The following is a 141526-nucleotide window of genomic DNA, read 5'->3' on the forward strand; positions in this document are numbered from 1 at the left end:
TCGTGCCTGTCATTCTCCTCCTGTGTGATATCTGTCTCCAGTCTCCTATATCTGTTAGCAATCCTTTCCATCCTGTTCTGTCCGGTATCTACATCATCCGTCCGGTATCAGCTCGTGTAACTGGTATCAATCTCGTTGGTCTCTTGCTTTTTGTTGTTCCACGCCAGATTTCTGTATTTCTTTTTTCGCCCAGCGATCGCTGAATCACTGGCGTTTTGTGTTAACATGCATAACTGCCTCATTTCCCGTGCAATAAAAGCTTGTGTGATAAATGTCACGCATTTGGGTTCTCCTCCTGCCCTGGTTCTTGACAGCTTTGCCCATTCCTAAAATTAATAAAATGTGTTTTTTTTGTCTTGGTAATAGATCATTTTGGGAAGCAGCATCTTACTTGATTATGTAAATCAGGAGGTAAAGTGCCCGTCTTGGGATCGCGAGGTCGCAGGTTCGATTCCCGGCTCCTCCGTGTTATATGTCGAAGTGTCCTTGGGCAAGACACTGAATCCCTAATGCCCCCGATGGCAGGTAGTTGCCTTGCATGGCTGATCCTGCTATTGTTTAGTGTGTAAAAGGGAAAAATGTGAAGCACATTGTAAAGCACTTTGGGAGATTCTCATTGACTTGAAAACTGCTATATAAATGCAGAATATTACAATACATAAGATTACAAATCAAATCCAATTTTGAAAAATTACTTCATTAGGAGCAATGCAAGCGATCCATACAATAATAAAACATTTCAACCTAACTTGTGTTCCATATAACATTCTGCAATCATCAAACAATTCAACATCATATGTGCATCATACAACATTTCATCTACCTTTAAGGAATTTTTTAAGTCTCTGTTCAAAAGTGTTTGAAACCCTGTGATGCAATATCCTGAGGAAGGCAACCCAGCAGGTTCACGGGTGCCATTTTTCATTCAAACGGATGTTGGGATTTCCGCCCATTGTTGGACACTGGGAACAATATTATTGACACTGTTGTTCCCAATCACCATGTTAGGATACGCCACAAACAAAGAGTGATGAAAGGAAACCATTATACCAGATGAACTCCCTTCAGGAGAAAAAAATACACAACATTTTAGCCCTTGTTTTGGCAAAAATGTCTGTTTTTCCCCCCTGCTAGATGAAGTCCAACGAACCAAAATAATTTATTCTATTTCACAGACATCCTGTTCAGTTTTAAAGATATTCCCAAACATATTATTATTCAGGCGCCGCATGTGTCGTGTTCCACCCAACAATTATGCAAATTTGTTGCAAAATACTCCACATACCTGGGGACTCCAAAATGTTTGTCTCAAACCTGACTCATATAGCTTGTTTCCTGTTGAGCTATGACATCATCGAAGGAACACAACCAATGCACCCACTACTCATCCAAGACTCTAAGCCAGGGGTGGCGAACAAGTTTGACACAAAGAGCCGAAATTTTTAACTGTGGGAGTCAAAGAGCCACACCACGCACTGATCGGCCATGACGGACAGACACACACTAACACACACAATTAAAAACATATTATTTCCCATAACACACTCCTCTCCTTACAATACATTATTGTTCTTGTGTTGATTTCAAGGAAAGTGTCATTGCACACAAAAAACTAAACATGATACAAGGTAAAGAGCCACAGTATATAGAAAATATGATGAGGCAAAGAGCCGCATCCTTACTGGCCAAGAGCCGCATGCGGCTCTAGAACCATGTGTTCGCCACTCCTGGTCTAAGCGATCACACAAAGTCTGTGAGCATCGCTTGAAACAACGGTTAGCAACATCTTCCCTGCCTGTTACAACAAAATCATTATCAAACATCCCCACAACCTGTTATGAAATCAAGTTATATTTTATTGAGTTTCCGGCAACAATACATGTAACGACCAGTTCAGGGTGTCCCCTGCCCACTGCCTGAAGATAGCTGGATGGGCTCCAGCACCCCCGCAACCCTACTGAGGATAAGCAGTGCATATAATGGAATGGATGGATGGCTAACGTAATATTGGAAAGGTCGCACGGCCCAAACACATCAGTGGTTTTTACAACAACCATTACATGAATACATGTAAATGGACTGCATTTATATAGCGCTTTTCAAGTCAATGAAGACCTCCTAAAGCGCTTTAAAATGTGCTTCACACTTACCCATTCACACACACACTCACACACCAATAGGGAGTCAGCCATGCAAGGCGCCTACCTGCTTATTGGGGGCATTAGAGATTCAGTGTCTTGCCCAAGGACAATTCGACATATAACACGGAGGAGCCGAGAATCGAACAGAAGTCAATTAATTTTGGTACTATTGAGTTTATCCAACACAATGGGCAGGAAACTCAGTACTTTTTATGTGATATAAAACGTAATTTGATGAAATATTCACATTTAGGATGCGTCGTGATAAAGATTTTGGACAGAGACAATAAATAAATTCATAAATAAATCATGTGTAATATTTGGACTAAAAGAGCAAAGCCAAAGGGCATAAAAAAAAGAAGGAAAAGAATAAATACGCTTAAAAGCCGTACAACTCAATTGATTAATAACTGACGGGTATATTAGCTGCTGCTTTCAAATACTTTCAATTAATTCTCGCAAAACCAAAACAAAGACGTTCAAGCCTTTTGAAAATGTTTTGAGATTTGAAATGTTTTGAGACAGAAACATGAGATTTCTGTTTTTAAATAAAGTACCTGTTGTTGCATAATACTAAAATGTTATGGATTTATCAAGATGGCTGCACAATACAGAACTGTATTTAGTCACATAAGTTTTGTTTATTTGAAAAGTATGCGCCATAAAATCATGTCACATACTATAACATTTTAGCCAAGGCTAATTTTCAATGTCTGTCCCATGGAAGTACACTGTTGGCAAAAAGATTGACTTGATATATTTGCACATTATTTAAATGTAACATAGACCCCCCAAAAACTGTCTTGTTCCTGTTATTTTCTATTGATTTGTTATCCTTCATTCTTTAAAATGTCCTCTTTTATTTTCTTTCCCCTAGCGTTTTATTTCTGTTTTTGTTTACTTTGTTGTTGCCTTTTTCTTCTTTTGTTCTTTGTTTCCCTTATTTTTCCTTTTTAAGTCATTTGGTACATAATGTTCCATAATAGTTGGCAAAAAAACTACCAAAACTTTGTTATCAAACCTCGTAACCTCTTTGATTTAACATGTGAAACTGGGGACTGGCCTGCTAGTGTGCTGGTGTTCCTCTGATGACATCACATCTCAGAATAACAAAGGCAAGACATGTTATCCTCAAAATGCATCATCTTGGAAAATATTTGGAATATACAGATGGAATATATATTTATTAAAATATTTTGCGCAAAAACTATTACTTACAACTATTTCTTCATATTTTGCATGTTTAATCATTTGGGAATACCTTTAATCCCCCTTGATAAAAACGCTTAATGAAGGCAGAGAAATCCTGTGAAACAACGACCTTGAAGGGTCAGAAAAAAAGAGGACGCAGGCGAGTGATTTTTGTGGGATTTTGCGTGAGGGAAATTAAGTTAGAGGGCTGAGTGGTTTTTGGGGTGGGGGTTGATCAGACAAGTTTCGGAGTATGGGCGGGGAGAGGGTGGGTTGTTGGGGGGCTCATATAAGCAGGAAAAGAACATAGGGGGTGGGGGGCTGCTGATAAACTTGTGTCAATGTTTTTGGAATCTCATAGGAAATGTCACCAAGGGGACAGACAGATTTAGTTGTTGACATTATGAAAGTTCTATAAAGGCAAAAAAGTACAAAATACGAAAAAAAGAGATGTGTTTTTTTCAATGACAGCAAGAAAATTGACCGTGTAAATTCAAAGTCAAGGCCTGAGAAGGTTTTGTTCAACCACTGAGATTCATTATTGTATTATACACAAGGAATCCTTGTGTCTTTTATTTTGAATATACATCTCCATGCACGTTATTTTGATGTATTTCAGTGAATAATAGGATATTTTGATTATTATTTTCATTGGAAAGATTTTAACCCAGTTTTGCTCGGATCAAAACCTTCGGCTACTGAGAGTGGTTGTTTAATGCCGGCTGGATTCATTTACAGACGCTCCTCTACTTACGAACATTCGAGTTACGAAAAAGAGTAGATACGAAAGAAAATTTCGGGATGTTGAAAAATATCCAGAAAATGCTGTAAGTTAGATTTTGTATTGTGTACCTTTTTCCGAGTACAAGACATTACTGTAGTGCTTGTTTCCACCGCTACCGGCGAATGGCGCTGTGAGAGCTCACCCATCATCCACCCTGGAAAAATCCGGCTTCCTCTTCCTAGTTTGTGTGTAAACACTCTATACTGTATCTCCAGTGCACTAAGAACTTTGATATTTTTATTTTCTAACCGTGCACCCATTCAATATGGTTGGTGTAAAGTGTAAAGAAGAGGCGAGCCGTTTCTTTTGAAATGAAAGTGGAATAAGAAAGCTTGATGCGGTTGAGAAAAAGGTCTGATCACTTTTTTTCGGCCAATTTCTACCAAGGAGGAGGACGTCGCCTTACTCTTGAAGCTTATCTTCCAAAAGTAAGTTAAACTTAACTTTGTTTATCTTTATAAAGAATATTGATTTATCAAATGATTATTTTTCAAGACAATTAATTATACAAGCCTTAAACATACTTACGGTATATACACCTTAAATATACAAAATATAGCCCTGAAGCAACTTACGAACAAATTCAACTTACGAACGATCGTCCGGAATCTCGTTCGTAACTAGCGCAGTAAGTAGATACATGTAGCGGAGATTTTTACATTAGGAAAATTTGTATTTTTCCCTGATAAAAATGAAAGATTACTGACAAAGCTAAAAGAAAATATTGCTTTATTTATCTGATTATATTGGAATATATTTGTGTACAGTAGGTTCAATTTAAAAATGTTCAACATTCGATCAATTCCGCCCTTGGTTTGTAGCTTATTTTTTTATTGGGCCCTTCCATATGTTTAACTTCGACACCCTTGTTTAAATGAACACAAATATCACAGTTTTTAGTCAATTATGAGAACAGTTTTACTATATTAAGATGAGAGAATAATGATTGTTTTTATGAATTATCATTATATTTGAATTTATTATCATTATTATTTTTAGTATTTTTTTTTTAAATGAGTGAATTTTTTTTATTCAAATATATCAAATCTGCAATTTGCCATATTCTCACTGTCATTGTCAACTTTATTGTAAAATATGCTATATGTACAACATACTTCCTTTACCAAACGTACACAATGCAATCAAAAAGGCACAAAACCCAAACATGGCATGAACCGGTACAGGAGGAGGACCCAGATGCGTGACGTTTCTCACACAAGCTATATTTTACGGAAAATGGGGCAGTCATGCACGTTAACAGAAACACCAGGGATTCGGCGATCGTTGGGCGGAAGACGTAAGGCAGCAGTCTGGCGTGGATAGACAGGAAGCCAGAGGCCAACGAGATTGATACCAACTGTATGAGCAGATATCGGACAGATGGGGTCGATACCCGACAGGACGGGATAGACAGGATTGATATCAGGCACTGGAGACTGGAGTCTGATAACAAGCAGGACGAGATAGACGGAAACGATACCAGACACTGGAGATCGAAATTAAACAGGACAAACTAGACAGAAACGCTACCATACACTGGATATCAATATCAAACAGAACAAAATAGCCGGGAACGAAACTGGAGCTCAATACTAAACAGGACAAAATAGACGGGAACGATACCGGATAGGAAACACAAGTAGGAAACCGGACAGAGTAAAAACCCACGTCTTGCGGGTGCAGAGGTTTGTTGACGGAATGACTAAGGGTGAGTGAGAGCACTGAGCTTAAATAGGAGCGAAGCCAATCAGTCCACGAGCCGCAGCTGGCGCCAAACGGGTGGGGCCAATTGGGCGCCATGGGCAACCGTGACAAAACAATAACTAGGTAGGAAAACAGTAAACATATAACAATATGAAAATAGATAATGTTTGGAATAAAAAGAAGAAAATTTACATTTGCATGTAAGAAAATTTAGCTCATTTTAATAATTATTTCCTAATATACTATGAAAAGAAGTGAACAATATAGATAAAGGTGGGAAAAACATCATTTGAACAAATCAACTCATCTCCAATGACAGCTGGATGAAACATTATTTTTACAAAGACAATTACAAGAAAACTTTTTTATCACTACAATTAGTATTATTTTATCAGAAATGATCAGAATAAATATTTTGTTGGGTACAAACAAAAATATATATCTCGTGCTTTTGAGTGTTTATTTTGTAAAACGATTAAAAATATTATGCAACGAGGAAAAGGTTGTGGTGATTTTCACCAAGCAAATGCAAATATTTAAGGTGCAACCACAATTATTTTTCATTTTTTATGTTTATTAGCAGGGTTGGGTAGGGATACTTTAACTTGATTACTTTTAATTACTTTTGGATTACTCCAATACCAAATATGCTAATAAAAGACAAAATAAACTAAATATGAATAAAATGACTAAATTTTGTGCAGGCTTGGGGAGTAACGGAATACATGGAACGGCAAAAATGATGTTGGCAAGCTGTTTGGATTTATTTTCATTTTGTTTCTGTCGCATTTTATGTTACTTTTGCCGGAGATCAAAGCCAGGAGAGAAAGCTTACCACGTGTTGTGAGTCATAATTTTATTCATATTTAGTTTTTTTTTGTCTTTTATTAGCATATTTGGTATTGGAGTAATCCAAAAGTAATTGAAAGTAATCCAGTTAAAGTAACCCTACCCAACCCTGTTTATTAGATATGGTAAATTCTTGAACAAACAAGATACGCCTTTATATTCATTTTGAGGTGTGTTTTAACATCGTAACTTGGGAGATGCCAATCACCATAAAGCCCCTTAAAATGCATTATCAAGCAATAGATCTTAGAAGAGCACTAAAAGGACTTTTCCCCGTAAAACATCCATGTCCTGTTAGTTTGCATGTGCACGTGTGCGTGCGTATGCGCGTGCATGTCCTCTCATTTCACACTCGAGCGGTTAAACCCTGCAGTCAAGGGGAGGATGGCGTTTTTTCCCCCCTCTTGTTGCTCATTGGCTGCAGCTCTTTTTCTCATCTCGAGCACCATTTCCATTCAAGCACTCTTCGCTGAAAATAAGAAAAGGACAACTTGATGTGGACAGGATTTAAATATTTAAAAGTGTGAAAAAGAAGCAGTGGGAGGAGGAAAAAAAAAGAGTTGGAGCGGAATTTAACACTTCCGGCATCGGCGCACGTTCAACAGGTGAGCGGAAGTTTGATAGCGCGCATGCGCGTTGTCATTAGTGTTTGGTGTCGGGGTTGGGGAATATGGCAATTTTGGTATAGATAAGTGTATGGAATGTATGTTTAAGGTTTATATTAGTATGTTTAAGGCTTGTATAAGTAACCTGTATTGTTTTGAAAATAAACTTTTAACAAAATAATATGCTCTATAATTTTACAAAGCAGGCTGAATGATAAAACATAGTACTGAAAAACAAGACTACACATTAGGCGTTGACATTCTGTGGTCTGTGAAGCCCTTTGAGACTCCTTGTGATTAAGGGCGTCACAAATAAACATGACTTGACTTAAGTACAAAGATAAATGAAGTTAAGTTTAACTTACTTTTGGAAGAGTTGGGCGACTTCCTCCTCCGTGTTAAAAAGTGAATGAAAAAAAAGCGATCTGACCATTTTCTCAACCACATCAAGGCGACAACCAGGTGAGGAGTTCAAATGTGTATGTGTCGTGCCAAAAAACAAGCATGGTGTTAGAAATGTCATGGTTTGGGGCTGCATCAGTGCAACTGGAATTGGGAAGTTATATTTTATTAAGGGAAACACAAACTCAAGGATAGATAGATAGATAGATAGATAGATAGATAGATCGGATAGATAGATAGATACTTTATTCATCCCCGCAGGGAAATTCACATTTCCAGCAGCATCCCTTCGCTGAGAACAATACAATAATAAAGCAAAAGGAATACAATATACAAATACCCAATGTGACGTGCTAATACCCACTGTAGCGTGTTGTATAGAGTATTTAAATAGTGCTACATAAAATACACACTGCAATAAAAGTACCGTAATATGCAATGTAGGGGGTGTGGTTTAGTGTGGGCCTGTACTCCGCCGGGTGGAGTTAAAGAGCCTCATGGCATGAGGAAGAAAAGATCTCTTCAGTCTGTCCGTGGTACAAGACAGTGACAGCAGTCTGTCGCTGAAGCTGCTCTTCTGTCTGGATATAATGCTGTGTAGTGGATGGATGTACCTCCCTCCAGAAACTGGGTCGCAGGGCAATGTTCCAGCCTGGCAGAGACCCCAAATACACTTCTAAGATGACCATTGCTTTTTTAAGGGGGCTAATGGTAAAGGGAAGGGACTGGCCAATCATGTCTTCAGATCTAAATCAAATAGAGCACCTTTAGGGCATCCTCAATTGGAGGGTAGCGAAGTACAAGATCTCAAATATCCGCCATCTCAGTCATGTTGTCATGGAGGAGTCAACGTGCATTCCAGTGGTAATTTGTGAGGCTCTGGTGAAATCCATGGCCAGGAGGATTAAAGTGGTTCTGCAAAATCATGGTGGCCACACAAAATGTTGAACTTCAGGAACTTTTACTCAAGGGTGTACTCACTTGTGTTACTAGTTTAGTTTTATAAGGGACAAATAAAAATCACAACACTGTATAAGCTTTACACAGACTGGCTTTAATGTGTCAAAGAGATGTTTATTCAGTGTTGTTCAATAAAACATTATGACAAAATCTCTATGGAAATGTGAGGAGTGTACTCACTTTTGTGAATTACCTTAGGTTCACAGCGTAAACTTGGCCCTCCTTTTTGCCTGGCAGGCGGGATGCAGCAGCCGGCCCGATAGGGAGACATGCGAAAGTTTGACTAAAGTTTTACACACTCAGCTATAAACTCAAAGTGGCAAAGGGCGCTGGGTGAGAGAGAAGGGCTGCACCATCTACATTGAGAAGCGGCGCTTTGAGAAAAATGTTAGAGGAGAAAGGTATCAATCCCTGGACAATAGTATCCATCTGATCCAAGTACTTGCTTTCTATAGACAATATTTGGATCAGTCTGCCCACCCTTACTTTTGTGAGGCATGTTAGGCAACACAAAACGCATGATGGATACTTGTACGAGGAAGATGCTTAAAATGTAACACTAGAGGGGTTCCAGGCCCTGCTCAGGCCCACGGGGGCTGTCCAAGAGGAAGGTTCACCCCGTTATTCACCAGAGCTGCCCTGGTTAATTGGGTGCAGATGCCCTGCTCTGTTGCGCCTTTTTTTTTACCGCGCAGAAACTGGATGATTTTTTTTAGTGGGTGTAGGGGAGTGACTCAGATCCATCTCAACTAGAATTGTTTTTTGAGTATCTGTAGATCTATTAGAATAGTAACTTTTGCATACCTTTCAACATTAGCCAATTGCTCCCCTTATTAATCAATAATGAACCTTATAAACACAACGCAACACCTATTTACTCACAGCAAGACAGACTATGTAGAATGCCGCGACAATCTTAGCAATCTACAATGACATTCTTGTCTGCAACCAGTTTTACGGCGTGGTGGGTTTAGTGGGTGGTTGTTGGATCCCTTAACCACTAGGGTCGCAGGGGCACCATTTCCTGTGGTGTGTCTTGGGCAGGGTTGGGTAGGGATACTTTAACTTGATTACTTTCAATTGTTTTTGGAGTACTCCAATACCAAATATGCTAATAAAAGACAAAATAAACTAAATATGAATACAATTATGGCTCACAACACATGGTAAGCTTTCTCTCCTGGCTTTGATCTCTTTGATCTTCGGCAAAACTAACATAAAATGCAACAGAAACAAGATAAAAATAAATCCAAACAGCTTGCCAACATCATTTTTGCCGTTCCATGTATTCCGTTACTCCCGAAGCCTGCACAAAATTTAGTAATTTTATTCATATTTAGTTACTTTTGTCTTTTATTAGCATATTCGGTATTGGAGTAATATAAAAGTAATTGAAAGTAAACAAGTTAAAGTAACCCTACCCAACCCTGGACTGTGGTCCCTCGCTATAACGCAGTTTACTTTTAACGGTTAAGCTACTTCGCAGATTTGCATCATGCATTGTGATCTGCATGCTGATTGGCTAAACAATCCTGAAGATTGTAGTTTTTACCCATACATAAATGAATAAATGTTCATAGTATTGAATTGCTATGTTTCTTAAAGAGACAGTGTGTATTATTTGACTTCAAGATGTCGCTGTAGTGCAGGGGTTCTTCAACATGGTGCCTACGGTCACCAGGTAGCATCCTAAGAACACCTAAATAGCCTATGCCGCACAGGTTCTGAAAATAGCTCACTGATGATCGGTAATTGTGATTATCTTGTAAATATTTTTATTGTGGTTGACTGGGACTTATTACCTTGACTTTCAACAACAACAACAAAAGCAAAAAGTAACTCTCAGCTTCAAACAGGTTGGAGACCCTTAGTTTGGAAACTAGTGCTGAAAAGCACAAGGGAGAATTCATACTACGGAGACTCAAAGCGACCAAAACGCACCATTACACTTCTCATTTTTTTCCTAGCCTTTTTGAGGTTTGAGCACGATAGCGGATACTTATGTTAGCTCTCTTCGGGTGAGGCTCATGTTATGTAAAATAAATGCTGATTTTCTGACCTACGAGTATTTTAAAACATGCCAATTTGCATGATAATTCATATATTTTGCTTACTATTTAATCATTTTTATCCTTTTTTTATGAAATAAGTTTTTTTTTTACCTTTAGGAGGCGCTAGACAATACACACTGTCCTTTTAAACAATGCTTTGGACTGTAAAATGTTTTTTTTTTCTTTAAATTAAATGCATCGTAAAATATTTAGTTGTATTATAATTGTAAAAGAAAATAAAGGTTTGTACTTCACGGATTTCACCTTTCACGGGTACATTTTTTTAACCTAACCCATGCGATAAACGAGGAATTGAGGTACTGTGATCACAAGTGTGACTTGAACGCCTCACCAGATAGGTGAGATTGGGCAGTAAAAAATTGGGTTGTAAAAAAGAGGAAAAGTGCAGCGCCATTAACCACTGATCACTCTCCAAGCACCATAAATAGTCTTGTTTTACTGTTGTGGTTTGGTTTTAGGAGCAAAACATTGTTTTTATAGGTACACAGTGCAAATTTGACAACTAGATGTCGCTGTATTGTGTAGTGCAACCAAAAATGGTGCTACAAAGCACAAGGAAGATCACAAACTACTTGTATATTTTTTCGAAAAAATTAGCATGATTTTATATTTTATTAGCAACCTGAGTAACTATTAAATGAATAATTTGATATAATTAAAAAATGCCAAACACAGTTTTGAGTAAAGGAGTGAAGGACTGCAAATGTGTTTTAAATGTTAGGGTTTAGTGCGCCTCCTTCCACCAGGAGGCGCCGAGCGGGTTTAGACTTGTGCACAGGTGTGTCAAAAATCCAGACACCTCAACCCCAACCCTTTATATTATGGACAGTACATTTCGTCTGTCATTTTCATTCAACTGTCACGCCTGGTCTGTTTCTGGTTTCCTATTTCTTTTTTGGACATTTTCATCGTAGGTTATTGCTCACTTGTTATTTGTTACTTTGCTCCTTGCATTTTCCATTTCCGGTTTCGGTTTTTATTTCTGTTTTGACTTTTTCCGATTTGTTTTTGTTTGGACATGTCCTTATTTTGTGAACCTTTGTATGTCTTTGTACCTCCCTTTTGTTATCAAATACCACCCCTTTTTTTAGTACACCTGCCTCCGGTTCCAGCTTCCCCCACATGGGTCCATCACCCCTGAAACCAGAAAAATGTGTAATATTTACTGTTCCTGTATTGTGTAGTGCTGCAAAGAACATCAACTATTTGAAAACTACTGAGACTCAACGTGAGCAAACAACACTCTAGGCGAGGCTCATTTTAATGAAATAAATACAAATCTATTGACCTATATCTAAAAAGAAATGCACGTTTCTTTGAGAGTTCATGAATGGATGCCTTTATTACCACTACAAGGCACTACACAATACACAGTATCCCGTTAAAATGGCAGTACATTTAAGCAATCAAATCGCGTATAGGGTTGTATACTGTTGCAAAAAAGCGTTCTCAAATGCACCGTCCTCCAAGTGCCCTTTCACCCCCAGACGTTGTAAGCTGCACTTATTAAAGTGAAAAGTGCTTCAATATGTGGTGAGCTTCAGGCTCGGGGGGGACGTGGAGGGGAGGTGCGCGGTTAGCATGATGGGGCCCCGGGTCCTCAAACCCATCACCCGCCTCCTCCTTTGCTGGCCACCACAATTCATCGGTGACATAAAAAAAGAAAAACACTGGGCACTGCATGAATGAATGATACAAGTTTTCTATTATTAGGGCCCACAGAAGAACACAGCCAAGTCTTGGGTCCCCCCATTCGTCTCAGATAGCCTACCGTCATGTTCCAAACTGTCCCCGACACGTCTTCGTACGTCAAGGTAAGACGGCAATGCCTCTTTTCGGTTGGTTTTCCACTTGAAACACTTCCTATTATTGATTTCCTAATTGAAGTATTCAGTTAGTACCGTATTTCCTTACTATAAGGAGCACCAGAAAACCCCAAATTGGCCAGAAAGTGGAAAGTCCACCTTGTAGTCTTGAAAACACTGTAGATAAACAATAACACGTTTTTTATATAAAAAGAAATGAGCAGCTTAAGTATTTTCCCCCTCTCCACGCAAAACAAACAATTTGAATAAGGCTTCTTTTCACGCTGCCAAGGTTAAAGAGGACTCGGAACAATTCCTGGTTTGTTTGGAAAGAAACGAAAAGGTAGGAATGTTTGGTGAGAAAATAGACTTTTCGAATGGGGCCTTTCTTCCATTTCTTCTTGAATGACAGAGGATAGAAACTTTTGTTGTTTTAGAATAAATACGAATCGAGTTTTATTTGTAAAAAAAACCTCACACAGATGCCAAGTTTGCATTTTTTTCACGTGCATGCTCACAGTTGGATTTTGCTCAGTATGTAGCACAACTATAAGACATCCACGATCCCTCCACCCGTTTCAAAATCCTCCACAGTCTAAGCATTTGGTTTTGTTTGGTTAAGGCCAGGCGAGACTGGAACTCTCCAATAAAAATAAATCTCAAATTAATGATGGCCTAGAGCGAATGGGGGGGCAGACAGTTCGGACTCATGCGTGGTGCAGACGCCAGAGTTAGGACGTAAATTGGACAGAAGTGGGCGACAAGATAGGAACGCACGTGTTTCAGAATCAATACCCAATAAACGTGCAAATTGATTTTCTATCCCCCTTTTAACCACGAGATTGATTTGACATCAATGTACAGTATCAAACAAATACTGTTTCCGAATGCGAAAGTGGATTTTCCGGAGCGGGAGATCGTAGTGTCGAAGACGGAAAAAAAAAACAGGTCGATAGCTGGAACGAAGAGACAAAACGTGGTCGGGATCAATAACGGGTCGTAAGCCGAAGACAAACGGGGAAATCAGGAACGGACGGGTGGAAAACGGGTGCAAAACGTGGAACCGACGGGAGTCAGAGTCAAAGTGCTTGCCAGGTAGAAACAGAGGTTTGCTGACGGACTGACAACAGGCTAGTGAAAGGACTGGGCTTAAATAGGACAGGTAGCCAGCAGCAGCTGGTGCCAAACGAGCGGGTACAGGTGAAAGTCATAAGTCTTCATGACAATTAATGGTGTCAAATTGGAAAACAATTAACACTCTCATGTTTTTTTTTGTGTGTGAGTTTGATTAAAATATGAAAGATATAAAATCTAATATAACATGTTTAAGAAAGACAGAAAGAAAAAAAGTCACTGAGGAAGGAACCTGAAAGAAAGTTGCCAAGAATGCTAGAAAGAACGAAGGCTAGCAAGAAAGCCTGAAAGAAAGCTAGCAAAAAAGATTGAAAGAAAACTACATTTTTTTTTACAAATAAATAAATCTAGAAAAATAAGCTAGCAAGAAAACTACAAAGAAAGAAAGGTAGATAGAAAAAAAGTGTAAAAAGTAAAGTATCATGAAAGCGAGGAAGAAAACTGCAAAGAAGGAAAGCTAGATATACAGAAAGGATACGAGGAAGACAGAAAACTATTAGGAAAGAAGGCCGACAAGAAAAGCTAGATACAAAGCAAGCTAGCGTAAGTGTGAAGCACATTGTAAAGTGCTTTGGGAGGTATTCAGTGACTCGAAAGGCCCGATGTGAATGCAGAGAATTGACCATTTACCATTTACAGCAGTGATGTATTTTTTATGAACGTAGCGGCTCTGTGAGCCGGCTCCTATAAGTGAGTGATTGGTGGGTAGCCGGCTCCCTTCTAGATACCCCCTCTCTCTTATCGGTGGAATATGTATGCTTTATGTGTTTTTAAGGGATCCCGTATTAATTTTAAACTTGTTATGTACAAAAAAAGCTGAAAGTCTTATATATCATAGTTCAGCTGCTGTTGCACTGAAAATTAGGGGATTCAAATTTTAGTTTGTCTGTACTTAGGGATTTTGTGTTGCTTGACTTTCGTTTTTTATAAAAAAGTTGAAGGTTTAAAATAGGTAAATGTTCACTGTGGATTGAAAAAAAAGCTATTATAAATACAGGGTCTTGGGCACAATTTGACACAGAGTATCTCGGAAACTATTAACGGTATGAAGACAAATCTGGTAATTTCAGAAATCTTGTAATTTAGATGTTTACATGGAATGCTCAAAGATGTTCAATGAGAGCATCATTGATCACTCGACACACGTCAAGCTGATGGTCAAGTTTTTGCCAAAAACATCCTAGCATTGCATTATCAATAGTTGCAACAGCCTATGCTTTTTCTGTCTTCAGCTCATCCACATCTCTTGGAATAGGGGGGACAAAAAAAAACCATTAATGAGAAATCATAAAGTTAAATTAAAACTAAAAACACAAAAAATAAACTCAATGAAAACAAGCTACTCATACAGCTAAAAGTGTAGCCCAAGATTTCATTTCAGAATGTTCCATTGATTGACAATGGACAAAAAACATTTTGCTTATCATGGGGATGTAGCTCAATGGTAGAGAATATGGTTTTGCAAGAGCAAGGTCTTGGGCTCAACACCCAACAATAATGCTTATTGAGTTTGCTAAAACAAGATTTTAGAAATTAGTGGAGAAGCTGATTGATCCCAAGGCCTTACACATGCATGGCATACAGTCGGCCATTGAGCTACATGCCCACAAAAAACCACCATTTCAGAGCATGGTAGAGAATCCAGGATTTAACTAAGAATCCTATTTTGGTCTTTGTGGGTACCTCAGGAATTGTATTCGATTGGTCAGGGTTACAAAACAGGTTGTAGCCGGAGACAAACGTGGAAATCAGGAACAGACGGGTGCAAAACGGGTGCAAAACGGGTGCAAAACGTAGAGCAGAGTCAAAATGCTTGCCTGGTAGAAACAGAGATTTGCTGACAGGGAAATAGGACAGGGAGCCAATCAGGTAGCCAGCAGCAGCTGGTGCCAAACGTGCGGGCATAGGTGAAAGTCATGAGTCATCATGACAATTAAAAGTGTCAAATTGGAAAACCTTTTTCATCTGCCTGATACAAAGTCTGCACCTTATCACGGGGATGCAGCTCTGATGTAGAGAATATGCTTTTGCTCAAAACCCAACAACAATGCTTAGTTGAGTAAATAAGATTTGGGAGATCAGTGGAGAAGCTGGGGATTGAACCCAGGACCTTATACATGCGAAGCATACGCTCTACCACTGAGCTACATCCCCACAAGGAACAGCAATATCAGAGCATACTACAGAAGCAAAGATTTAAATAGGAACTGTGTTCTGGTGTCTGGCCAACAAGTCTGAGTGTTTCAACTCTTTTTGAAAAACTTAAGTCTGAAATGGAAAAGACTACAACTCCACTTTCCTATGAAAGATTAGGTTTTTTGCATTTTCTGTGGGAAGTGTACCTCAAGACTTTTATTTTTTGCCATTGTTAAATTGCCCTACCATTGTAATCTCTCAGACACAAAGTATTTCTCTCAGACACAAAGTCTTTCATTTTTCATTTGTCAGACACACAATCTCTATGTTATCAAGGAATTGTAGCTCAGTGGTAGAAAGTATACATTTTAAGTATAAGGTCTTGCATTCAATCACCAGTATAGTTTACTTTATAGTACGAGCTTATGTTTTCAACATTTTCTTTGGGTAGTGCACTTTGTTTCAATTGGTGGACTGGGGTGGCTTTTTTATATGTCAGACACTCACACTTATCGAGTAGATGTAGTACAGTTGTAGGGTTAGGGTTTGGGTGGTGTACCTCAAGATTTGTCCAAAAAAGGTTGCAACAATGATGGACTCTCTTTGATGGCCAGAGACCAAAATAAAGGTCTTATTTAAATCCTAAATTGTATATTATAGTCTGAGGTGAAGGTGTTTTGTGGGGATGTAGCTCAGTGGTAGAGCGTATGCTTTGCATGTGTAAGGTCCTGGGTTCAATCCCCAGCTTCTCCACTTAGTTCCATTGTTTTTACTCGACAAAATAATTGGTTTTCAATGGGAAGGAGCACAGCGGTAAAAAAAATATGTCCCTCATCTCCATTTTCCTGTGAAATGTATTTTTAAAAATATTTGCTATGATAAGTGTACCTCAAGATATTTCCATTTCATATTTTGGTCCAGATATGTACTTCTTTCATGGGCCAGACATTATATCAGAGGTCTCCAATGTGATAAAGGCAGACACCAGGGTGCCCTATGAAGACAGCTGAGGTGCCGGTGAACCTGTTCTGAAATTTGCTCACCAGCACTGCGCCATTGGAATTTTCTGGTAAAATTATTATTTTAGTGGTTGACAGAGTCTACAGTGAAAAACTAATTTCTAGTATTTTCTAGGGTTAGGGTTAGGATGGTGTACCTCAAAATCTGTTTTTTTTATTTCAGTATGTTAAGTATGTCTTACAAGGGTTGAAACACTGATAGACTTGCTCTGTGTAACAGGTTTGTAGTGGGGATGTAGCTCAGTGGTAGAGCGTATGCTTCGCATGTGTAAGGTCTTGGGTTCAATCCCCAGCTTCTCCAATAACTTTTAAAATGCTATTTTACTCAATCCAATAAGCATTCAGGGACAGTAACTTAGTCTGTTAAGTCAGTCCAAAAAGGTTGAAATACGGATAGACTTGCTTTGTAGGACAGAGACCAAATTGGTTCTCAGTTCAGTCCTCAGTCTTCTGCTATGCTGTGAAACACAGGCTTGTGGTGGGGATGTAGCTCATCTGAAGAGCGTATGCTTTGCTAGGTAAGGTCTTGGGTTCAATCCCCAGCTTCTCCAATCGCTTTTGAAATGCTATTTTACTCAATCCAATAAGCATTCAGGGACAGTAACTCAGTCTGTTAAGTCTGTCCAAAAAGATTGAAACACTGATAGACTTGCTTTGTGGGACAGAGACCAAATGGGGATGTAGCTCAGTGGTAGAGCGTATGCTTTGCATGTGTAAGGTCTTGGCTTCAATCTCTAGCTTCTCCAATCAGTTGTGAAATGCATTCCTCAATCTTCTACAGCGCTCTGAATTTGAGGGTTTCAATGGGGATGTAGCTCAGTGGTAGAGCGTTTGCAACGTATGTGTAAGCTTTCAATCACCAGCTTCTCCAATAAACTATAAAATGCTATTTTGTTCGATTCAATAAGCATTGTTGTTTCAGAGAAAGTCTCTCAGCAGGAAAAAACCTGCACCTTATCCCCACTTTCCTGTGAAAACGTATTTTAAAAGTGTACCTCAAGATAGTACCCTTTCATATTTTGGTCCACCGATGTGTCTCATGGGCCAGACACAATATCAAAGGTCTCCAATGTGGTGACTGCAGGCACCAGGGTACCCTGTGAGGACAGCTTACGTGCCGGCGAACATGTTCTGAAATTGGCTCACTAGTGCTTGGCCATTGGGATTTTGTAGTAAAATGATTTATTTTAGTAGTTAATTGAGTCTTAGAGTGAAAAACTATATTTCTAATATTTTCTAGGGTAGGGTGGTGTACCCCAAGATTTTTTTTTTTCATTGCAGTTTGTTAAGTCTGTCCAAAAATGTTGAACCGATACATTTGCTCTGTGGGCTAGAGACCAAATTGGTTCTTAGTTCAATCCTGAATGCTCTATTATGCACTGAAATAAACTTTTCCTCAGGGGATGTAGCTCAGTGGTAGAGCGTATGCTTTGCATGTATAAGGTCTTGGGTTCAATCCCCAGCTTCTCCAACAAAATACTTTTTTCTGTTAAGTATGTCCAAAAAGGTTGAAACACCGATAGACTTACTTTGTGGGCCAAATATCAAATTGGTTCTTAGTTCAATCCCTTTTCTTTTATTTTGCTCTGAAATACATTGTTGTTGTGGGGATGTAGCTCAGAGGTAGAGTGTATGCTCCGCATGTGTAAGGTCCTGGGTTCAATCCCCAGCTTCTTCTTTAGTTTTGAAAATCTTGTTTTACTCAACTCAATAAGCATTGTTGTCTAGGACTGAACCCAAGACCTTACACTTCTGAGCTACATAACCTTGATAAGGGGCGTGATTTGTGTCTGGCAGATGAAAAAGGTAAAACAATTTCCCAACTGAACAAAATAAAAGTCTTGATGTGCCCACGGAAAAGGTCAAAAACCTAATCTTTTTCAGGAAAGTGTAGTTGTAGCTTTTTCCATTTTAGAATGTTGAGTTTATTCAAAAAGGTAGAAACACTGGTGGGCTTGCTTTTTGGCCCATAGACCAAAATAGAGTTCTTCCTTTAACCCTGGATTGTCTACCATGCTCTGAAATTGAAGTTCTATGTGGGTATGTAGCTCAGTGGGTGGCTGCATTCTTATGGATGTATAAGGTGATCGGTTCAATCCCCAGTTTCTCCATTAATTTTTTAAATGCTATTTTACTCCATTCAATAAGCATTGTTGTTTCAGAGACAGTAGCTCAGTGGTAATAAGTATGCACCTTATATCCTCTTTCCTGTGAAAATGTATTTTTTTAAATAGTTTCTATGTTAAGTGTACCTCCATTTCATGTTTTGGTCCACTGATGTCATTCTTTTATGGGCCAGACGCTATATCAGGGGTCTCAAATGTGGTATATGCAGGCACCAGGGTCCCCCATGAAGACAGCTGAGGTGCCAGCAAACCTGTTCTGAAATTGGCTCACCAGTGCTGGGCCATTTGGGATTTTCTATTAAAATGATTTATATTAGTGGTTGACTGATTCTATTTAACCCTGTTTATGATAATTAACCTGGTAATAACATAGTAATAACAGAGTAATAACAAGACAAGCTTTAATGTTAGAAATGCGTATCAAACTGGGTGCCCTTTGCGCAAATGAGTAGCTCTCTTCTTGTTCTTGGGTAATTAGCTGAGTGGTACCGGGTATATTTTGCCAATGGTAAGTCCTGGGTTCAATATCCAGGCTCTCTACTTTATTGTGAAAAACTTTATTTCTAGCATTTCATATGAGTGGTGCACTTCAAGATTCTTCTTCATTTCAGACTGTTAAGACTGTTTATCTTCTAATATTTATATTTACTCAACTCAATTGTTTTTTTTTTCCTGTTAATTCCAAAGCATGCTGCTAATAGGTAAAGGCCACTCATGAACATACTGTAATTAAAGAACAAGAAACGGAACAGATGTAAGAAAATCAAAATAATGACAAACTGCTCACATTAAATTCACCAAAATGATCCACAAACACATGAAATTGTTATTACCACCACAATGATGAAACCACAGAGCTGTCAAGATGAATCTATTTTCTGAAAATAAATGTTTGAGAATACCAGCTGTTGTTGGGAGCATGGATACTTAAAAGTGAGAATAGGTATCGGGCTGATCAATATCTGGTATATATACATGGGCATCCCTCATTTTGAATCCCCCTAAATTGCAAACCCAATGTTTTTCATGTGAAACCAAGACCAACTTACAACACTACACCAAAGGGGGCTAAGGGCCCCCTCCACAACTCTTGCCATTCAGAGGAAGTCCCGGCGGCGCATGCTCATAAGAGAGAATGGTTTGCTGGCCGACTCTTTGCAGTGCGAGCCAGATGTTTTGTGGCTGACTGAGTAAACTAGTCTGTTTATTGGCCCTTCCAAAATGTTTGTTACCGCCGTATTAATTATGGTCTTGGGAAGGAGCCCGGACCCCCAGACACAGGGACATGTCAGAAGGAAATGGCTTGTTGGTAGGATTGCTTAGATCTAAAAACCAAACAAAAATAAAAATAAAAACCCTTTGGATCAAAAATAACCCAAATCGAGTCAAAAGTGGACCAATCTTATATCTGGGTCAATTGAATTCATGGGTTGTTTTCGACATAGCCGCGTAATTTTTGAGGATGTCTCAAAAACGATGACCTATTTGGGGGCTGGGCGGCTTTTTTAACTTTACATATTTTTGTTCATTAAGAACTCTTTTTAGGGGGTCAATTGTCCCAGTTTGAATAGGTTTTGTCAAAAAAGATCCACTAAGATTTGGGTCAAATAAGATCAATTCGGTCCTAAATGGAACAATTCGCAACAACTACCCTGCAGGCATTTTCTAGAAACGAAGTGGTGTTGTTCTGAACCTAATACTCCTGCTTTAAAAAATATATATTGATATTTATTTATTTATGTTTACAAAAATACCTTATTTTGTGAATTATTTCAGATAAGGCATCATTTTTTTGCGGTTGTTTGGTAATTTTTTGAGGTGTCCAAATGTTGTGATTTCTTAAGAAAATGGTTAGCTTTGCTATTATTAATAAAATAATTTCTGAGGTTTTATGTGACTGACGCACTTTTTAACACATTTTTGAGTGATTTTCAAACAATATGAGCTACATTTTGTAGGGTGGAAGGTGGTTGTTCATGCAAAACAACCATGATATTGGGTCAGATTAACCCAAATGGATCAGACCAATCTTATGCAACCCAAATTATGTTTCTAGGTGGTGACTTGATTGATGAGATTGTAATAATTTTGGAGTGAAATAAAATGAGACAATAAGACAATTAGTAATATTAACATTATTAACAATAAAAGCACTAATTACAATAATAGCATTAATGATAACGAGAAAATAACAATAATAATGAAAATGAAATAATAATAAAAAATAATAACAATACTAATAATAATTATGATAATAATAAGCATAAATCAACTGTGCAATCACTATAATACTAGATATCTAGATGACATAGTAAAAAGCAATATATTTTGTTTTATATTATTATCACACTATTTTTACCCACAATATCACATTGTACAACATTGTTTCAGCAGAACTCTTTCCCATTATTTTCCATTACAAAATTGTACAACATGCTGCCCTGAGTAAAAACAGTGTGATGATTAGAATTACAATACTTTTTCCTACGTTACTTACAATCGTGGTCTAAGAAATAGGATCCGGTGTTTTTACCGTGTCAATCTAGGATTTAATTCGCGTTGCATGCAATCCTGAACAATGTGGTCAGAGGTATTTGTCGACTGATCAATCATTGGTCAAATACTGTCAGGGTTTGGTTAGGGTTACTTTAACTTGATTACTCCAATACCAAATATGCTAATAAAGGACAAAAGAAACTGAATATGAATACAATTATGACTCACAACTTGTGGTAAGCTTTCTCTCCTGGCTTTGATCTCTTTGATCTCCGACAAAACTAACATAAAATGCGACAGAAACAAAATGAAAATAAATACAAACAGCTTGCCAACATCATTTTTGCCGTTCAATGTATTCCGTTACTCCCCAAGCCTGCACAAAATTTAGTCATTCTATTCATATTTAGTTTCTTTTGTCTTTTATTAGCATATTTGGTATTGGAGTAATCCAAAAGTAATTGAAAGTAATCCAGTTAAAGTAACCCTACCCAACCCTGAATACTGTAATATACCAATTTAGATCCCTGTGTATAATGCTCATTCCCCCAAAGAAGTGTGTATACATTAATTAATACAGTAGAAGCAAAACATGAGGCCACTTTAATTCTTTTTGTATGTCTTGGGACCAGACGACCCGCAGACCGCGGACCGGTGATTGCCCACCACTGGCTTATAGGACTGAAATTTGAGATTTGTTTGGGAAAAAATGACCCAACAATTAGACTAAAAAGTTGTGAGGGAGGTTGAAAGTGGATTATTTTGCTAAATTGGGCTATTTTTACCCTACATTTTTAGCATCTTGAAGTCAAGCTATGTAGATTCTCATTTTATGATATATTTTCTTAATCCAGTGAGTTTTAACACCATATATTGTCAATTGACTATTGCATTTTCATTTGATATTGCTGAATATGCTGAAAGGCAGTCATAAAATATTCTCGATTATGGCTTCTGTACCAAATGGTTTAAGTTTGTTGCCTACACAGAGACCCTGAATCAAAGCGGTCAATGAAGAGTTAAACAAGGTGTCTCCCTTAATTATACAAGTCTGAGCTGGCCTCAGGCAGGAGAAGCCTTGACCCTTAGCAGGATCCAGATGTGGCAGTCCCAAGGGTGGGGCCCTGAGACCCGCCAGACCCCCAAGAGGGGGGCAGACAGACCGGCCCTGCTGCCAATGGCGCTGTCTCCTCCTCGAAGCTGGCAGCAAAAGAAAATTCATCAGCAATCTCCAGCACTTACATCAAGAAGGAAAACTTCACCATTAGGGAGACACAGATTTATGAACATGCGGTTCAAGGGCCAAACGTGGTCTGCGAGAGTGTTTGAATGGGTCCACTGTGCAACTTCGAGAAAAAACACACCCAAAATCAGTGGATGGTTAAGGTTTTATATCTCAGGTCTTTATTTAAGGCAAATTAATTGAAAATAATATCAAATGGATAAACCAAAAAATATTTAAGCGAAAAGTCCCATGCTATCAAAAGCATTGTGTAGCATTTGGATAAAATAATGGGACAGAATTATTTTTTCACTTGATGGCTTACATTTCTAAAGGCATTAAAAAACAGAATGAGATAAAATAATATGCAATTAACTGTGAGTTTATGGTGAATATGTGATTATTCGCAATTCGTTATTTTAATTGCTTTGCAGCCTTACATTAACACCGGCATCATTTCCAACAAAAAAATTACGATTTCAAAATGTTTTTTAGAACTAGTGCAAATTATAGGACATTCAAAAAAATATTGGATATTCGTTTGCATTTCACATATGTGATGAACTATGAGTCAATTGCTGAATCATGCAAATAATCCTAATTAAATATTTGAATGGCTCAATAGCTTTATCGATAAAAACTTCGAGAGTATTTTCAAAACAAAATGAGATTAAATAATTGGAATGAATGAAAATGAAAGGATGTTTTTGTACATTTCACATATGCTATTAACTACGAGTTCACTATGGAAACTGTCACGGTTGCCACTGAGCCCAATTGGCCCCGACAGCTGCAGCTCGTTGACAGATTGGCTTCCCTTCTATTTAAGCTCAGTACTCTCACTCACCCTTTGTCAGTCCGTCAACGAACTTCTGCCCCCGCAAGAGGTGGGTTTTGACTCTGTCCGGTTTCCTGCTTGTTTTTCCTGTCCAGTATTCGTCCCGTCTATGTTTGCCTGTTAGATATCGATCTCCAGTTTTGTTCCCGTCTAGTTTGTATTGTTTAATTTCTACATACAGTTTTAATATCATCCTGTCTGTCCCATCCTGTCTGGTATCAACCTCATCTGTCCGATATCTGCTCATGCTATTGGTATCGATCTCGTCTGTCTCTGGCTTCCTGCCATTCCACGCCAGGCTGCTGCCTTACGTCTTCCGCCCAACGATCGCCGAACCACTGACGTTTAGGTTAACGTGCATGACTGCCCCATTTCCTGTAAAATAAAAGCTTGTGTGCGAATCGTCACGCATTTGGGTTCTCCTCCTTTTCGGCCCCTGACAGAAACATATAGTTGATCTCATATTTTGTCCTTGACAGCTTCAAATTGCTATTGTCATGATTTCTTTTTACGCCTTCAAAATTAATTTTGAAACAGAAGCAAATAAAATAATGGGTCAAAAATATGATCAGATATTTGTTTTGCATTTTTACATATTTGATTAACTTGGAGTTAACGATGAAATGATGTGATAAATCTTGATTCATATTTTAATCGCTTGATCGCTTTTCAAATCAAGACGTGCAAAGTAATTCCAAAAGAAAATAAGAAAAGAAAATTGAAGGAATTAAAAATTAGGGGATATAATTTGTGTATTTTGCATATTCTAGTAACTACAAGTTGCTATGGAAACGTAAACATATTTAAATCGCCTAACAGCTTTAAATTTCTATTGGCATCTTTTTTTTTACAAAGAATTAAGACTTCAAAATGAATTTCGAAAAAGAATCAAATAAAAACAAAGGATGCCATATTTGTTTGCATTTTTACATAGGCAATTAATTATGAGTCTACTGCTAAAATATTTGATTAATCTGAATTAAATATGTTAATGCCATGACAGATTTTAGAATCAAGACTTCAAAAGCAAATTCAAACCAAAATGAGATAACATATTTAGAGGTGAAATGAATCAATAGATATTTTTTATTTCCACTCAAGCGATTAACTACAAGTTAACTATGACATTATATGATTAATCACGTATTTTAATTGCTTGACAGATTTAAATTTCTATTGGCATCATTTTCTACAAAGGATTAATGCTTCAAAATTAATTTCAAAACAGATTTACGTAAAACAATGGAACAAAACAGAGATAAGATTTGTTTGCATTTATACACAAACGATTAACTATGAGTCAACTGTGAAAATATGTGATTAATCACAGCTCAATATTTAAATGTATTGATGGGTTCAAGAATCAAGAATCCAAAAGTAATTTTAAAAGAAAAGAAGGTGAAATATTTGTAGGAAAGAGAAATCGAAGTATATATTTTATATTCTAATATGCGATTAACTATGAGTTAACTGTAGAAAGATGACAATATTTGAACTGCTTGACAGCTTTAAAAAAACATTTCAAAATTAATTTTCAAACAGAATAAGGTAAAATAATTGAATGGAAAATTTGAAACAGATGTATTTATATTCTTACGAAAGGGATTATCATCAAGTTAACTACTAAAATTGGATTAATCATGATTCTATATTTCAATCACTTGGCAGCTTTACATTACTAATGGCATCCTTTTTTTCTACAAAAAATCCAAACTTCAAAATGAATTTCAGAATAATTATGTAAAGTTAGTTGACAGAAAAAAATATGCTTTCTTTTTGAGATATGTGAACTTGTACAGACGCTGCCCTACTTGTTTAAGGTTTATGTAAGTATGTTTAAGGCTTGTATAAGTAACCTGTATGTTTTTTTTACTAAAAATAAAACATTACATAAAATAATAAGCTCTATAAAGATAAATAAAGTTAAGTTCAACTTACTTTTGGAAGATAAGCTTCAAGAGGTCGTCCTCCGTGTTAGAGCATGGCCGATAAAAAGCAATCCAACTATTTTCTCAACCGCATCAAGCTTTCTTATTCCACTTTCATTTTAAAAGAAACGGCTCGCTTCTTCTTTACACTTCACACCAACCATATTTAATGGATGCACGAGATTTTTACCAATAAAAATGTCAAACTTCTTAGCACGCTAGAGATGCCGTATAGTATGTTTACACATGAACTAGGAAGAAGAAGCCTGGTTTCTTCTTTGGAATGGTTCTGGGTGACCTCTCACAGCGCCACACGCCGGTAGCGGCGGAAAGAAGCACTACAGTTCTGTCCTCTACTCGGAAAAAGGTGTACACAATACAAAATCTAACTTACAGCAATTTCAAAGTATTTTTTGATATCCCGAAAAAAAAATGTGTCTACCCTTTTTCGTAAGTCGAACGGTCGTAAGTAGGGGAGTATCTATAGTTAACTGTTAATGGTTGTGCTAAATCACAATCCAATCTTTTAGTTGCCAGGCAACCTTAAAAATAGATAATAAAATATGAATTTTAAAACAAAATAAGATAAAATAATTGAAGGGAAAAAAAAAATGACACGGACGATAAACATTGAGGTAACTCTAGAAATATGTGATTAATCGCATCCGATATTCTATTCACTTGACTGCTCAGGATTTAAAAGAACACAATACATTTTTTCACAAATCATTTATAAAAAAAAAAAAACAAAACACATGAAGACGGTTAAATTTATTTCCTCGCCACACACGTGCAGAGCAGATTTTTTTTTTTTTTTTTTTTTTTTTTTGTGATTTATGACCTAGCAGGAAAGTCTTCACCTTGACGTGCACGGCTTGTAACATAAAGAAATATTGCAACAAGCTCTCCAATTTGTCAGCTTCAGCTGATTTAAAACCCACTCTTTACAATTTTCTCATTTTTCTCTTAAACCGAATCGTAGAGCATCACTTTTAGGTCAAAAGTAAATTTATCGCGTTATATAACCGTTTCCCCAGTTTGTGTCATTTTAGGAAAGTAAAAAAAAAGAGAAAAAAAAAAAGAAAATTGCTTCATAGGTGGTTTTAGTAGTCAGATATGACCCAAGTTTGAAGAAAACACACTTGAATCTAAAAAAAACCCAAACTGGGGTGAAGCTGGACCAATCTTTCAATCCTCGGGTCGTTTTGAACAAGGGTACACCATTTTGAGGTTGTTGAATGAGCAACTTTTAGTGTCTAGACCAGGACGGAAACAGGACCCACTTGCGTGACGTTTACCACCTTCCAAAAAGATGCATGTCAGGTTAATTGTCCGGTCCAAATTGTCCCTAGGTGTGAATGAGAGAGCGAATTGTCTGTCCCTGTGTGCCCTGCGACTGGCTGGCAACCAGTTCAGGGTGTCCCCTGCCCACTGCCCGGAGATAGCTCGGATGAGCTCCAGAACCCCCGTAACCCTACTGAGGATAGGCGGTGCAGATAATGGATGGAATATGCTCTATAAAGACAAATAAAGTTGAGTTTAACTTTGGAAGATGCACTTCAAGTGGTCCTCCTCTGTGGTAAAATGTAGCGGTGGAAAGAAGCACTACAGTAATGCCCTGTACTCGGAAAAATGTGAAAAAAACAAAATCTAACTTACAGAAATGTCTGGATATTTTCGACATCCCGAACAAAATGTTCGTATCTCCCGTTTTTCGTGAAATGGTCGTAAGTAGGGGAGCGTCTGTGTCACATTGTCCAAAACACAGAGCATCATTTGTGGTTTTCATATTTTTATTTGCAGGAGTGAACTTTGCAATTTATTGGAAATAACACAAACTCTTCATAATGTTCTAATCTTTCTCTAAAACAAACTAGTTATTCAGTTTTAGCTTAGGCGAAAAGTATTTAGTCGAAGTACATAACCGTTTGTGTCATTTTGAGAAAGTTAGAAAAAAGAAAAATGTTTCACAGCAGGTAGCCATCCTGTAAACATTTCCCAGGTTAAAAAAAAATAAAACATAACAACGGAGCGAACATTCAATTGTTTTGCCTGCTTATCTTCGCGGGACAGTATCCTGCTTTTTTTTTTTTTTTTTTTTTTTTTGAAGGCAGGGCTTTTGGGTGACACACAGCTTCCTTCTTTCAACCTTTCTTCGCAACAACAGCACCGAGCGAGCGAGCGCGAACAAGCGGTGACTTCACTTCCCAAATTTAGGAAGAAAGACAAAAAAAGAAACGGGAAAAAAAGTATCTTTCTCCTCGCCGTGCATACCGGGACTGTGCTGGAATTAAATCAAGGAACGTGTCATGTTTGGGATACCGTCGGAGTCCACTGAAAGTTGCGTAAAATGGACGGAACTATTAAGGTAAGGGTGGAGAGTTGTAGGATTGCGGGGACCGCTTTTTTTTTTCTTCCCCAAAAGTTGCGCCTCCTTTTTTTTCTGGGACCTCTACACTGAGGACTTTTTCTTTAGCGGTAAAGCTTTCAAACCATCCCCCTTTGGGTCTTCTTTTTTTTAATCATAATTTCCGAGCGCCGCGAGGATGTGCGTCGACGCTTGACTCGCACGTTGGATTTCGGAGGAGCGAGCGCGCCAATTACGCACATCTGGAGCGCTCCCAACTTCACGCTTTCTAATCAAAACGTTGTGTTTTCATGGTTTAGGTAAGGTGATTTTTCTGTGACTTGATCGAAATCTTGTTGTGGGGTGTAGAGATGTGAGTTGGACACGCGGAAAGTTGAGCTGCGCAACGGTAGAGACTCTAACGACTAACGGAGCCTGTCATTGGTGGTAGAAACGTGATGGTTAGAAAGGCACTCGCAGCGTGTTTTTTTCTAATTTAATGATCTAAACAACCCCTTTTCTCTAAAATTGGGTGTTGTGTGTTGTCTTGACGTTGGCTGCGTCATCTGATGTCTCCCGAAAGGGACAGTGTGTCATCTTTGACCACTAGATGTCGCTGTGTTGTGTCGTGCAACTGAAAACGAGTGCTACGAGGCACAAGAAATACGACGAACTGCAAAGACTCCAAATGACCAAAACATAATTTTTTTCTTTTAAAGGACAGTGTGTGTTTTTGACCACTTGACGTTGCTAAAAAGGAAACAAAACTAAAAGTGAAAGAAAAAATAAAACAAGAGGGAATGAAAAATAAGAAAACAAACAATAAAGTAAAAAATAAAGACCATAAACGGGAAAAGGTAAGGAAAAAGCTAAAAAAGAGATTAAAGAAGGAACATGAAAACAGCAAGAACAAAGCAAAAAAGGAAATAAAGAAAAATATATTCTAAAAAATAATGATCAACAAAGAAGAAAACAAATGAAAGAGAAAAAGAAATAGGACAACAGTTAGGAAAGGGAAGGTGAAAAGGGACGATGGGAAGAGGAAAAATATAAACAATAAAAAGCAGAAAAGGGAAAAGAAAAGGGAAAATTTAGAAAAGGAAAAAGAAAAAGAAAACAACAATAAAAATAGCAAAAGAAAAATATAAGCAAATAAAGGGAAAAAACATAATAAATGATAAAAAGCAAGCAATGAATAAAAACTGAATGCAAATTACAAAAAGAGAACAAAAGAAGGTAGTTTTCTTTAATTTTTTACCCCTACTGACAAATATTTTAGCTCCCTCTAGGTGAGCCTCAGTTTATACCAAATAAATACAAAATTCTCCACCTGCGAATATTAAAAAAATGCACTTTTGAGTGACAGTTCACGTATTGTGGCTTATATTTCAAATCCAAATATTTTTCCCAATGATGTTTTCTACCACTAGGTGGTGCTAATTAATACACACGGTTTCTTTCAAAAAAAGTAGTATATCTTTCCTATTAAGTATGTGTTAACAATGCCCAACTAATACGATAAGGCCCTTAATTTTTTATTTTGCCTCTGCTATCTGCATTTGTCTTACTTTTAGCAAAGCTGTTTGGGCCACGGAACACATTAGGTAGGAGGAAAGGGCAGAGAGGAAGGGAGGGGGTTTTGAGAGTAACTTCATGCTCGTCACCGCAGTTTTTCATTATTGTAGCATGAAAATGGTAAACTTTAAAAAATATATTTTTCAAGTATAGTCCATATCGCAACCCAAACCCCGAAATTAGATAAAAAAATAAGACTTTATTTGAGCGCATCAGAGCTTGACAGAGGCTGCAATGATGACACATGCCAGAATATAGCGTTAGCGAGTTAAATAATTCTAAATTCCGTACTGCACCTTTAAGGGAAGCAGTTAATTGGCAACGTGCAACCTTGCAACACCCGAAACCCCATTTCTCAAAGTGCTCACATTAAGTCAGCGGTGGTCCTCAACCTCCGGGCTGCGGAACAGTACAGGGCCGTGAGTCGTTTGGTACCGGGCCACACAGAAAGAAAAAAAAATACCTTATTTTTTACTTATACCATGTTTATTTGTATACAACACAATCTTTTAAAATCCAAAATAGAACTCAAAGTTTGGGTGTGAGGACCACAACATTGGATAGCAGTGGAATCAAACCTGAACTGCGGTGACAAGAGCACTTAATTTTAACCACTATGCCACTAAGGATGTAGACGACATGGGAAAAAGTTTTAGATTATATGTTGTCATCACCAGGGTTGGGTAGGGTTACTTTAACTTGATTACATTCAATTGCTTTTGGATTACTCCAATACCAAATATGGTAATAAAAGACAAAAGAAACCAAATATGAATACAATTACTAAATTTTGTGCAGGCTTGGGGAGTAACGGAATACATGGAACGGCAAAAACGATGTTGGCAAGCTGTTTGGATTTATTTTCATTTTGTTTCTGTCGCATTTTATGTTAGTTTTGCCGGAGATAAAAGGGATCAAAGCCAGGAGAGAAAGCTTACCACGTGTTGTGAGTCATAATTTTCTTCATATTTAGTTTCTTTTGTCTTTTATTAGCATATTTGGTATTGGAGTAATCCAAAAGTAATTGAAAGTAATCAAGTTAAAGTAACCCTACCCAACCCTGGTCATCACACTATGTTTACAGTACCACGTTGTTGAATATTTTAAGTCGTGATTAAAATAATTTATCGACGATGTAAACAATGAACACAATACGAAAATAGAATTAACAAAGCATTTATTTAACATCCTTCAAAGTCTGATTCATCATCAGATACCGCAAAAAGTTTGCTTTTTTTCATTTATCTATATATTTCAGAACAGTACTGTGACTAAAAATAGTGTGAAAATTGGACAAATGGTACTGCCTTTTCCTATGTCATCTACATCCCTAGCAGTCTACTGATAACACAATGGATTTAGGTCTTATTGTCATTCTCACTAGTACTATCCTTGGATCAGTCTGTGGTACAGAAACTGTTGGGGACCGCTGCCCTGGATTTTTTTTTTTTTAGATGAGAATAACAACCATTTTTTTCTGTAGAATTGTGTGTTGTCTAAGAAAAGCTGTTATTTGGCAACGTGCAACCTTGCAACACTTGAAACCGCACTTCAGAAAGCGCTCAGTTCAAGTTACACATCTTATTTTTACCCTGTGAAGTTGTGTTTTTTTTACTAGATTTATAAAAAATGACATAGATATAACTAGTTTGCCACAGCTTAACTACTTGACAATTGAAAACTAATGTTAAAGCCGAATAGTATGTCATTGTTAAGCAGGGTTCCTGCGGATCCTTGAAAAGTCCTAAAAAGCATTAAATTTATTATTTTAAAAATAAGGACTTAATTGGCATTAAAATGTATTCAATCCAGTTTTTAAAGGTCTTAAAAATTTGAACACATATTTTTTGAACTAAAACAATCTAGTAAAAAAGTCATTTTTTATGATTCATGATAAAAATGCTCATCAAAGTAGCAGAAGCGTTATATGGATATAGCAGTTATCTCCGGCAGTACGGCAGGACAGTGGTTAGCGCGTGTGCTGCTCAGTTCTGAGGTCATGGGATCAAACTTTCCTGTGTGGAGTTTGCATGTTCTCCCCGAACTTTCGTGGGTTTCCTCCGGGCACTCCGGTTTCCTCCCACGATCCAAATAATGCATGTCAGGTTAAATGACCGCTCCAAATTTTCCCGAAATGTGACTGACCGAGTGAGTTGTCTGTCAATGTGTGGCTAGCAAGCAGTTCAGGGTGTCCCCTGCCCTCTGCCTGCAGACAGCTGGGATGGGCTCCAACATAGCCCATGACCCTACTGAGGATAAACGGTCCAGATAATGGGTGGATGGATAGTTATCTCCCAGTTTTGACTGAGGAACCATGATTCACTGTAATCATCCTTTTTATTTATTGTTTTCCTTTTCTAAAACTTTGTAGAGAGCCATGTTTTTGAGAGAGAACGTTTTCAAATGGACCAAAATATAATTTAAACAAACAAATTAAATATTACAAAAAAATATCACCATTTACTATACAAGCGGATTCTGTTTATTCAAAATTACTAAATTATTATTTAGTACTACTGGGTAATAGTTTCTAATTCCTTCAGACTTGCTTGAACTTTGTTGAAAACTCTTTGGAATTGTTGCCCTGGTAACACAGAATAGTTTTGAGACAAATTTTACAGTGTATTTGACAAGATGGTCCCAAACGTAGGTTGCTCAAAACATAGACTTACACTGTTGATGGATGGATACAACTGTTTTATCTTTGACGTGGGGGCAAAATTGAAAGGGAAACGCCCCGGAGAAATCAACCAATACACAAGTTTACGGGTAAGCCGGAGTTTGTGTGTATCATTCTGCAAGTCGGCGCCTCTCATGGCTGCATGGCCGCTATTGGTGTGTGAGTGTGTGTATGAACGGGTAAGTGTGAAGCACATTGTAAAGCGGTTTGGGAGGTCTTCATTGACTTGAAAAGCGCTATATAAATGCAGACCATTTACCATTTGTTTCAAATTGCCTCTAATTCATGTTTGTTTGTTTTGTTTTTATGTTTTTGTCGACCTGGTCTCAAATTTGATTTCACCAGGCCTTAAAAAAAGTCTTAAAAAGCCTTGAATTGAACTTGCTTTCAGCTGTAAGAACCCTGTTTCGGTGGTTAACGTACCCAGGTTGCTTTCAGCGAAATTGGTAGTCACCATGGGTGCTGGGCTGAATTAACAACGGCTACTGCCCCCATCCTCCTCTTCCCTTCTAGACAGTCACATTCCAGATGGCTGCAGATGCTTCCAGATGTTTGAATGGCAAGTCCCTCTCTTGGCTCACCTCCCAACAAGTGTCAGCCCCCAAAAATGCAACCAAATCGAGCTCACCTCGCCGAAAACGGCATGTTTAGTTTTTCGGGCACATTTTTAGTAGCAGCTTTGTGGTAGTTGGGTGTGGTGAGTGTGTTTTGAAGGAGTGTTAATGTGATGCTGTGCCATACGTGGTTATTTTGTTATTTCGGATGGTGGCTGTGACAGAAGAGAGGACCATTGAGATCAGGTTTATATGGGTGCTCGGAATGCTTGAAAAGTGCTTGTATTGTGGGTGAAATTTTTGTAAATGCTTGGAATTGTTGCCATGTTTTTCAACAAGTCTGCTTAAAATGACCCAAACACTGTTCACTGGTGGCTTGGCTTTGCCATTGTATTGCTACTTTGTGAGTAAAAGCAGCTGGCGTTAGTTTGTATGACCTATCAAGCGCCATCGCCCTCTACGGGTCATGCCCAGCAGGACAGGTGCATGCTACACCTAAACTATGTTATGTGTATTAGTGAAAGGATTGCATATACATTATGGGCCATACAAAATGTTAAGGTAGCTTTCCTAGTGATCAATTCTAATGGGAGGAACTTCCTGCAACTGAAAATCTATGCTACTAATTAATGTAATCCTAACCAACACCTATATGGGGAGAGATTTGTCTTAAACATATTTACACATGTATTGTTCAGATCCTGAAATATATTTGCTATTTACTCAAGATTCCTAGCGTTCCTAGTGAGAAATTCTAATGGGAAGAACTTCCTGCAACTGAAAATCTCAGCTACATATTAATGTAATTTTAACCAACACCCATACGGGGAGAGATTTGTCTTAAAAATATTTACACATGTATTGTTCAGATCCTAAAATATAATTGCTATTTACTCAAGCTTTAAAAATCATGTCTCGATAGGTTGCATATAAATTATTGGGCATACAAAAAGTTAAGGTAGTTGCTAGTGATAAATTCTAATGGGAAGAACTTCCTGCAACTGAATATCTAAGCTACCTAATAATGTAATTTTAACCAACACCTATTTGGGGAGAGATTTGTCTTAAAAATATTTACACATGTATTGTTCAGATCCTAAAATATATTTGATATTTACTCAAGATTCCTAGCATTCCTAGTGATAAATTATAATGGGAAGAACTTCCTGCAACTGAAAATCTAAGCTACTTATTAAAGTAATTTTAACCTATTTACTCAAGATTTAAAAATCATGTCTGGATAGATGCACACGCAAGACTAAAAATCAGATATTGCAGATATAGTTGTCAAAGTGTAAAATACTTAATTCACACGAGATTTTTAATTTTAATGGTACTGGATAAATTGAGAGATTGGCTTTGAAAGTCCTTAAAAAGTGCTTGAATTTGTCTATGAAAAAGATTTACAGGATGAACCCTGTGAGATGTTTGTGCCCAAAAGTTAAGAATGAAAAATGGCGTGGTCATTTGTCCTGCCTTGTGCGCACTTAAAGAAAGACACGTTCTCAAGCCATGAGAGCTTCCTGTTCTACACAATCTTTTCCTGACAGGGTTTCCTTTTCCTACTCAAACAAAAGACAGGAACAGAGCACCTTCCTCCTCTTTCTGGGCTCCACCACCCTCACGGTGGAAGTTTGTTGAGTTGTGTGTGTGCCGAGCGGACACACGTGTGGACTACATGTGGAAAAGGTGTTGAGATGCTTCAAGACGCTTCATGTAAACAAGAAAGTGGAGCCACAGGGTTCCAGCAGATCCTTGAAAAGTATTGAATTTATTCTTCTAAAAATAAGGCCTTAATTGGCATTAAAATGTCTTGAATCTGATTTTAGAAAGTTGTAAAAATGTGATCACATGAAGATTTATATATGTCTAAACTTAAACAATTTAATAAGATTTATAATTCACTGATTTATTTACGTGGCATCAGCGCATGTTCACAATCGTAGAACTATCAAAACGGTGATGTGTTTTCAGTCGGGCCTTTCATAGCAGACACATGTCTTAGGTATGCCCACAAAACACATAGCAACTTCGGACGGATAAGTTCACAGTGCACCATGGCTAAAAACTGTGCCAGTCAATGTGTTCAAGCCATGATGTAGTACAAGAAATGTGTTTTTTCGTTTTGTTTGTTTCGATTTATTTTATTTAGTCAAATTGGTGTTAAGTCTTATTTCAGAAGGCATTAAAAAAATATTAAAGAGTCTTGAATTCAACCTACCTTCAGCTGTAGGAACCTGCTCGTGTATATTTTGTGGGGACTCTTATATGTCATGCTTTGACTAGTGGAAACAATCCCATAAAATCAATTTCAGAAAATGTTATATTTATGCAAAATAATTTAGTTGAGGACGGGGTAGAGCTGAGTGGTGAGCGCGTACGTGACTCAGTTTTGAGGTCATGGGTTCAAACTAGCTACCAGCCTTCCTGTGCGGAGTTTGCATGTTCTCTCCGTGTCTGTGTGGGATTCCTCTGGGCACTCCGGTTTCCTCCTACTTCCCCAAAACATGCATGTTAGGTCAATTGGCCGCTTCAAATGGTCCCTATGTGTGAATGAGCAAGTGAGTTGTCTGTCTCTGTGTACCAGTTCAGGTTATCCCCTGCTGGGATGGGCTCCAGCACCCTGCGGCCCTCCTGTGGACAAGTGGCGCAGATAATGGATGGATGTATGGATGGTCTAGGACTCACATGTCAAAGTCAAGGCTCACAGGCTATATCTGGCAAGAACGTTTTTTCCGGCCAATAAAATAATCCAAAGTCATTGTTAGACTGCAGCAAGCCTACACATATTTTACATGCACAAATACTGTACTTACAAACAATGCAACAATGATACACGAATCAGAGAAGGCCAGGCAGAAACAACATAAGTTCAATGTACATCTGCCCTTCAATATGATTGGCTAGCTTCTTCCTGTATGGGTACATGCAACAGACTATTATTTAAAAAAAAAAAAAGGTTGCATTGAAGTTTGTTTATAAAGGAATTTGCCACAACACAGTAACTTTTTAGAAACTAACAAATGTAGTCATATCGAATGCACATTTTTTTACCTTAAAGGGACAGTGTAACAAATTGAATGCTTCCAAGTGGTACAAAAAACCTCCATTCAGTAAAAAAAGAAAAACAAAAAAAAACATTCTTCTTCTTTCTCCTCGCCTTAATTCTGATTAACCAAGGTTCGGGTCCCATGCACATTCGTACGACTGTGCAAAGTAAGTGATGCAATGATAGTTCTCCCCAAACTAATATGTCTCAACACCTGACGCTAGGATGCATTAGGTGACCAAACTCCCTAATTTCAACCCCTAATACCAAGCGAGAAACAGGGAGGCAACTGGTACCATTGTTGCAAGTCTTAGGTGCCTTACCCCAAGACCAACAAGCTGGTCCAGTAAAAAGATGAAAATAAACAAAAAAAGATTAGAATAATATGCAAAAATACATGAACTACCATACCAATGTAATCTAAAAAATATATTTTTTTTCCTAGGTTGGGGAATGTGTAACTCTTTTATATAACGGAATCCATATCTAATAGTTGCCGCCATGTTTGTCTGGCATCTAGCTGTCCAGCTGTGTCAAGACCAGAACGGAAACAGGACCCACTGACGTAACGTTCCTCACAAATTTTATTAGAAGAAAGGTAGGGGGTTGTGCCCACGATCCGGGGATTGCTGGACGCGGGAAGCAGGTCGCTCTGAACGCGAAAGTGGTACTTCTGTGGCGAGCGATGCCGGTGTCGGGAACGTAAAAAACGAGTCAGTAGCCGAGGTAGAAGAGATAAAACATGGTCGTGATTGGAAACAAGTCGAAAGCCAGGAGAGGAGAGTAGTCGTGGTCGAGATATAAAACGGATTGTTATTCGGGATGGGAGAACAGACGTGGTCGCGATCAAAACAGGTCGTAATTTGGGACGGGAAAGCAGACGTGGTCAAGATCGAAACAGATCATAGCGGGAGACAAAAAGGAACAAAAAACAGGTCAGGCGAAAAAGGGCTTGCCGTGTAAAAACAGAGATACGCAAACGGACCGACAAAAGGGGACTGACAGGACAGTGTTTAAATACTGACAGGGAGACAATCTGTCAACAAGCTGCAGCTGGCGCCACATGGGTAGAGCCAATTGGGCGCCATGGCAACCATGACAAGCTCTGCTAATTTTGCACTGGTTTTCGCTCGCATTAGATAATACAGTGCCATATAGCGATCAAATTTTACCTAATGTACCTATAAAAAGAACCCAAAGTTTGGGTGCATGTTATACAAGAGGTTTTACAGTAGTATATTACCCTATTTGTTCAATAATCATTCGAAATTTATTTTCTTGGGTTATCTTTGTATGATAAAAACATAATTTGACGGTCTGAAAGCCTCCTAGAAGAGTGCAAATACTTTTTTACTGCACTCTTTTTCAAAACTGAAAATCAACGTCATCATTTACTTGATCTTCACTTCGCAACATCCATTTATTATCTGCAGCCCTTATCCTCAGTAGGGTCGCAGGGGTGCTGGAGCCCATCCCAGCCATCTTCCGACAGTGGGCAGGGTGACACCCGTCCCTGGTTGCCAGCCAGTCGTAGGGCGCACATAGACAATTTGGACCGTCCAATTAACACCTGACATGCATGTTTTTGGAATGTGGGAGGAAACCGAAGTGCCAAGCACGAGGAGAACATGCAAACTCCACACGGGGAGGCTGCGGTAGTTGGACTTGAACCTTAATCACTGTGGGGCTGCACGCTAACCATCCAGCCGCCGCCCTACTTCACAACAATAATATTTGAATCTATTAATGGTCAATTACTTATAATGATGAGTTTTGTAGAACAAACCACATTTTCAAATGAAAACTTGGAACAAATATCACATATGTATATGGCATGTCATATAAGTAGTACTATAGTAGTCTAAAAATATTTTGACTTTTCCAACGTCTTTGTCACATATTCAAGCAATGCAATACAAATTCTACAACTTCCTTCATGAAATTATTCAAACCTTCAAAATAGGTATCCTGAATGAGCGCCGTGAATTTAAGATGAACATAGCCAGGTTACTTCAGCCTAAGCCTCTTTTTAGGCAGAGAGCAAATAAACTTTATTTGGATCTCTTTGAAGATAAAAGCATCAGCATCTGTGTCGCATTGGAGCGAAAAAATGTTGTTTAGTTTGCAAGTATGCTGTATTTTGAATAACCCATCTGGTATGATATAGAAATTATTATGCCGATTCAATTTAATTCATGGGAAAACAGATCATGTACAAGTGTCTTTTCCGTTATTCCTGAAGCAAACATTCGTCAAAATTCCAAACACATTTTAAAATAAATTTCCAGTGAAGCCTTTGAATTCCAAACTTGGCATAATCTATGCACAAGAATCTTTTAGCGTTACTGTATTTAAAATCTGACATAGAGCCGAATTTGGTTTTCAGGGACGAGCATTTATTCCCTTGTTTTGTTTATTTTTATTTTTTTAATTATGAGCCATCAATTCTTAGATAGTCACGGATATTAAAAATAAATAAAAAAACACCAACTTTAAAACACAAACACATATATTTTATCTCTCTTCAATGAATGATTACCATCATTGATGCAGTTTTCACAATCTCCTTAAACTGGTACCTATTATTTTTCCTGTGAATAATACTATTATCCATACGTAGAAGGAACTTACTATTTAGCATTAGCTGAGGCCTGAGCGAATAGCAATACTCTGTTATTGCCATGGTTATGGGCAATTGCATCTATTGACTTGGTACTTTGAGTGATTTAATTATGGACAAATAGATCGCTAAAAAGTCGGAAAATCTGGAAATGTATTCAATACTGTCACGCTTGCCATGGCGCCCAATTGACCCCGCCCGTGTGGCACCAGCTGCAGCTTGTTGACTGATTGGCTCCCTGTCAGTATTTAAACTCTGTCCTGTCAGTCCCCTTTTGTCGGTCCTTCTGCGAATCTGTTTCTACACAGCAAGCCCTTTTTCGCCTCTCCCATTTTTTGCTCCTGTTTGTTTCCCGCTACGATCTCTTTTGATCTCAACCAAGTCTGTTCTCCTGTCCCAAATAACGATCTGTTTTTGATCTCGACCACGTCTACTCTCGTCTCCTGGCTTTCGACTTGTTTCCGATCCTGACCACGTTTTTGCTTTTCTATCCCAGCTACTGACCCGTTTTGTCCGGTCCCGACACTGCCATCGCTCGCCACGGAAGTCCCACTTCCGCGTTCAGAGCGACCTGCTTCCCGCGTCCAGCAATCCCGTCCCTTTCTTCTAATGAAACTTGAGAAACGTTACGCGAGTGGGTCCTGTTTCCGTTCTGGTCCTGAAAAATACAATTATGCAACCTTTCAAACCCAAACGTTCTACCTGTATTTTATACATTTTCTGATCATTTCAAATTGTGTTCGCCTTATGATAATTTTTGTATGAAAAAAAAACATTTTTTGTTAAACTGATCTCATTATGCTAATTTCGGATGTAATCCAGATTGTCTCTGTCACTGTTAGCAGACAACAATGTCAATGTCGTTGCGGTACGTTAGCAAATGTTATCCCCAATCAAGCATTTATTTTTGCGTGTATTGTTTACACAAATTACATTGTCTGTCTTGTTAAAAGTAAATAGGTGCCGAGCTGTGTTTGTCAGGTTTATTATCGCTCGATTACAATCATTAAAAAGGGTAACAATTGGCTCAAGTTAAAAGGGATGTGTATTGTCTGAATGTGAGGGTTAGCTACTCAATGTATTAAAAACAAAAATAAGTCAAAGAACAAGTTAAAGAACATTGTAAAAAAAGTACGAAATAATAAATAGATGATAGTAAATGGTATTTCAGTTGCAATGGCTGCATTTATCTAAAACCTGACACAATTATTTGTGTTTTTTTTTTTTTAATGGACAAGAAAACACTTCATTTTTCTTCTTAGCAGAGAGGGGCCCAGCTCCTATTTTTAAACATACTTCTCGACCATCTTGATGGGCACACACCACTTGTCAATCATGGTTTCCCCTTGACAGGCTGATATGTCACTCGGGATGTAACTTGCAACAGTCACTAAAGTAAAACGCCGACTTATCTTTCTTTTCGTGTCTCTGTACGTTATCGGTAGCATACTCGCTGCTGTGCGCTGCTGAGATAGCGAGTAATACTGCCAGGGTTTAGACTATATGATGGATTGACTGATTAAATCCCTGGAAAATCTCATTCTGGTGGGGAGGTTCAACGTTCTACTATTTATAGATTTTGCCATATAATCTTTCAAAGTTTGAGAACTGAATTAAGGATTATAACAGAGAGCTTTAGTGAACCAAGTTTAAGAATAATTTAGCATTAAATTAGCATAAGCTAAATACAACTGGCGGCATGGCGGTTGAGTGGTTAGCGCATCTGCGGCACAGTTCTGAGGTCATGGGTTCAAATACAGTGTATACCAGCCTTCTTGTGCAGGGTTTGCATGCTCTCCCCGCACTGTTGTGGGTTTCTTTCAGGCACTCTGGTTTTCTCAAACATTCCAAAGACATGCGTGTCAGGTTATTTGGCCGGTCCAAATTGTCCCTAGATGTGAATGAGCGAGTGTAGTGTACGGTTGTATGTCTCATTGTGCCCTGAGACTGTCTGGCAACCAGTTCAAGAGGTCCCCTGCCCGCTGCCCAAAGATAAATACAACTAGAAATTGATTATGTATTGTTTTTTACTTACATATGACTTGTGTCTTTCGTTCCCAAAACACATGTGGCATTTTAGAATGATAAAAAAATTCAGTTCCTTGAGGATTAGACACGTCTCCGTCTAAATCGTGCTATCGGATCCTATCAGATCCAGATGTGATTCAATCCCCAGTCAAAAGCAGACGATGACAATTTCTGATATTCGGACACATTCCTTTCCGGACTTGGGGATTATTTGGAATGACTGGGAGGACAACAGCTTTCATAAAATGATTGTCACAGAGCATTTTTAGCTAATGTTTGGAATGTTGAAATTTCATGCAAGCAAAAACGTAGGACTAGGGTAACAAACAGTCATGATACAGTAAAAAAGGAAACAGTTTATACATTAGTGTGCGATATGTTGTCTTGTCCAAAGTTTGGCATCTGACTTAAAACACACTGATAAACAGGGTTGAATAGGGTTACTTTAATATTGCTAAGAAATGACTGTTACTTAAAAAAACTTGAAAAAGTAATTCAGTTCCCTCCCAGATGACTGACATCCAAACAAGTGTGTTACTCTAAAAGTAATAATCTAGTTACAAATTACTGTAATGCAACGCAAACTTTTTCTTCTTTTTTCCGTGTGTTTTTTCTACTTTTTTTTTAATTCCTTTAAAAAAAAATCTCATTGTGTTTATTTTTTGTTACTTTTTTCTTTTTGTTCTCTATTTACTTTTTTCCTACATTTCTTTCTTTTCTTTTTTTCTGGCTTTTTTTCTAAATTTTTCCTTCTTTTTTCTTCTTCCTTTTGTTTATTTTTTTCTCAGCTTTTCACTACTTTTTAGGTATTTTTTAATTTTTTGTTCAATTCCCCCTTCCTTTAAGTCATTTTTTGCATACTTTTACATAATATTTGGTCATGTTGGGATTAAAGAAGCAAAAACAACCTGAAGAGCCGTTTAGGACCCGAAAGTGCCGGTTCCTTTTAGTGAGCCGAGCCGAAGAAGCCGGTTCTCGACAAACTCTACTAACTTTACTCGACTTCGTTCTACTTCGACTCGACTTCAAAATACTGCATTTAGGACACAACGTCGGGGGAACCCGTGTATTTTTACCTTCATGCACTGTAACTCTGACTTAAGTCGCTTCTTAATTAGTAATTTTGAGCCCTCATTTTTGTGCGCTGGCTAGATTTTCTTGTGTGCTGAGAATATGCGAGCAGTGCACAATTGCAATTGCGCACGTGAGCAGCTTAGAGAGAACACTGGTCCCAACACTGGTCAGTAATGGCTTTTGTTTCCTTTACTAAACTTCCATTGCTCCTATTTCTGAGTAAGTAGTGACTCCCTTCAACTTGACTCGTCCCGGCTTCTATTAAGTCTTCAGACAGAAGACAAACAATACACAACCGAATTTTTACCAATCAGAAAACTGAACACATGTAAGCAAATGGGCATTTGTTTGCACTGCGAGCATGATTGAAGTCATCTAACATCAACAGGAAGCAACAGTAGCTACAGGGGTTGTTTAGTCAAAGTACTTAGGATGCCAGACTGTGATATGACACATAACTGCGTGTAATTAGCGTTTAGAATAAGCTCCCCCAGAGAATGAATATTCCACATCAGAAGTTTCTGTGTAATTAAAAAGTTGGTCCCGATGTACCGAATGATATCGTTGTCATCTCGCAACAACAGACTCCCATTTCAGAGACTCTTGGCCCGAAGAGTGTCGAGAAGATTGATGCAATTCTCATGTGTTGACAGGAAGGGTTTGGAGGTGCACATCTGCTAGCCAGCCTAACAAGCACACCAACTTCCTTGCTATAGTTTGTTTGTGTGTATACTTTTAAACATTCCAAATGGTTCCGAAATTAGCCTAGTGTTAACCATACCAAAAATCCCAAGCAAGATCTGTAAGGGTGCTTAAATTCCTTGAACATTTTGAACTTAAACATTGTGTTTTCAAGGATTGAAAAGTGTTTGAATTTGTGGTAATGTGCTTGTAAACGCTTGGAATTGTTGCTATCTTTCTCAACAAATCTGCTTAAAAATTGTCACAAGCCAGAAACTGAGATAGGATCCAGTAGCGTTTGTTTACTCAATTTTATTGATAAAGAGAGCAGTGCTTGCTTCCACGATCCAATGATCGACGGACCCGAGTAGCAGGTGGCAGGAACGCGGTAGTGGCACTTCCGTGTCGAGCGAGGATAATCGTAGGCAGCAGGAATACTGGTTGATAACCAGGACGGGAGAACAAGGGCGATAACGAGTCCGGAAAATAGGTCGGCAACAGGTATCAGGCAGGAGAAAACAGGGCAGAAAAATGTCGAAGGTTTGCCTGGCTGGGAGAATAGGTTCGCAAACGGTCTGACCAATTGGGCAGTCGCAGGTGCCCTGAATCAGCAATCATGACAAAAATAACACCAACACATTGCCGTTGGATTTCTTCCTCCCTGGTGATTAACAGCAGCTGACATTAGTTTGTATGGTATTGTCTTATGAAGCGTCATCGCCCCTTACGGTTTGCGTGCAAGAGGACAGGTGCAGGCTACACATTAACGGGGAACTATGAAATGTGTATTAGTGCAAGGATTACAAATCATTTTATGGACATTTATTATGAGCTCATTCACACCTAGGGACAATTTGGACTGGCACGGGGAGAACATGCAAACTCCGCACAGGAAGGTTGGTAGCTGGATTTGAACCCACGACCTCAGGACTGTGCGCACACGCGCTAACCACTGCACCGCCGTGCTGCCCTGCGATCTACTCATGATCTACAAATCACATCTCTTGATCAATGAACACGCAAGGTTAAAATTGCATATGTAAATTGAAGATATATTTGTGGATCTGCAAAATACATGATTCACAGCAGATTTATTCTTTTAATGGTAGTGGATACACTGAAAAATTCGGTTTGAAATTATTTACAAAGTGCTTAAAAATGTCCATAGAAAAGGTGTACGACACCGTCCAAATTTGGAGTACTTGAGTAAATGTCAATTTATTGTCACTATGGTATATCAACTATTTTAAAGGCATTGATGGCTATAAACAACAGGGCACTCTTTTACACGAACAAAGGGCTTGTGTCCCTACCAATAATGAGAAATCATTAGTTTGTCCCCACCATTATTAAGTGATCTCCACCCCTCCCAAAAAGATCAATAGTTGCTCCCTCATATCTTTCAGATGTATTTTTCCCCTATGTTCCGGTCCGGAGCCTTCGCTCTGAAAATGCCCGTCTACTAGTGATCCCAAGAGCCAAAAAGAAATCAGCAGGTTTGAGAGCGTTCTCCATTCTGGTCCCGGTGCTGTGGACTAAGTTTCGATCTGCAACCTCAGTGGAACTGTTTAACTCTAGGCTTAAAACACTCTTATATTCTATAGCATATGAATAAATTATATTTTATGTTGACAATATATGCGTGTTATTTATTAATTCAACATCCATTGCAGCCTGATTATCCTGGATGGGGGATTACCTCATGTTGAGGTTTTTGAGTTTTTCCTTGCCGTCATGTAGGTTTTAGATCAGGGGATGGTGTCATAATAGTCTGTGTTTTGCAATCATCTGTGGTCCGTGCAGCCCTTTGAGACTCTTTGTGATTAAGGGCTATACAAATAAACATGACTCGACTTGACTTCACCTAGCAGTGCAGAAATAATTCAATCACGTTCATCAAAAAAAGGATACATCAGGAAAAATTGCGGATCAAAACATGCAGAGTTGCCAGAAATGGAGATCTTTGAATGGTTTAAAGCCCAGAGACAAAATTGAAATGGAGTGTGTCGGCTAAGCTCTTAAGATTGCTCAAGCCAAGAAATATAAAAAAGGGTTTACTGCTTCTACAACTTGTCTTCTAGTATGTGGCCATTTTGGAGCAGTTTGTTATATGCAATGTAGGTTTTTATGCAAGCATATACAGATTTATCTTGTGGCAGTTGTCTCGGCGAGGATTTTACATTATGATTGTGTCCCCAACAATGCCAAGACCAAACCTATGCCCTGGCTATACACATCAAATATCGATCAAAGTAACCATCTGTCGATTCATTTTCCAAACCGTTTATCCTCACTAGGGTTGAAATACAACCGCCCACTTACACGTTTATACCTAGGGACCAGTTGGAGTCACCAATCAACCTGCCTTGCATGTTTTTGGAATGTGGGAGGAAATTGGAGAAAACCCGAACTGGCAAACTCCACACAGGGAGGCCAATAGCTGGAATTGAACCTGGGACTTCTGAACTGTGTGGCAAATGTGCTAACAAGTCCTCCACAGTGCCGCCCCAAGGTAACCATATTTTTAAGCAAAACATAGTTTTTCCACTGGCCATTATCTTCTAACATTATACTTAAATTTTATATTGCTACTTGTTGTTGTTGTTGTTGTTATTATTATTTTTTTTTTTTAATTATTATTATTATTATTATTATTATTATTATTATTATTATTATTATTATTATTATTATTATTATTATTATAAATACTAATACTATTATGATAATAATAATATATGCCATGTTTTATGTATTTTTCAATTTTTTTTGTGAATTTTACAAAAACAAGTTAAAAATTACACCAATAAAAATGTTTGAAAACTCTATTTGAATTAATTAAAACATTTAATACAAATTTTATAAAATAAAAAATGTAATATGAAAACATATAAGAATGAAAATTTGAAATCATTACAATGACACTGATATCCATTTTCACAAAATTGTATGCAGGTTTTTTTTGTATTGACTTAAAAATTAAACAAATAAAAATGTTTGAAATGTATTTAAAATAATTAAACATTAAATCAAAATGATACAAAAAACTATCATGTTGAAATATAAATATAAAAACATGAAACAAATCTGTGATATTATGATGAATATTTTAAATTAGCAACATCGAATGCAGTTTATTTTTTGTATTTTACACAAAAAAATCACCCAATAAATTCACAATTATTTTTTTCAAATAATTGAAATAGATTAGAACATTATTTTTGAATTATACAAAATAAAACAAATATAATACAAAAAATATAAAAATAATACGTTTATTTAAAATTTGCCAACATTATAAGCTTCAATATTTTACTTATTTTAATCATTATACCTTTACAAGAAGGTTTTTTTTCCTGCAGTAAATATTTTAAACAGATTATTGAGCTTTTTAGTAGTTACTGAATGATTTAAGCATACACATTCTGCCTTTCAGTCTGGCCTTTTTACTTAAGAACTAGTTTATTAGATGCCAAAATATTGAAGACAGACAATGTAAAATCATGGGGGGCTTGAAGGTTCTGCTAACTTTCCGTCTGAATCAAGCAATTAAAACAGATGTCTGTAACCAGGGGGTGTCTGTGGATTCTCAATTTAATAAATGAGACTCTCCCAAATGTCTTGGATACTCGTCCTTAAATATGAAACACAATCCTTAAATCTACAGTTCAAAGTCATTTTAATTCCAGCGACACGGTTAACAATTATATTGCTTGATGAGTCAACGTTTGCAATTTTACTGGTGGGACATGGGAATGAGAAGCATTGTGGGAAAGGAGAGTTACTAGAAATAGGTGTGACGAAAAAATATTTGGAAGTGAAAAATCTATTTGGTTTTAAGAATGCGTTTCTTTGAAGAATGGCGTACCTCACAACATCTCATTTCATCTCATTAGCCGTACCGCTTATCCTCATTAGGGTCACGGGGGGGCTGGAGCCCATCCCAGCCATCTCCGGGTAGTGGGCAGGGGACACCCTGAACTGGTTGCCAGCCAATCACAGAGCACACGGGGGCAGACAACTCACTTGCTCATTCACACCTGAAATGAATGTTTTTGGAATGTGGGAGGAAACCGGAGTGCCCGGAGGAAACCCACGCAAGCACGGGGAGAACATACAAACTCCGCACAGGAAGTCTGGAGCTGGATTTGAACCCACGCAGGAGGTTCCCATGACATGAACTGTGCCGCACAAGCGCTAACCACTGCGCCGCCGTGCTGCCCACCTCACAACATATTATATTAATTTGTTTTATCATGATGAAGCGCATGGAAGGTCACTTTTGCCTATGCTATATGGAGCTAGCTGAAGTAGCAGCCTGGCGTGCCTCATGAAATGAAATGAAATGAAATAAATCTTAAATGTGAATACTTGTGTCATTTTTAGGTATTATTTTCACGATTCCAATATATATTTTGAAATGAAATGAAATGATCTGCATTTATATAGCGCTTTTCAAGTCAATGAAGACTTCCCAAAGCGCTTTACAATGTGCTTGACATTTACCAATAGCGGCCATGCAGCCATGTAAGGCACAAAACCTGCTTATTCGGGGCATTAGGGGTTCAGTGTCTTACCCAAGGACACTTCGACATGTAACACGGAGGAGCCGGGAATCGAACCTGCGACCTCTCGATCCCAAGACGAGCGCTCTATTGCCGCCCCAATAATTGAAATCATCTTTTGGAACTTTTAGTACCAAATGCACTCCTAGTATCAGTACTTGATTTTAGTCAATTGAATACTTATCCTGTTATCGCACAAAACTAAATATTCAAAAATTAATCATTTTCAATGAACTGATTTAAAATGAAATTCCCCAAAAACATCACTGGCAAAAATATGACTATAATAGTGGATCAATTTTGCAAATTATGTCAGGATCTGGCACACTAAGTGGTCGCCAACTTGGGGGGAGTGGCTAGAGCGAGCCCACATGTGCCTAATTTGTCCAGCTCATTATATTGACTGCACCCGACAATATAAGTTGTCGGGTCTTCATCACGGCAGGTTTCTGTCCCGTTTCGGGACACTTTTTTTTGAGAGCACGAGTTTGTTTCTGTAATTTGTTACTTTGTTCCTGGGTTTTCTCATTAAACAATCCTTTTTGAGCGCGCCTGCTTCCCCGCGTTTAGGGTCCACCCACAAAACATAACAAATTCACAAGTCTGTCATAGCTGTTCAAATGGATCTTTATGAAATCCACGTCGTGAAATATTTCCATGAAATGACTGTGTTAGAACTCTTTGGAGTTAAGATGTGTGGACTTACATGGAGCAAGCGGCACTAAACATGAGAGAGGGTCATGTCTATTGCATTTGTTGGAGCCTGGGATACATTTTATCGTATATCTGATCGCTAAAAATCAAATACAATGGAATAAATCAAGCAGTACTAATGGGCTGCTTCTATTTTGACCTTCTGGTTAACTAGTCTATGAACAGCATCTGAACAGTAAGTTAATGGATGTTTCCACTCCATATATCGAAATAATCTTTGAATTAACTGTATTTCAAGCTACTTAGAGCAGGGGGTCTCCAAGTAACCCCTAAGAACAACAGAGTAGCCCGCAGACATGTTCTGAAAATAGCTCATCAGTAATGGGCCATTTTGATTTTCTTGTAAATTTCATTGTTAATTGATATGAAGTTATTGTGGTTGACTTAACTTCTAATATGTAAAGCCAGGTAATAACAGACCAACAACACGGTAATAACATAAGAAGTCATTTTGGAAACTATATCAAAATGGTAGCCCTTTACGCCAATCTTTAACAAAAAGTAGCTCTCATCGTAAAAAAAAAAAACGGTGACCCCTGTATTTGAGGGTCCTGGCAAATTTGTAAAATAAAACATAACAAAACAAAATAAAACATACTATGGGGTCTCGCAAACCTAACCATACCATACTGAATTGAATCGTTGTACTGCTCAATTGAAATGAATAAAATCATATTCAATAAATTGTAGCTGAATTGTTTTGCATGCATTTATTGAAAAATGTGACAAATTGAATTTATATTTGGCCAGGTATTGGGTTTTGATGTGTTATGTATTTATGTATTCATTGCTTTTCAACACAAGTTCTACTAGGGGACAGTAAAAAAATTACAACCAGAATTATCGGCCCAACTCTTGAATAGAATAGGATAGGATAGGATAGGATAAAATAGGATAGGATAGGATAGGATAGTATTTCATAGGAAAGCAAAAGATAGGATAGGATTGTATAGGCTATGATATGATAGGATAGGAGAGGATAGGATAGGATAGAATAGGATAGGACCGGAAAGAAAAAGATAGGATAGGATGGTATAGGCTATGACAGGATAGGATAGGATAGGATAGGATAGGATAGGATAACATAGGATAGGATAGGATAGGATAGTATTTCATAGGAAAGCAAAAGATAGGATAGGATTGTATAGGCTATGATAGGATAGGATAGGATAGGATAGGATAGGATAGAATAGGATAGGATCGGAAAGAAAAAGATAGGATAGGATGGTATAGGCTATGATAGGATAAGATAGGATAGGATAGGATAAGATAGGATGCAATAGGATAGGATAGGATACAATAGGATAGGATAGGATAGTCTTCATTGTCATTGATAACAACTTAGTGAATATTTTTGCAGTGCTATTCGACATAGAACCCCAGGATGAACACGTAATAAAGACTTAAAGAATAGAATTAGATTTAAATAAATGTCAGGATAAATACACAAACAAATTTAAAAGGTCATAGCAGTGCAATGAAAATAATCCCAAATAAGACGAGATATATTATGTGAATTCCCATTTTTCTACACAATATCCATTTTCCAATAGAACTGACAGGATATACATTTTTCACAGTTTTGCGCGCTTCTTTAGGGTGGTGATGGCCCTGAGGAATTAACAAACAAAAGGGACAAAAGCAGATTACATACCTGTAAACTCATGCGTTTTCATTGTATTTTATTGTAGTTTTCCACATTGTGTACGCCGTATAACAATTCCTATTCTGAGAAAAGAAGGATTTCGTAATGCACATTTCAGATTTAATCCATCCATCTTGCTGTGAGTGGATGCTGTGTTGTGTTCGTAGGGTTTATTATCACTTAATAAGGAGGATTTGCTATCAATAATAAGCGGTACTTGGTATGAGATCGAGAGACTGTTGATGATACGTAAGTACTTACTGTAAAATTAAATAAAAATCGATGCAACCTTAAGTAAACGTACACATACACAAAATGTCAGCATTTTTTAATGTTTTTACCTCTAGTAGTTTGTATTTGCAACCTGGACGAGCTGATGCCGGCGGTAGGCAGTCACGAGCACTGTACGAGCTCTAGCGGTCTCTTGTGGTAGCCTCCGGTACGGTTACTGAACTGGATTTTACTTCATATAGCGAGGTAGAATTTTGTTTGATAAAAACTTTTTTAACAAACGTGTCATCACCAGGACAGAAAACAGGGGGCAGAACCCACTCGCGTAACGTTACTCACAGTTCATTGGGGAGAAGAGAAATTACCGCACACTCGATCTGGGGATTGTTGGTTGCGGAAGTAGATTGCTCGGAATGAGGAAATGGTCAAAATCAAACAGATCGGGGCGAGAACAAAACAGGAGCAAAACACGGGCAAAAACGGAGATTCACAGGGCTTGGCAAAACAAGAGCAAAAACACAGGCAAAAATGGGGACTCACAGGGCTTGGCGAAACAAGCACAAAAACACTGACGCTCCGACACTAGGCGACTCACAAGACAGCGTTTGAGTAGTCAGGGAGCAATCTGTCAATGCGTTTCAGCTGGTGTCCATGGGTGGGGCAATTGGGCGCCGTGGCAACTTTGACAAAACAAGGCGCCACACGGCGGGGACCAATTGGGCGCAATAGCAACTGTGACAAAAAACACTGTATCATGGTTTTCATGGTGCAGCTTTTTTAAAAAAACATGTTGAGTTAGGGCTTCATCTACATGACTGTTGCTTTTGCATCCAGGAGGCGCTATCAGTGGTGAGTGAAGACCAGTCCTTATTTGAGCCTCCATACGCCGCGGCCGCCCCTCTCCCCAAGACAGACATGACGGCATCTGGCGCTCAGGACTACGGCCAGACTCACAAAATCAACCCATTACCTCCACAGCAGGAGTGGATCAACCAACCCGTGCGGGTCAACGTCAAGCGGGAATATGAGCATATGAACGGATCTCGGTAAGAAGCTCCGCTGGGCCATTTCAATTCAATTCCATTCAATTATTCAGTCCTGCTGAAGCTAATTCATGTTCCCACCAGGCATCCAATAGGGATACAATATTTGATTGTTTTCTTTACATTATATTATACACATAATTTCAGTGTGCATTGTTAACTGAAGCATCTAATAAAGAATACATAATAACTTGACGAAATCGTAATGTATCAGCTGGATCACTTTGCTCTGTGGAAAACTTAAATGGACATTGTAAACTATTTAGCACATGCTAGTGGTAAACAAAACTATTCGTTAAAAACATTGATCAAAATAATCCAGAAGTATTTGGTGGTCAAATATTTCACAGTGCCCCTTTAAGGTGTTATGATAAGTCAGTTTTGGCCACCTGTACAAATCGGGTTGTGGAAAGAAAAATCATAGTCCTGTGCATGGTGGACAATGCTATGTTAACTGTTGCAGACTGATTCAATGGTATTTAATACAGTGGAACCTCGGTTCTCGACCATAATCCGTTCCAGAATCCTGTTCGAAAACCGATTTGTTCGATCACCGAAATAATTTTTTCCATTAAAAACAATGTAAATTGTTTTAATCCGTTCCAAAACCCTTGAATGTTTCACGTAAACATAAAGCTAAGCCAGGCTAATCGTACGTTCGCGTTATTGTAATCTTCCGTACGAAAGATTACGCTAACATGAACGTGTGAAAATAAAAAAATCAGGTCGTTTACAAGTCATTTAGCACCCGGGTCTCCACAACAAGTGGTGAGTGGTTCATTGGAAAGGGGGCTCCGTTCCAACACCCTCAATGTTGGGCTCTGTTCCAACACCCTGAATGTTTAACGTAAACTTAAAGCTAACCCAGGCTAATCGTACGTTCACGTTAGCATGAACGTGTAGAAATAAAAAAAAAGGATAAAAATAATAATTATGAATAGGATTTCTTACCTTTGTGGTGGTCAGCAGAAGGCGCTCGCACACCTCCTTCATATTAGGCTATTATTTCTTTCTTAAATGCAATAGTTGTATGCACTACTTTTCTTTTTTCACCTGTAGCAACTTTGCTGCTTGCACTGACTTTCTTCGGAGGCATAATAAGGGGCTAAACCACCCGTACGCCGCTCAGCATCGCACCCTAGCGTACGCACTCACGCATTACCGGCGTTCGAACTCCGATTTTTTGACCGAACAGCGAAGCAAGAATTTCTTTGGTCGGACTCCAATTTGTTCAAACTGAGAGGCATTCGAAAACCGAGGTTCCACTGTACAAGAACACAAATACAGACGCTGCCCTACTTCCGAACGTGATCGTCTCTGGACGATCGTTCGTAAGGTGAATTTGTTCGTAAGTTGATTTAGTGCTATCTTTTGTATGTTGAAGGTTTATATAAGTATGTTTAATGCTTGTATAAGTAACCTGTATTGTTTTGTACTAAAAAATAAACATTTAATAAAACAATATGATCAATAAAGTTGAGTTTAAATTACTTTTGGAAGATGCGCTTCAAGAAAAAAAAAATGTTCCGGTTGTTTTCTCAACCGCATCAAGCTTTCTTAATCCACTTCGATTTCAAAAGAAACGGCTCGCCTCTTCTTTACACTTTACACCAACCATATTGAATGGATGCACGAGATATTAAACAATAAAATGTCAAAGTTCTTATCGCGCTGGAGATAGTATAGACGTAGACAGTATAGAATGTTTACACACAAACTGGGAAGAGGAAGCGGATTTTCTTTCTTTTGGGTGGATGCTGGGTGACCACACGCCGGTAGTGGTGGAAAGAAGCAACACAGTAATGTCCTGTACTCTGAAAAGGTGCATACAATACATAATCTATCTTACACCGATATCCGGATATTTTTCGACATACCGAAAAAAATGTTCGTGTCTACCGTTTTACGTTAGTCGAATATTCGTAAGAATGCGAGCGTCTGCCATTGATGAGAAAAAGTTGCGTCGGAACGAAAAAGAAAAATTACAATCATCCTAACATAGTCCTGTCCAGAACATGGTGGACAATTCAATGCTATGTTAACTGTTACGGACTGATTCAATGGTCTATATTGCAAGAACACAAATAATTGATGAGAAAAAGGAGTGTCAAAAATAAAAACAAAAATTATAGAAAAATAATAACTATCCATTCATGTAAAAAACACTCGTTTTTGGTTACACTACACAATACAGTGACATCGCAATCAGATATTACACAGTGTCCCTTAAAAAATGTGTTTAAAAATAATTGAACGCAATATGAGAAATAATAATCTTTCAAAGTAACATATTCTTCTCCTTTTGGAAGATTATTTTCCTCATTTAATATTAATGTAAATATATAGATAAATTAATTACATTTCTTGTGTAAATATTGTGAAAATTATCCTTTTTTGTTAGTTTTTTTATTTCTCATGTAAAATGTGAACCTGGAGTGCCGCGTCCAATTTCGTTGTCACAATATGTTCAACCCATTTTGTAACAATGATAATAAAGGCATATTCCATCCTATTCTATTCTAATGTAATATTTTTCATTATTTCTTTTTTATACATTTTATTTTCTATATTCTGCACTTTCAAATTGCAAAAAGTCCCATTGAAAAAAAAATGGGGGGAAATGAATCGTAGACAAAGAATAGAAGTATTAATCAAATGATTTTTTTTCTGCTCATTCTTTCTGCTGATAATTATTTTGACAGCCTCTCATTATATGTCATTAGCCTAGATAAATTATCATTTGTAATAATATTAAATAATATAATATTTATATGCCCTGCCAATGGCTGGCAACCAGTACAGGGTGTCCCCTGCCCACTGCCCGAAGATAGCTGGGATGGGCTCCATTACCCCTGCGGCCCTACTGAGGATAAGCGGTGGAGATAATGGATGGATGGATGAATTATATTTCAACTAATAAGTGATTTTATGTTAATTAAACAGGAAAAGAAACCTCATACTCCATGCTCATCTTCATCACTGAAAATAACTTATTTAACCAGTTGGTTTCGTTTTAATCTACAATTTACTTCCCCAATACAAAGGACAGGAACAACACTCATACATTTTTGGAGGTACCTAACTAACATTGCAAAAATTAAGTTTAAACGTTTTTGGGGGGGATTTATGTTGCTCATTTACTAGCCACTGGATTTTCCCCAAGAAAAGCACAACAGAAGTCTGTTGAACGGAAAATGTGGGATTTAATTGATTTAATCTGAGTTTTTCTCATAATAAATCCTTATATTTCATATATGCATTAAATATTCACATATTTAACTATTCAAAACTGATCAAATGACTTTGAGAACAGCCTTGTTTTAAGGAACCATCTTTATCTTCGACAACGTCAATATGTTTTTCTCTATTTATATGTTTGTGCTTAGCAGGGAGTCTCCAGTGGACTGCAGCGTAGGTAAATGTAATAAACTGGTGGGGGGTAACGAGCCGTCTCAGATGAACTATGGAAACTACATGGATGAGAAAACCGGCCCTCCCCCAAACATGACCACCAATGAACGGAGAGTCATCGTGCCAGCCGGTAAGTCATCAAAACACACTAACGTATGAAGTTGTGTACCGTATCTTTTACACACACACAGAAGCAATATTTTTTTTTTTCTTCAGTCTCCGTGTTTTCACATAGCTTTGCCAAAACGGCCCTATTTTCTTTTAGGCGTGCGCCAGGTCATCATCTTTCCCACGAGAGTCTTTCCAAGTGTGTGCAAGTAGAAACGTCTCTCGGTCTGCCAGGGCTATATTTCTACAACAGCTACGGTTTCACCGAGCTAATCGTTAAAAATGTGAAATGGAAGAATTCGTGAAGATACAAGTGCAGTTTCAGCACTGCAATGTCGAAGAAATGTCACTTATTTTGAGCCGCAAAGATCGGATAGGGTCGTATCAATGGTCTCCAAAACCGTGCACTGCAAAACGGTTAAAAAGAAAGCCAAATATACCAGACTGTGGGGTGTACCCTGTACCCTGTAAGAAAATGTTATAGTTTTATGCTTGCCTTATATTAACTTGGTTATAAGGCAACTATAAAAGTACAAGATTTTCTTGCAGGGAACAGATCACACCCTATAGTGTGGTGTGCCCTGTGTTAATGTGTTGTTATGAGGCAGACATAGTAAAGGACATCATAAGAACTTTCAAGTGTGAAATGTGGACGTTGCTAGTATTTTGAAGAACAAGTACGTAAATTATGCAGAACATCATGGTTTTTTTCAACGACATGGTTAACACCATGCATCATAATCTCTAATAAACTACGCCCATCTAAGCATGTCCATCTCCAATACTGATGATCGGCAGTTAAAATCATGAGAGTACATTTCCATGGTGTCTTTTGCATCACCATGCTGTGTTTTAACCTGCATTACCTCTCACGTACAAATCAGCAGAAAACTTTGAATAACGCTTTGAGCTCACGAAAATATGGTTAATAACGGATATCACAATCTTGAACACAGTCATGTTATCTCAGAGACATGATCAACAAAATTTGAAGCGTCTCTGAAAATCATGTTTGGTGTTTCTCTTCTTCCTTTTTCTGCACCTACTATAAATTCCGGACTATTGAGCGCACCTGATTATAAGCCGCACCCACCACATTTTAAGAGGATAACCGCTTTTATACTTACACAAGCCGCACCTGTATATAAGCCGCTTGCGCCCACATTAAAACATGTAACACAATCACAAAATAAACCCAAACCCGACTTTAAGTCCCGCGATTGTAACTGAATATAAAGTACACAGTCCAAAAACCACATCCGGCAAAATTAACGGAAAATGATACCGGTATTGAAAGTTTGATGCAGACCTGCAGAGTCCGGGTACCGTTGAAAGTAATCCAAGAAAAAAAAAAATGTATATTTCCAAAGGTAGGGGTGGGAAAAATATATATCCACTATTGTCCGCTGCGTCCACAAACATGTCTCACCTTTACTCCACTTCCCGTCGGCCCCCGTTGTTTTCGACCCTTCTTTTTGATTCGCCCGTTGAAAACATATCAGAATAAGTTTCTAAAATAGATACATTACAAAAATATAAAGTTGCAAATACATATTATACATGGTTACACATATTTACAAAGAAAGACAGTACACCGAGAGAGTTTTCAAAGTTTTAATAATAATAATATAACTTTCATCCCAAACTGTGCCTGTGACAGGTAGAAACACGCTACTAGCAACACGCTCGCAACACAGTAAACGCGTCTGTTAAAAAAAAACGTACCGAACTTGTAAAAATCACGGTAAACCGTCCTCATCTTCCTCATGTTCTGCGTCATGTGCCTTTCATTTTGCATGATGAGGGTATGTTTGCGCTAATTTAATTTATTCACAAGCCAAAAAGTTGCAGTCTTCCTCGGCGCATATATTCCACCGATCTAAATCTTACCTTTTGTACTCGAGCGCCGCTGGCGGCAGTTAGAAAAATTACATAAATTGGCCGCATCACTGAATAAGCCGCAGGGTTGAAAGTTTGGGAAAAAAGTAGCGGCTTATAGTACGGAATTTACTGTATTTAAATTGGCACCGTAAATAACTAATGACCGTTAAATAAACAATATTTATCATTGATCTCAGTTGCTGCCTGCAGGGTTCTTATATTGTGTTCTGTCTTTTATATATCACACATTCGCTTCCTTTACATTTGGGACAGATTGTTAATTGCACTACTTTAAAATTCGGTGGTACTCTTTAAACTCTTTGGGTATTTGTGCACTATACGCGGCAGCTTTGAATTTCATTGACACTTTTTGTAATGACATTCAATGCGTTCTATTATATTTTATTCCATTCTATTCTCTACAGCCGATGTAAATCTGCATACTTCGTGCCACATTGACAGAAAATGTATCTCATGTTAAAAATTATTATAATTTTAGATTTTTGAAAAAAAATGTTTCTTGTCAAATAAAAAAAAATCCTCAAAATCATCAAAAAAAGTGTTATAAATACATTGTAAAAAATGTGAAAAAGGTAAATATGCATTTAAAAAAAAATACTAATCCGTCAAAATATTTTCCTTTATTTTATTACTGTGTCCCTGTAAAGAATTGTGTTTTATAAACTGTAAAGCTTTTTTTAAAATGTGAATTATTTACAATGTTTAATATTGGTATTTTGCTTAAAAACCAAAACAAAACAGAAATAAACATTTTGGTATAACTGGGTGGCACTTGTATGCTTGTCGACTTATTTTAATGCATGTGGCGCTTAGAGGAAAAAAGCATCTCTGGGTTAAATTTTCTTCAAATACAATCAATGGCAAAATACATTTCAGAAACAAATATATTGGTCAAATGTCTCAGGTGGATTTGAAATAATAGCTGATAATGGTTTTGGATCTCACAGTACAAGACTGCACCTTGGCAGCCATCAGTCTGGGTTCCAGATTGTCTAAGCAGTATATCCACCAGACACTATGGTTTGCTCAGTAAGTCTCTCCAGATGTAAGAATATGTAAGAAAAGTTGAACAATGACAGAAAAGGATTTAAAAAATGAAGACTCCCCCGTGAAAGTCGATTCACCTGAAACATTATCCCGCTCTGATGAATTCTCCTGCGGTTTAAGGAGGACAAAGAATTATTTATATCTAATAACTGAGCCGCGTCCGTCGCTGATAAATCATCCGGTTTTCAACCCGCTCATTTTTTCCTATTCCTTCATGCCACGAGATTCTAAACGCTCGACTCCCTCACACCCGGTTCCAGAAGCAAGTTCAAGTCGTATGCTAAGGCAATAAACGGCAAAATGTGTTCCTTCCCCCGCAGATCCTTCGTTGTGGTCCCAGGACCACGTGCGGCAATGGCTAGAGTGGGCCATCAAGGAGTACGGCCTGCTGGAGATCGACACGTCTTTGTTTCAAAACACGGACGGCAAAGAGTTGTGCAAAATGAGCAAGGATGACTTCCTTCGGCTCACCACCATGTACAACGCCGAAGTTCTTCTCTCTCATCTCAATTACCTCAGGGAAAGTAAGTGTGCTTTCCAAAAATCGGTCAAGTGATTGCGAACACGCATTTGACGATCTCATGATTTATTTGGCTAGAGTCGGTAGAAGAACGGTTCTTTCCCAGGTTGCGTTGTAAGGCATCTTTACAAATCGGTTGTGGAAAATCTTTGGGGGGATGGAGGTACTTTCCAGCGAATCTGGAAGAGAGTTAGGTGACATTCTATGAATTGCAATATATGTAATAAGTGAAAGTGTAGACAAAGTTAAAGATTTAGCGGGTATGTTTATATTCATTGGAGCTATTCGGATCTTAGTCCAACAATTTCCTGTCAACCTGAGGTGTAAAACTTATTTTAGCCACATGGTAGCAAAGAAAAACACTCTCATGACGTGTTCTGCCGAAACTACCTACCCTGTCGAGACGTCTTAGTGTAGGCTGATCCGACAGCCATATCTGCCTTATCTGCTGAAACCACAAAACAGTATTTTGAAACAGGGAATGAGTCAAAGAAGACTAAATATAGATGTAAATCCTAAGTACTCGTCACTTTTAACTCAATGTTTTCTTGCTTTTAAGGCACATATGATAGGTAGGACGAAAACTTCCCGGGAAATCTCTGTTGCTTTTGTGTGCATGCGCACTAGGCATTAGTTGTCACAAGCCAGAAACGGAGACATGACCCCAATAGAGTTCGTTAAACTCAGTTTTATTGAAATAAAGAGCAGTGCTTGCTTCCACGATCCGATGATCGTCGGACACGGGTGGCTGACGGCAGGAACGTGCAAGTGGCACTTCCGCGTCGAGCGAGGATAGTCGTGGGTGACAGGTAAGCTGGTCGGTAGCCGGGACAGGGGAGCAAGGGCGGTAATCGAGTCCAGAAAAAAGGTTGGCAACAAGTATCAGGCAGGAAACAGGGCAAAACAGATTGATGGCTGGGACGGAAGAGCAGGGCAGAAACAGGTCCAGAAACAGGTCGGCAACGGGTAACAGGCAGGAGAAAACAGAGCAGGAGATTGTCGGAGGGTGCGGTGCTTGCCTAGCAAAAGCGTGGGTTCGCAGGACGGTTTGACGGCTTCCTCATAGAAGCCGGGGGTTTAAAAAGGGTCCATGAACCAATCAGCACATGGGGCTGTTGGCGCCAATGGGGCATTCGCAGGTGCCCCCGAATCAGCAATCATGACATTAGTAGGACGTCGCGATGGGTGAGAATTTCAGAACACCGGTAGGACTGTGGATCTTTCGGAAGCTTACAATTGAATTATGACTATGATTCAGGGGTGTAAGATTAATACTATTATAACGTTTTTTACTTAAATATTTCATCCTTCACTAAGATTTAATCTTGTGTACTATTTATTTATCTATTTAATATTCAAATGTGCAGTTATAAAATAAAAGCAAAACAATAATTAAATTCATTTACACTACAGTTTATTCATATCAGGGAAACACATTAAAACGGGAAAAGGACGAATATAGAATATTAATATTTATGTTTTAGTGAAAACGTTGACCTGAAACGGGGGAATTTGCTGTTAGATGTAATATCAGTGATAGAAAGGTGCTATTGTTCATCTTTGTACTTTTTGCTTATTGATAATTTCCAATATCTGGTCATAAAAAGCATAGTTTAGTGACAAATGTTGCGGTGAAGAGAGACAGCCACAATTAAGTGCAATAGTATTGCCTCAAACAGCGTGTCCATGACTTCTAAAATAACATTGGGATGGGTGTTTTCCCAATTTTTCTCTGATTGATAAATAGTAGCCAGCAAATACAGCTACAGTGGATGGTTTGCTATAGGAGTGGTGCTTAGTTTTGGTGACATCCAATGGACATATTTAAAAGTGCAGGTCATTTTTTTAACGTGATGTGGCTCAGGAATGTATGTTTGACACCCCTGCTGTAGGCATACTAAAAGCTGTCCAGTATATATGATAGGTTATTATTTAGTCTAAAGTTTTGTTTTCCCCATCATGTCTACATATCGACGGCTGTAGTTTTGAGACAGAAAACACACATCGGCAGTCCTGCTCCTTACAAGATATCCATCGACTGCATATCTTGCGATGCTCTTTGTGCTATACACCACATGGACTTTAGTAAGAAGTCCAGGTGCATTGCCTCAGGAAGCAGGCTAGACCAGTGCATTCACGCAACCAAATTCGAGCTTATTACCTTGGAAGAGGCTCTCGATGGAATCCCGTTTCATATGTTTCAGCTGGGAACCCGAAGAGATTTGCTGGGGCCGTATGCAAATGCCTTTGAAATAGAAAATGCAACATCTGGCGGGGCTAAGAATTTTAAGCATATCGGTTTGGTCTTGGTGATTATTGAAGAGACCTGTTGGAACTTTTATTGAATACTCAGCATTCTAAGATATAACAAAAATCAGTTCCGCAGAATACAAAAAAAAAAACGCAATGGGTGGAGTGATTGATGTCCACAGTACCTTTAAAGTGTCGTTGGACTTCAAGGTGATGTAATGGGAACTGTAGTTTGTGGATGTCAACAGTTTTTCCGCGTGCACACTGTCAGGGCAGAGAGGGAAGGTCTTTATGAGTATAACAGCCGCATTGTGCTGCAGCGGCTGGATTTGTCTGACCGCCACTAGGCACGGCACTTTTCATTATGGCCGCCAGCTTCATGACTTAGCAACAGCTTACGTGCTATACCGTGACTTTGCCGGTTTTTGCCCCGCCCTACCCCCCTCTTTTGATTTAGACCTTGTGTGCTGTGGAATCCTCGCCGCTTGCCGGTTGAAATTGCTTTGGATGGTTTCCCGACAAACAAAAGCAATGAACGCTCCCCTTCCCGGGCATGGGCTGACCCGCTTTGGAGCAGCTGTCTGGGAATCGCACAACGTATTATTGACACTGGAAGCCTACGGGCAAGATGGTTAGTCTGAGAGAGACGGAGTGGGATGATGGAGGGTTGAGGCAGACCATGCAGGGACTGAAATTTGGTAATGAAACCCATTCGCTCTTTGCATCATCATAGTCGAAAGGAAAGCCGTCCAGATAATAGACTCCTGGCTGCTCTTACGAGTGGGCCAAGCATCTCAAGTGCTCAAAAAAGCAGATGGAGCCAAGCCCTTGTAATCGGGCTGGTCACATGATATCTAATGGACTACTCATTCATTCATTATCCCCGACAGTAAATCTTCGAAATGGGCATTGCAATCATCTCTTAGACATCTGTGTGAATCATGCGTAAGTCTGTTTATTGAACCTCTGATTAACATTTCACAAAGTCGTTAAGATCCAACTGTACTTTGGGTGATGGATACCCTTCCCCACGTAGCATCCTGATACATGGTTCAGGTAGCCTCGCCCGTGCCTCTGCCAGCACAATGGGAACATGTGTCTGGCCAAGCAGCTGTATGCAGTAACAAGGGTAGTTGTCAGTGCAATATTTTTGGCTTGATTCTTGGCCACTTAAGGCAGAGTTTTATAAATGATTGCTGTCCGCAACTCAATGTGCTTTCAATTTGGGTTGCAATTGGAGAATTTGTTCAAATTAGTCGGCCGGGGAGCGACTGTGGACTGTTTGCTTTATCGCACCCATGTAGGTCGTTTTTATACCACATGTGCAGAGACCCGAACACGCAGGGATAAAGGCCAGGTTAGAAATAGTTGAAGATAATACTAAAGACGCATGTATTTTCTATTTTTTCCTATTTGTATCATTCTATTTTTTATCTATTATTGTATTGTATATAACTTTTCCATTCATGGATCCTATTACCAACAACTAATCCAGGTTCAGGTTGCCGGGGTTGGACCTTAGCAATGAAACCCCAGGCCTTCCTGTCACCATCCACTTCAATCAATTTCCCGAGCTGTTCTCAGGCTAGCTGAGAGACAATGTCTCTTCAACGTGTCCTCCGTTGTTCTCAGGCTCTCTTGCGTGCAGAACATGCCTCACCTTACCGGGAGGCATCCAGGAAGCATCCGAATTAGATGCCCCTGCCAACTCAACTGCTTTTCTCAACGTATGAATGGTGAAAAAGCAACAGACAATGACCAGTGTGGTCTGACAAGACAGGTAGCCGATAAATTAACTAATTTAGTTAATTTCAAGTACTGTAAATTCCGGACTACAAACCACTAGTTTATTGTTACATTTTAAACACTGCAGGTTAAGACAATGCGGCTGATTTCTTTTTTCTTTCTGTGGTACCACTGAGGAAAGCTGCTAGCTGCTCTTTTCCACAACACAATCGCTCTAAATACAAAACAGCGCAATGACGTCTGAACACATTTATCGTCCTTCGATAGAAATGAATCCATGTTTTTGCCAACATAAGACTATTTTTTCATATAATACATAACATAATTAAAACAGGACGAAATTGAATGTTGACGTTGTATTTAAACTTTTTCACCTACAGATCAAGTCCTCAATTTAACATCTGAATTGAACAGCAGTTATCAACAAAGCTACACTTCTGTTTCCATATAATTGTGTCAATAGCAGTTTGCCAAAGAATATTTTAATTCTGTAGGAATGGTAACAGGCGCATTAAATGTGATCCATTACCGCGGAAACCACTAATCACAACAGCACTAAAAGACATTTCTGTGTTGCAATCTGGCACTATTCTCCACGGTATGGTTGCCCTGGCGCTGTTGTCTCGTAACATTTTTTGCAACACAGCCCTCATTTGCGTTCTCTTCCGGTGAATGGTCACGTGATTCAAAAACAGTTGGACAAAACTGAAAACGACACCCCTGAAAACAGCAATGGCGTTTTGAGGCCAAATGCATCAACGTCAGATTCCAAACGCAATTGGCGCTAGGGGTTAAAATGTAAGAAATTAATCTGAATTACCGTAAATTCCGGACTATAGAGCGCACCTGATTATAAGCCGCACCCACCACATTTCGGGAGGAAAACCGATTTTGTACATATACAAGACGCACCTATATATTAGCCGCATGCGCCCACATTGAAAAAACGCAATACAAACATGAAATTAACCCATACCCGATACAGTCCAAAAAACACAGCCGGCATAATAAACGGAAAATGATACCGGTACTTAAGATTTAAGGCAGACCTACAAAGTCCGGGTGCCCGTTGAATGTAATCCAAGGAAAAAAAATGTATATTTCCAAAGGTAAGGGTGGGAAAAATATATATCCACTATTGTCGGCCGCGTCCACAAACACGTCTCACCTTTACTCCACTTCCCGTCAGCCCGCGTTTGCCCCGCCCCTTCTTTCTCATTTGCTCGTACAAAACATATCAGAATAAGTTTCTAAAATAAATATATTACAAAAATATACAGTTGCAAATACATATTATACATGGTTACACATATTTACAAAGAAAGACAGTACACCGAGAGAGTTTTCAAAGCTTTAATAATAATAATATCATAACTTTCATCACAAACCGTGCCTGTGAAGGGTAGCAAAACGCTACTAGCAACACGCTCGCAACACAGTAGTCTGTTAAAAAACATACCGTACTTGTAGTAAGCACGGTAAACCGTCCACATCTTCCTCCCTATAACTGATGTCTTCAAAGTCGTCTTCCTTCAGTATGGGAAAGAGACTTTGTCATATAGACGTTGTCCCACGCTCCCCTATTCAAAAACACACTAGCATCACGCTCGCAAAGTAAAGTTTACGTGCGGTAGCTCTGTTTCCTTCCATATCGGACTGCTCGATTGCGTTCAGCTTGAAAGTTGCGTCATGTGCCTTTCTTTTTGCAATATGCATGATGAGGACATGTCTACGTGAACTTAATTTGTGCACAAGCTAAGAAGTTGCAGTCTAAATCTTACCTTTTGTACTCGAGCGCCGCTGGCGGCCGTTAGAAAAATGACATAAATTGGCCGCATCACTGAATAAGCAACAGGGTTGAAAGTTTGGGAAAAAAGTAGCGGCATACAGTCCGGATTTTACGGTAGTCCATTTTTATGGCTGATTAAGCCTGTGATTTAAACTCCAGTGATGCTTGTATAGAGACAAAATTGAGTTTCCTTCTTAAATTTCAGCAAGCTTTTAATCAGGTGTTCTCTGTAGTCTGGAATTTAAGGTATGTTTATTCTTATATTCTAGCATGCCACTACACAGGTTGAGAACAACACTGCTAGAGACGTTATTGCATTGCCGAAACAGACAACGAGTGCTGGAGAGCACAAACTAGTCATGAGTGAGAAACATTAAAAAAAAAACTGCAACGGTTCTGTTTCTCCACTGTCACTGTTTCTTCTTGTATCCGGATTGATTTCACAGTGAGTCAAGTCGAAAACGAGGAAGAAAGTGGAAGAAAAAAAAGGCGAACGATAAGTCTGGGCTTCTGCACCGCACTGTTGCTGAGTGGGGGACATTCTCTAACCCTCAATAGTTTATACAGACCATAAACATCTGGCCTTAAAGGCTGAGTAGGGAAAATGTTACTCTCTCTCTCTTTCTACCCTCGCAACATTTTTATTGAGCTTCTCGAGCATTAGTTCCTTCTATTAGTGTTCAGGGCCTGGATGCGAGCCCCGGACTGTTAGCCTTCTGCCGCTAGCAGCCAGAGTTAGTATACAGCTGCTCACTTTGACGTTGGACTTCAGATACTCAGCGCAACAAGAATTTATATCGCTTCTAAATAAGTGGAGATGCAGATGGCTCCTGCCATGTAGAAATGCTGATATTGGACAGTTGGATAATCAGTTGGGCAGACATAACGACGGGTCACAGTGTGCCACTTTATTTTTTGTAGCCTTTTCATTTTGATCGAATGTCTTTGCCATATGGAGTTCCAAATTCAATCACAAGCAACTCTATATTATAAACATAAAACAGGTCTATGGATACAGGGGCTAAATCATTTAGGAACAGCCTAAAAATCAGAAACACATCTTGGATAGGTGCAGCTCTACTACAAGTTTTCGTCGAGTTTAAAAAAAGTGTCTTGAAATTATTTTGAGGTAAAAAAGACACATTGAAGTAATCAAATTTATATGGTGCATACAAAGGAGGCAGGATTAACGACATCACAACATTTGTATAAAACTTGCATGGAAGACAGCCAAAAATACAGACCACAGTTTTTCGGTACAGTTCTTAGACAGGAAGTGTACAGTAACCATTTGAATGGCCTGCCGTTGTGGATAAAACTGTAACCCTCAGAAATGCTTAGTCCAGACCTATTAAATCAGCTGTCTGCAGGCCAAATGCAGCCCAAAAACAAACCACAACTGAACCAGCACATGTCCACTACCACAATTGAGTTACATTGACAAAATGCAGAGGGTATCTTGGTTTGTAATTAAAAAATATTGCTGTGTTTGACACCGTCAATGCAAAACCTTGTACTGTAGTCAGGGAGTAGATTTCCTACAACGCATTGGTTTGACTCATGGTTAGCAGTGCTAACAGGTCTAAGATATGCAACTATTAACTTCAAAAGGTAATCTGTAAATTAATACCTATTACCTATTTTGCACTACTGCATATTGCACTATACGATCCCAAAACTGTAAGTAAACAACAATTGTAAATATCTTCTGCCTCTACATACCCAGACTTTCTTGTGTGAATATTGTGTAAATTATCTTTTTTATTTGTTTTAACCTTATATTTAAATGTGAACCTGGAGTGCCAATTCCAATTTTACTATCACAAAATGGTCACCCATTTTGTAACAATGATAATACAGGTATATTCTATTCTATTCAATTTTATTCTATTCTATTCTATTCTATTCTATTCTATTCTATTCTGTTATATTCTATTCTATTCTTTCCATTCTATTCTATTCTATTCTATTCTATTCTATTCTAGTTTATTCTATGGTTAAGATTCTAACTTTTAACCAACTGTTAAATACGTTTAAATTAATATTCTTGTCTGATGTATTATCGTCATTATTATTATCAATTATATATCCATCCATTATCTGCACCGCTTATCCTCAGTAGGGCCACGGGGGTGCTGGAGCCCATCCCAGCTATCTTCGGGCAGTGGGCAGGGGACACCCTGAACCGGTTGCCAGCCGGTCGCAGGGCAAACAAAGACAGAAAATTCACTTCCTCATTCACACCTAGGGCCAAAGAAACGCCTACTTGTTCAAATGTTTCTTTGTCAAAATTATGCAAACGTAGCCCCATTATTTGAAAAACTGGACTAGAAATGCCGTCAGAGTGTAACATCCAAGGTTCTACAATAAATAGATACTATTCACTCTAAAATGTTTGCTTTTATGTCTTTACTTAAGAGAATCAAATAATTCCTGAAATTGCCATGCACAGTGAGTAAATTAAGACGATTGTGCTTCATATTTGAGATTTTGATAAATGTCTCGCGAAGCATATATAATGGATTGTTGATAATCGTAATAATAATAATAATAATAATAATAATAATTTCCTTGTATTGTCATTCTGTGTAACAATGTACACAGAACGAAATGTCGATTGCACCTGACCCGTTATAGCGAGCCGATGCAGCCGCAGCCAACAGAGGGCGCCGCCGACCACTAATGATGAAAAAGGTTCAATTTAGTTTCCTAAGAGAAAAGTCAAACAAATGGGATTTTGAAATGTCAAGTCAAGTCATGTTTATTTGTATAGTTCTAAATAAGAAGAGTCTCAAAGGGCTGCACAGATCACAGACTATTGCAAACTACAGACTATTATGACACCATCCCCTCATCTAAAACCTAAACGAGGGCATATCATACACATATATTGTCAACATAAAATATAGGTTATTCATATGCTATAGAATAAAAGTGTGTTTTAAGCTTAGATTTAAACATTTCCACTGAGGTTGCAGATCGAATCTCAGGGGGAAGAGCATTCCACAGCACCGGGGCCCGGATGGAGAACGCTCTCGAACCTGCGGATTTCTTCTTGGCTCTTGGGATCACTAGTAGACCAGCCTTTTCAGAGCGAAGGCTCCGGACCGGAACATAGGGGGAAATTAAATCTGAAAGATATGAGGGAGCAAGTCCATGCATGATTTTGTATAATACCAACATAACCTTAAAATCACATCTTAAGCGAACAGGGAGCCAATGCAGGTTAGCTAAAATCGGGGTAATGTGATCTAACGTTCTTGTCTTAATTAAAAGCCAACTGCAGCATTTTTTACTAACTGAAGGCTCTTGATTTTGGACTGTCAAAACAGCAATGTTATAGTATCGTCTAACATTTGCTCGACAGTTGACTTATTGTCTACTTTTGAGTGAGTTACTCGGAACCTTCGTTTGTTGACAAAGTCTACGCCGCATGTTTAGGTGACGATATCCTGCGGTTCTTCGAAATAAACCACCAGGGTTGACGAAGGTCTATCGAGACGCTTAAGACAAAATTCTGTTTGTGTTTGCCTCACTCAAGGCCTTTTTATTTGGGAACACTGGTTCATTACGCAATCTTAGGAGAAGATATGGATTTTCTGTCTTTACAACTGCGACTGGGCTGTCAGATTTGTGTTTGTTTTGAAGGGGAAGAAGAAGCCGTCCAAATAAATATGCAGCATAGTCAAAATTCCCTGTCATTTGCTACTCTAGTTGTCTCTCTCTCTCTCTCTCTTGACGCTATGGCTTTCTCTGCGGGATGGTTTGAGGTTTTCTCAGCAATGCTGCCCGTTTGCCTGTCTGGGTCAGCCCACATATGTGGCGCACAGTAGGAAAAGGGTTAAACAGCAAACAGCCCTTTTTCCCGCTCCCCTTAGTCGCCCCCGTTTTTGCGTCGGCCGTTTCCCACTTTGACGCGTTACGCCTTTTTCTGGTGGCTCGCTCGACTTGAGGAATTATTTTTGTATGAGGAGCTGCGTTTGATTGCCGTGCAGGGACCCGGCCTCATACAATGGTTCCCCTGTTCGGAGGCCCCAGGTCTCTAAACGAGACCCAGAGCCTTGGGGGGTGCTTTGGAATAGGTAAAACCAGGAGGGGTGGGGTGTTGGGGAGCTAGCGTACATTTGTGGATCACCCCTCGCCCCCTTTGGCTCGACCCCCTAAAATAACAAAGCTCGACTTGGCTACTCCATCCCCCCGCAAGGATCTGAATCAAATCAAACGCTACTTTTTTGAAATTTGTCATTATTCATTTTGTACAATTGAGAAAACAACGGATACTTTCCTCCCAACTCAGCAGCTGTCTGTGTGCTAAATCGTAACACGTTCCACGTAGTAGCAGCTCTTGTGTTTTCTCTGTGCATTTTTTTGGTTCTGTTTTTCCACTGGCTGATTTATGCCTGGGGCAGCTAAAATTAAGAGTGCATTTTGGTGCCGCCCAGGGTGCCTGTGTAAGTGCAGGAATGCAGTGCCGGGTTTTGCTACATAAGGTGAAATGACTTGGCTGACTTTTATTATTCAGGGCTAGACTTTGCAACTAAAATTTTGGCTGACTGACGTGTGGATTTTTCCCGAACCCGAGTTGTATCAACAGCGTTGCACCTTGCCATGTTTCGTTTGTTCAGTGCACCGGTGTACAAGTTATCGGTTCATTCTTTTCTAAATCGGACCTAAGCCAAAATATTAGGTGGAGTCTGATTGCTAATGAACTTTTTACTGCCAACTGCTGGTAGTTCCATTTTTTTAGCAGTCAGCAGAAGTTGTTGGAAGATAAAAAAAAGTGTTTTTTCTTTGGTTGCAAAGCTCAAACCTATCTTTAGTATGACCAATTACTAGAAATATTAATCAATATAACAAAAAAATAAGTAGTTATTTGTTCATTTTAAATATAGATTTCTCATTTTGAACAAAAACATCTTAAAACTATCATTAAAATTGTTGGGAAAATACTAAGCATGTGTTTGTATTTGTTGAGTAAAACTGAATGTGTTCATTAAAATAAGAATTATAGAAAAACTTCCCTGTGATTACTTTACTTGTTCTATGAGTTGAGTTTTCTTTTCAAACTATTCTACTTTTTTAATGTTGAGAAAAAATATGGTGAATTATTTTATCCTTTCAAAGCATTAAAATATTACAACAAAGAAAATTTCATAGAATAAGAAAAAATAAATACAAAATATATATTGGAATTGTGAAAATAATACCTAAAAATGACACAAGTATTCACATTTAAGAAACTCTTTCATTGATTGGTTGATTAATAGATTTACGTTTGTCCTTTTCTCAAGGTTACAAGTAATTCAAAATCAAAAACTTTACGACACTTTTGAAACAAAAAAGAATAGTTTGCCAGATTAATAGTTTTTTAGATGTATGTTGATGGAGTAAAAACACATAACGTTTATCGGAACAATCCTGTTACCAAATTTGATTGTGTCCAGTTCCAATGAAAATTGTTAATTCCGGAGCGCATGTGATACCAAATATCAGTTCAGGACCTCCATATTGCATGATAGTTTGACTCCAAAGCAGACGAATTATAAAAATGTTTATCATGAAGTATTATTTGCAGGCTTCTCTGACAAAGAAGTCAACCATTTTGCCACTCAGTGTCAAATTAAAATGACATCTTAGATTTAAGTTATAAGGACCAATCAAGGTGTCACTCACAGATGTCAAATGACATACCAGGTTAGCTGTGATTGCTCATTATCCACGTTAATATAAATGGCAATAAAGAGTATTTTATCAGATTAAATATTGTTCAATTCTATTTTATTTTATTCTTTTATGTCATTTGCAGCTGACAGCGGGTGGCAGAATAGCTGCTCCCTTGTTGATGGTTAGTCAAATAAATGTTTTGGTCCCACTTTACGGACTTTTCAGTTGAATGTCTTCTTATAATTGTTTATTAAGTGCCTTAGTCCTTTTTCTGTATGTGCTAGCTTTTAACAGCATTTGTATGTGATCTCCTTGCAGGTAGCTCGTCATTATCCTACAATACGCCATCGCACACAGACCCGTCTCCACGTCTGGCTGCCAAAGAAGGTAAGAGCACTTCTCATTGTTTTTTGCTGGGAATCCGTTATATATTTATGAATGAAGAGTGAAGGGGTGTGGGCTACAAAGAGATAAAAAGGGGAAGTACAATTCAGAAAATTGCAGGTGGGAGTCCAAGGCAGTTCTCTTCTCACTTTTGAACACGCTGAAATGGCAGGTGTCGCTTTTGTGTGTCAAAATGAGACAATCCGTCTCGGAGAGAATAGAAGCATATGAATGAGCAGCTAAAAAAATGAAACGCTGATGAGTTCCGTCCTCAGCAGGCTGGGTGAGGACGGACGGTGAATGCGGTGATTGGGGAGGGGGCCGAGGGGCACCAGGTGGATATGCATCAGTGACAGGTGCTGAAGCAACAATACGCACTGTGCAGGTGCTTGATTGGCTACTCACAGTAGATTGTGCTGCACTTGTGATGGTTGAAAAGACGCCATTCAAAAGGCTAGTTTGCATCCTGTTAAGAACGTTTGAGAGATAGTGAAATGTTGAGATTTGTTTTCTGCTGGTGATGTAGTGTGATTTGTTTTAGGTATTTATGAGAATGATACTAAAACAAAAGCACATTTTTCAATCATTTTAGGTCATTTTTTATATTCTAATTAAGAAGGGATTCCCCTATGACACATCCTAAAGCGCCAAGTCTAGAGGACATCACTAGCTTGTGATACCCAGGGTTGGGTAGGGTTACTTTAACTTGATTACTTTCAATTACTTTTGGATTACCCCAATACCAAATACGCTAATAAAAGACAAAAGCAACTACCGTAATTTCCGGACTATCGAGCGCACCTGATTATAAGCCGCACCCACCACATTTCGGGAGGAAAACCAATTTTGTACATAAACAAGCCGCACCTGTATATTAGCCACATGCGCCTACATTGAAAAATGCAACACAAACACAAATTTTACCCATAACCAACACATTCCAAAAACACAGCTGGCAAAATGTACGGAAAATGACACCGGTACTTAAAATTTGATGCAGACCTTCAGAGTCCGATGCCCATTGAAAGTAATCCAAAGAAAAAAAGTGTATATTCCCAAAGGTAAGGGTGGGAAAAATATATATCCACTATTGTCGGCCACGTCCACAAACACGTCTCACCTTTACTCCACTTCCCGTCAGACCGCGTTTGCCCCGCCCCTTCTTTCTCATTTGCTCGCGCAAAACATATCAGAATAAGTTTCTAAAATAAATACATTACAAAAATATACAGTTGCAAATACATATTATACAAGGTTACACATATTTACAAAGAAAGACGGTACACCGAGAGAGTTTTCAAAGCTTTAATAATAATATTATAACTTTCATCCCAAACTGTGCCTGTGAAGGGTAGCAAAACGCTACTAGCAACACGCTCGCAACACAGTTGACGAGTCTGTTAAAAAAAACCTACCACACATGTAGAAAATACGGTAAGCCGTTCTCAGCTTGCTTCCGATAACTGACGTCATCAAAGTCGTCATCCTTCAGTATGGGAAGGAGACTTTGTCATATAGACGTCGTACCTCGCTCCCTTATCCCAAGACACGTTAGCAACACGCTCGCAAAGTAAAGTTTACGTGCAGTAGCTCTGTTTCCTTCTTTATAGGACTGCTTGTTTGCTTTTAGCTTGAAAGCTACATCATGTGCCTTTCTTTTTGCAATTTGCATGATGAGGATATGTCCACGCTAATTTAATTTGTGCACAAACTAAGAAGTAGCAGTCGAAATCTAACCTTTTGTACTCCAGCGCCGCTGGCGGCCGTTAGAAAAATTACATAAATTGGCCGCATCACTGAATAAGCCGCAGGGTTGAAAGTTTGGGAAAAAAGTAGCGGCTTATAGTCCGGAATTTACGGTAAATATGAATACAATTATGACTCACAACACGTGGTAAGCTTTCTCTCCTGGCTTTGATCTCTTTGATCTCCGGAAAAACTAACATAAAATGCGCCAGAAACAAAATGAAACTAAATCCAAACAGCTTGCCAACATCATTTTCACCGTTCCATGTATTCCGTTACTCCCCAAGCCTGCACAAAATTTTGTAATTTTATTCATATTTAGTTTATTTTGTATTTTATTAGCATATTTGGTATTGGAGTAATCCAAAAGTAATTGAAAGTAATCAAGTTAAAGTAACCCTACAGTAGCACAGCCATCAACACTCTAAAATACACTTCCCACACCAGCCACCACCCAAGACATGTTTCCCTCTGGTAGGGGCTGCTCGTACCCCAAGCAAACAAGGACAAACAGGTCCATTACCACCCTATCTTTGCGACCATAGGGCGCACCGATGAAAGGGAAAAGTATTCATTGCTGTTTCTATTTCTGTATTTAACACCACAGAGGGCGCACCAGCACTATAGGGTGCAGGTGCCCTCTGCTTGCCTGAAATGTTTCCCCTCACTCATACAGGATGCAAATGTTCCGTGCTTTACTGTTCTAAGACATTACTCCAAGAAATAGATACAAAGACATTTCAGTAAAGTTTGCGCCACGAGGGGGGACATTCTTATGCAAATGGGGGTGGTTGGGTCATTTTTGGCACAACACAGACAAACATACAAGTGTGTGTATTTAAATATACAGCTGTAGAGTTTGATTGTGGTTTATTTAAGTATTGATTACAAAGTAAAACCCATGGATAATAACTTGTTGGACAAGCAAACCTTCGATTCATTCAATTTCAATTCTCTAGCTCAGTTTCCATTTTCTACCACGTAACGCAGAAATTAACACACCATCGCGAATGAAAACACCAAGAGAATTCAATGGAGGGAGAGTGAGGTTTCATACTTGGGAGGACAACTCTGTTCCACCGCCGGTAGCACAATAACTATCAAATTGCTAGATATTGTACTGCATTACCATCCATGAGCACTTCCGCTAACAATTCATTGTGTGGGACGTCAAGCGCAAGCAAGATATGATGGCAATCAACAAGAGACTCTTAAAAGTCACAGGAGACGCATAGAAGTTGCATTTAGTTGGAAATGTGAACTATCTCATAAAAAACATTGGATTTCACCCAAAAATTAGACTTAACATCAAGAACGGTAGCTTCATCGTTTCCTCAGCTACACCTGCTGCTTCACATGAGACACAGGCAGGGTTGGGTAGGGTTACTTTAACTGGATTACTTTCAATTACTTTTGGATTACTCCAATACCAAATATGCTAATAAAAGACAAAAGAAACCAAATATAAATAAAATTACCAAATTTTGTGTAGGCTTGGGGAGTAACAAAATACATGGAACGGCAAAAATGATGTTGGCAAGCTGTTTGGATTGATTTTCATTTTGTTTCTGTCGCATTTTATGTTAGTTTTGCCGGAGATCAAAGTGATCAGAGCCAGGAGAGAAAGTTTACCACGTGTTGTGAGTCATCATTTTATTCATATTTAGTTTCTTTTGTCTTTTATTAGCATATTTGGTATTGGAATTATCCAAAAGTAATTGAAAGTAATCCATTTAAAGTAACCCTACCCAACCCTGGACACAGGGCGCATTGCAACTTACGGATGTGAAAATAAAACACTCTTCTTCCACTTTCTTTGTGAGATATATTTAAACTATTCCACATTTTAAGTTCCACCAGTAATTCTTTTTTTTTGAGATTTCCAATAAAACCTTGGCACAAAGTCCAGCTAAGCCTTTTAGACCTACGCCCAGAGTGGCCTTCTACGGATATCTTGACCCTCTACAAACATTACTTTGCTGACATAACATGTACATAATCGAAACGCCCACTACAAAAAGAAAGCTACACATCCTTTACATCGGCAGCATAGTGTCACTACCAGAGCATCGAGAGCAAACTGAAATAACAGCGATAGCCACCAAGCCGGATGAGAGACCCGCACAGACAGGAAAAGAGGAAACTCTGCGTCTGATAAGTGTCCGAAAATGCCCTCGTATTTGTTATCTGGCTCTGTGAGTGGATGCACCAAGGGTCCTGTACAGTACGGGTCGCCCATTAGGAAGGCCAGATAAGATTCTGCGTGGTCACCCTTCGACCCGGCCTTCCTGCTTCTCAGCACCAGGTATTTGGACTGGCACGGATAGCGGGTCACTCCCTTCAGGAGTATTTCCCTTTCACAAGTGGTGACTTCTATTAGGGGTTGCCTTACTGTGAAAATACGATCCATTCTTTAGCCCAACTCCTTCCAGCTCAGAAAAAGAGGACACAATCAGGTAATAGCTTCATTGTAGACAGTTTTTGACCTTCACAATTAGAGAAGCTGACTTCCAATTTCTTGTTTAAAAGTAAGAGGGCTGCCAATCCATGATGACACAATAGTTTTTTAAGTGTCAAATTACTGACATTTGAAAAGAGGGATGTCTGACGTTTGCACGCACATAATAGTATCGTAAATTCCGGACTATAGAGCGCACCTGATTATAAGCCGCACCCACCACATTTTAAGAGGAAAAACAATGTTGTACATACACAAGCCGCACCTGTATATAAGCCGCATGCGTCCACATTTAAACATGTAACACAAACACAAAATTAACCAAAACCCGACTTCAAGTCCCGCGATTGAAACTAAATGTCCTTCATTAAAGTCCACAGTCCAAAAATCACAGCCGGCAAAATGAACGGAAAATGATATCGGTACTTAAGGTTTGATGCAGACCTGCAGAGTCCGGGTCCCGTTGAAAGTAATCCAAGGAAAAAAGTGTATATTAAAATATATCAGATGAACACATTTACTCACTCAACTCCTTTTTCTTTAACCAACTTTTTACCCCCTCTTCTTTCCTTGTCTGTCCCTCACCTTTAGCAGTCCCCACTTAAACTCGGCACCCCGCGTTTTTTCCGTCCCTCATTTTTCGTTCATCCGTGCAAAACATATCAGAATAAGTGTCTAAAATAAATACAAATAAATGCATTACAAAAATATACAGTTGCAAACACATATTATACATGGGTTACACATATTTACAAATAAAGACGGTACACCGAGAGAGTTTTCAAAGCTTTAATAATAATAATATAGCTTTGACAGGGCAGTTAATGGTAGCAACACTCGAGCGCCGCTAGCGGCCGTTAGAAAAATTACATAAATTGGCCGCATCACTGAATAAGCCGCAGGATTGAAAGTTAGGGAAAAAAGTAGCGGCTTATAGTCCGGAATTTACGGTATATATTTTTGACCTGGGTATAGCGTACTGATAGCCTGATTATTTTTGATTAGACGTTATGGATAGATACCCTGAAATAAGCTCGGGTATTGCCTGAAATTCATAGCTTATGTCAGAATTTGCCCAAAAAGATTTTAAATGAGCTAAATTGTCAGATACAATGGGAATCATTTTAATTTTCTTTGTGGTGGGGGGTGAGGGGCAAAAATTCAGGTTAATTTATTATAAGTGAGGAAAAAAAAACAGAGAGTAGAAGAGAGTAGAATATCACGTCAAAGAAAATAGCCCAAACTTAAATTAGTTCGAATTCAATATAAAACAGTGAGAAATTTAAATTAACTAATAATGATATAATATTACAAGCTACAAGTACATAAAATAAGGGTAAAACATTACAAAACAAACACTAATAGGTCCAACAGTGTTTAGTTTCTTGGTGAATCTAAATGTAAAGACGGAGGCGCATTTTAAGATTAATTCAAAAAGTCTTCCTTTCAAAGATATGTTTCTTTTAGTCTTCCACATTTTGAACAGATTTCTATTCGTTTAAAGCTGTAGGAATGTGCCATTATTTTCCAGTAACTGTCCAAGAGTCTAATGATCTGAAAGATAGCCCGACCTGTGATGAAATGAAATGAAATTATCTGCATTTATATAGCGCTTTTCAACTCAATGACTTCTCAAAGCGCTATACAATGGGCTTCACATTTCCCAATAGCAGCCGTGCAGCCATGTAAGGCGCAAACCTGCTTATTGGGGGTTCAGTGTCTTACCCAAGGACACTTCGACATGTAACACGGACGAGCCGGGATTCGAACTGGGATCCTTTGATCCCAAGACGAGCCCTCTACCTCCTGAGCTACTGCCGCCCCATATTAGATCATTATTTCTTTTTTAAATATATACAAATAAATTTTCATTTTAGACGTATTATTAGAACATATAAACTGTATTACATTAAGCTGGTGTTAGTATGGTGTCTTATGTGTTTTTGTATCTGGATCTAATTATTCTCTAACTGAAACATCCATCCATCCATTATCTGCACTGCTTATCTTTAGTAGACGCTCTAACCACTCAGCTGCAGTGCCGTCCCACTGTAAAATTTATGTCATTTGTATTGTTACATTTTCTTTTGTCCTAATCCCAAAAAGTTGAGGGTTGAGACTTTTATCAACATGTTTTGATCTCATCTAAATACTCAAGAAAACGAATAGTAAGTAATAAATTAAGAGATTGGTTTTAGATGCAAGACTCCTTAGGAACTATGAGTACTTTCCGATTTGATTTGGATTCTTATCAAATATTTTGGTTGTTAAATTACAGCCTGTGTAGCACAACAGTAACATCCATTTTTTTCCTCCAAATGTTCACTTTAATACATCGTAAGAATGCGAGGCAAACCGACTTTTGCTCCGGGATAAGCCTTTATCAGACGTTTTCACAGATCAGGGCAGCCAGATGTTCATATTGCCGTTCCAGGGCAGCCAAATACTTTGCAGACTCTTTGGGGTTGAGTAAGCACGAGCATCCTGCTGGAGAAGAACCTTAATCTGGCCCAGACACTGCGGTGTAAAACGCAATGTTATGAATAAAAGCCGGCGTAGCAAACACGGAATGTAGCAGCAATGAAAGGGTGTGAGTGTCTGTGCGTCAGCGCGTGTTTAAAATCTGTCTGCTGGTGGGTTGGCATGCATGTGCACGTGCGGCTTGCTGTAGACTTCCTTGTAACATGTCACTTTGCTTTAGGCCAGCCTTTCTGAAACGGAATGAAGGGCTTCAAAATGTGCTAGTCGGAATTTGGTCACTGATGGTCAAAGTTAAGTACAGAAAAATATATACCAGTGACGTGTGGTGACGTCCGTGTCTGGTGAGCACTGTCAGATTTACAAATAAATTAACTTACAGCTTATTCATGATTTAATAGACAGAGTAAGAAGGCAACGTTGTTTTATTGTCTCCAACCTTTTTCAAACTACTGTATTTTCCGCACTATAAGGCGCACCGGATTATAGGGCGCACCCCCAAAAAACGGTTTTCGGTCCTATATTTACCATACATAAGGCGCACCGTATTATAAGGCGCTACAATGGGAATGTCGACAAAACAGTCAGATAGTTCAGTCAAACTTATTACCCCCTTAACATTCCGAAAGTTTGCAAAGAAGCAAATACGTGTCTCAGACATGTACGGAAACAGTGTCTGTACGATGTCACCAATCACTCAAATGCATCGTTCCAAATATCATTCGGAAGGTTAAAGTCTTAGGATTCAAGAAATGCCAAACATTTCTTAGTTTCCATTTTATTTTTTGCTGGCAACTGTGTGGACAGCAAAGTAAGAATTTTATTGTGCAGGGAAACAGGGTTCTTTACTGTGCATATGACAATAAACACTTTGAATTGAATTTAGTTTAAAAATAGACTCATCACAGTAACATCAAGATCGCACTAAAACAACATACCGGGAAAATATAAAGCCGCATAGCTCACCTAAGTTCTCTTGCAGCCATCACGTTAAATAATGATACGTAACCATGGTCTTCTTACAACCGTGAGTGTAGTAAATCCAGGAGAGTAAAATATTTACAAATACAGAATAGTAAAAATTGTTTTCTCTATGCCGTAGTGCAACCCAACGTGTGATTCACATTCATCTTTTTCGGCCAATTGCAGGCTTTGTTTTGCCCCTTTAGCCTATGCGAGCCTGTAAATGATAAAAAGCATCCGCCCCCTATACCTCCGAATAACTTTAGCCAATAGTGACTGATTCAAATGATGATTGACACATTGGTTAGGAAATGAAACGCTGGTAATAAATCCCAGCATACACCGCGGACTACTTCTAGTCGGCGGCTGCTTGCCTTAGTTGCAAGACTTTGCGGCTTAATATTGATCCATATATAAGGCGCACTGTATAATAAGGCGCATGGTCAGCTTTTGAAAAAAAATAAAGGCTTTTAGGTGCGCCTTATATTGCGGAAAATACGGTACCTATCTTACTTACAATAAGGCTATGTTTATCATCCATCCATCCATCCATCCATTATCTGTACTGCTTATCCTCAGTAGGGTCCCCGGCGTGCTGGAGCCCATCCCAGCTATCTTCGGGCATTGGGCAGGGGACACCCTGAACTGGTTGCCAGCCAGTCGCAGGCCACTCAGAGACAGACAATTCACTCACTCATTCACAATTTGGACCAGTCAATTAACCTGACATGCATGTTTTTGGAATGTGGGAGGAAACCGGAGTGACCGGAGGAAACCCATGCAAGCACAGGGAGAATATGCAAACCCCGCACAGGAATACTGGTAGCTGGATTTGATCCCCCGACCTAAGAACTGTGCCGTGTACACGCTAACCTCTCATCTGCTGTGCCGCCTCAGTTTGATGCAATTTTCTAAAATACCAACTCAGCTAGATGGCTTGCAAAAAAGTAGCTTGATAGTTAGCTAGAAAGGTAAACCCGTACAAAATTAAAAGGGAGTGAAATAGCTAGCGAAACGAGTAAAAAGCCAATTAAAAAGCTGGATAGAGATTTAAAAAAAGCTAGAATGCTAGCTAGAAAGGAGGCCAACGTTTAGGCATGATAACCAGCAAAAAAGGAAATATCTTAGCAGCATAGCATTCAAAAAATTAAAAAGTTAGTTTGATTGCTAAAAAGGTAGAAGGATAGCTAGCAAAAAAAAAAACAGCACAAACGATGACAAAATACATCAACAACAGATTAGAACAACTATAAACTACAACAACGACAAAATACATGGACAAAATACAAATATGACAAATTACAACTACAAAAAATACAATAACGACAAAATACAACAACGACAAAAAACAATACTGTAACAAAAAATACAACAACATAATCCAATTTGTCTTCAATGCCATTGCAAAATACAATTTCTAAGTATGTTTTTACTCTTCTCTTCTATTCTATTCTGTTCTATTTGCTTATACATTTATTTCTACCGTTGGCAGGATCGGTCCTCCATAAATATGTTGCATAGCAATTGTTATTTATTATTATTATTGTTTTTTCTTGATTTTTTTGTAGGCACCGCACAAAACAAATGATAAATCATTATTTAACAAAACTAAAAAATAAACAATACATTATTCGCACAAAGAACAACTGTACAATACAAATGATGGGTTAGTTGGATCAATAACCACTAGAACAGAGGTGTCAAACTCATTTTAACTCGGGGGCCGCACGATAGAACAAACATTCTGTCGGGGGCCGGACTTGTAGATTTAAGAGAAAGAAAAAGAGAAATAAAGAAATAAGAGAAAGAGGGAGGGAAAAAACAAGAGGGCGAGACAAAGAAAGAAAAAAGGGAGAGCGGGAGAGAGCGGGAGAAACAAAAGAGATAAAAAAGATAAAAAGTCGTGAGAGAGGGGGAAAGAAAGGGAGAGGAAGAAAGAAATCCAAAGAGAAATACAAAGACAGAAGGAGAGAAAAGAGAAAAGAAAGTGCAAAGGGTAGGAAGAGAGAAAGGGAAAAGAGAGAAAAGGAAAAAAGGAAGATACAGCAAAATAAGTTAAAAAGACAGAGAGAGAAAGAGACAAAGAGCAAAAACGGAAGAGAAAAAGAGAGACGTAGAGAGTGAAAGAGACGGAGACAGAGAGTGGGAGGAAAAGGGTGGAAAAGAGAGAGAGAGAGAGAGAGAGAGAGAGAGAGAGAGAGAGAGAGAGAGAGAATGAGAGAGAGAATGGTTTTGGCAACATCAAGTTGACATATTTCAACCTGCAGCTGTTTTTTTTCTTGCACTTCTCTGAGTTTTGTCTCCCAGGCCGGATTCAATCCCTTAGCGGGCTTGATCTAGCCCGCGGGCCGCCTGTTTGACACCTGTGTACTAAAATGATGAGAGTACCATTTCCTGTGGCATGTATTGGGCAAGTACAACCTGGTGGCACCCAACCCTGTCCAGGCCAACATACGTTTCCACCTGGTATCAAACCGGGGACCTTTTCGCATGTTAGCCAAACGTGTTCACCACTTCACAGACTCCATACATTATATTATCATGTGCCCAAAGCGAGTAGGCTCAAGATCAAAAGAGAAAAACGGCACCATTTGCCACAAAAGAAAATTGGAAAACAAAGAAATTACATTTCAAACTTAGATTCATAATATAATGTTTTTACATTCAGGGAATTTGAAAAACAAAAATGGGAATTTAAACGAGAAAGTGATTTAGCACTGACTAAATATAACCATTACATATATTTTGAATTGTATATTTCCATGATGGCTCCCTCCCCTGCCTGCACAACACTCATGTATACTATAAGTTCCCTATAAGGCACAAAGTTTTGTCAAATTAATATAAAGATACACTGCGCATACTGTCACAACACAGTCATTTTTAGTTGATTGAGTGTTACTGTAAAAACATTTTGTATTTGGCACATTTTATGTTGGCTTCTGTATGTAATGTTGGGATTTATGACATGGAAATTATTCATACGGTCCAGTTCTGGTCAGCGCATGTGGAAAGCCAGTGGTTGACATTTGTGGGTGAGCAGCTTCCTCCAATAGCGGCATGAAAAAGCTGCTCTACATTTCAGGACCTTGCCTGAAAGAATAAAGTGGAACCTCTAAGGACAAAGGCCTTAAATGATTTTATCTTATAGGTAAAAATCAAATACAAATTGTGATAATGGCCACAAGTAAAAGGATGGCTGCTTGCTAAAATATGAGCCAAACCTATGACTGAATATCACATGCATTATGCAGACCTTGCTAGCTCTAATTAGCATCAGTTTCTCTTTGCTTTCAATGGATAAATAAATAAAGACTATAGGTTTTGTAGTTGGTGTTGGTCACTTAGTGTTTGCATCTTTCTATCTATCTATCTATCTATCTATCTATCTATCTATCTATCTATCTATCTATCTATCTATCTATCTATCTATCTATCTATCTATCTATCTATCTATCTATCTATCTATCTATCTATCTATCTATCTATCTATCTATCTATCTATCTATCTATCTATCTATCTATCTATCTATCTATCTATCTATCTATCTATCTATCTATCTATCTATCTATCTATCTATCTGTCAGCCTGTCCATCTGTCTAGCTTGCCATTTAAACAATACAGCCGGTGTGTCTTGCATTTTTTATTGAGAAAAACAAATTACCTTATCTCAATAAAGGGACAGTGTGCTATTTAAGACCACTAGAATAAAAAAAGGGAGAAAAAAATATCACATTTCGGACTTTGCATAAACCATGATGTTATTACTACATATTCATGAGTGTTAATACCAGTGATGGGTATTGGTGCTAGGTATCGATTAGTACGAACAATGATGGCTGACGGTGGCCCACTAGTGGTCATTTAAATTTCATGAGAAATATTCTAAAGGTATTTATTCGACAGTTTTAATCTATCCATCTATCTATCTATCTATCTATCTATCTATCTATCTATCTATCTATCTATCTATCTATCTATCTATCTATCTATCTATCTATCTATCTATCTATCTATCTATCTATCTATCTAGCTATCTATCTAGCTATCTAGCTATCTATCTATCTATCTATCTATCTATCTATCTATCTATCTATCTGTAAAAATGTAGAAAAATATCCAAACATATATGTATATATATCTATCTATATATATATATATATATATATATATATATATATATATATATATATATATATATATATATATATATATATATATATATATATATATATATATATATGGCTCAGGCCAGCGGGAGGGGGCGAGATGGCATAGAATTATATGATGCGGAGGGGATAAACCAGTGTGTTCTGTCGAGCCTCTATGGGTGAAAGGTTGCATTGCAAAGCGACTCAAACCATATTATGCTGTCAGCCTAATGTTCTGTGTCAGGTTGGGAAGAGCAAACTGGAATGAATTTTTGACTCTACCTCCCACTAAGCAGATATGGATTCGGTAGATTGATATGGAAAGGGTTTACGTTAGTAATTCCGGTTTTGTTCATTTACATTATGTGTGTCGCTGCAGTGTTTGTCAACCACTTTTGAGTCAAGGCACATTTAGAGGAACAGAAATCACGTAAATGCATATACATGGATATTCGTTTTCAGACCCTATTAGTATAAAATGTTGCTTGATAAAAAACATTATGTTAGAAAGATATAACAGTATTTTAAATAAAAGAATAAAAGAAAATATTGTCGGTGCCTTACAAAAGATGTTAAAGAGACAGTGTGTATTATCTAACCACAAGGTGTCGCTCTATTGTTTAGTGCAACTGAAAACAAGTGCTCAAAGGGAAGGATACTAATTACAAAAATTCAAAGTGAGCAAACCGCACCATTTTTCTTCTCATTTTTTTGGGCCAGATTTTCCCAAGGTGTGTGGTTTTTGCGTACCTGTAGCATTAGTGGAATACATTTATGTGGGTTAGACTCCTGTTTTCTTTAATGAATGCAAATTTCTTGAGCTAATAGTGTTTGGAAAATATGCAATAGTATGATAGTTCATACATATTTATTATTTAAATCAAGATTATTTCTTATCAGTTATCACGTTTTTTCCCCACCTAGATAAGCTCAATTTTACACACTGTCTTTTTAAATGATTCTGTGGCTTTATTTAGCCCCCCCGTGTAATCCACATTAAAACCAGAAAAAATGGTCAGGTCTTGTTTGTTTTAATTGCATTTACATAGCGTCGAAACAGCTTTAAATACATGCAAAATGTGACTTTTCCAGTCTTTTCCGCTCAATTCCTCACATCTCTGCTTGCCTTTCGATCTCCCTCTCCCTCTTACGGGGTCTTTCCACCTTTCTGGCTTTCTTTGTGTCTAGTACCGAGGCCTTGTTTTGACTAACTGGTGGCGCAGTGCAAAGTCTCCCAGGAGCGTGCACCACACCCCAGACAAGAGTGGAAACTGGCTGGAGTCACAGTCAGAGCAAAGCCTGGAAAAACGAAGGAGGCGGGGGCGAACGAGAGGGAGAGGAGTCGGGTTTTTGAGTTTTCTTAGGGCTGGTTTTGGCTCGGCAGGCTCACTCGGAGTTGCCGTCGAGGTATTTGAACATTTTGCTTGTTGGCAAAGTCAGAAACTTCCATATGATATCCAAAACCATCTACAACGGGGGTCTCAAACTAAATTTAACCTTGGGCTGTCGGAGCTAGTATCTTGGTGAGGATGGGCCAAAACGGGTCTTCTACAAAAATGTTTGGATGAAAAAAGTCCAGTGTTTACATGTTGATTTTGTATTACTGCTACAAAATAATATCTAAAAAAAAACCATTAAGAATTTATATGAAAATTTTAAAAGGTTTAGAAAAAAATCAATTCATTATCAGTTAGAGCTACGTACTGTGTATTTCTCTGTGCCTCCTAGTGAGAAAAAACATGTCATTTATTTAAAGACAAAAACGTTGTTTTAAATAGGTAGCAGCAACACCTGATTTATTCAGGGTTGGGTAGGGTTACTTTAACTTGATTACTTTCAATTACTTTTGGATTACTCCAATACCAAATATGCTAAAAAAAGACAAAATGAACTAAATATGAATACAATTATGACTCACAACACGTGGTAAGCATTCTCTCCTGGCTTTGATCTATTTGATCTCCAGCAAAACTAACATCAAATGCGACAGAAAAAAAATGAAAATAAATCCAAACAGCTTGCCAACATAATTTTTGCCGTTCCATGTATTCCGTTACTTCCCAAGCCTGCGCAACATTTACTAATTTTATTCATATTTAGTTTCTTTTGTCTTTTATTAGCATATTTGGTATTGGAGTAATCCAAAAGTAATTGAAAGTAATCAAGTTAAAGTAACCCTACCCAACCCTGGATTTATTATATAGATGTGCCTTGTAGGCCGAAAAAATTGGGTTTATTCTCAATAACCTGAGCCTCACCCATCGAGAGATGACATAATTGTCCGCCATCATGCTGATACTGGTACCCCAAAACCCAAATACCTAGCGCAAGTCTGGCCAAAAAGATAAAAGAAAAATGGTGCTTAGCGGGCACATTGAGACCCAGGGATTTTCATTCTTACCTGTGTTTTTTAGCACTCTTTTTTTCTAACTATCAAATTGAGGGCATGTTCCAGACCCCCCGATCTTTAAAAGAGAATTTTTAGTTCGTCTATGCTCACCAAGATGTACATTATGATCGTTTCCCCGCAAAATTTAAAACATGTTGTGCTCTTTTTCCAATATTTACGGTATTTATTTGTGTATAATTTATTAACCAAAAAATAGAACTCAGTGTTTGGGTGTGCATTAGAGACAAGGTTTTCTGTAGTATATTATTGTATTTGTGCAAGGATTGATTAGTCAAAGAATACCAGCAGAGAGAGAGAGAGAGAGAGAGAGAGAGAGACAGTGAGAGAGAGAGAGAGAGAGAGAGAGAGAGAGAGAGAGAGAGAGAGAGAGAGAGAGAGAGAGAGAGAGAGAGAGAGAGAGAGAGAGATAGATAGATAGATAGATAGATAGATAGATAGATAGATAGATAGATAGACATATACATAGACAGACATAGATAGATAGATAGATAGATAGATAGATAGATAGATAGATAGATAGATAGATAGATAGATAGATAGATAGATAGATAGATAGATAGATAGATAGATAAATAGATAGACAGACAGACAGTATATCCCTTAACCACACAGGTTGTAGGGGCACCCTACAGGCAGGCACCCATCCCTCTCCAGGCCAATATTTATCAATTTTTAAATAGTTGCTTCGGTCTTAATAATAAAAAAACATTACCATATGAAATAAAATGATATAATATAATACAATAAAGAAAACTATAATATATTACATGGCGCTACATAGTTATGAGGACTTAGCTAAAAATATTAAATCAATCCCATTACATCTACGTTATACACACATAATTCCAATACTTCTTGCTGATGATGTATTTTTTCCATCATCTTCTCAGCCACCTCGCTTGAGAAGACCTTCTCGGGTTCCTCTCAAGGTGCTCTGGAGCTGTTTTTCAGTGGGGGTTGTGAGCGAGTGGGGCCGTAAGACAAAGAGAGGTTGTCTACAGGCTCGGTAGGCAGGAAATGGTAGTCTCCAAGGACCGGCTGCTCCTCAGCCTGCACCAGATTGAACCTGACAGCCTCCTCAGCCACGCCGGGCCACTTGTTCTTTGTCCCGTTTCGCTCCTTTTTCCCTTTCCTCCTTTTATCATTTTAATGGCTTTTTGCAAGTCACTTTCATGCTAATATCTGCACTCTGGATTGTTAAACTTTGAACTGGTTAAGCCCTGGTGGAGAAGTATTTCAAGGTTTTAAATGTTCAATAGGTGGAAAATAATTGATGAGATAAAAGTAATACTCTGGAGGGTATATTTTCCATTAAGATGACGCTGACATAATATATGACATTATATCTACATCCAAACGGAACTTTTAAACTTTTGAATAAAAATGTCAAGGTCAAAATCGCTTGTTTTTTATCTACATTTTAAAGGAAGAGAAGATATGAGGGTTTTTTTTGTTGCGCTATCAACATTTGTGTCCACAAGAGGGCAATATTGCACAATAGTTGTAAATGGGCTAGGACGATGAGAATTATGAAGGAGCACGTTACATGTTTTTGAATGTGGCTGTTGGTTTTAAAATTAAATAACCAGAGATAGGTAGGGAAGGAGGGAGAGACAGACGGACAGACGAGCCACTGATTAATTTCAATAAATATTATTCCTTAAATATCTGATTATTTTTCTACAAGTTCACAAGCGTATATTAATATTTACCCCAACATCTAAACAGCACATTTAATAGTGATGATTATAGATACACACTGCAACAACAACAAAAATACATTAAGGAATAAATAGTACAGTAAATAGTTACATATCTTATCCATTGGCAGATGTTTTGATTTATTTTAGGTGTACATGTTTTGCAATATTTTTCAAAATGTTCTTCAAATAAAATTATAAAAATGTTTCTTAAGTGTTGCTTCTCCATTTGTAATTCTAGTGAGTGATAGAGAGGGATACATAGTGAGACAAAGAGAGAAAGACGGGAGTTGTTTTCATTTTCACTTTCGGTTATGTTTTTTTTTTCAAGTCCAGTAATAGTCATCTGGATTTGAATAACAGGAAAACATATTTTGGAGGCGTGAGCTTTAGTGCGTTATTAAAGAGAGAAGAAGAGTAAGACAAAATAGACAGGGAGTGAGAAAGATGATCACAGTGGAGTGAGACAGATAAGGAGAGACAGAGATAAACAGACATTGATAGAGAGAGAGACAGAGAGAGAGCGAGAGAGAGGGAAAGAGGCAGAAAAAGAGAGAGAGAGAAAGTGAGAGAGAGTGTTAGAGACAGAGCGAGAAGTAGGCAGGTAAGTAGGTAGGTAGGTAGGTAGGTAGTTAGGAATGTAGATAGGTAGGTAGGTAGGTAGGCAGGTAGGCAGGTAGCTAGGATGGTAGGGTGGTAGGTAGGTAATTGGGTTGGTAGGTAGGTAGGTATGTAAGTCGCTAGGTAGGTGGGTAGGTAAGTAGGTGGGTAAGTGGGAAGATGGGTTGGTAGGTAGGATAGTAGGTAGGCAGGTAGGTAGGTTGGTAGTTAGGTGGGTAGGTCGGTAGGTAGGTAGGAGGATAGGTAGGTGGGTGGGTAGGTAAGTATGATGGTAAGTAGCTAGCTAGGTAGGTAGGTAGGTAGGTAGGTAGGTAGGTAGGTAGGTAGGTAGGTAGGTGGGTAGGTAGGTAGGTTGGTAGGTAGGGTGGTAGGTAGGTAGGCAGGCAGGTAGGTAGGTAGGTATATAGGTCGCTAGGTAGGTGGGTAGGTAAGTAGGTGTGTAAGTGGGAAGGTGGGTTGGTATGTAGGATAGTAGGTAGGCAGGTAGGTAGGTTGGTAGTTAGGTGGGTAGGTTGGTAGGTAGGTAGGATGGTAGGTAGGTGTGTGGGTAAGTAAGTCGGACAGTAAGTAGCTAGGTAGGTAGATAAGTAGGTAGGTAGGTAGATAGGCAGGTAGGTGGGTAGGTAAGTATGTAAGTAGGTAGGTAGGTAGGTAGGTAGGTAGGTAGGTAGGTAGGTAGGTAGGTCACTATGTAGGTCTGTTGGTTGGTAGGTAGGTAGGTAGGTAGGGAGGGAGGTAGGTAGACATGCTGTATGAATATGCAAACTTGCCTTGTCATATAGCGTGTTTTACACTTCCACTCATGCGAAAAGGGATTGCCACTTGACCTCAAAAAACAGCTTGTGGTTCTCAGTGGCGACCTCTTTCATCACTCTTGCATCTCTCCAGCCTTGTGCAGAGAACAGAACTGATTTGAATTAGAATTAAAAAGAAAAGACCGAGGTGAAAAAAAAGCTGGGCTGCCAAACACTTTTGAATTCTGTGTGTTCTGGCAACCAGCAGGGCCGTGAGAATAATACAAGCCATCAAAGGCCTTGGCCAGGTGTATCATGAGTATAGCAGTGTGTCTTTGAGACCTAGCCAGTGGATCATCACATCCTCTGTTTTACTTGTTTGTGTCAAAATGAGTGATTGTTACCGGGAGGCGCTCCAGATACAAAGCAATACGCGCAAAACAGTGAGCTAGCCTTGGCTGTTTGTCAGTTTCGTGAAGAGTGGAAATGGACACACTGCACTCGGTGCTGCAAGACTCTGGTTTGGCGTGGGGGGGGGGGGGGGGGGGGGGGGGGGTGGGGGGGGGGGGGGGGGGGGGGGGGGGGGGTTCGCAAGGTGCACATTGAACATCCAACAGTCTGCACAATAGTGTGTGCCAATAACAATAACACTGTCATAGGCAGATATCCCGTCTAGAGCTAATTGGCCGCGTTCGCAACTGTTGATTATTTTTCTATTGCTACTGGATAAATAACAAGGTACACTGTGATGAAAGATTGTTGCCATGTGCAAGGGGGAAATAAATTTTGAATTTTGATAAGGGCCCACCCCAGCTGTCTTCGGGCAGTGGGCAGGGGACACCCTGAACTGGTTGCCAGCCAATCGCAGGGCACACAGGGACAGACAATTCGCTCGCTCATTCACACCTAGGGACAATTTGGACCAGCCAATTGACCTAGCATGCCTGTTTTTGGAATGTGGGAGGAAAACGGAGTGCCCGTAGGAAACCCACGCAAGCACGGGGAGAACAAGCAAACTCCACACAGGAGGTTCGATCTCACGACCTCAGAACTGTGCCGCACACGCGCTAACCACTGCGCCGCTGTGCTGCCTAGGTCTGGAATACATAACAGTGAAAATAAATATGGTAAATATGGTGTCGACTGCACTACGTTTACTGCTCACCTTGCACAATGTCTGACCATTTCCTTTTTCTGCACTATGATGTCTATGTTTGCACCAATGCATATGCTGACTATTTTTTTGCACTATGATGACTTTGCACCAAATTTAATATTGCACAACCCTTACGATACCAACGGTATCACGACAACACTGTATGTAACATCCCACATGCCGACATTTCTTGTGTAAATACCATGTAAATTATATTTACATTATATTTTAAATTATCCCCCTTGTTTTATAACCTTATCTTCTCTGTTCCTTTATCTTCTTGGCTCATACCTCACTGTGAATGTGTAAAACTGGAGTGTCATGCCCAATTTCGTTGTCACAATATGTTAACCCATTTTGTAACAATGACAATAAAGGTATATTCTATTCTATTCTATTATATTCTACTATATTTGTTTTGTAGTCAGTTTTTTTGTTAAATGCAGGGCTGATGAAGGCGACTTTTAGGTAGATTGTTAGCATGACATTGCTTAAAAAAACAAATACCTTCTCTTTTAAACAAAACTTTTGTTTTGACTCCACCGGTGATGGTGTGATTTCCAAAATACAGTATTGGCTAGGTTTTTTTTCCTTTGAAGATTTGTTTTTTAATTCCGTGGATGATTGAGATCTGTTAACCAAGTGGCTAGCTACAGTATTCGTTTTTTTCTGTATTTAAGCATTGATTTTAAATTAAACAATGTTACAGTGTGCGTGTGCGGCACAGTTCTGAGGTCATGAGATTGGACCTCCTGTTTGGAGTTTGCATGTCCTCCCTGTGCTTGCGGGCACTCCGGTTTCCTCCCACATTTCAAAAACATGCATGTCAGGTTAATTGGCCGGTCCAAGTTGTCCCTAAGTGTGAATGAACGAGTTAATTGTCTGTCCCTGTGTGCCTTGCAACTGGGTGGCAACCAGTTCAGGGTGTCCCATCCCCATTGCCCAAAGATAGATGAGATGGGCTCCAGTACCCACGCGACCCTACAGAGGATAAGCGTGGATGGATACAGTGGGATAGTTAATTATAATTTACAGATTATAAAGCGTACCTGATTATAGGGCGACCCCACCCCTCCAAAAACTTTGAAAAACTGTATTTTGTAACATATAATCTTATCTAAGATGCACAGTACTACAAGGTGCATAATATTTAAACTACTGCAAGAGCTAGGATTACATATTTAAAAAAAAATACTTAGAAAACTAAAAATAACGTCATTTATATTACATAGACATAATGCAATCTGTATTCACAACTACTATAAATTGATTCACTCATACAAATTTACCATATGTAGGGATATTTTATTTAAATCATGCATTTATAGTCTATAAGACGCACTCATACATTTTTGGTTGATATTGGGGATTATGGGTGTGCCTTATTATAGTCGGGAAAATATGGTAAGCTTAAATATAGATTAAAGAAAAAACAGCTATGACTATTGTGTAGGGCGGCACGACGGCGCAGTGGTTAGCGCGTGTGCAGCACAGTTCTAAGGTCTTGGGAACCACCTGTGTGGCTTCAAATCCAGCTACCGGACTTCCTGTGCGGAGTTTGTATGTTCTCCCCGTGCTTGCGTGGGTTTCCTCCGGGTACTCTGGTTTCCTCCCACATTCCAAAGACATGCATTTCAGGTGGATTGGCCAGTCCAAATTGTCCCTAGGTGTGAATGAGCGAGTTTTCTGTCCCTGTGTGCCCTGCGATTGGCTGGCAACCAGTTTGGGGTGTCCCCTGCCCACTGCCCGATGATTGCTGGGATGGGCTCCAGCACCCCCGCGACCCTACTGAGGATAAGCGGTGCAGCTAATGAGATGAGATGAGACTATTGTGTAATTGTTTATTGATTTAAGTGGCACTTTTGTCGTGTAGTGACTTTATCGATTCCCGGTGACTTCAACAACGTTGATTTCTGGGTGGACAATATATTCTCTTTTTCTGTTGATTGTTATCACTTCCCTCTTTGGTAAACCATTGCTTCCACTTTATCAAAGGTGGATGCTTAAAAATAAGGGGGAAAAAGACGCCCATTACGCGGAAATCCAATTTTTCATCATTGATTTGAATTGAAAATAGTCTAAATCTTTCTTTTTCGCCCAATTAGATCCTTCATACGATGCTGTGCGGCGGACGGGCTGGTCGAGCAACATGCACAGTGCCAAAGGTCAGAACTAAAAGCACTAGAGTATTAATTATCATGGATAGTTTAATGGTTAGTTTGAGTCAGTTTTCCCTTTTCTATTTTTCAGGCTCACCTGGGTTAACTCAGAATGTTACCAAGAGCGCCGAGCAGCCCAGAGCTCAACCAGGTATCAGTTGTTTTTCATCCCTTCTTTGTATTTTATAAGGAACTACCTTATTTATATTCACGGGTATCTTTTTCTCTCAACATGGAATGAAGATATGAATAAACCATTTAAACTATGTTTACGAAAATAGCAGCATGCAGGTGTACACATCAATATGTATAGGCAGCTAAGTTAACCAACCTTTGAATAGATCAAAGCTGGATCTACCTAGTAACATAGATCTCACTGTAGCGTTTACTTCTACTCTTAAAAACAAAGCAATGAATTTAAAAAAACGCAGGGCCTCTTATTTCAAAGGTAATAAACAGATTTTAATTGTGGATGCTTGCTCTATGCATACAACACACGGGATCATCTTGAAATCACTGAGAATCTGTGTATAGCTGGGTACTATGCTAATCAGCCTCTTGTCTTGGTAACGGTGACGCAGAACTGCCGATAGTTTTGATTAAGGACATTTTACAAAATTAGATAACTGAAGATTTATTTTTCGGTGGCATGACTCAGGTTTTAAAGTAGTTATTTCTTGACCCAGTGTTCGTTGAGCCCCGCTTTGCAGCAACAAGGGTTTTCAGTACCAAAAGCGAACTGGTTTTGTTGCTAGGATTTCAATGGTTTGTTTGACACCTATACTTTACCCCTTTGTAATGAAGGCTATGCCATTATGTGGATTAATTGTCAATAGCAACAGATGCATGTCATTGAAACATCTTACCAAGGATTCCTGAGCATTGTTCATATTTTTTAACAGATCGATAGCTTTCAATTTAGAATCTGCATTATAATACTAATTTCTCTTAAACAAAAAAATGGTGCAGACTAGAATCTTCTTGTTCCTCTTGTGAGCTGAAAATGAGTGTCATCTACATCTTTGGATGATAGCATAGCATAGTATGTAATGTGAACTGTTTATATGCTTCATTTAGGTAAGAGGTTCCGATTGCACTTCTTGTCTATCTACCCACTATCTATATTCCTACCTAACTTCTTATCTACCTACCTACCTACGTACCCTCCGACCTAACTTCTTACCGACCAACCGACCTACAGTACTTACCTACCTACCTACGTACCTACCTACCTACCTACCTACCTACCTCCCTACCTACCTACCTACTTACCTACCTACTGTACTTACATACTAAGGATTGACCAAATGGCTCTTTAGGGCCGATAGCAATTAGTGTTAAGAGGAAGCTGAGAACCAATTTTAGGAGTTGAAATTAATTAGCTTAAAATGCTTAAAAGTGGCGTAAGAAATGCTTAATAATTCAAAAAGAAACAAATAACATTTGGTATATATTCAAAAGAAGTTTTACTAGCTCTCTGAAGCGTTTTACAGTAAATAAATTAGAATTTCAACACAACTAACGTGACTAATCTTTCATTAAATCAAAAACTAACAATGCAGCTAATATTATTAGGCTTAGCAGCAACTTGCATAAAGGAGCATTAAAACTTATATCCCTGAAACTTTTTACAGTAAATTAGAATTTCAACACTACTAACAAGACCAATATTTTACTTAAACCAAAAACTAACAGTGCAGGAAATAAAATTAGGCTTAGGAGCCAATCGTACATATGTACATGAAAACTTTTGTTACAATAAATAAATAAATAAATAAATAAATAAACATGTCAATGCAGCCAACATGACTGAAATGAATACAAAAAAGTGCATGGAAATTTCAACGGAGCTGGAAAATGGAAAAGTTAGGGCACTCTTGTTTTCAAGCCGTATTGACGACTTAACATTACAGCTAATCATTCAGCCTTCCACTTTAGCGTGCTTTGTACGCTCACTCTCAATCGTAAACACACGCCAACTAAGGTTATGATAAGAGCTAATATATGAGTCTCCATCTGAACCTGCTTCCCTAAAACATGTATACTACACTTTTTAAGCTATCTCTATTATATTATCAGCGGCTTCATTCTGGTCTGCAGCATGTGGAATCCGGAAAAGTTCTGTTTCAGTGGCTCCATTCTCGGTCCATCTCCATCAGAAGGCGGGGGGTTGGTAGAGAACGGAAGAGGGAGAGAGGAGGAGGGCAGGAGCGAGTGAGAGAACCGCTCGCCCTCAAGACAAAGCTCACTCTACTGATCCTCTAACCCAGTTTTAAATATATTTAATATACCGGTCAAATGAATAAGAAAGCTGATACTGATATCCGTGCCGATAATCGTCCAGCCCGATGATTGGTCGACCTCTAAAACATATCTACCCATTTATTAATTCCATGCCCTTTTTCCACTTGAAACACCAGTAAAGGGTTAAACAATATTAGGTTAGGGAAATGACATTTGGTAAAGAGAAAACTAATGCAAAATGGCATCTTTTCTGTTACAAAACATAAGGGAAACTTGATTTTACTAAAATTAAAGATGAAAATAAAAAACTGAAGGTTGTTTTACAAAAGATAGTTTTTTGTTTTTTTGTGCCTTGGAAAACAACTAAAATGTTCCTTTGTTTTATCCGAGAGTTGCAAGCTGGGTTTCCATTTAGTTTAGGTTAAAATGTTTGAAAAAGAGCAATTCCAACTTTCAGGCGTCTCAATTGAAGATAAATTAGTTTTTCTTCTGGCTAGAACTTCTAATAAGAAAAACATGGAGGATTAAGAAGAATACGTAGAAGAAAGTGGCCACAAAGAATAAAAAGTTGAAAAAGATGGCAGTCATGAACAAGAACAGGCTTTGCACCTTACCAATTATTTTTTGGGAAACTTGAATTTCATGCAAAACTGAGGTTAATGAAAACTCATAGTTCATTGACTGTGTCACCAGCTAACTCATCCAATCACATGCTTGGAAGTGAGCGAGCAGACGTGCATTTGGAGGCGTGCAAAAACGGCGATTACTTGATGACTAAAAGCTCAATTTGACGTCATGTTTGCCAAGTTACTTATAAAAATGTTCAATTACTGTTTGCAAGGCTCTCCTCACAGACACTTGGCAAGATGAAATTGGTGGAGGGGAAATCTAATCTCACAATGGAATCTAACTTAGAAGGCTATCACTCCTCCCTTCAATGCAATATATATCTGTTAAGTGTCTTTTCCCTCCCACGTCTAGTCTTACACTATTCCGGTTAAGATGCATTACCTCTGTTCTCTACCAATTAGTGCATGTAGGAGTCCATTTCTTGACAATAACACGTGTCTGCTTTTGTTCCTAGATCCTTACCAGATCCTTGGCCCCACCAGTAGCCGTTTAGCCAATCCTGGTAAGAATGATGCTTTAAAAAATGTTTTCAAGAAGTATGGCCTGGCAAACAAAATTGGGGTAAAACCTTGTCTGTGTGCGACAGTAAACTTTCCGATAATAAGAAAATAGTACTTAAAATTAATTGAATTTGCAAAATGATTCAACATCTGGGTAGCACGGCTGCTGAGTTGATGGCACAGTTCTGAGGTCATGAGATCGAACATTCCTGTGTGGAGTTTGCATGTTCTCCCAATGCTTGCATGTTCTCCCCCACTTTTGACCGGTCCAAAATTGTCCATTGGTTTGAATGAGAGAGGGAATGGTGGTCTGTCTCTGTATGCCCTGCGACTGGCTGGCAAACAGTTCAGGGTGTCCCCTGGGCACTGCCCGAGGATAGCTGGGATGGGCTCCAGCACCCCCGCGACCCTACTGAGGATAAGCGGTGCAGATGATGGATGGATGGATGGATGGATGGATGGATGGATTTGACATCTGCCATATCAACTAAGTGTATTATGCTGCAAAATAAATTGCCTAGCAGATACTACAATAAAATAATGTTGATAATTAATTGTATTTAAAAATGACATTTGAGAGATATGAAGAAGAAAATGGAAATCATCATACAGTGATTATTGATTCGATTGATAGGTTGGTATTTTATTTTTTCCTCCTGTTCATTAGATACAAAGTAACAAGGACTTTAAAATTCAACAACTTTCAGAAACACATAAAAAAAACAAAAAGAAAAAAAGAGTGACGGGAAAGGACGAATCTTGCATTCTAATGTTATAATTTTTTGCTCATTTTAAGTATAATTTCATTAGAATAATAAGTAAAAACAAGTATTTTTCAATCTGTTTATTTTAAATAATTTTACTTGATTTATTTTCATGTATTTAATTATTTATATACTATTGAAGCTTTAAACTTGTGCCTGTCTGAAAAGATAACACATAATTAATACATTTTGACAATTTAGATGTGATGCTTTTAATTAAATACATTTTGAATATGTTTTGAAACAGTTTCTTCAGGTTATGTAACTCAAAAGTTATACGTACCATAAATTGTACCTTGGTTCAAAGGGACTAGATAAAAAACACAGTAAATTATTGGAATAACACAGGGGTGTCAACGACAAATGGAAAAGGGCTAAATATAAAAATTGCTAGAAGCCAAATGATCAAATGTTGACTTTTTTAAAAAATTGGCTTTTGGTGTCCTGCAGTAGTTCTCAACTAGTCTTACTTCAGGACCTACAATTCCACCCTAATTACAAGCTGTAAACCCAAATCAAGAAAATATTTCAATATCTGAAATGCATTCAACGATATGAGTGTGCAATTTAAACTGGAGATAGTAAAATATGTTCTCGTTTTTTAAACAAAACAACTTCTAAGTAATAATATTTCTTTAATGCTCGATTAGCTATATTTTTAATGAAGTCCAAATGCTGCAGCCATTTTACAATTTAACAGACAGACAGAACAACCAACGTGCACTTGCAGGCCATTATTGCCATCTACTGTTAGGGAGAGTAATTGACCATTTTTTAATTTTTTTTTTAGTTTGATTTTGCAGAGGCAAGTAAACCTAATTGAATCTACTGAAAATCCAACATAAAAATTCAAATATGATCTGATAAATCAATCAATATTTTTTTAGGGCTCTGTCAATAATCTTTATTTTCCAAAAAGCAAATACATGCATTTATTTTGTATAAAAATCTAGATAAAATGAAAATGTAATGAAAGAAACAAGTATAATTCAGGCATCATCAGTAGGCATGACTTTCTATTTAAGCAAAAGTGGGCTAAATTTACCTCAAAGGAAAAATAAAATAATAGCAATTTTCGTTTTACCCAATGTAAACATTATTTTATATTGTAATTGAATGTTAGCATAAAAAAATAGCCAATAACAACTCTTTCTTCAATGAGTAGTAATGGACAGTGAAAATAAATACACCACTATTCCTTGTGTAAAATACACGGTGCTTCCAAAAAAAATTTGATTCTTTAAGAAATTCCATGATTATGGCAAATTAAATTAAAAATATGAATGTTGAAGATCATAAAATGTATTCTTCCAAATCTGAATGATAAATTCAAAAACATGAAGATTATTTGAACCATTTCACAAATGTTCAATACGTGTATTGCTTGAGACACGGATTACTACTTCTTTTCTTTTTCAATACATGCTATCTGTTCGGTAGTTAGTGCAGGGAACTACAAACATTTATTCTAATAATTTTTAATTTTCAAAATATACCATGTTTTTAAAACATCCTGTACGATAATCAAGATAATCTAACGACCCGTTGTGGGCTGGATTGGGCCTGCGGGCCTTGATTTTGACATAAATGGACTAACATTTTTGAAACCAACGTATTATCTTCTTGTCAGGTTCAGGCCAGATCCAACTTTGGCAGTTCCTTTTGGAGCTCCTGTCGGACAGCGCCAATGCCGGTTGCATCACCTGGGAGGGAACCAACGGCGAGTTCAAGATGACGGACCCGGACGAGGTGGCGAGGCGCTGGGGCGAGCGGAAGAGCAAACCCAATATGAACTACGACAAACTGAGCAGAGCGCTACGCTACTACTACGACAAAAACATCATGACCAAGGTGCACGGCAAGCGTTACGCCTACAAGTTCGACTTCCACGGCATCGCCCAGGCGCTGCAGCCGCATCCCACCGAATCGTCCATGTACAAGTACCCTTCGGACCTAGCTTACGTGCCTTCTTACCACAGCCACCAGCAGAAAGTCAACTTCGTATCCCCTCACCCTCCGTCCATGCCGGTCACCTCGTCCAACTTCTTCGGACCGACCGCTCCGTATTGGAGTTCGCCCACCGCCGGCATCTACCCTAACCCCAACGTACCCCGCCACCCCAACACCCATGTGCCTTCCCATTTGGGCAGTTACTATTAAACATCTCTACAGTGCCTTGCAAAAGTATTGGTCACCCAAGAAGTTCTCATCATTTTTTAGGCTTTGAACTTAGATAAAACACTCAAAATATTTTATAAGAATCAACAACATGTGAGGATGATCTTGAAAGGAAAACAAATTTATCCAACATGTTATATTGTATTAACATATAAAAAATTGAAAAGTTGCAAAAGTATTGGCCACCTTTGAGTTAAAACTTTGTACAACCTCATTTTGCTGCGATCACAGACACAAGTTTTTGGGGGTATGTCTTTATACGTTTGGACCTTTTGAAACAGAAATGTTTGCCCATTCTTAATTACAAAACTTTCTTAAGGTTTGAAGGTTATCATTTGTGCACAGCATTTTTTAGATCTTTCCCCAAATCATAGAATTGGGGTCTGGTGTCCTAACACCTTTATATTGCTAGTTGTAAACCATTCCATTGTATATTTTGCTTTATGTTTGGGGTTGTTGTCTTGTTGGAAAGGGGACCTGCGCCCCATTTGCAGGTCTCTTGCAGATTCCAACATATTTTCAGCCAGAAACTTCTAATGATCTTTCGATTCCCTACTGAAGAAAAGAAACCCCAGAGCATTATGCTGCCACCACCATGTTTGACAGCTTTGCATTAAGCTCAAATAGCTCAATATTTGGTCTAATCTGACCAGAGCACCTTGTTCCACGTGTTATTTGTGTCTCCCATGCGGTCTTGCAAACGTCAAACGGGCCTTTTTATGGTATTTTTTCAGCAAATGTTTTCTTCTTGCCAACCCTCCATAATGGGCAGATTTGTGTAGAGTATGACTAATAGTTGTCTTATGCACAGATTGTTTAACCTCAGCTGTGCATGCCTGCAGGTCATCCAATGCAATTTTGGTTCTCTTGGTTAGTACTCTGTTTAGTTTTCTCCTCATTTGGTCTAAAAGTTTGGAGGAACAACAAGGTCTCGGTAGGTTTGGAGTCTTAGTATGGTTCCTCATTTTGATATCATCGCTCGCACAATGCTTTTCGAGATGCGTAAATGTAGAGAAATCTTCTTGTATCTTATTTCTGCTTTGAATTTTTCCATAACTTTATCCCGGACCTGCCTAGTGTTTTGTTTGGTCTTCATAATGCTGTCTGTTCTCCAGTGTCTGCTTTCACAGAACTGTGAGCCCATCACAGAACAGGTGCATTAAAATGAAGAGTTAATGCACTCTGTCCCTGATAAAGATTCAAGTTAACATAGGATCATTTAGAAGTCACAAGAACTTCTGGAGTCAGTTGGCTGAGCTGAGAGAACAGGGGGGCAATTTTTTGCAACACCTACTTTTCATTTTTTTTTCATTATAAATATATTATAAAAATGTTCATGAGTGTGTCTCACATGTTGTTGATTATTAAAAACATTTTTAGCTTTTTAGCTGTAAGTTTGAAGCCTGAAATGTGGCAAAATGACAAAACCTTCTTGGGGGGGCAATCTTTTTGCTAGGCACTGTATCTAACCACACACTAGCCAAACTCGCCATTGCTGATCTGCACTCCCAGAAGATGCACAAGCAAACCTAAAGAGATTATATATTTTTTCTGATTTTTTTAAGCAACTGGATGCAATGGTCCAGCACGGAATACTACTTACCTTTCGAAGACTATGTTTTGGACACGTGCCTTTGTCTTCCAAGCTGCACCAAGTTCTTGTCCAAAAGAATTTGCCAAAATAAAGCCGAGGACAGAAGAGCATTTATGTATGCCTCCCCAACTCAGACATGGCCCTTTATTTATGGGTCTCAATCTACATCCCCCTGAGTACATTACAGCCATTATGCTTGAAAGCATCTGCTTTTTCCGCCATCTACAACCTTGTGGAGCAGGCATGTCAAACTCAGTTTGGCTCAGGGGCCGAATCCAGACTTTATGTTCTCAGGTGAGCAGTAAAAATGGCAATGCCAAAAATTTAGCTGTTTTTCAGTACGATGCTATACCTTTTAGCCTACATTTGTAACCTGTTCTACAAATTATAATCACGGATGAAACAGAATATTTTCTAAGCACAAACCATTAATTCACAATCAATGGGGAGAATGATTCTCATGATTGGCATTATATGTGTTTACAGTTATTTTAACAGTTGAATAAACGCAGCTTTGCATCTGAACCAACTCACCACACTGAACAAACTCAAGTAAGAGCTATGAAGAAAAATATGCTTGCCTCAATTGTCATACGGATTTAAATTGAATAAGAAAGAAATACAAATTAAGTGTTTTAGGAGTGAACAGACAATAACCACACAATATAGTCTTTAAGACAATCCGTGCAAAAAATGTTGTAATATCAGGTGTCAAATCCTGAGTAGGAGCACATTTGACAATGGTATTCAAGTGTTTATTAGTTAACCTTGAGCTCTGCTTTGTTTTATTATTGTTCAACACAGAGCAAACCTGTTCACAAGGATAAGTCATCCCAAACATGGATAGAACCTTTGCTGGATTTCAGCTCCTTTACACTGGTACTGCCTCTATTGGCGAGATATAGAATTTGGTTTTTATTTATTAAAAAAAAGTCATAATTTTGATAGAAGTTAGCTAGAGACTTGCTTGTTTATTCGACATACTCAAATATTTGCTATGGATCCAGCCCACGGGCTATATGTTTGACATGCCTGTTGTAAAGGATTGCTGTTCCCGCTACATCCAAGTCTTCATCTGTTTCACCCCCCACTACCCCTACTCGTCCATCCGTATCATTTTATGTGTGTGTAGAGTCTTCTGGAATTTGCTGGAGAAGAAGGAGACCCCAAAAACACACAGGACGCAGACCTTTCCCGGCACTGAATGAAAGATGGCAACTGGAATACGCCATTCGGAATTTAATTTATCCTCCAAACTGGAAGTCAAGAGAGGAGTTCAAGAGAGGAATTCAAGAGAAGGGAGCGCTTTTTGATGCTTTCGTGAGTGTGGAGTTGATGAGCGAGGTGTTTTGCTGAAAAATCTACAGTCAAAGCGTAATTTAAGCAAACTTACAGCAAGTCCACCCGGGCCGACACACTCGCCGATTAAAAGTTTACTGCGCCGTCGCCTCCAAGCCATGTTTTGTCTCTCGACCGTGTCAGTATTAATGTGAATGTTGTCCGGTTTGTGTCTTAAGGGGATGCGGATCAAAGATTGTCAGATATTTTCATTTCGTGAAAACCAAATAGTTTGTTGGTTCTAATCATTATATATTACGATTTAAACTCTTCGGTTTAATCACTTGGATCAGTCTTTCTCAACCATTTTGTTGCCACGAGAACTTGACTTGTGTGCCACGGAATTTTGTCCAATTTGCTATAATTAGTGACAGAAAATTAAAGATGCTGCTGTCATCAAACTAGTGGCCTTAATAGTCATCCATATCTACTAAGTGACAACAGATCATTATTTTTATAGTACGGTAGTCTCGGTAAATAATGAACCCAACCTATTTTGTGTGGAGAAAATGTGTTGTTTTTATTGGGAACAAAGTTTTAGTCGAAAGGTTTCAAGTTTATTAGACACTAAAAATGCAGAGAGAAGACAACTATGGACTTGCAAAGACCACAAAGAAGTGAACCTTCATATATGAAATTCCAACATGTTCAAAAGACCCTCCCATTAACCCGTTCTTTTGATTAAATTTCCTAGATTATAAAAGGCAGATCCGCTCTAACCAAACCAACAAACAACAGCGCGCAATAATAGCCAAAGTAACGAACTGGCATCCTATGCAATCTTATTTGCAAGTATCTAATCATAAAAACAAAACAAACGTGTCAGTAGTTCTACTGGTAACCAATATTAGGCATGTTAATGAGACATTTTTACTATACAGTGACTAACGTTAGCTGCTAGCGAAAGAAGCTAGTATGAAGGGCAAAATAGGCTTGTGTATTGTCAAGGCAGAACTCTGAATCAAGGAACTCACCAACGTTTACGTGCATGACCAGCTGTACACTAAAAGATTAACAAGTTTACTTTTTCATTTGGCAGCTAAGAATAACAGTGGCTAGCGGCTAGTTTAGGCCGCAGCAAGGTGGCTAACATGAGTTTGATTAGGCTAGTTAAACCAAAAGAACAATATAGATGTTAATAACTGATTTCTGAATAGTTGGAAACAACAACAGAGATACGCTAACCTTGTGAAATTGTTATTGTGGCAATAGTAGTCTGTAGATTTCAAGCAGAATTTATGCAATAACCAAATTCTGGACATACAAACATTTTTTTAAACGGTTGTTTATGTGATAGTATGTGTGTTTTTGCTTGATACTTAAATTACTTGTGTTAATTAGAGCGAAGGAAGTATCGCTTGGAACAAAATCAGTTTCCAATTCTATTTAAAGTTGATCTGCAGTATATCTTGAGCCACAGCTGTGACAAAAACCCATCCATGTTGTGGCTTTTTATTTGGGTACAGCACAAAAACCGCATCAATACATAATAAACATAAACACACAACACAAGTATTTGCACACAAAGAGCTGTACAATAAAATAATATACTGCATACGCATGTGCCCGGAGGGAGTAGGCTGAAGGAGAGGCTTTTAAGTGCAGAGGAGATATATTCAAAATCAAAAGAAGAAAACAAAACCCTAACCACAAAAACAAAGAAATATATATTCAAGGCATGCAATTATACTACTAGTGCCTCCTATCATGTCTAATCCCTGAATAAAGTTTCAAAACTTTTTATATTAATATTTAACATATTGTAGATACTTCGAAAATAATTATTTAGTTTTAGGCTACATTCTAGCCCAGGGGTGGGCAAACCATGGGCCCCGGGCCTGTCAGTCATTTTAATTTAGCCCACCGAATGATTAAAATATAATCATAATATGAATTAGATGGTTAAAACAGCATTGTTAATAAAAACTAGTTGATTTGGTCCCACTCTTGTCCTCCAAGATATTTATTAAAATTAATGAGTAAAAAACACTTCCCAAACTGCCGTATATAATTTATTACCTTGCTATGATTCTGAGCGTTTCAAAATAAATTGTATTACATGGCCTATTTATAGATAAAGAAAACTCATATATATAATGGAAATGTATGTATTTACTGTATATGTATTTATAAATACATATCGTCACTGGTATTCTAGAAAGACTTTTTTTTTTGTTAATTTATCATTTTTTTGCATAATTTGATGGTTTACAAAAACGAGGCCAAAAAATTAGGTAGGTGATTTTGAAATGGCATCGGCATTATGATGAATATAGGATCTGTTTTCCTTATGTATTGCCGAGGTATCTGGTTGCAGACTCTTGTTTAGAGTACGGGAATCAAAACATTTGCATATCTCTGTCCTAACCAGTTTTCAAAATCTCATCTCATCTCATCTCATTAGCCGTACCGCTTATCCTCATTAGGGTCGCGGGGGTGCTGGAGCCCATCCCAGCCATCTCCGGGCAGTGGGCAGGGGACACCCTGTGACATGAACTGTGCCGCACAAGCGCTAACCACTGCGCCGCCGTGCTGCCAGTTTTCAAAATGTCTAAGTAAAAAAAAACAAGAGTAAAAAACCGACATTTTTCAAACATTTTCTGAGTGTTTTTTTTCTTTTTTTCAATAAAAAAGTTTGCCTCGGCTCACAAAAGGTTGAGAAAAACTACCACGGATAAAGCCTAATAAGACTGTAAATACAGAGCAATAGCCTTGCAATAAAAGGAGAGCATCTAGTTTACAATGTGATGAAACGAGCATTAAACCCCAACAGTGTTACATAATTCTTAAACTGCTGTTTTGCTAGTTAGCATCATTAGACTCCAAATAGTCCCTCCTGAAAAAATCTGACAATTTTAGATTTGTTTCACGACCGTTGCCGCGTTTCGTCTCCTTTCGGGGTTAGTCGGGATTTTGTAAGTCACAACGAGACGTGGCTTTCTCCATCGGTTGTGTTAGTTAGTCAACAGAGTCAAGTTGCATATTACCAGGGCTGGATCCTAGTTTGAGAGCAGCATGTATGCTTGAATGTTAGTTTCTCACTGATCTAAAGGCCAGATAAACATGCACATGGATGTCTTCCTCATGTAATCGCATCATATCAGAACTTGTTTTCATCTTCAGGTGCACGAGCTGCTATCAGCCGACACGTTCCGGTAAAGGAAGCGGACATTCTGAAGTAGGGCTGCAACAACGAATCGATAAAATGGATTATTAGAAATGATTTCAATGAATGTATTGTGGATTTGTTGGGTTGCGCGATGTATGCGCCATTCTGCATGTTAATTCAATGCAAATAAGAGCGTATTGAATTCCGGTGTGGTGTTCAAAGGACATGCTTGTAGTGCCAGTTTGGTACAGTAGAGGGCGTCTAGATACCATTTATTTTTCTTTTAAAAATAATAATTAGGAAAACATTTGAAATGTATGTTTTCTTTTTTTTAATTCGATTTATCGAAAAAATAATCCACCAATTAAAATAATCGTTAGTTGCAGCCCTACTCTGACGTTAACGACTTTGAACTAATTTTATCGGAAAACAAAACCAATTGAAAAATTTGACGAAATGACACAAATAATTCCTCAGATTCGCAAACGCTGTGCGTTTGTCAGACCTATTTTGTATTATTTTATATGCAACAGTCAACTAGGCATTAAAGCAACTTACTGTATAAATTATGCAGAGTTATTTTCATATGTGACAGTATTAAAAAGAGAGAGAGAGGAACAAGAGAATTATTACGAGTTGACCTCGGTCAAAAAATGCAAACACTTTGAAGTCAATCTCTGCTCAGTAGTTATTTTTTTCTCAGCATTTTAAACATTTAAATATTTGTACATCTGGGCAATACATTTTCTGCATTTTATACTTCTTATTCTTATTGTTATTGTTTTGTATGACATTGTGTAACATCCCACGTGCCTTTGTGTGCATGAGCTATTTCTAGGCTTCTACAAACACACAAGATACTGTTGGAATCCAGTAACAAGGACTCGTTTGAGTCTCTATGCAACGTGTGATAAGTGAATCACTTTTGAAACCAAAGAGTTGGTGGAAATGAAGATATTGTATGTAAATGAATGCAAATAACATTGAAATTAAAAAAGAGATCTTGCAATCTGAATATTTTGTTTTGCAAAAAAACGATCAAACGTGATCTTACTACTTCTTATAAGCATTGTATGTGTGGGAGAGTGGGTGTGTATGTGCCTGATCCATATATTATTGATTATTATTGCTTTCATTCCTGCAATGTATGAAATCATACCATTTCAAAAAGGGCTTTTGTATAGGAAAATGTGAGAAATAAATGTTTTTACCTCTGTTATCGGCTATTACCTTTCAATGGCTTCAGATGTGTTTCCATGGAAAAAGACTATTCTTGAGACGAATCGGGACGTGTAGTTTTGTTGAAGTAAGCTTACCATGAGGGTTGAGTAGGGTTACTTTAACTGGTTTACTTACAATTACTTTTGGATTACTCCAATATCAAATATGCTAATAAAAGACAAAATAAACTAAATATGAATAAAATTACTACATGTTGTGCAGGCTTGGGTAGTAACTGAATACATGGAACGGCAAAAATGATGTTGGCAAGCTGTTCGGATTTATTTTCATTTTGTTTCTGTCGCATTTTATGTTAGTTTTGCCGGAGATCAAAGAGATCAAAGCCAGGAGAAAAAGCTTACCGCGTGTTGTGAGTCATAATTGTATTTATATTCAGTTTCTTTTGTCTTTTATTAGCATATTTGGTATTGGAGTAGTCCAAAAGTAATTGAAAGTAATCCAGTTAAAGTAACCCTACCCAACCCTGCTTACCATTATATTAATACTTTTTGTTTCTTTGTGAGGCACAGTTTAAAATGTTCTTATATTTAAACTTTTAAGCCTTATTTATATTAAAAGTAACACCTTTTATGCACACTAAACAAATTATACTACTGTTAGCAAGTCAATTACAAATAGTGTTACTGTTAATATGCTTTATATGATAGTTGTATTATTTTATCCCAAGTTTTAAGTTCACTGGGTTTGGAATTTGCATCTTCTCCAGAAGTTTGCGTAGGTGTTTGCTGAGTACACCAGTTTTTCTCACACGTTATAAAATTAAGTAGCATTAGTCAACTGAAGATCAATTGCCACTGTGAATGTATGCACAAACAGTAGTTTTTCAGTGTTTTGCCTCTTGGCCAAAATCAATAAAATGTAATGTTTTTAATATTTTACGAATAGAGATGTTCAATGCCACATTTTGTAAGACTGGTACCCAATTCTTGAATAGAGGAGACAGGTGAGATACATCCTCGGCCTGGATAAAATAATTAGTGAAAGTATTACCAAGCCAACTGCAAAACTGCAAGTCAAGCCGTCTATTTTTTTTCCTGTTGCATGGACATTTTTTCAAAATTATTGCTGCTTTTATTCAAAAGGAGCAGCGTATAGACTTTCTTTATTAGCTAAGGTAAGACGACAAAACATTATTTTTGTATACTAAAGTTTATACATTGCTTTTTTGTTCTGATAATCAAATGATGAATAAGATGTAGGTTCATTTAGTTGTAAATCGGACTATTGCCAGTCTCTGTAATAAACATAACATTTCCCCTAATACTGCAATTATGTATCTGCAGTTTACAATTCCTTTGCTTTCCAGTATCTGGTTGTTAAATGCCCAAAATGTCAAGAACCAGAACAGGAGGAGAACCCAAATGCGTGACGTCTTTCAGACCAGGGCAGGAAACAGGATTTAGAACCCAATAGCGTAACGTGCTCACAATTTATTAGGGAGAGGAGGAATGCAGGCACACTCGATCCGGGGATCGATGGTCGCGGAAGAGGAGTGCAATCCAAACAAAAGAGTGGTCAAGATCAAATAAATCAGGCCAAAAATAAAACAGGATCAAACGCAGGCAAATTCACAGGACTAGGCGTTTCACAGAGTTTAACAGGAGTTTCAGAGACGCTCAGACAACTAACGGCTCAAAGGAGGGCGTTTAAGTACTGCCAAGGAGCAATCAGTCAATGCGTCTCAGCCGGTGTCCATGGGCGGGGCCAATTGGGGGCCGTGGCAACCGCGACAGAATCCGGCGCCACCCAGCTAGGACCAACTGGGCGCCATGGCAACCGTGACACAGACATGCTTTTATTTTACGGGAAATGGGGCAGTCATGCAGGTTAACCTAATCGCCAGAGATTCGGCGATCGTTGGGCGGAAGACGTAAGGCAGCCGTCTGGCGTGGAATGTTGGGAAGCCAAAGGCCGACAAGACCGATACCAATTGCACGAGCAGATATCGGACAGATGGGGTTGATACCGGACAGGACGGGACAGACAGGGTTGATATCAAAACAGGATATCAAAATTAAACAGGACAAACTAGACGGGAACGAAACTGGAGACTGATATTAAACAGGACAAAATAGACAGGAATAATACCTGCAAGAAATATCAACAGGAAACCGGACGGAGGCAAAACCAACGTCTTGCGGGGACAGAGGTTTGTTGACAGACTGAGAAAAGGGTGAGTCAGAGCACTGAGCTTAAATAGAAGGGAAGCCAATCTGTCAACGAGCCACAGCTGGTGCCAATTGGGCGCCATGGCAAGCGTGACACAATAGAAGGCAGCTGATACTATTATTGGTGTATTCTGAATACTCGTACCATAAAAAGGGCTGGCATTGACATCTATACTGATTCTTGAGATAAAAACCCCCACAACATATAATATCTAACAAGTATTATACATGAAAGAAGACGTATTTCGTTCATAATAGTATTCCAGTTTTCAAGTGTGCTTAGATAACGGAATGTAGAGGCTAATTTAATCATTAGATGATAATTTTCAAACTAAATCAAGGACCTAATTGGAATTAGAATCATAATTATCTTTATTGTCATTGATAACGTTGTAGTGATGTCATGGACCAGGGACGGAAACAGGACCCAATAGCGTTCGTTTTTCTCAGTTTTATTTAGAAGGAGGAAAGGGCTTCCACCCACGATCCGGTGATCGTCGTTCACGGGTTGCAGGTCGCTGGGAACGTGGAGGTGGCACTTCCGTGTCGAGCGCAGGCAATGTCGAGAGCGAGGAAAAAACAGCTCGTTGGCAGGGATGAAGGAGCAAAAACGTAAACGGGTTTAGAAAACAGGTCGGCAACGTGAATCAGACAGAAAACGGGGCAGGATAGAGTCAGGAGTCAAAGAACTTGCCTTGCGTGAAGCTAAGGTTTGCAGACAATCCGACAAATGATGACAGGAAGGTGGGGGTTTAAAAAGAGGCAGGGAGCCAATCAGCGCCCAGGGCTGTTGGCGTCAAGGAACGGGCACAGGTGCCTCACATCAGTAATCATGACAAGTGATAATTACAGACTTTTGAACATGGTCAACTCTTCAAGATGGCAGAGCTCAACGTTGAAACGAACATTTCTATCATCACCTGTCCTTTTGTAATTTTTTGCAAAAAAAAACAACATGATTTTGTATTGTGTTAGGACAAGAACCCTCATACTGTGTAAAGGCCACTTGCCAGCAATGTGCGGGCACAAAAAGTCCAACAGCAAATAAACACGACCAAAAAACCGTGACTGTTATCCGCTTTTGTGGTGGGAAGAGATACCAAAAAATGTGGAGCGGCTCCATGTGTTTGTGTGTGTCTGTTTGAATGCTGAGCTTATGCAACATGACATAAAGCCACTATTGTAAGCACATGCCATATGTTTATCCAGAATTCGGACGCCTCTAATCTTAAAATCACCTCTGCAAGCATACATGCTTATTCATTATAGACATTGAGTAGAGTTAGATATTAGAAACAAAATATTGGTATTGTGTCGTGCTAAATTAAATTGCTCAAATTTAAAGGTGCGGTGCATAGTTTGAGGGATCCTTAAGAAGTTAAAAATTAGATATTTCTTTATTGAAGCCTCAATGTGTAATATTTAACCACAAGATGTTGTCTGGTACGAGCGAGGGCCAGTAATAAACGGCAAAGCGCGAAGGCAGGATGCCAGACAAAAATGGAGCCGACTTAAGAGTGGATTCCACAGTGTAGAATAAATATAAATTGCTTGACCCACGATTGTTTATAAAAATTCATGTATTTCTGCCTAGTATTCAAATGAATGTTTGTTTTTGTTTTTTTGGGGTTGTTTTTTTTACTGGATTTTGTACCACTAGAGGGCACAAAATATTACACACTGTCTTTTAAGTATACACAACAATGCCTAACTGAGTTCAATATATATATATGTATATATATGTATATATATGTATATATATGTATATATATGTATATATATGTATATATATGTATATATATATATATATATATATATATATATGTATATATATATATAAATATATATATATATGTATATATATATATATATATATATATATATATATATATATATATATATATATTTATATATATATATATATATATATATATATATATATATATATATATATATATATATATATATATATATATATATATATATATATATATATATAAATATATATATATATATATATATATATATATATGTATATATATATATATATATATATATACAGTATATACCTCATCTCATCTTATTAGCTGCACCGCTTATCCTCAGTAGGGTCGCGGGGGTGCTGGAGCCCATCCCAGCAATCATCGGGCAGTGGGCAGGGGACACCCCAGCCAATAGCAGGGCACACAGGGATAGACAACTGGATTTGAACCCACACAGGAGGTTCCCAAGACCTTAGAACTGTGGCGCATACGCGCTAACCACTGCGCTGGAGATATATAATTTTATCATTCTATTATCATCGGTGTTCAGGCCACAGAGCAAATTAGACTGTAGGAAGTGAGATGTAGGGATGGGGGAAGGAGAGTGATTTCACATCTGTGTCCTAAGTCTTCTTTAATTCTAAGATGAAAATGGTGAAAGTAAGAAAAGTCCAAATGCCAACCCAAACCCCCAAAAAGATGAAAAAATAAGTGTTTATTCGAGCGCATCTAAGAGAAGCATGTATGTACACGCACCACACAAGCTGCTTGACAGAGGCTGCAATGATGATTTCAGCCAGAAGATGGCGTCGGGAAGTAGAATATCGAATATTTAGAATTTATAGGGAACAGTGGTCCCAAACGCATGGCCCACACAGTTTGGACCCCCGGCTTTATATGAATGTTTTACTGCATTGCGACCCACAGAAGTTTACTATGGACGATATCTCTTCGTCAATTAGTTAGGCAGGGTTCGAAATTTGTAACAATGCAGCCATGAAAATATTAACTGGCAAAACGTGAGTTCCATTTAAAGTGTGTTTTAAACGCGGCATTTGAAAGTCAGTGAACTTGGCAGGCTGCTGCCGTTGAAAGCATGAGACAAAGTGAAACAGACAGAAAGAGTGTAAGACAGCTAGAGAAAGGTAGAGAATGAGACAGCACGGGAGGGAGAGACAAAGATAGGAAAAGACAAATAGAGAGAGGGAGCAAGAGATAGAAAGAGAAATACAGTAGCGTGAGGCAGAGAAGGAGAGAGAGAGACAGACATGGGAAAGGGTTGTAAAGAGAGGCAGAGAGAGAGAGAGAGAGAGAGAGAGAGAGAGAGAGAGAGAGAGAGAGAGAGAGAGAGAGAGAGAGAGAGAGAGAGAGAGAGAGAGAGAGAGAGAGAGAGAGAGAGAGAGAAACGGCCCCACTTCATCTAGGACCTAAAACGGGCGGCCCCCAAGTAAATTAAGTTTGAAACACCTGATTTAGAAGGAAAGCCAAGACATCCCATACTTCTTCAAAATTTTCCAGGTTGATCTTAAAACATTCCCAAGCAGGGTGGGGGGAAAATATTTATCTATCGTCTTAACAATCCAAAACAATAAAAAGTATGAAAATATAAAACTTACTTTAAAAGAAAATATTTGCCAACAGAGAAAAAAAATCACTCCGAAAAAATATTACCGTATTTTCCGCACTATAAGGCGCACCTAAAAACCTTTATTTTTTTCAAAAGCTGACCATGCGCCTTATAATACAGTGCGCCTTATATATGGATCAATATTAAGTCGCAAAGTCTTGCAACTAAGGCAAGCAGCCGCCTACTAGATTTTCCCCCGAAGGCGAAGTAGTCCGCGGTGTATGCTGGGATTTATATACTGGCGTTTCATTTCCTAACCAATGTGTCAATCATCATTTGAATCAGTCACTGTTGGCTAAAGTTATTCGGAGGTAAAGGGGGCGGATCCTTTTTTTATCATTTATAGGCTCGCATAGGCTAAAGGGGCGAAACAAAGCCTGCAATTGGCCGAAAAAGATGTATGTGAAACACACGTTGGGTTGCACTACGGCATAGAGAAAACATTTTTTACTATTCTGTATTTGTAAATATTTTACTCTCCTGGATTTACTGTACTACACTCACGGTTGTAAGAAGGCCATGGTTACATATCATTATTGAACGTGATGGCTGCAAGAGAACTTGGGTGAGCTATGCGGCTTTATATTTTCCTGGTATGTTGTTTTAGAACGATCTTGATGTTTCCGTGATGAGTCTATTTTTTAAACTAAATTCAATTCAAAGTGTTTTTTTGTCATATGCACAGTAAAGAACCCCGTTTCCTTGCACAATACAATTCTTACTTTGCTGTCCACACAGTTGCCAGCAAAAACTAAAATGGAAACTAAGAAATGTTTGGCATTTCTTGAATCCAAGACTTTAACCTTCCGAATGATATTCGGAACGATGCATTGAGTGATTGGTGACATCGTACAGACACTGTTTCCGTACATGTCTGAGACACGTATTTGCTTCTTTGCAAGCTTTCGGAATGTTAAGGGGGTAATACGTTTGACTGAACTATCTGACTGTTTTGTCGACATTCCCATTGTAGCGCCTTATAATCCGGTACGCCTTATGTATGGAAAATATAGGACCGAAAACTATTTTTTGGGGGTGAGCCCTATAACCCGGTGCGCCTTATAGTGCGGGAAATACAGTATTTTTCTCATTTTATTTCTATTTCTTTCTCTGTTTTTTACCTTCAGGTTTTCCAGTGCAGTCTTAATTATTCGTGGGGGCATTGGATCAAACTCTTTAACCCTGTTGTTTGCTGTCACAACTTGACTTTGTTTGGATGAAAATTCTCAATAAGGGTTTGCCGCCCGGCAGGAGGATGTGTCGATCTTTTCGTTTACGTAAATAAGAATTTCTGCTGGAGAGAAATGAGATCAAAGTGGAGAGTATTTTCAGTGTAAAAATAGTTTTATTTCAGTTGTTTCCCCCCTGAGATCAAATACAAAAAAACATGAAAATGCTTGATGTCGTTCTATAGTTTACGCTTCGCACAGCCATAAATGCTACTGTTCAATGATATAATTGTTTTCAGCTCTACTCTCACATCAGAGTACCACGTTTTACCTTGGCGAGTGACAGTCCCGGAATACATGAACAAAGGTTAATGTATTTTTGTGCATGGCAGAAAACACTGGCATGAATTATTAAATGACTGCTATTGTTTTCTCATCGGCGACAATCGCAAGGTACTCAAAACAAGTTGTTCAAGTAAGATTCATACACAGAATAATACAGTCTTTTGCAATCCTCAGTAAAACCGCCGTGAAAGGCCTGAGGTAAATTAGAGCGACTCATCTTCATTCACAGCCAGCACTCATCCGAGTACATTTCTCTTTCGAGAGAGAGGATCGAAAGGAAGTTCGTGCTTTTCTGCTCTGGGATTTCAAACGGATCTTCGTGATATGAAAACCTTTCAGAGAATGGGTTTTTGTTCTATACGGATATCCCAGTGCTGTTTAAATACATGGAAAATGATTCATAATAAATCCATGAATACACACGTTTACCAAATTGATTAATGGGATGTACGTAGTGGTGAACCCTCTGTATTTACTTTAATTAAGTCTTTTTTTAAGGTACACGAGGAAACAGATACAACTACTCCTCATATCTTAAACTAAGAACAAATATACAAAAACTACCAAATTTGTTTTGGCTATTAGGTAGGAATTAGTTGTGGGCAATCTATTGTTACCCAAGATTTACACTACGGAATATATTGTCGTATCCCAACGGCAAAAGTGTTCACCCATTTCTCACATATTTTGAGATATTTTAGCTTGCTTTCTTTAAAAAAAGACAATGTTTTTAGAATAAAATGAGAAAACAAGCAAGATATATTATCCTTGACAAATAAAAAATGCACATTTAAAAAATGTAATATTTTCTTTAAATAGTGCAAGTTATTTATTTTTGCATTGTATATTTATAAATACAAAAAACACGGACACTGACCTTAGCGAGGATGAAGAATATGAATGGATGGACGATACCAGCAAAACTTTCTCACTAATAGTATAATATTTTGGCTATTTTTCAGTTGTGACTTTATCTTGGACATGAAATATTTCTTCAAATGAGCAAAATCATCTGAAATGTGCTAAATAAGATTATTTTGCCTTTGTAAAATATTATTTTTCTTATAATACTCTTGAAACAGGACCTTTTTTTAAATGGGGCAATTTATTTTTTTCTGCATCGTGTTTGTGTAAATATATAAAACAGGCATACTCCGACCCTAGTGAGGATAAGCGATGCAGAGTTTGGATGAAAGAGGCAACATTATTTAACTGGTAGTACATTATTTAGCTTATTTTTAGTTGTTATTGTATCTTGGAAAAAAGTTCTTAAAATGAGCAAAATGACCTAACATCTACTAAATAAGATCATTAGCCATACAGGATAATAAGATAAGTCATTATATATATTTTTTTACTTATCTTATTATCTTATCTTAAAATATCTAATCTTATTTAGCAGATGTTAGAAAATGTTTCTTATATCAACTATCAGTTTTCCTATTTTAGCCTGGAATCAAGATCATTTTTTATAAAGAATAAATATGCTTAAAACAAGTTTAATTATCTGCCAGTAGTATTATTGGAGGTGTGTTCTTCTCCTTAGATTTACAACGGAATGTTCCCCATAACATAATTTGGGTATGACATGGGTTGAATGTATCAAGTCTATAAAAGTGACTGGTAGACCACATATTAGGTCTTACATCTTGGTGATACTAGCAGGATCATTGATATCAATCACCTCGAAACCTTCATTGTCCCGTCCATCTTTGGAATGGTGGTGGTGACCTTTGATGTTGTGGAAACAGTAAGCGCAGTGCGCCGTGGCCACCGGCACCACTTTGGAAAAGTTGGAGAAGTCCACCCTGTATTTACCTTCTTTGCTTCGGGAGATGATGGGCAGGAAATTGTACCCCCACATGATCTCCTGGGGAATATACGAGGTTCGTACTTGACAGGAGGAACTAGTGGACTCGGCTGTGCCGTCCAAAAAGACGACCAGCTCAAACTCTTGCTTGTGGAGCGTATCCACAGCCATCTCGAAGAAGGGGCTTCCCTTATTGATAATGTGACGAAGCGTGAGCGGACACACAAAGAAGAGATTGTCCTTCCCGGCGTCCACCATGAATTCGATGTTCACCTGGTCCATGATGATGGTTTCTCCGTCTGTCGTGTTGGTGGTCCTCAGAAGTTTGCCATAGATCTGGCTTCCTATCATGAGGGTCTTGCGCAGGTTAGCCACTCGGATTGATAAGCAAAGCGCTCCGTTTTTGGGGCTGATAACAGCCATGTCGCTGAACGAGATGGTTTTAGCTCTCTTTTTGGGCGAGGAAATTTTAGATAAGATGATTCCGCACATGAAGCAGTTGATGACTGCACCGAGGAGGGATTGGATGATGAGTAGGGCGACGGCTCCGGGGCAAACCGGGGTCAGGGCTCGGCCGCCGTACCCAATAGTAGTTTGGGTTTCGAGCGAGTACAGGAAGGCTGTGGTGAGTCCAACCACGTTATCTACGCAAGGCGCGTGTTCCTCGGAGGGTTCTTGCCACGTCAGATCTCCGTTACTGCGGGCGATCCAATACCAAAGAAGACCGAAGATGAACCAGCTTAAGGTGAAGGACGCGATGAAGAACAAGAGCACGAAACGCCACCGGATCTCCACGAATGTTGTCCAGAAGTCAGCCAGGAAAGCAAAGTGTTTGCTGTACTTTATGTTTCCGTATTCGATGTTGCAATGACCGTCTTTGGTCACCAACCTGGTCCTGCGGCTTTTTCGCTCAGCCAGGTAGCTCTGGAGACGTTTGTTGAAAGAGCCAACCATTTTCAACGAGTCCGAAACCTTGAAGACAGAAAAAAACATCATCGACACTCACCAACATTTGAGAAAGGTGAGCAACCAAAGCTTCTAAGGCTGCATGTGGCTCGTTACCGCTGCAATAGTAACTCTTTATAGCTTTCTTAAAGTTAATCGAAAATAAAAAATATATAGAAAGGAAATAAGCGTACTTTACAAATATAGTTTTTTAAACTAACAGGACACACACTTTATTAATATTTTAAAGGTTGAAAAAATTTTTAGAATGCATTTCAAATTTTGAAGTTGCTTACTCTTATGTATGACCACCCTCTTTCTTCTAATTTTAAAATAATAATATAAAAGGCTTTCATATCATTACCAGCTTGGATGCCTTGGCGCTCGGCATTAGGGGTTGCAATTGGGGGCTTTGGTCACCTAATGACTCCACACGAGATGTTACAACACATCAATCGGGTTGAGCGAGAGGGCTGGGAATCCCATCCTCTGTATCAATCTCCCAGAAAGAGTCAATAATGTGCTCTTGACTCTCGCCACCTCCCACTAGGGCAGGGGTCGGGAACCTATGGCTCGCGAGCCATATATGGCTCTTTCTATGGGAACCTGTGGCTCAGAGACAAATTTGATTGCATGCAAATTTTCTCCAACTCGTCCAAAACATAAGCTACTATTCCTGTTCAGATACACGCAGAGCCAAACCAAAACTAACAATCCAGCAGTACTTCGCAGTATATATAGGGCACGTCTTTCACTACAATTTACAGTCAAGGTGTCACAAAAAAAAAAAAAAAAAACTCGTTCTGGCTGTACAACGCTAAATAATCCGTTATATAAAACATCACTATATTATCTGTCTTCAGTGTTCAGATACCTTATGATGAATCCACAGAACAAACTGTAAATACGCCAAAACACCGGAAGAGAACTTAAAGTTTTTTGATTGGGTGAGTGGGAGGGATGGGTGGAGCTATGCAAAAAGTGCAAGCACTCCCTCCCATCTCTCGCCCTACGCCGTCTGCGCCATAGATAAGCACATCAGGCTCCCTGTTTGCAGAATGTTGTGACGTTTTTACAAAACAACTGCTTACATCTGGTTTTGAAACCAATATATATGAAAAAAAGGGTCAAAATGAGTTTAACCGATCTTGAGTAATTGCAAGAAAGAGACAAGTTTAAAGTGGTATGATTGTTGATTTTGGGACACGGGCTCTGGCATTATTCTCTTTTCATAATTTTTAAGCTTTTGTCTGGGGCGCGGGTTTAGCAATTTAGTAAATTTGTCTCATAATATATGGTGCGGCTCTTTCCCAAAATAAAATTGATATATTTTGCCTTTATGGCTCTTTGAGTCAAAAAGGTTCCCGACCCCTGCACTAGGGGGATAACATTCTTTTTTCTCTTTTTATGTCCGTTCCGACTTTGGGTCCATGGATTAGTGTGAAAGCAGGATCACCAGTTTGATATGCAATTTCCAAAACAACATCGCCTGTGATTATTTAAATATAATCTTTAAAATATATATATATTTTTTGTAATTATTCAGTGTTATTTCTCTTTTGACTTCGCAATTTTTGGATTTCCTATTTAAAAAATCGGTGAATTGTCCCCTTATATCACGAATATCATGGAATGACGACGTAAAGTATAACTGTGCCTAGCGTCAGGAGGATGCCGAGTGAAGCATACAATTCTACTGCCTCATGCTGAAGGACAAAAGCAAGACCAAGGATTCTTATTTGGCGCAAACCGCAACCCCTAAACATAGAATTAGTGATAGTATTAGCAAGCTAACAGCAATTCAAGCTATCCAGTATATCCATCCATCCATCCATTGTCTTCCGCTTATCCGAGGTCGGGTCGCGGGGGCAGCAGCGTTAAAAGGGAAGCCCAGACGTCCCTATCCCCAGCCACTTCCTCCAGCTCATCCGACGGGACCCCGAGGCGTTCCCAAGCCAGCCGAGAGACATAGTCTCTCCAACGTGTCCTGGGCCGCCCCCGGGGCCTCCTGCCGGTGGGACATGCCCGGAACACCTCCCGAGGGAGGCGTCCAGGAGGCATCCTTATTAGATGCCCGAGCCACCTCAACTGGCTCCTCTCAACGCGGAGGAGCAGTGGCTCTACTCCGAGTCCCTCCCGGATGACTGAGCTTCTCACCCTATCTCTAAGGGAGAACCCAGCCACCCTGCGGAGGAAACTCATTTCGGCCGCTTGTATCCGGGATCGAGTTCTTTCGGTCATGACCCAAAGTTCATGACCATAGGTGAGGGTAGGAACGTAGATGGACTGGTAGATCGAGAGCTTTGCCTTTTGGCTCAGCTCCCTCTTCACCACGACAGACCGGTACAGGGTCCGAATGACGGCAGACGCTGCACCGACCCGTCTGTCGATCTCCCGTTCCATCCTACCCTCACTCGTGAACAAGACCCCAAGATACTTGAACTCCTCCACTTGGGGCAAGACCTCCTCCCCGACACGGAGGGAGCATACCACCCTTTTCCGACTGAGAACCATGGCCTCGGACTTGGAGGTGCTGATCCCCATCCCGGCCGCTTCACACTCGGTTGCGAATCGCTCCAGCGAGAGCTGAAGATCACGGGCTGAGGAAGCCAACAGCACCACGTCATCTGCAAAAAGCAGTGACGCAATACTGAGGCCCCCAAACCGGACTCCATCCCCGCCAAGGCTGTGCCTAGAAATTCTGTCCATAAAAGTTATGAACAGAATCGGTGACAAAGGGCAGCCCTGGCGGAGCCCAACCCTCACCGGGAACGAATCCGACTTATTGCCGGCAATGCGGACCAGACTCTGGCACCGGGCATACAGGGACCGCACAGCCCGGATAAGACTGTGCGGTACCCCATACTCCCGAAGCACCCCCCACAGGGCCTCCCGAGGAACACGGTCGAATGCCTTCTCCAAGTCCACAAAACACATGTAGACCGGACAGGCAAATTCCCATGCACCCTCAAAGACCCTGAAGAGTGTATAGAGCTGGTCCAGTGTTCCACGGCCAGGACGAAAACCACACTGTTCCTCCTGAATCCGAGATTCGACTTCCTGGCGGACCCTCCTCTCCAGTACCCCTGAATAGACCTTACCAGGGAGGCTGAGAAGTGTGATTCCCCTGTAGTTGGAACACACTCTCCGGTCCCCCTTCTTAAAGACGGGAACCACCACCCCAGTCTGCCAGTCCAGAGGCACTGTCCCCGATGTCCACGCGATGTTGCAGAGGCGCGTCAACCATGACACGCCCACAACATCCAGAGCCTTAATGAAGTCTGGGCGGATCTCATCGACCCCCGGGGCCCTGCCACCGAGGAGTTTTTTGACAACCTCGGTGACTTCAACCCCAGTGATACGAGAGCCCAACCCAGAGTCCTCAGGCTCTGCTTCCCCAGAGGAAGACGTGCCGGTGGAATTGAGGAGGTCTTCGAAGTACTCCGCCCACCGATTCACAACGTCCCGGGTCGAGGTCAGCAGCGCCCCATCGGCACTATACACAGTGTCGATGGCACACCGCTTCCTCCCCCTAAGACGTCGGATGGTGGACCAGAATTTCCTCGAAGCCGTTCGGAAGTCGGCTTCCATGGCCTCGCCAAACTCCTCCCATGCCCGAGTTTTTGCCTCGGCAACCGCCAAAGCCGCATTCCGCTTGGCCAGCCGATACCTGCCAGCTGCTTCCAGAGTCCCACAGGCCAGGAAGGCCCGATAAGACTCCTTCTTCAGCTTGACGGCATCCCTCACCGCCGGTGACCACCAACGGGTCTGAGGGTTGCCACCGCGGCAGGCACCGACTACCTTGCGGCCACAGCTCCGATCAGCCGCCTCGACAATGGAGGCGCGGAACATGGTCCACTCGGACTCAATGTCCCCCGCCTCCTTCGGGACATGGGCGAAGTTCTGCCGGAGGTGTGAATTGAAACTTCTTCTGACAGGAGATTCTGCCAGCCGTTCCCAACAGACCCTCACAACACGCTTGGGTCTGCCGGGTCGGGCCGGCATCTTCCCCCACCATCGAAGCCAACTCACCACCAGGTGGTGATCAGTTGACAGCTCCGCCCCTCTCTTCACCCGAGTGTCCAGAACATGCGGCCGCAGGTCCGACGAAACGATGACAAAGTCGATCATCGAACTACGGCCTAGGGTGTCCTGGTGCCAAGTGCACATATGGACACCCTTATGTCTGAAAATGGTGTTCATTATGGACAGACCATGACGAGCACAGAAGTCCAATAACGAAACACCACTCGGGTTCAGGTCAGGGGGGCCGTTCTTCCCAATCACGCCCTTCCAGGTCTCACTGTCATTGCCCACGTGAGCGTTGAAGTCTCCCAGCAGTACGAGGGAGTCCCCAGGGGGCGCGCTCTCAAGCACACCCTCTAAGGACCCCAAGAAGGTTGGGTACTCCGAACTGCTATTTGGTGCATAAGCACAAACAACAGTCAGGACCCGTCCCCCCACCCGAAGGCGGAGGGAGGCTACCCTCTCGTCTACCGGGGTGAACCCCAACGTACAGGCGCCGAGCCGTGGAGCAATTAATATGCCCACACCGGCTCTGCGCCTCTCACCACGGGCAACTCCAGAGTGGAAGAGAGTCCAACCCCTCTCGAGAGGACTGGTACCAGAGCCCAAGCCGTGCGTAGAGGTGAGTCCGACTATATCTAGTCGGAATTTCTCAACCTCACGCACCAACTCGGGCTCCTTCCCTGCCAGAGAGGTAACGTTCCATGTCCCAAAAGCCAGTTTCTGTAGCCGGGGATCGTCGCGCCAAGGACCCCTCCCTTGGCTGCTACCCAGCTCTCTGCGCACCCGACCCCTTTGGCCCCTCCTACAGGTGGTGAGCCCATGGGAAGAGGGTCCCACGTCGTCCCTTCGGGCTGTGCCCGGCCAGCCCCCGTGACTATCCAGTATATATATATTTTTTTTTCTTGTTGCATGGTATTTTTTTTTCATTGTAGAAGATTACCTATATATTGATGCTTTTATTTGAAAGTAACCTTATGTGATGTATTACTCTGCTGAGCATTTGCAGTTATTCTCTTGCCTCATGGCAGAGGGTGTTGTGAGATCAAAGATTCTGATCTAGCGCATACCTCAACCCAAAATAATAGAATTAATAAGCAATCCAGTCGTTTTTTTTCTAGTTTCATGGACTTTTTCTCCTGATGGAGGACAACCTTTCCTTTGATACTTTTATTCAAAAGGAGCAGTGCATAGATTTGATTTATATGTTAGAAGAAGACATTAAAACACCTTTCTTCTATGCTAGAGTTTATATATTTTTTTTGCTCTCTCAATCAAACAGTCAATGAAATGTACTGTAAGTTGTAAATCTGACTGTTATTACCAGTTGTTACTATGTTTTTGACGTGAAAAAGGCTCAGTCAACCAGATATTCACCTTTTCCGAAAACGCTTACATCACGATTACATTTATAAATGACTGGTTATGACAAGATGTCAGATCTTATCAAGAATTAATTATGTATGAAAAGGCACAGATCATTTTAATGATTTTAAAACGGATATTACTAATATAAATCACTTTTAATCAATCTTTTACATTGTTAACATTTTCAGATTTTCTAAAAAAAAACACAAGTACTGGCTATTTTTGGGACAAGGTCTCAGACGACCCTACTAGTGCTCCCCTCTAATTTTGTAGTATTAGTTGACATTTTATCAAGATTACCTTTGAAACATGGCAAACCTTAATAAATCTAATAAATCAGCCAAAGATGTCACACTTTTGAAAAAACTTCAACTCCAAACAAAAAGAAAAACCCCATTGGAATAAATATGCAAACCTTGGCAGAAAACAAAGTGTTCAGATAACATTTGAGTGTAGTCTCAATTAGCTGACTAAAGCTTCCAAACGACTATGTAACTATTTTTGCTGAGCTATGTCTGCACAGAAATGTGATCATGCGTTTGTTGGTGAGTCTCAATTAGTACAAAACAATCTGTACAGTTACATGAGAATTTTTTTGCAGCCTTCTTACTTCATTTTCCTGTTCAAGTTGTGTTAAAAGTTGCTAATAAAAATCATGAATTTCTTATCTGCAGTGGTACGAATGCAACCTAGGTTGCCTGAGGTTGATCAAACCCATTTGTGGTTTGCGTTATAATTAAAATTTTTATAGTTTTGTTATTATTATTATACTGCAGCCCTGTCTAATGATACAGATTATGAACAGAGTCTCAGCTCTTAGACACACTAAGGTAACGACAATTGGCAATATCTAAGAATTGCATATAATAGCACGTTTAGTAAACAGCATGATGTTATGTTTACGCTCAATTGTTTAAGTGTTGGTTGTGTCTATTTAAGGGTTAAGAATCCCAACCTCAGTGTATTACTCCCCTTATTAATGATCGCCATTCCCCTTATTAAGCGATAATAAACACAACGTGCCGCCTATTTACTCACAACAAAACCACAGAATAAAACCAAAGATAACTTGTGGAAACACCGTTATTTACCCAATAAACAACACGGATGATTCTTTCTCAGTTCTTTCTTACATTTGTTATTCTATTTTTTATTCTAGCCATCATACGAAGTAGAATCAAATGTTGGGACTAGTTATACTAAGTTAATGTAACATACATGCCAACCTTTTGAGCTTAAAAAGCGGTAGATTTTTTTAGCACACTCTATTTTTACTCGCAACATATGTATATATATATGTTTAATCTGTCTCCAGAATATTATAAAAAAAATGGAATACTCTTTGGAAATCGAATATGATCGTTGGAGCAGTTTATTCACGCACACATATCTAGTCCCTCTTTCAAAATAAAGGCAACCAACCGTAAACTAAAATACTAGTTTCAAGTTGTTTACATTTTAAAAAGTGGCCCTTTTAAAAAGAAAAAAGTAGGCATTTCTGAGAAAATTGGTAGTCTACCGTGTAAAACGGTAATGTTGGTATATCATTTAAAAAATAATAATAAACAAAAGGAGAAATAAGTTGAAAATTAACAAAACGGTAGGCATTTTCAAAGGGAGAACATGGTAGTCTAAAGCAGTGTTTTTCAACCTTTTTTTGAGCCAGGGCATGTCTTTTCACATTGGAAAAATTTCGCGGCACACCACTAACCAAAAATGTTATAAAATGACACTGAGCAGTATGTTTAATTACAATATCATTTATAATACCCCTAGTTTTTACAGCACAGACACTTGACAATGACATATTTGCAAAAATGATTCCTAAATGTTTTATAACATTTTAAATTTTAAAAAGTGACATTGGATAATTTCTCACGGCACACCTGACTATCTCTCACGCAGGGTTGGGTAGAATTACTATAACTCGATTACTTTCAATTACTTTTGGATTGCTCCAATACCAAATATGCTAATAAAAGACAAAATAAACTAAATATGAATAAAATTACTAAATTTTGTGCAGGCTTGGGGAGTAACGGAATACATGGAACGGCAAAAATGATGTTGGCAAGCTGTTTGGATTTATTTTCATTTTGTTTCTGTCGCATTTTATTTTAGTTTTGCCGGAGATCAAAGAGATCAAAGCCAGGAGAGAAAGCTTACCACGTGTTGTGAGTCAGAATTGTATTCATATTTAGTTTCTTTTGTCTTTTATTAGCATATTTGGTATTGGAGTAATCCAAAATTAATTGAAAGTAATCCAGTTAAAGTAACCCTACCCAACCCTGCTCTCACGGCACAGTGGTTGAAAATCACTGGTCTAAAGCGTGAAGTGATAGTGTTTATATAATATAATGAGGGTAATTTAAAATGAAATTATTCAAAAAAAAAAAAAAAAAGGAAGGATTTGAATTTGAACATGCTTGTTTATACATAGACATCAAATTACATCTAAAAACAACATGCATCAAAGAGAGCACAAAATAAATCCCTCTATCCAACTCTGAAATAGCATACACCTATTTCCCATTAATAAACAGCAGATATTATTACTCACCGGTATGAATGAAAATATTCTTGCAGCACATCCAGCACAGTGTTGATCTCCAGCTCCAACTCTTTAGTCCTCTTCACAGTTGAGTTTTATAGGCGTGACCTCCTCCGCCTGCTCTACCTCACCTGCTTCAATTTATATTGTCCTCTCTTGGTTTAAAAAGCCAGGTAGAGTCGACGCCCACGGAGACATCAAAACCCAACCCCACATTCATTGACGCATAGTTACACTTCCCCCGTGTTTAGCCCACAGACGCCAGGTACCGAGGGCAAAGCTGACCTCAATACAAGTTTCCTTTCTACTTGTTTATATTGGTCTTTTCGGGACAAAAACCAGGGGAATATTTAGGATTTACAGTAAACCCTTGGTTTTTTTTTCCCTGGGTTGCTCTCCAAAAAGGTCCCGTCATAGTCAACCTTTATTTTAAAATGTATTAAATACTCGATCATACATTAAAACAAAAAACAAAAAAAACAAAAAATGTATAAGATAGATAAATAGATAGATAGATAGATACTTTATTCATCCCCGCAGGGAAATTCACACTTCCAGCAGCATCCCTGCGCTGGAGAACAAAACAATAATAAAGCAAAAATAATACAATACACAAATACCCAATGTGACGTGTTATTACCCAATGTAGCGTGTTATATAGATTGAGCGTTTGTTTGACAAATATATGTATAAAGTGCAGGATTTAAAGACATGTTCCGTAGTGGAGTGGTTAGCACGTCCGCCTGACGCATCAAAGGTCCGCGGCTCGGGACTGGGTCAAAAGATATGTCAGTCTGGAGAGGAATGGGCGCCACCAGGCTATACTTGCCCAAGGCACATAGAATAAAATACAGTTTGGTTGCACAAAGAAATTAAAAGAACTGGTAACAAAGAAGGGGGTCACATAAAATGAAGCTGATTCATTTTTTGATATACCGTAAATTCCGGACTATAGAGCGCACCTGATTATAAGCCGCACCCACCACATTTTAAAAGGAAAACCGATTTTGTACATTCACAAGCCGCACCTGTATGTAAGCCGCATGCACCCACATATAACCAGGTAACACAGACACAAAATTACCCAAACCCGACTTCAAGTCCCGTGATTGAAACTAAATGTCCTTCATTAAAATCCACAGTCCAAAAACCACAGCCGGCAAAATGAATGAAAAATGATATCGGTACTTAAGGTTTGATGCAGACCTGCAGAGTCCGGGTCCCGTTGAGAGTAATCCAAGGAAAAAAGTGTATATTTCCAAAGGCAAGGGTGGGAAAAATATATCAGATGAACACATTTACTCACGCAACTCCTTTTTCTTTAACCAACTTTTTACCCCCTCTTATTTCCTTGTCTGTCCCTCACCTTTAGTGGTCCCCACTTAAACTCGGCACGCCGCGTTTGTTCCGCCCCTTATTTTTCGTTCATCCGTGCAAAACATATCAGAATAAGTGTCTAAAATAAATGCAAATTAATACATTACAAAAATATACAGTTGCAAATATATATTATACATGGGTTACACATATTTACAAAGAAAGACGGTACACCGAGAGAGTTTTCCAAGCTTTAATGATAATAATATAGCTTTGTCAGGGCAGTTAATGGAAGCAACACTCGAGCGTCGCTAGGGGCCCTTAGAAAAATTACATAAATTGGTCCCATCACGGAATAAGCCGCAGGGTTGAAAGTTAGGGAAAAAAGTAGCGTCTCGTAGTCCGGAATTTACGGTAGGTTTAATTTGTTTAGAAAAATGAATACATAAAAATGATTTCCTGTGTTTTTACTTTTTTAAATTATGAAGTATTAGTAAAAAAAAAACATTTTTCATGAAACAGGAGCATATCTTGCAAACTATACATTTTCCCTTTGTTATATTTTAATTTTATTTTAAATTGCGAACGCCGTATAACAATTTTGGTTTGGGGAAATTGCCCAGTTCTGCTCTAATACGGATCATCTCGGTCACTGGTAACAGACGACTACGTCATTTTAGATTGCTAATAATCTACATAGTCTGTTTTGCTCTGAAAAAATAGGTGTCACATTGTGTTTTAAGGTTTATCGCTTTATAAGATTTGCAATCATTGATAAGGGGACCAATTGAGTGAGGTTGACAGGTACGCAGAAGGAAACTCTGGGGTTTATGTGGCTAGCTCTCATTTATTAGAGACAACAACACAATGCTAGTTTGATACCTCCATCTGCCCCCACTCCCAATTGTCCGCTTTTGCCCCCCTCCCACCAATTGGCAAGGAGATCTAGAACAATGGCAGTTTCTCTGTCAGTTTTAGTTATTTAACAAAAATACAAAATTGCGGCACAGTTTATGTCATGGGAACCTGTCGTGGGTTCAAATCCAGCTCCAGACTTCCTGTGCGGAGTTTGTATGTTCTCCCCGTGCTTGCGTGGGTTTCCTCCGGGCACTCCGGTTTCCTCCCACGTTCCAAAAACATGCATTTCAGGTGAATTGGCCGGTCCAAATTGTCCCTAGGTGTGAATGAGCGAATTAGTTGTCTGTCCCTGTGTGCCCTGCGATTGGCTGGCAACCAGTTCAGGGTGTCCCCTGCCCCCTGCCCGGAGATGGCTGGGATGGGCTCCAGCCCCCCGCGACCCTAATGAGGATAAGCGGTACAGCTGATGAGATGAGACAAAATTGTTGTACCTAAAATTTCTGAGCCGTGTTTATCATAAATATAAACTAACACAATTGTTCAAATAATCATGATATTTCCAAGCAAAAATATCTGTATCGGATCAGTATTGATCAGTACTACCACGTTTTACTTGGATTGGATCGATGCTGACACTCCCAACCGTATCGTGTATAATACACTCAAAAACTATGTTTTATATTTGCTTCGAATCAAAGATTTATGAGTTTAGACATTGATCAGTTACAAACTATTTTTGGTTATTCAAAAAAGGCAATTACTATTGATAATGAGTCACTGACTGGAGGCGGTGATTTCAATTAACTCTGTTAACTGTTAATTAAAAAGGGTTAATGAGTTTAATTGAAAAACGATCATCTTTAATGATCAGTTCAGGAAATCTAAACTTTAATTTGAGCATTTAAGTGCTTTCCAACGTGGGCGGAGTTCACTGATAGTCACTGATAGTTCTGCTGGGTCATCATGTCACTGAGAATTCATATTCCATATCCATCATTCACAGCATGAAAGTGGCAGCGCGCTAAATGCCAGCCACTTGCAGCATTTTACAGAAAATCGGAAGCGGCGGATCATTTGTTGACGACACACATAAGGTCGAGTCATGTTTATCTTACAGTCTCAAAGGGGTTCACAGACCACCTTAACAACATCCCCTGATCTGAAACCTACATAAGGGCAAGGTAATAATCAAAAACCTCAGGATGAGGTAAGAGGTAATCCGCCTTCCAGGACGACCAGACTGCAATAGATGTTGCAAGGGCATCAACGGACAACTCTCGTATATCATAAACATTAAAGGACCAGTGTGTAATGTTTGACCACTTGATGGTACTGTATTGTCTATCTATCTATCTATCTATCTATCTATCTATCTATCTATCTATCTATCTATCTCTCTCTCTCTCTCTCTCTCTCTCTCTCTCTCTCTCTCTCCCTCTCTCGCTCTCTCTCTCTCTCTCTCTCTCTCTCTCTCTCTCTCTCTCTCTCTCTCTCTCTCTCTCTCTCTCTCTATCTATCTAGCTATCTAGCTATCTAGCTATCTAGCCATCTAGCTAGCTATCTATCTACCCTGGTCATATCCCTCGAGAGGGGTGACCGACAGCAAGACAAACACATACAAAAAACAAAGAAAATAAAAAAGGGAAAAAGCAACAAAAAAAGTCACACACAAAATGTTTTGGACCATGGCCAACCCAAATGCCCAAACACCCAAACAAGTTAAGCACTTGGCACCCAAGTCAGTCATGCTTTCGTCCCTCCAGATGAAACGGAACACAAGAAAACGTCCATGACAATCGGGTCAGGGTGACACAACACACTCTTCTGTTCAACAGCAGGGCCCGACAGCTTTCACTGGTTTACCCCTGCTGCATCATATGGGTGCCCTGCCCATCCCTTGGAACGTTTCCAAACATCTTACTATGCTTTCACAACACCTCTCCACTCATTCCTATCACCAACAAAATTGTCTAATATGAAAAAAAAATGCCAACAGCACAGTGTAGCAGTCGAGATGCCAGAAGAACATGGTGGCGACGTCTACTTGGGATTCCACTATCAAAAATAAATATCCATTACCAACCTGATTTTTCATGATGGTTATATTGTATGATAGTTTATGTATTTTTGCGTCGTATTGAATTTAAAGATTTTTTTTTTACTGAAAAAAAAAAACGTTTTTTTTAAAACGCACTTCTTTTCTGTAGCATATTAATAACCAATATTTTATGTTGACAATATCTGTGTATTATTTGCCCTCATGTAGGTTTTAGATCAGGGGTTGGTGTCATAATAGACTTTGGTTTGCAATAATCTGTGGTCTGTGCAGCCCTTTGAGACTCTTTGTGATTAAGGGCTATACAAATATGACTTGGCTTGACTTGACCACTAGGAGACACTAAATATTACACATTATCCCTATAAATACAGTATAGATAATAACAGAATTCTCTGTTGACAGCTTCCTGCCCCAAAATCTATACCTGGGTTCTATATGATGTAGTAGAAATACGTATAAATATATGATTGATATATGATTAAAAAGTGTGTCTTAAGCATCGATTTAAATACTTTTGGATCATATCAAAGAGGGCAGAGCATCCAACGGCACTGAGGCCCGTATGGAGACCGGTTTCAAACAAGCAGATTTATTTTTGGCTCTGGAATCACTAGTTGACCAGGATGACCCTAGGTAGGAACATTGGGGAAATTTAAATCAGAAAGATATGACTGTGGTTAAGTGATCAGACTTTCTTGTCCGAAAAACCTTACTGCGGCATTTTGTCGCAGTAGCAAACATTTGATGCTAAACATTTGGAGACTTAAAAATAGTACATGACAGTACATATATTTGCTACTTTGTTGTCTCCCTGAGTAGACTGTCTTTTGTGTGAAATTTTGTTGTTGATGAGATCACTGCAATCCCAGGATCAGCGAATTAAGTATTGACGCCCCTGGCTGCAATGTGCATATAAATAGAAGCCTGTAGGCCATGGCTGGAGGCCACCTTGCCTGTATGACCATACGGCTGAAGATGCAAGCCTGGGGGGTTTGTGGGAATTTTCCACTCGCCCACTCTTATGGACTGAAAATCCATTTGGTATACTAGCAATGCGTAACCTTAGATACCCTCTAAACGGGTTGAGTTTTTTTTCCATTTGACATTTTGCTTGACTAAGTTGTTTTGCACTGCTGGGGTTCGGAATGCAGCTGAGTCCTGACCGATTAAAAAGGCTCTCCTGTAGCTTGAAAAGCAAAAATTAACTCATTTGGATGATGCATTGCAAAAGGTTCTCTTAAATAGTAAAAAAGTAACCCCCTCAAATGTCTGCAGAAATGTCATCATTATGTTTATTGAACCACATTTATCCCCTTTAGAAAAGCCTTCGTCATCTAAGAAGAGTATTTGGGGTCATTGTCTCTGGAACATTGACCTGCGACCCAGATTCTGGAGGAAGGGGATCAATCCCTGCTCCAGTTTTTCACAATTCATGTTAGAGTTTGTGTTTCCTCTCATGAAATGCAACACCCTATTTCCAGTTGCACTGATGCAGCCCCAAACCATGACATTCCAAACAACTTGCTTGACTTTAGGCACAACACAAACATGTTTGCAATCCTTACCTGGTTGCCACCAACCATGCTTTACACCACAGGTGTCAAGCAGGCGTCCCGCGGGCCAGATCAGGCCCGCTAAGGGTTGAATCTGGCCTGCGAGACAACATTCAGAGAAGCACAAGAGGAAACTTGATGTTGCCAAAGCCAGGTGCCTCTCGCAAAGACACTGTACTTGTATTTATTATCTCTCTCTCTCTCTCTCTCTCTCTCTCTCTCTCTCTCTCTCTCTCTCTCTCTCTCTCTCTCTCTCTCTCTCTCTCTCTCTCTTCCTGTCTCTCTCTCTCTCTCTCTCTTTCTCTTTCCCTTTCTCTCTCTCTCTCTCTCTCTCCCTCTCCCTACCCTTCGCGCTTTCTTTTCTCTCCTTCTGTCTTTCTATTTCTCTTTGCATTCCTTTCTTCCTCTCTCACAAAATCTTTTTTTATCTCTTTTGTTTCTCACGCTCTCTCCCTCTCTCTCTTTCTTTGTCCCGCCCTCTCTCTTCTTTTCCATCCCTCTTTCTCTTATTTCTTTATCTCTCTTTTTCTTTCATTTAATCTACTAGTCCGGCCCCCGAGATAATGTTTGTTCTATCGTGTGGCAGCCGAGTTAAAATGAGTTTGACACCCCTGCTTCACACCCTCTGTGCCAAATTGTATGTATAACATATAAATATATATATATATTTTTTTAAGAATGATTTGAAGACATAAATTTCCCTGAAAAGAATAATGTACATCAAACGAGAAGGATTTTCTACCTCTGTTCTATCTAATTGTTTAGCAAATTTGAAGTATTGTAAGTTTAAAATCGTTTTATGTCTACTGCAAAAAAAAGATATTATTGAACTAGCAGATTATTTTACTAATTCTTAACCAAAAATGATTTTGTTGACTAAAAAATAAGTTCAAAATGACGTAAAATTAGGGGATTAACATCTAAATAAAATTGCGTATTATGGTTTTATTTTATCAGATAAAAAATGTTTAAAGCATAATAAATAGGAAAATTAATACTTCAAATAAGCACCACTATATGACCCTGCTGTATCATATTACTTCACTTGTTTTAAAAAAAAAATTCATCAGAAAAACACGTTGTTACATGTGCACGGCAAAATGAGCATTTTTGCACCACCTGCATATTATTATACTCGTTTTATGTATTATTTTTTGGGATTTAATAGAGAAAAAAACTAAATTAAAATGTTTGCATTAAATGTGTTAACTGGTTGATTTTAACAGTTGAATTAATGCAGTTTTACACCCGAAACAACTCACTACACTAAACGAATTCAACACTGCCTTCTAACGGAGGGAGAGAGCATTTGGTTTGAATGTTTTTCAAAAATCATAACTTTTGATAGAAATGACCTAGAGACTCACTTCTTCTTTTACACATACTCAGAAATTCATGGAAGGCCTTATTGAATTATCCAGGGGTTGTTAGAAATGTCCGCCTGAACATTTTTAAAGAATATGTTCCTCTGCAACCCTAAAATTCTCCTCCCTCTGTGTGAACAACACAGCAGCATCTTTTTAAGATGATAGATAACCTCTTGTATGAATCGATTGACTCAGTACTTTTCCATTGCATTTTGTGAGCATTTTTGGGGGGGTTCCCCCCTCACCTTTTAATCTTTAAACACCCACAATCAAAAAAAAATGATAAAATGTGTAATTTTGTTGCCACTCAATGTTGTGAATGATTCTCTTTGCTGTCGCAAATTCCCCACTTAAAGGACTTCAGCTTGATTAGGCAACTCTCTCACCGGAATAAGCAAGTCAATGAAAGAGAAGGGGGATGTAGCACCACTTTAAGTCTCTTCTTTCATTCATATTTCACGCCCACTTTTGCAAGCCTGACAAGAAAACAGGAAAAGAACTAACGTGGACTGGCAATGCGACTCAAACCACAACGAAAAAGCAATCCGATCATGTATCACTCTTGGTTTCAATTCGACGGCTAGGTCATTATTATCCTCTTTTTCGGTTTCAAAGTCTTCTTTTTCAAAGGGCTTAGAATTGGAACGATACATTTACAGCCGCTTCTCTGCTGTGTGCGCTCTGGGGAGACAAGTGCGCTGCTATTGTAGGGTTACCTCCTTTTATCACGACTGACTCATAGCTGCAAGGTTCCTGAGATCTCCAAAATCTCTTGGCCTGGAGGTATACTTGGAAATGTGGAATGATTTGGTCTCGGCGAAACAATCAAGCTAGCTGACAGCAGCTCTGGGGAAGAAGCTCTGTGAAGTGTGACCATGATGAAGTGTTTTTAATACTAGAGTTGTTGCATGATTCATAACTACAGTTTATGCAAACCATGATTGAAGATGTTCCCTTGTGTCTAAGAGCTTTTGATTCACACCAACTAAACCAGGGATCCCTTAAACTTTAAAAACTTGATACGTTTATGGATTGATATACACTCAAAATGAGGAGGGAAGACATCAATGAATTCTGAGCTTGCAAGGAGAACAGGAGACCACATAAAATCATCAAGATAGTACAATCCAGCCTGTTCTAAAGTTCCACCTATGAGGCCTCTCTTTTTATTAACCTAAAGGCTGTGGAAAATAAAGATACACAATTGGCAAGCGCTCAATGATATTGAAAATTGTGCAAGGGCTTTATTAGTCGAAATAACCCAACCCTGGCATCATAATCAATCTACCTTGCAAGCATTCAATAGTTAGGTTGGAACGACCCTGGTGGTTAGAAGCAGTCTCCAATGCAAGCAAGGACAAACAAAGTAATGTAAAACTATTTTTAAACAAACAATAAATGATTTTCTGAAAAAAGCTGTAAGCATCTTTTTTGTAATGGATTAGTCTGAGGGGTTAGGTACCTTTATGACCCAAAAGTGTCAGGACAGAACGGAAACAGGACCCAATTGCGTGACGTTTACCACAGGTCTTATTGAAAGAAAGAGGAAGAGCTGCGCCCACCATCCGGTTTTCGCTGGACGCGGGAAGCAAGTCGCTCTCGGATTCGGACTGTGATCGGAAGTTGATCTTCCGTAGCGAGCGATGGCGGTGTCAGGGACAGAAAAACTGGTCGGTAGCCGGGACTGGGAGAGCAAAGCGTGGTCGGGGTCGGAAATGAGTCGTAAGCCAGAACGGGAGAGTAGACGTAGTAAGGGACAAAAAGAAGTCGTAAGCCGGGACGGCAGAGCAGACGTGGTCAGGATCAAAAGCGGGACAGATGGGAGTCAGGGTCGAAAAAGGCTTGCTTAGTATATACTGAGATTTGCAGACGGACTGACAATAGGGGATTGACAGGACTGGTTTCAAATAGTGACAGGGAGCCAATCAGAACCCGCGGCGGTTGGCGCCAAATGAGCCGGTACAGGTGAGTCACATCAGTAATCATGACAAAAAGAGCAATAATAGATCTATCATCAAATATACCACTTCAAACGTGTGCCCCTCCCTCGTTGAGGCTTATTTTTACCTTCATTTTTTTCATAAGTAATGGTTTCAAAACAATGAGCAAGCAGAGTTATTTTATAAGAATGTCACAAAATAATGCAAACAAAAAGTTTATAATGGTGTTTCCTTTCAGCGCAGTTGGTGCGTGTGAGAGAGAGGAGAGCTGTGCTATGTGTGCAGAGATCCGTCCACTTGTAGCGCTCGACCAATCAATTTGCTGTGTGCTTGGCTGATATTTTTTCGGGTTTACACTTTATTCTATGGGTTTTTATCATGAATTGTCTCAACAGTAAACATACATCATTTATCAAGGTACTATATGAAGGATTTCTGAGCAATGTACAGCCAAAACTGGGTGTGTTGGGTGTTAACTGTGACATTATACTGTGGTCAAGACTGTTTGAATTATCAGTATTGTTTGATATCGAACTCGCCTTTAAATCATCAAACTGGGAACGCTACGGATAAAAATGTAAAAGGTAGCTTTTTATCTCATAAAAGAGCCATCTCGAGCCATCATTTCCCGACCCATGCTGGATATACACTTATAATGTTACTACTATGTTGTTACAATGTTATCATCAGTTTGTTACTGGTTGTGGATATAGGAAGCATGCATTTCAACCTTTTGCTTTTAAAAACGCAGTGCATTTTATAGCCCACTCTATTTTTATATGCCAAACACAACATGTCTCCAGAATATTGAAAAAAACAAAAAAAAACAAAGGAAAACAAAACACGTGCCAGTCTAAAACTAAAAGTAGCCAACCTACCAAAACTAAACCTGATGACTAAAAAACGATTCTTGAGTCTACATGTTTTTGTTTGAATTTTACGGAGACAGTAGGTATACAAAAAATCGGCAGGGATTTTTAAGGGGGGAAAAGCGGTAGTCTAACTAGTAAAGCAGTAGTGCTTGTGAGGAATGAAGGAGCGGAGAACAAATCAGTCAAACATACTTGCAATTAAAATTGACAGGCTGAATCAAAAAAGATGTGTTTGGAGTTATTATTAAACATAGTTCGTGTATGTCAGTGTTGTTACTGTGTTATTATCATTTTGTTACTCGGAGAAAATTCTAAGGCTTGGGGGCAAGATCAGTCCAACATGCATTTAAAATTGACAGGCTTATTCTAAAAAGCTGTATTAAGAGTTGTGATTGAATAAAGCTCATGTATTTCAGTGTATCTTAACCATTATGCCACGCTGCATGCTTTTGTCCAATTCATACTCACGAATTATTTTACAGAACGAAAAGTTGAAATTACATATTTTTTGTATGCTTTAGATTGGCAGTTTTTTTATATAATTTAAAGAAATAATTAAGAATGGAGGAAAGCTAAAAAACAAGTCATACAATAAAATTAGAAAATAATGATAAAACAACATAACAAAATCAGTTAGACTGTCACGACCAGAATGAAATTAGGACCCAATTGCGTTAAGTTTACCACAAGTTTTATCGAAAGAAAGAGGAAGGGCTGCACCCACGATCCGGTGCTCACTGGATGCGGGAAGCAAGTCGCTCTTGCTATCGGATCCTGATCCGGATAAGGAAGGGGATCTTCTGTAGCGGGCGATGGCGGTGTCAGGGAAAACAGGTCGATAGCCAAGACAGGAGAGCAAAAACGTGGTCGGGGTCAGAAACAGGTCGTAAGCCGGGACAGGAGAGCAGAATGTGGTCGGGATCAAAACAAGTCGTAGCCAGAGACAATCGGGGGGAACAGGAACGGGCAGGTGGAAAAACGGATGCAAAAACGGGACAGGCGGGAGTCAGGGTCAAAAAGGCTTGCCTTGTATCAACAGAGGTTCGCAGACGGACTGACAAAAGGTGAGTGACAGGACTAGGTTTAAAAAAGGACAGGGAGCCAATCAAATTGCCCGCAGCGGCTGGCGCCAAATGAGCGGGCACAGGTCATTCAAATCGGTAATCATGCCATTCTATCTCATTAGTCAAAGCTGCCACAAATAATGAAATCTATTCCTCCCACATTCCAAAAACTCGCGTGTCAGGTTAATTGGCCGGTCCAAATTGTCCCTAGGTGTGAATGAGCGAGTGAGTTGTCTGTCTCTGTGTGCCCTGCGACTGGCTGGCACTCAGTTTAGGGTGTCTCCTGCCCAAAGCCGAAGACAGCTGGGATGGGCTCCGGCACCCTCCCGACCCGACTGAGGATAAGCGGTACAGAAAATGGATGGATATAATAATGTGTTAATGATTCCACTCATAAGCTTCACCGGAGTAAAAAGCACCTCCGGTCAAACTATAGGGAAAAAAAAACAGTGACTTATAATCCGAAAAATACCTCGTTCACACTCCTTTACTAAAAATCACCAGGGTTCGGATGTTGTGTTTTCAAGTATTTAAAAGTGCTTGAATTTTGGGTTAAGTGATTTTAAATGCTGGAAATTGTTGCTATGTGTCATGAATGCGGATTCAAGGCACCTGTGACTGCCTAATTGGCGCCAACAGCCCTGAGAGCTGATTGGCTAAGAGACCCCTTTTAAACCCCCCTGGCTTTCAGGAGGACACCGTCAGATCGTTGCGAACAGATACGCCCAGCTAGGCAAGCTCACACTTTCAGACATTTTTCCTGCCCTGTTTTCCTCTGCCTGTTACCCGTTGCCGACCTGTTTCTGGACCCGTTTCTGCCCTATTCTGCCATCCCGACATCCGACCTGTTTTGCCCCGCTACCTACCTGACACCTGTTTCCGACCTCGTTTCCGAACTCAATAGCGCCCTTGCTCTCTCGTCCCGCCTGACCACTAGTATTCCTGCAAATCTACGATCAGCCTCGCTCGACACGGAAGTGCCACTTCCCCATTTCCAGCCACCTGCTACCCTTATATGTCAACCATCGGATCGTGGAAGCAAGCCCTACTCTCCCTCTTTATCAATAAAACTGAGTAAACGAACGCTATTGGGTCCTGTGTTTGTTTTTGGTCTGTGACATTATATTTCTCAGTCTGTTAAAGTCTGCCTAAGAATTGAACCCTGAATAAATGACCCATAAGCAGTGTTCCCTCTAATCTGCGCGTGCGCAATTGCGCACTGCTCGCACATTCTCAGCGCACAAGAAAATCTAGACAGCGCACAAAAATGAGGGCTCAAAATTACTAATTAAGAAGCGACTTAAGTCAAAGTTACAGTGCATGAAGGTAAAAATACACAGGTTCCCCCGACGTTGTGTCCTGAATGCGGTATTTGGAAGTCGAGTCGAAGGAGAACAAAGTTGAGTAAAGTTAGTAGAATTTGTCGAAAACCGGCTTCTTCGGCTCGGCTCACTAAAAGGAACCGGCTCTTTTGGGTCCTAAACGGCTCTTCAGGTTGTTTTTGCTTCTTTAATCCCAACATGACCAAATATTATGTAAAATTATGCACAAACTGACTTAATGGAAGGGGGAATGGAAAAAAAAAAGAAAAAAATTACCAAAACTTAAAAGTAGTGAATAGGTGAGAAAAAAAGAAACAAAAGGAAGAAAAAAAAAGGAAAAATTTAGAAAAAAGCCAGAAAAAAAGAAAAGAAAGAAATGTAGGAAAAAAGTAAATAGAGAACAAAAAGAAAAAAGTTCGGAAAAAATAAACACAATGAAATTTTTTTTAAAGGAATTAGTAGAAAAAAAAAACACTGAAAAAAGAATAACAAGATTGTGTTGCATTCAAATAATTTCCTATTATATCAAGTGAATCGTTTTGCCAACATTGTACTTCCACTAAAAAATGTGATTAAGTACAGTTCTGTATCCTACAACCGACTAAATAAGCCCCCAAAAATGTTAATATCATGCGACAAAATATATCAGGAAATAATAAGAAATGGATATCTTGTGAAAGAATTGTAAGAACAAACGACGTTTGTAGGCCGTACAACCTTTGCAATAGTACATGGGTCAATTCATTCAAAAGAGGAAAAATAATTTTGCATTGCCGGAAACTCAGCAAACTGTAAGTTGATGTCAAGTTATGGACATGTTTGATAATGATTTAGTTGCCACACTTGGGATTATGGTTGCTCACTGTTGTTTCAAGTGTTGCTCACCGACTTTGTTGTTTGTGTGGTTGTTTTTGCAAGCACTTTGTTGGTGACCGCCGTAGATAACCTGTAAAAATATACAAAACACAGTTTGTTTTATACATTAGACATGCTATGATTTCTAGCTGTGTCTTTAGAACAGCAGGGTGGGTGAATACAGAGTATACACACACAACAACCCATCATAGTATGATCACCTCAAGAGTATGGTAATGGCTAATGAAAACCAGTTTGCATCATCATCACATGTGTGCCCAGTATGGAACCACTAAATTACTTTCACACTTTCCCTGTCCAATTCCAGGAAGCAAAAGGGGTTAATTGTGTAGCCGCCACCAAACACGAGCGCGCCAGATCGTGCCGTGACATACGATGGCTGTAATCACATTGGCTTTTTGTGTTTGTTGTATTTGCTGAGAGAGTACTCGAGGTTTGCCGTGTCCCACTTTTATTCCCATACGTTCCAATTCGACGCAAAATATACACAATGTACGGCGTTCCTGAATTATGTAAGACCGCGCTGCTCTGTGGAGCCACACGCTCATTTCGATTCATAATTTAAAGCCTAATAGATGTACTGGTTTTCTTAAGTCTCTTCACCGTGACGGGACTTAGAAGATTGTTCTCACCATGCAACAGTGATGATGTTGGAACAATACTGATAAAAAATACTACATTTTTTGTGTTTGTTTTAATGATTCAAACATGTTCTTGTAGAAACAATCCAGATAAAAATAATGGATTTTTTGTGTGATTTTTTTAATAATTCATCCATGTTCCTGTAGAAGACTTAAGCGGTGTAAATGCTGCCCACTCACAAGCCTCTTGTTTAAAATTCAAAATGTCAGTTTGGTTAGCTAGCTAAATAGTTTACATGCAGCAATTCAGCGGTATTTCTCCTGACAAGAATATGCTTGAGAGATGATGATACTAGGAATCATGGTATAGATCCGATCCAATTAACTACAGCGTAGTCAGGGTTGGGTAGGGTTACTTTAACTGGATTACTTTCAATTACTTTTGGATTACTCCAATACCAAATGTGCTAATAAAAGACAAAATAAACTAAATATGAATAAAATGAATACATTTTGTGCAGGCTTAGGGAATAACGGAACACATGGAACGGCAAAAATGATGTTGGCAAGCTGTTTGGATTTATTTTCATTTTGTTTCTGTCGCATTTTACGTTTGTTTTGCCAGAGATCAAAGAGATCAAAGCCAGGAGAAAAAGCTTACCACGTGTTGTGAGTCATAATTTTATTCATATTTAGTTTCTTTTGTCTTTTATTAGCATATTTGGTATTGGAGTAATCCAAAATTAATTGAAAGTAATCAAGTTAAGGTAACCCTACCCAACCCTGAGCGTAGTATCGATCGATACCAATCAGATACAGATTATTTTAGCTTGGAAAATTCATGATAGAAAATATCATCCCCCCTCCTAGAATAACTTTATATAATTAGGTTAAACACAATACGAAACTGTTTTTGTTTTATAATTACCACACAAACTTTAAAGGGACAGTGTATTTTATTTGATCCCTTGATGTCATGGTCTTTTGTAGCTTAAAACAAGTGGCAAGATTTACAAGGAAGAATGCAAATGAAGGAGATTCAAACTGACCAAAATGCAACATTTTACATCTAAATTTTTTTGCCTTTTTTAGTTTTTGAGTGCCTGTAGCAGCAAGATGGTGGATAATCATGCCAGAATCCTTTTAAAGGGCTCCTAATATGTAAAAAACACTTATTTTGAATAATGGGTGTTTCTAGATCATACATTTTTGCTTATTATCCAAGTAAATGTGTTTTTTTTGTTTTTTTTTTAATGCATTGAGTTTTATTTTTTCCTACACGGAGGCTCTAAATGATACACACTTTCCCTTGTTGTATATTGTACATGCTTTCAATTGAAATTGTTTATTCCATATAAAGATTGAACCAAAAATAAACAAATGTGTTGACAACATTCTAAAAAGTAAGGTTTAATTTAACATTTTTTGGTGAATAAAAATGTGGCCACACAGAAAACAAGATTTATTCACCTTTTATCGGTCTTCACAGATTGGCTTCCCTTCTATTTAAGCTCAGTCCTCTCACTCACCCTTTGTCAGTCCGTCAACGAACCTTTGCACCCGAAAGACGTGGGTTTTGACTGTACGGGATCCCGTTTGTGTATCCTGTCCGGTATCCATCCCGTCTGTTTCGTCCTGTTTTGATTTTGGTCTCCGGTCTCCAGTGTCTGGTATCGTGCCCGTCATTCTCGTCCTGTCTAATATCTGTCTCCAGTCCCCTATATCTGTTATTAATCCATTCAATCCCGTTCTGTCCGGTATCGACATCATCTGTCCGGTATCAGCTTGTGTAACTGGTATCGATCTCATTGGCCTTTCTTCTTTCGTCCAGCGATCGCCGAATCACTGGCTTTTTGTGTTAACGTGCATGACTGCCCTATTTCCCGTAAAATAAAAGCTTGTGTGAGAAACATCACGCATTTGGGTTCTCCTCCTGGTCCGGTTCTTGACAGAGATACTGAATATTACACACTGTCCCTTTAACAGTATCTAGAAATATATTTGTACTTGAATAGAGTCTGTTAATGTCATTGTAACATGTGAAATGCGCACAAAACTAAAAAGCACAATGACGAACAAAAGTCAGAACAAAAGACAAGAGAGTCAAACCCCAAAAAGAAGCAATGTGATGAAAATACAATCAAAACATTGCCAACGTGACAACTGTCCTACCATAGTGTAAACAATGCAATTCTGTGCAGGAAAGCAGCGCTTTAGAGAAATTGGTGAAGGATCGAAGAACTGTATCAATCCCAGAACAATAGTATCAATCTGATCAAAGTATTTGCTTAGTATTGATATTTGGATCGGTCCTTCCACTCCTACTATCATGAAAGTGCTTGCTGCGCTTCTTGAGAGTGATAAACATCCACCCCGCCTCCCGAGTTTTCAGTTGGAGGATGCCAGCAACAAGGCTGCTCTCAATGGTGCCAAAACCTATGAGAAGGGGATCCATCAGAGCTAATGAATCCTCAGAGTATGTGAGAACACAGTAAAGGTGAATGAAGCACCGAAAAAACAGGCTCGGGTAAGGTGACCTATGATGATATCCTCAGTATGACCGATAAAATGGTTCTTTCTTCACGTGGCCAGTCAGAGCTGCTGGTCTCAGCACACATAATCTCAACCGAGTCTTTTTTAGCGGAGAAGAAAAATTGATGAGACGTTGTTATTCTCCTTTCTACTGCATGGTGACGTGGACATGATTCTTTTTTTCTAACCTTATCTTCTCTGTTCCTTTATCTTTTTGTTTTTTTACCTCACTGTGAATGTGTGAAACTGGAGTGTCATGCCCAATTTCGTTGTCACAATATGTTAACCCATTTTGTACCAATGACAATAAAGGTATATTCTATTCCTCTATTCTATTCTATTCTATTCTATGTTAAACTACATAAATAAACGTGGTGTAAGATTATTTTGTATTTTGTAAGGGAAAATACAACAGTTTGTAAGGGCATGGAGCTGTGGAGCTTGACATGTATGGAAATGGTTCAACCAAGCATACCCTATTAAAAAGTGACATCCAGCCCTATTAGGCAAATATCACTGAACTGTAGACAGGTTTCCCTAGTAATAAATGTGCCCGGCACTTGTCAACGTGTGATATGTGATCAATGTGAGGTGGTTCAGCTAACTGGAAGAATATTCCCATAGGGTAAACGGGGGGATTAATCCCCAAGGCAGAATAATTACACATCCTCGGAATGTCTAACTAAAGTAATAAAATGGGTTAGGGGGCAATTGGGGAGTTTTGACCCAAACGATACAACAGAAGCGGGACTAGAATATGACCAATATTGAAGGGAAGAGGGAATGCATACCCCAGAAGGTGCATCTTTCGAGCACATCTCAACCTCCTCATTATTGCAGACGCTTTTCTTGATGTCCTATAATCTCGTAATTGGCTCCCTTGCCGGTCGCTGCTGGTAACACAAGAACTATCTGACAGCCTTCTTCCATTTTCCTGGTAGTATTACAATTCAGTCGAGCGAGATGAAGGGGTGCGGGGTTCTCACGGTGGGATGCAAAGGGCAAGACAGAGTCATAAATCTTCTCCAAAACTCAATGCAGGACGTGAATGAGGAGGCTTTATGATGACAAGCACTTCCGAGCTTCTGTCTTCTTTGTCCTTCTCCGTAAAGCAAAGAGCATACGATCTACGCCATGCTGCAGAGATATTATTTCAATATCCGGAATGTGCCCTCGCGTTGTTGCAAATCGCAATCAAAAACACCTTTAGAATCTTGTGAATTTTCTGGTTCTTTTGAATTATTAAAGTCACGTAGCAGCAGGAAGTGGTGAGTGTTGCTTAGGTTAAAACGACTGTACGTTCACAGTTCACTGTCATGTCCAGTATGGTCGCCGTGGCGACCGGCTGGCCCCGCTCCCTCGGCACCGGCTGTAGTAGATCATCTAATTTGCCTGTGTGCTTCCTAAGGGCGGGTTCTGGGTATTGCCGGTTGCTGGTTCATTGCATTTTCTGTTTTGTTTTGCTCTGTCCTGTTTTGTTTGATTCGGAGGAAACCTGTGTTCGCACGTTTTGAGTAAAAGCCTGTTTTGTGAGTATCCCTAGTCTTAGTTCCTGTTTGCCTGTAAGCCTGTTTTTGTTTTGTTTTGTCCCTGAGTGTTGGGCGACTTTTATTTCCTTAATAAAAGTATCTGATCGTTAACACGAATGAGTTCTCCCTTCCTGCCTCCTGCCTCCGATCTGGTCCGGTCCCCTGACAGTTCACAGAGTATTCTGGGTAATATATTGTTAGTCGAATAGAATAGAAAAGAATAGAATGGAATAGAATAGAATAGAATAGAATAGAATAGAATTTACTTTTATTGTCATTCTTTGTAACCATGCACACAGAACGAAATGTCAATACACCCGTACAGTTAAACTGTAGCGAGCCGAATTAGCCGCAGCCAAACAGGGCGCCGCCATTTTTATACCCAACTGCTGTCTTGGGAGTCATTAGGTGACCAAACCCCCCAATTCCAAGCCTTAATGCCGAGCGCCAAGCAGGGAGGCAATGAGTGCCAATGTTGTAAGTACGACTCGGCCGAGGCTTGAACCAGCGACCTCGGAGCGGGCGCCCTACCATCTAGGCCACCGAGCTGGTTATTCTGCATTTATATAGCGAGACTTTCCAAAGCGCTTTACAGTGTGCTTCACATTTCCCAATAGCGGCCATGCAGCCATGTAAGGCGCTAACCTGCATATTGGGGGTATTAGGGGCTCAGTGTCTTACCCAAGGACACTTCGACGTGTAACACGGAGGAGCCGGGATTCGAACTTCGATGTCTTGATCGCAAGACGAGCGCTCTACCTCCTGAGCCACTGCCGCCCTGAAGCCACTGCCGCCCTACCTAATATGAGTTTGTCAGAGACAATCATTTTGCTGTAAAGCATCTATGGAAAATGCATTTGCTCATTACTGGCCAATCATGTTTTTACTTCAGATAGCAGGTTAACTGTGATTGGTCGTAACCTGCCTTGTTGTGCTTGTTGTGTCATGTGTCCCTCTCTTAATCTCATGATTACTGATGTGACTCAGCTGTGCCCGCTCATCTGGCGCCAACCGCCACGGGTTCTGATTGGCTCCCTGTCACTATTTGAACCCAGTCCTGGCTGTTCCCTGTTGTCAGTCCGTCTGGTAACCTCAGTGTATACTAGGCAAGCCTTTTTCGACCCTGAGTCCCAACTGTCCAGTTTTTGCTCCCATCTGCCTCCGGCTACAACCTTTTTTGATCCTGACCACGTCTGCCCTCCCGTCCTGGCTTACAACCCTTTTTTGTCCCCGACTACGTCTACTCTCCCGTTCTGGCTTACGACTCGTTTCCGACCACGCCTTGCTCTCTCAGTCCCGACCAGTTTTTCCACCCTGACACCGCCATCGCTCGCTACGGAAGATCCACATCCGTATTCAGATCAAAATCCGAGTACAAGAACGACTTGCTTCCCATGTCCAGCAAACACCGGATCGTGGGCGCAGCCCTTCCTCTTTCCTTCAATATAACTTGTGGTAACCGCTACATAATTCGGTCCTGTTTCTGTTCTGGTCCTGATATTTAAGGTTTTATGGATTTTTTTTCTGTCGTTTTCAAAAAAAATATTTACTCACGTGTTTTTTTTCACCAACGACATGAAAGCCAAAATATATAAAAAAAAATTTGAGGGAACCGCACCGTATATTTTAAGAAAAAAATCATTAAATCTGAAAAAACGGTCTCCACACAATTGATAATTCTCTAGCACGTACAGTATTGCTTCATTGTGTGTCATTTCATCATTTTATCAAATCCATAAAATAATGATAGCCTGTAAGTTACATATTTACTTTTTCCATATTTTGGTTAATATATTCCCGTTCCTACAAAAAAAAATGATATAGATGAAGTTATATTTGACTAGTTATTGTATTGTTGTTGTTGTGCTGTGCAGCAAAGCCACAGTGTGGTTAGCGCACAGCCCCACGGTGTATAGGTTCAGGGTTCAAGTTTACCTACCGCAGCCTCCCCGTGTGGAGTTTGCATGTTCTTCCTGTGCTTGTGTGGGTTTCCTCCGGGAACTCCGGTTTCCTCCCACATTTCAAAAACATGCATGTCAGGTTAATTGCCCAGTCCAAATTGTCCCTAGGTGTGAATGAGCAAGTGAATGGTCTGTCTCTGTGTTCCATGCGACTAGCTGGCAACCAGTTCAGGGTGTCCCCTGCCCACTGCCCGAAGATAGCTGGGATGGGCTCCAGCACCCCCCAGAACCCTACTGTGGATAAGAGGTGCAAATAATGGATGAATGGATGGATATTGTGCTCTGTGCAGCCATTTGAGACTTTTAATGGTGATACTTGTTTGTGTGTGCTGAAAAAAACAATCAATAAATAGGAAAATAAATTAATATCCTCTTCTGTTTATATTTATTTTAAGTATATATTTATGACAATATTTATCCAAATATGTTTTAATTAAAATACAAAAACAATACTTAACATAAGCAACATTTTGCAATTTTAATTTTTAAAATACAAAAAAAACAGTTAAAATAAGTTACATTTTTCTCTAAATTTAAAAGGAGTTCCGGAGATGTTAATTAAAAAAAATTAAAATAGACACACCTTTCTTAATTATGTCTTCTATTTTGAAGTATATCATTGTAAAAAAAAATACTTAATTTACGTACAATGTTCATGTTTCACTACTAAATAATTTTAGATGTGAATATTCTTAGAGGGAGACTACCAT

The 141526-nt window shown here is 39.0% G+C and overlaps 2 protein-coding genes and 4 non-coding genes across 8 annotated transcripts; 4 read left to right on the forward strand and 2 right to left on the reverse strand.

Moving 5' to 3' along the window:
* Positions 1–15729: 15729 nt before the first annotated feature.
* Positions 15730–15801, reverse strand: trnaa-cgc (transfer RNA alanine (anticodon CGC)). The gene has a single exon. It is a non-coding gene; the product is annotated as a tRNA-Ala (tRNA).
* Positions 15802–16464: 663 nt separating this feature from the next.
* On the forward strand, positions 16465–16536 carry trnaa-ugc (transfer RNA alanine (anticodon UGC)). The gene has a single exon. It is a non-coding gene; the product is annotated as a tRNA-Ala (tRNA).
* Positions 16537–17031: 495 nt separating this feature from the next.
* On the forward strand, positions 17032–17103 carry trnaa-cgc (transfer RNA alanine (anticodon CGC)). Its single transcript has one exon. It is a non-coding gene; the product is annotated as a tRNA-Ala (tRNA).
* Positions 17104–18201: 1098 nt separating this feature from the next.
* On the forward strand, positions 18202–18273 carry trnaa-ugc (transfer RNA alanine (anticodon UGC)). The gene has a single exon. It is a non-coding gene; the product is annotated as a tRNA-Ala (tRNA).
* Positions 18274–27612: 9339 nt separating this feature from the next.
* fli1 (Fli-1 proto-oncogene, ETS transcription factor) lies at positions 27613–101246 on the forward strand. Of its 3 annotated transcripts, none has more exons than XM_088346141.1 (9): positions 27613–27780; positions 50007–50218; positions 53602–53756; positions 57004–57207; positions 68971–69039; positions 89561–89620; positions 89706–89765; positions 92943–92990; positions 95383–101246. In XM_088346141.1, exons 1-9 carry the CDS (start codon positions 27763–27765, stop codon positions 95910–95912), a joined length of 1356 nt encoding a protein of 451 aa, XP_088202267.1. In that variant the 5' UTR covers positions 27613–27762; the 3' UTR covers positions 95913–101246. The 3 variants fall into 3 exon arrangements, with proteins under 3 accessions (XP_088202267.1, XP_088202268.1, XP_088202269.1); XM_088346142.1 differs by having other exon boundaries at positions 53605–53756; XM_088346143.1 differs by lacking the exon at positions 27613–27780 and adding an exon at positions 28002–28079.
* An 8850-nt stretch (positions 101247–110096) lies between these two features.
* LOC148358826 (ATP-sensitive inward rectifier potassium channel 1-like) lies at positions 110097–121112 on the reverse strand. Its single transcript, XM_088346327.1, has 2 exons — positions 120995–121112; positions 110097–113067 (listed from the first exon to the last, which is right to left on the reverse strand). The coding sequence occupies exon 2, from the start codon at positions 113047–113049 to the stop codon at positions 111928–111930; it is 1122 nt and encodes a 373-aa protein (XP_088202453.1). The 5' UTR covers positions 113050–113067; positions 120995–121112; the 3' UTR covers positions 110097–111927.
* Positions 121113–141526: the final 20414 nt, after the last annotated feature.

Source organism: Urocampus carinirostris, chromosome 10 (assembly GCF_059441175.1).
Source record: "Urocampus carinirostris isolate Australia breed hairy pipefish chromosome 10, RoL_Ucar_1.0, whole genome shotgun sequence".
Taxonomy (NCBI): Eukaryota; Metazoa; Chordata; class Actinopteri; order Syngnathiformes; family Syngnathidae; genus Urocampus; species Urocampus carinirostris.

Excerpts from the sequence above, each read along its gene's own strand:
- fli1 (XM_088346141.1), top strand. Across the intron at positions 57,208-68,970 it reads TCTCAATTACCTCAGGGAAA|GTAGCTCGTCATTATCCTAC; the intron begins GTAAGTGTGCTT and ends ATCTCCTTGCAG. Across the intron at positions 92,991-95,382 it reads TAGCCGTTTAGCCAATCCTG|GTTCAGGCCAGATCCAACTT; the intron begins GTAAGAATGATG and ends TCTTCTTGTCAG.
- LOC148358826 (XM_088346327.1), bottom strand. The coding sequence starts at position 113,049 with ATGGTTGGCTCTTTCAACAAACGTCTCCAGAGCTACCTGGCTGAGCGA.